This window comes from Perna viridis, chromosome 7 (genome assembly GCF_037379345.1).
Source record: "Perna viridis isolate PV_CMFRI_1.1 ecotype Kerala chromosome 7, ASM3737934v1, whole genome shotgun sequence".
NCBI lineage: Eukaryota > Metazoa > Mollusca > Bivalvia > Mytilida > Mytilidae > Perna > Perna viridis.
The window spans coordinates 8,661,801-8,793,786 of NC_142451.1; the positions used below are offsets into that span (position 1 = coordinate 8,661,801).

Consider the following 131,986-nt stretch of genomic DNA (forward strand, 5'->3'; position numbering starts at 1 on the left):
TATGACCGGGTTTTCTATTTACATCACAAAGAAACTATTTTACATGAAAAGACGGACAAACACAGTGTAAAGTCTGATAAGACAGGAATATGTGCAGAATGTAACATTGAACTCTGTCTTGTTTCAATAAGATTGTCATTAGGTGAGATGGTACATTTCTTATAAAAGGCAGTGAGTTTCTTTAGATTTTATCACGCATTGGTTGAGAAAGAAAAAAAAGTCGTTAGAGAGATAACGCAGTTAGAACAAGGCCTCATTGAAATATCCAATATTTCCTTGTTGAAAATAGCTACTAAAACATCCATGAGTTGTAAAATATAAATATTGTCCAATGCATCTATTGTGAATATACTTTTATAACTTCTTGTTTAAAAGATCGAATCCATAAGTTAAAACTTGAAGAATATTGAAACTGTCATATTCACATTTGGTGAAGCTGTGTAAGTTCCTTTTCCATCAAACACTCACATCCGCAAGTCTAGTTTGGGTTTGATGGTTTCTAATTTGGCTAATTTTTGTCGGGCGGTTTAATCTAGTGTTAAGTTCTTCGATATCTGTTGCCTCTCTCTTTAATCCCAAGAACTGTGGATTTGTTTTCTCCTTTTCGATCATCGTTTTATTATCACTTGTGTTTGTAATACCTTTACTAGCCACCGTTGGCTTTCTTACTCGGTTGACCATGTCATCAAATTCATATCTTGAGAGATTGCGGAAAGCAGGTGCCCGTGGAATCATACATCCGTAGTTTTCATCATATTCAGAATACTTCAATACTCCCAATTTCAAATCGTGACTATCTTCTTTCTGACGTAATTGTTCTAGAGAAGGATATATAGCAGAATGTCGCATCATCAACGTTTGTGGGAAACCGCTGTATATGTGTTTTATATCCCGAGATAGAATTTTATTGAAAGATGTCTGAAATTCACCCATTTTATCGTCTAGACTTCCTACACCACCAAAAATATCCAAGCAGTAAGTGTTTATGGCACTCCAACGAATTAAATATTTAAAATCACTACATTACAGTAATCGATTTAATTAATCTGCCAGTTTACAAAAGGTATTAAAATACTTCCTATGCTTCCTGACAATCATATAGGTTTAGTTTATATGTATTAGTACACTGTGATCAAGGCATTGCCACTACTGTTAAATAGTCTATTCTCTAAATCTCGGTTGAGAAACAAGATTAACGAATGAACTTTCAATCTACCAACGAATGCGAACAATAGATCAATTTATGGCGATACACATTTTGGTAAATTAATCCCTTTAAAGTAATTAGAGATCTGTAATTTGATTGTTAAATACGGTTCATGTAAATTGAAGTGGTTCTTTGGGACGGCATGCTTCTTTTTTGAAATGGAACGAATGTGTATTGTTCATTTCTTGACGGTTGTCCTCATTGTTGACACTTCGGATCAACAAGCAGAGTAATTTATTATATTGGTAAAATTGCTATTAAGGCCGTTTTTGTAACAGCTTATTTCATTAAAATGATTTTAATGATTTGATCTGCTGTAGTGTGTAAACATATTTAGATATAGAATTGTCGCTAGTAGCAAATACATATGACAAAAGGAAACAAATTATAAAAGAAATTCGTATAAAACTTTAATTTCTAATCTTTGTGTCCCAAAGGTTGCATTTCTACTGTTCATTTCTGTTATTTATTACTTTTGGGCAGGTGACACATTTCGAACAAACGAGTTTAAAACCTAGTATAATGAAGCCAAATTCTATAAAATATATTCTGCGGTGAGAATTTGTGGATTTTTAAAAAGTAATACTCATTTACATCTTCCTATACTTGGCGATATACAACAATGTACACCAATGACAGGATGACCTTTAGCATTTGATTCCAAAAGGTCTTAAACATTTTTGCATCCTAAATGGAAGATCCACACGAAGAAAGTGAAAGGTCCCCAATTAGAGTAAAAGTAAATTATGGTAGATAAATGAAACTTCAATAGTCCAGCATTCCAGACCTCGGACTACCACTAATTTGAACCTTTGAAAAAATACGTCGGCGTCAGTCCCGATAAAAATGTTTAGTTCATACTCTTACATCTCCATGACTCCATTTAATCAACTTAAATATGATTTTTCATATAACCTTATACTTCGATCTTATGTACAATTCACTTTGTCGCCAAATGATTAACCTAAGCATAATTATACTTTGATCATTTTCTACATTTATTCCTTTTTCAGAATTGACATCATTTTGATCTTTATTTGATGTGTCTTGTATCATTGATTTGATCATCTATCCTACATAATACCACAACCTAGATGAGCTGTTCTGTACAAGATCTGTTTTGTTCGGTAAGACCTGCAAACTTGTATCATCATATATATCGGTCAATCTAATTGTGATTTCTGTATTGATGATATCAATACACCCTTGACTTAAAAGCACTTTTGATAGTACGAGTATCCTTAATCTACAAGGAAAGTCCGTGTACAAATCGCAGACAGGACAGACACGGTCTCTTTAATTTCAAGTTCATTTTAGGTAGATCTAATGCTAGTAAACATTGAAATCAAATTAGGACTATTCAGAGATAATACATCATCAATATAACGAAACCGACAGTGAAAGACTGGCCTATATCTACCTACCTAGTCCTTGTTATGCCCGAGGACACATAGGGCAAGGACTAGTAGTCTCCATTCATCTCTGGTGTGTGCTTTTTTTCCAAATCTCCCCAGCTGTAACCATGCTCTTTCATCTCTGCTTCTATACCGTTCCTCTCCATGTTTGTTTTTGGACGTCCCTTTTTTCTTCCCTTCTGGTGTCCATTTAGTGCTACTCTGGCTAAGTCATCAGCAGGTTTTCTTAAAACGTGGTCAATCCACCCCTTTTCTTTTTAAAAGTACATGTCAGACCATGTTGGTTGGTGTAGCTCCGTGTTAATGATCTTACGGGATCAAAGTGTCTTAATTATCATTCTCAATCATCCGTTATGGAAAGTAGAGAACTTTCTGATGTCTCTCTCCAACATTCTGCTCCATATAGGAGAACAGAGAGGACACAGCTGTTGTATATCTTTATATTGCTTGTCCTACTGATAACAGGATTTCCAGATGTTCCGGAGTTTAACAAATACACCTCTTCCCTTTTCTATTCTTGATTGGATATCTTTGTTAGCACCACCGTCAGATGTTACAGTGCTTCCTAGGTATATGAATGCCAGAGAGCATTCTGGATGGTTTCCATTTACTTCAGTATCAGGAGGAACTCTTAGGGCCATATCACTTCGGGTTACTTGGTGTTGATGTTTAGACCTATTGAAGCTGCATTGTACAATTGTTGTTTTGTCTTTCATGTTTTTCTGTAGATGCAGTTAGGCAAGATCAACTGCTTAATCTAAATCTTCTAGATGTGTAAATAAGGTCCATCTAATATCGCGGTGTTTCCTTCACTTAGGCTTGATCTCATAACCCAGTCAATTGGTATTATGAAGAGGACAGAAAACATTACACAAGGAAACTGGTGTCAGTTGTGTTTCCAACGAAGAATCTAAATTCTGCGTAAAAAGTTGGATAAGTTGGACTATCTTCAATGGAATACCATAATCCCTTAATACTTACCATAAGCTGTTTCTGTTTATGAAATCGAAAGCTTTTTCAAAGTCAATGAAATTTATTATCAGTTGTCTATGCCATTCTGTTGATTGCTCGATAGTGTTTCTGAGTACAAATATTTGGGCACAGCAGCTCGTTCCTTTTCTAAATCCTGCTGGTTCTTTTCTCAGTTGATTGCCAACAGCAGTCTTTATTTTCAGTCTATCTGAACACTTAGTTCGGTATTGAGTGTAAGGTGATGCCTTTCCAGTTGTTACAGTTAGAGAGATCACTTTTTTTGGTAGCTTGATGATGTTACCTTATGTCTTCCAGGTTCTTGGTATGGTTATACTTTGTCAATTTTTTTTGGAATAGTGGAAGTAATATATCAGCAGTTAAGGATGGATCTGCTTTAAAAATTTCTGCTGATAGCTAGCTTATCTTTTCCAAGGGCCTTGTTGTTTTTCAAACTTATAATTGCTTTCAATAGTTCTTCCTTGGTTGGTGTTTCTAAATTGATATATAAGTCTGTCTTAGCCTCTGTAATATCAGGTGTTGCTTCAGGGTCAGGTCTTTTTAGAACTCTTTGAAATGCTCCATCCATCTTGTTTTCTTTTTTTTCTGATTTCAATAGTGTGCCTTGTTTGTTCCTTAATGACATATTGAAATTATTTCTCTTTCCACATAATTATTATTATTTGTTATTTGGATTACATCCCCCATTCTCTGGTCAGAAGCGGTCTTTTAAGCTTCTTTTGCCATGTCTTCCACAAAGTTTTGCCGATCTTTCCTGGTGGGTTTCTTTACTACCTTGTTGATATTGGAGTATTGTCCCTCCAATCTGTCTTAAATTGTTTTCTTTTGTCAATAGTCTTCCAAGTTGATCGTGTGATCCACACTTTTGAATCCCAAAGACCTTCTCACTAGCCTCGCTGTATATTTCTTCTACCTGATATCAGTGTTCCTCTACCAAGTCTGAGTCATCCCCATTTCTATTTTCTAACAGCTGATATCAGTTTCTAAGTTCTGTGTTGAACTCGTTCGAACTTATTCTATCTTTAACTTATCAGTGTCATACTTTTTCACTCTGTTTGGGATGTTGACTTTTGACGTTTCAGTTTGATATAAGCTGTGACAAGATGGTGACCACTTCCTACATCGGCTCCTTGCCTTATTCTCACATCTTGAAGGGACCTTCTCCATTTTCCATTTATCAATAGTGATCAATCTGAGTTGATGTTCTTCCTCATGGTGAAACTCATGTAAGTTTATATCTTTGTGTGAAAAAAAAATGTTCCTCCTACGACAAGATTGTTAATTCCACAGAACTCAAGCAGATGTTCTCCGTTCTCATTCATACTTCCACAACCATGTTTCCCAATTATTCTCTCAAATCCATTACCGTTGTCACTTAGATTAACGTTAAATTCTCCCATTACGATTGTGATGTCATATGTTGGAACGTTTTTTTTCTATTTCTGCTTGTAATGTTTCACAGAATTCCGTTTTGGCTTTAGCTTCGTTTGTTGGTGGGTATACTTGTATGATTGTTGTTTTGATTGGTTTGGTGTTATATCTCCGTTCGGTAGTAGGATAATATTCTATCAGTGATTTTGAAGCTTGTTTAATATGGAGTTTGATGGCCACTCCTCCTTGATGTTTGTTGTCCTGTCTTCCAGAGCTAAGTATTGTTTCTCCTGTATGGGTCGTGTTCTTACCAAACCCTGTCCATCTACATTCACTTACGCCTATTATGTGTAGCTTTTTTTTTTTTTTTTTTTTTAATTTCATTTCACGTAATACCTGAGCTTGTTTTCGTGTTTCATACATAATATGAACACTCAAATCCTAATCCGAGTTTTATTCTCGTATTCAGGATACTCTTTGTAAGATCAGCTTCCATTAGGCTTTCACAGATCCCAGTCATATGTGCAGAGTGTTGCTGGTATTCTGGTACATCCGAGAATATTCGAGTTTTTTTTCTAGTCCTTGTTTCAGTTTTTTCAGTTCTTAATCAGCTTTGTTTTACGGGAAGGGGAGATTGCTACCTTGCCCAACCTCCAACCTGGTGGACCAGGGTGATTTGTGTATGGTTTCCTTCCACTAGATAGTGACCTTACCAGGCTTACGAACGCTATCAGTCCGGTAATTTTATTTCGGAGTGTTCTTCTCTTTGACGAGTTGCCTGAACTAGGCTGTAACCCTCTTCTAGCCGCGTTTTCTGTCGGGTTTCTCTCATAGCCTTTAACAAAGTTTCCCACAAGGCAGTAGTACTATTTGTCCATAGCTGGGAACCAGGTTTGCAGACATCTTTATTGGCATATCAACACACCGGTGGGCCATGCGCATCATGCATTTAGGGGCCTATAGTTTCCTTCGAGACCTTGTGATTTAGCCTGGGACCGCAAGGTACCCAGTTACTATCTACCAACTCGAGGAGGATCCCATCTCTGGGTCACATGGGTCTTACTGCATGACGGTCTTTAATTGGTAGAGAAGAGTTACACACTCATCTTCCTTTCCGCAGAAGGCTGCTATGATGAGACTGAGAGTAACAAGCACAGACAAGCACACACACAGTCATTTGGTTTGACACTGGGCTATATATACGTAATTTTCCATTTTCTGAAATAGCCCATGTAAAAACAGTGCGCCTCTTTTTTTCTAAAGTGTCCTTGTAAAAGCCATGCTTCATACTAATATAGCAACAGATCGGCAAAGAGAAATGAACAATTTGTTCCCATAGACATTCCAATTGTCTACTGGAACATCTGTCCTGCCAAACACGTTGTTGACCAGGAATTCAAACATTTTAACAACATTAGACGTTTCACAAAATAAGCGTTAGTATTCTGTACATTATACTAGACAATCATATCTTCTACCTCCTGTCTTATAATGATAAAAGCATCGGTGAATAAGATCACGAAGAACCGACTTTAGCTTGTCATATGGAAGTGTGGTATACAAATAATTACATTTTAATTAGAAAAAAAGGACAAGTTTGTATATTTACTATTAAATGGTGAGGCTACTAGAGGATAGACACTCCTGTAGGTCTTAGCTATAGTAGCCTAAGTGTGCTTATTTGACCATATTTGAGAACTTGTTAGTTAATACCGTTTGGGCCGGGTCGATCAACGGTCAGTTTGATCAATTATTGCAGACAGAAGTTTTTTTCTGTAAAAGGGTTACATTGGTCTTACCCCCGGGACACTACACTGATACCCCATACTACATTAGTCTTACCCCCGGGACACTACACTGATACCCCGTACTACATTGGTCTTATCCTCGGGACACTACACTGATACCCCGTACATTCATTTCCTACTTAAATCGACTAAATCAAGAACAATGTAATTCTATGTCAGTGATATGATTTTCTCATCACAGAAGTGCAACAATTAACCGAATAAAAACTATACTAGGAAGAAGGAAGCAGTCAACCATTTAAATCTTAATGGGGGTCTAGGATTTAATTTGAATTAAAAAGGCGGGACACACCAAATACATACAGTGAAAAAGTAATCAGGACGGTGCAGGCTCTGAAAAAAAAATCGCAGGATGCAGATGCAGACTGTATAATTTATGGCTGTTTTTTTAAGGGCGTTCAAGCGCGAAAAAAATCCATGATCTTATTTTACTCGAAATAAAAGGACAGGATCGAAATTTTAATCTAGCCCTCCCATATAGATTTCAAAAAATGATCGCTCCCTAATGCGGTCAATAAATGTATCCGATGATAATATTTTTAAGCGAATTTTGTGGGGTTTGATAGGCGTGACTGATATTTTGAAGTGAAAATGATATATTATTGAGGATGGGGTCAGACACATAGTGGTGGGTGGTGGTCGCCGAGGAAGCAACAGAAAATGTGGCAAAAAATTAAATCAATTGTGGAACCGGGGAAGTCCCATCTCATAAAAACATATACATTGCAACTTGGTATTTTACCAGCCGAAATATGCTTTTGAAGCTCAAATTTTATATATCACTGGAAAAAAGACTCCCAAGGGGCCCCCATGAATTATTTCACGTGTCAGACAGCTCTCGCGAGATCAGATTGTGGGTTTGCCTGCAAACAGCAATGACAGCAGCTGAAGCAGTGTTAAATTATATTTACAGGTGATTTATCATATCGATAAGTGAAGTCATATAGAACGGAACTACCTGCATGAATTTCATCACAAAGCTCTAATGAGTAGAAATTTAACCATGATCGTATGGAATGAAGGTAAAATCGAATCTGCTTATTTCCCGCCAAATGTCATTTTCGCGGTCGTATACTAATATGGGACTACAAACATGTACGACATAATTTATTGATTAACACCAACATTATTGCAGTGAAACCTTTTGGTTAAGCACGTAGAGTTGTCTATGCTTTATATTAGAAACTCGTAATCAAATTATTTGAACTGTTTGCATCGAAACTCACGCTAAGGGAGATAATTCAATTCAATGTCAGTTTCCCCATCTAGTCGTTTTAAGCACAGTAAATTGTTGTCTCGCTACAGAAAAAAAAACAAGACCCTAGAAAATGACTTTCCATTATGTCTTAGGTAAGCTCACGTATAATCTCCAATCTTTAATTGCCTTTAACTTATTTATTTTTTCGATGCAGCATATTTTAACACTTAAAAGTCTTGACTTGAGATTTTTGCTTGCCGTTACTGGCATTTTGTAAAGTGACTACTTCTTGTAATTTATATCTTGTATGTACACAACACTGTAGGTTTTTTATAAACTGCTTAGTGATTACATTAAAACTGAAAGCCATTGAAGTTCAAATTTTCTCAGAGTTGTTTCACTGCAGGGGCAGATCAAGGATTTTATGATGGGGAGGTGTAACTACGAGAATCAGTTTAAAAGGAAATAAGGTAATGACATGTTTAATGAACGAATATGATAAATTGCCATAATTAATACAATATTTAGTAGATAAGTTTTTTGTTTTGTTTTTTTTTTTAAAGGGGGTGGGTGTGTACACCCATAGAACCCTTGCCTGGACCTGCCCCTGCACTGATAGAATTTTAACATGCCACTCCATAGTATTTGTAACTTACTGACAGTACTACATCACATTATGTCAGATTTCAAATTTTATGCCAGTGCTTACTTTAAGGTTCTTGATCAATCGTTGTAACATTCATTAGTAAAGGAGTTTCTCACTGGCAGTTTTTGTAACTATACTCAACGACTTGGAAGGAAATGAAGCAAGTCGAAAAAAGGTATTGGATCTTCAATCTCTTGAAATTGTGATAATGATTTAGACATATTAAATCAGTTCTAAAATTGGGTAAAATTTAATTTCTGGAGTTACTGAAAAGGACGTGACCAAAGTGAAGTACAGGGTGATTAAGGTTTGATGACTACATTTATTTCCACAGTAAGAATGGCAAAAAATGTGGGACACCACAGCGACATGCTGTAGGTTGAACACTGTACTCAGGTTTAGTTGTACTTGCATGTAGATAACAAGGAATGGTAATTATATAGCTTCATATCCTTTAGGAAGACATCAATTAAAAGATTCATTCTGTAGTAACAATTTCAAGAAAAAATATGCTTGTTTCTATTCTATTAATCAAATAGATATGTTAAAAAATTTTGTTCTTCCAGATGTTGCAGCACATTCACCACTGTGGCCAGTGTTGTTGATTTTGTCTAATTCCCAAAACTTACTGTATATTTGACAATGGTGCCATCTCTGTATGGGTTAGCTGTAAAGCAGGTTGGGAAAGTTGTTGGATGCTCTTCTATAGAGTCTTTGCATCTACCATTAGATGAGTCTACACTTAAGTTGGTGAGACACGAAATACAATATACATGTACATGAATGTTGTTGATTCAACATTTTTCAAGTCAGTGAAATGTTATTGACATCACCAAAAAGTACATTTGTATGTGTAGTAACTTAATATAGGAAGTATGAATTGATGTCAGTGAAGTTATTTAACATAATCATTTACTGCTAGTTACGCCAAATAAAAAATTTGTGTTGTTTTCAATCGTCCAACCAACTACAGTTTTTACTGTCGACCCTAACCTTTTTTTTTGCCAAAATGAAAAAAATAAACAACCTTACCCACTTAGGATATTCTGGATTATTTTCATAAATATTCCTCACCACACTCAGTACTTACAACAGTAAACTGCAATGGTTGCATACTTGCTGTTGTGGCCGTGAGACAACTGAAAGCCTGTCCGTGCTTGCTTTCTGTTTGTGATGATTGTCTAGTGATCATTTGTTATAATGCTTTCACTGAGAACTTTGATGTTTCATCTTGCAGGAGTCGGCAACATTTCAAGCTGACCATGTGAATTTTTTTTTTTATAAAAATGAACAATTTTCCTATCTACTGATCCTATTTTAATCAAAGTGGTGACTGGAACCACACATATTTTTTCATTTTGCATTAGATATATACTCAGTCAAGTGTATTTACCTTTTCTTCCTGATATTTTCTGTGTACACGTCTCCACATTTTCTGGTACTAGTTGTTGAAACAAACGTGAAACATGTATATGTATTGTAATATTCATCGCTTAAATGTATTTCCCAATTACAGATTGCATTGGAGGCCTTTCCTAAGGATGCATCACATATGGAGCTTATTAGCCAGCTTGCAATGCCTGTGGATGCACTTACCTATGAGTGGTCAGAAGGGGAAAGTCTCTTCCTGAAAGGATTTGTGTGTAAAATTAGACAAGTTGGTGTGTAAATTAAATGTTCAAATGAAAATGACTTCATTGAAGTTGTTGCTAGGCTTCTTACTACCAAGAAAGTAAGATTGTTTCTGAATAGTTTGGTAATTTTATGATAGATTCTTGATTTTGTTGTTCCATTCTGTCCATGAAAACCACATCAGTGGTTACAATTCCTGGTAGGCCATAAAGCAAGACTCGAGACATTGTTTTCGGGCTTAAAGAGTAAAATCTTTAAATGCTTAAGCAATTATATATCAGAGATGCCCAATTTTTTAAAAGTGCCATTCACTAGGACTCTGACATGATTTCATTCCTATTTAAATATGTATTCCTATAACCATGTCCGTCCTATGATTTGTTGTAAAATTGACTGTTCCTAACAGAAATACTCAAAGCCTTTACAACTTAATTTCAGGACCACTAAAAGCTGAGAGCTATTCCAGAAATTAATGTAGGGGGCACTTTTAATTCGTCCTCACCACATGTACAATTTTAATTATTTTCATTCAATATTATGGCTAACTATCTTGATTAACAAGGCAATGTTTTTCAATGTTTGCACATGCTCAAACACTACCTAGTTCTATAATTAACCCAAGAAAGATTATTCTGGTAGAAATAGAACATAGTAAGTTTGTGCATGTGTTAAAATCAGAAATTAGTCTGACATAATATTGTCCATTGATGTACTTCATTCAGATCAAAGGGGTGTTATTTATGCTTTTAAGCAGAATTCCACGATTTCAAATCCGGATTTTACTGTTACGATTCCTTTTTTTCTTTACTAACTTTCAATTTGCCAATTTCCGCTTTGTTGACCTTGTAAAAACATCCCTGTTAATAGGGGATTCATTCTTGTCGGTCAAAATAAGTAGTCTGATGGTCATTGGAACAAATACATGTATTAAAATCGGTCAGTAGGTCTGCTAAGATAAGCTGCTGGTCTAGTGGTATTTATGTCAGTGTGTTTGCCTAATTTTGGCAGCCCTGATATTCTTCCACATATTGAAAGTGTTTCTTTCTTTACTAAAGAATAAAATATTATTTCAGGTTTTATGGTTTGTGCATCAGTCAAGGGTGAAACTGAAAGAGCAGCTGCTGCTAAAGTAACTTTGACTTTTGAAAAACAACGTATAACATCGATTAAATGTTCCGTATGTATAAAGCGGAAGGTGGTGTGGTGCTGTCATGCAGTAGCTGTGATATTGAAGCGAATAAGAAATCCTGACAAGGTACCTTCAGGCCTAAAAAAAAAATATGTGTTTCTGGTAACACCCTTTTTAAAATTTGGGTAGGTAGGGGTTTTTTTTGGGGGGGGGGGGGGATGCAGATCGTCAATTTGGATAGTCCTAGTGGTCATAAGTGAATCGAGGTTAATCAAAGAATTATGACCAGTAGGTTTTTAGCCTCCAAGTGCTGACATTTTGCAATTCTAATTGCTAATACGGAACTCGCACTGGCGTTTGCCATATCATTCTAACTGTGATAATGGTTCGCCACACCAGAGAGCGATTTAATACATAAAAATGTAAATGAATACGCCATGAAAAAGTTAGGTCAGGGGCACAAACTGGGGTCGGTCAGGTTACCGGAAACACTTGTTTGTTTTTTGAGGCCTCATGTATAGCACTTTTCATATAATAAAAAATATACGTTTTTTTGTTTTTGTTTTCAGGATCTTGAAAGGTTTAGTCACTTTCACATTAGAAAATACAGATAATTTTAAGGGTATATTTATCAAAGCAGTATTTGCATTTGACATATATAACTTAAAAATAGCATACCAGAGATAATATTTGAACAGAATCTCCCCAGCCTTTAAGAATTGTCAGATATAGAAACCTGTTTACACTCTTATACTTAATCAGGGTCCATATAATCTAAACATCCCTGACATTATTTTAAATGTCTTAAAAACTGAAATAAATTCTGTTTTCTGCATGGCTACCTTTTGTAGAAATGCAAAAATACACCCAGCACAGTGTAGATATATATTCATTTATGAACTGCCTTAACATGCACCAGTACTACATGCATTGAACAGAAATAAATATTTTCAATTAAATATTTCCCCAGTGGTGCCGTATGAGATTCTATTTTTAGCACAATTTCAAGTGTGTTACTGGGGTCAAGTCCAAGTTAATGATAAATTGTTGTCATAATTTCATTATGTAGTATTGGTCTATAAGGAGTTCATTGATAGCATAAATGATATTTTCATGATTATAAATATCGCCAGCATGCAACTACAAAATGTAGTGACACCGGTAGTGACAAAGGTACTGTATTTTGGTGTGTATTATGCACTCATTTTTACATAGAAATTATTTCCAGAACATGGGGGTGCGTATTATACATCAATACATAAGAAGTGGCCACGAAATTAAAGATTTTGGTACTTGAAAAGACATTGCATAATGCAAACAAACCGGTAGTGAAATTTTACTGAAAGGAATTTTATCTAATCATCAAATACATCTTTAAGTATTTAATTTTTAGTGATATTTTCTTCAAATCATGTTCAGATGACTTAATGACATGTTTCAGACAAAGGTTGTACAATATTTCCTTCTTATAAAGCATGGTTAGAAATTAATATGAAACAACTAAAAACCAAAAAGTAACTAATTCCTTTTTTGTCAAACCCTCCTTATCAAATGCTTTTACAGCTGAAAATGATTATTCTGATACTTATTTTGATTGTTTCTCACAACTTTCTTAAAAGTATGTTTTTAAATGAAAAATTGTGAAATTTGAGTTACAACCAAAACCAGAAATGTCCGATTTTCCCAACTTTCAATTTTGTTTTATAAGCCATTTCATACATCCTGTGTCAATTTTATCATGCTTCAAAATTAAAATTATCCAACTTGTGTAGCTATTGATGTTAACATGATGTTTTAATCTGCATAGAAGTTTCTTTCCTTCACATTTTCATAGGAAATACCGCATCAAGGTAAATAAATTGACCAATCAAGTGCAAAATATCAATTTTTTGTCTTACAAAATTTTACTGCAACCAAAGTCTAAAAAACATTTTTTCACACATTTAGACCTTCAAAATTGCACTGTGCACAAGACATAAATGCGCACTATACACACCAAAATACGGTACCCACAAATAGTTTTTTTTTTTTTTTTTTTTTTTTTTTTCACAAATAGTTTTTTTTTGTTGTTTTTTTTTTTTTTGCCTAAATGGACACTGTACGTTAAATCGTCGTAGGTTAAAGCACTTCACTGATTAGATTCTGACGCAGACCTTGACGAGGACACCCATATAAGGCCAAAAAAAAAAATATGTCTGTTTCGGGTTTCCCGACCAACCCTAATTTTTTCTCCCGGCCCTAATACATTTTTTCTCCAAAATAGACAAAATCGGTAATTTCCAGTATAATACAGATCATTTCTGGTTAAACCGGAAGTATGTTAAAAACCAGGTCACAATAGCGTTTGAATAGGAGACTTATTTATATCATGTAAATCCAAGCGTTAATACAGTGTACTTATATTTTGTTCAAAATTCCTACAAAAAATAAGCCTATTGTAATAAAAGACATGATTAATAGGTGTGTATGTTAAAAATTAAACTTTCTACTTAAAACCAAACACTTTCATGACTTAAACATGATGCTATTTTACAAATATAGGCTCAACTTTAGTCGAGAAAAAATAAAATGAAAAAAAAAATGAAAATGCCGACCGACCTACCCTATTTCGGGAGGAATGTAACCCTAAACAGACATATAGAAAACAAGTGGCGACTTAACAATGTCAAAGCAATCACCAATTATTTTGTGCTGAACAAAAATCTAAACACAGGTGAAGATTCTATGAAAACTTGTCAAAAAATGTTGTTCGTATTAGGAATCCCCCATACACATCATTTTTCCCGATGTTTGTTGTTATTTGTAGGGAGGTCGGTAGTGCGTTTATCGATATTCTTGCGAGAGCAAAATTCTCAATTTTGAGTCAACTTTAACACGTTAGAAAATGGTTAAAAATCCATTGCATGACAATAAAAAATATATGTAATTGAAGATGAGACATTTCTCTTTCTAAATATACAACTTTAATTGTTATTGGAGTTGATGGTCATTTGGTACAAACGTTTGAAGTGACGATACTTTGAGAAAAATGGCCGCCTGAAAAACTATGTGTCAAAGATCATACCTATTTCAAAATTCATTCCGCAAGCTATTACTGGACCGATTTTCTTCATTTATGGCTTAAATTTTTGGAAATATCTTCAATTTTGATAATCCGGTTGTCAGGCTAATTTTTTGGTTACAAAACATATTTTTTACGTAATTTTAAGGAAAAACATGTTGAAAAAAAATAGTTTTTGCGTACCCGGAATGCACTGACAGTCGGATTTCGAAAATTTAATCCTTTCTGCGTCCATCCGTAACCCTGGTTTCAGAAGAAAAACAATAATAGCTTGCGGAATCGATTGGATATTAGGGTGGTCAGGGCGTGGTTTTCACAAAAATTAAAGCGGGACCAGTTATCGTTCTTGCTAACCGGATGTTACTGATCCGCCATAGCTTCTGTTAAGATTTTCGAACACTCGTGGATAAATGCCTTTTACCGACTGTTTTCTGGACGGATTTTTGACTGGTGGTGCAGACAACGATGGACCTAGGCCATGGAGGCCAATCACTTACGGTAAGTACCTAAATTATGTCTAATATAAGCCTAATCGCCCTGTTTCCGTAAGGTCAAATTCTAGAATGACCTTTTATCATCTGCAAGCTTAAATACTATATTCACCTTCTTGGAAGGTCTGATTTTCGTTTGATTCTGTATGAGCTGATTTAAAAAAGGTTACACTCATTTAGCATTAGTTGGAATATGTTTCCATAACTTTTTTATTAAACGATGAACATGTAATGAAGTAAATTCTCCCAACGTTTGATTGCAATCTATTCAAAATCTTTCGGACTTTATCGACTTTCCTATATTATCGGAAGTCTCTGTATTTTACCTTGCTTTTTTTCTATTGGTTGGGAGAATTTGCACATATTGCATTTAATTTTCTTGATAATTCAATTTTAATTTATATGTAGTGCCCAATTTATATGAAACTCACATGTTTAAGCATAAACCTTCTTTATATTTATTTTAACTGTATTATTTATCTAAAATTATCATATGTAGAAAAAAAATCAACCTTAAATTGCTTCTTCAAATGATACACAACTTTTTTTCTGGTTTTCATTTTATCAGTTAATATATATTATGACTTTTATTAGAACAATTATCATGTAGCCCTGCTTGTACTTTACTTGATAAATAGAACTTATTTGATGAGATTTATATATGTGGCAATTGCATATTTTACATATGACCTGCATCTTCTTAAGTTTACTTTATATATTCATATTGTACAATTTTTAACAGCTAACTTACATATTCATTTTTTAGAGGATTGTAGATGCTCTACTTATTTAATATTCATATACATGTACAATTGCTTGGAAAAGGTTTAAAATCCTAGTAATATACATTATTTATCATTAAATTTTAATTAATTATGGTTTAATTTTTTTTTGCCTTTTTAGGATCACATTGATTGACTCATAATACCAATCTTTTGTTGTATGTATATGAAACATACTTGTACTATGTTTTTTCTTCTAATTATTGATTTATTTCAGAAGAAAGTATTAGTAAACAGGCTGCCTAAATATTTATTTTATTTTGTCATATAAAAAGTAAACACTGATGTAAATTTTATTATGATTTAGTTTTATTTTCTGTTTGTTTTTCATCATTTTAGTTTCATTTTGTTGAGTTCTGGAGATGTTTCGAATTTATGGTAAGTTAGTTTTTATACTTTGATTTAGTTTAGTAGCTTTATTTATTTTAATAGTAAAACTTTTGAGTCTTTTAATTATGGTAACAAATAAGCATTTACATTTGAATCATATATTACTTACAAGAACTGTGGATTAGTTTTGTGTTTAGACTCTGCTTTAAAACTGCTTCACAGTACATATTCATTGAATTCCACTACTTGTTTATTTCAGATGGCCTGAGGAGCAAAGTGGGCTATGCTATGAGACGAATATGGGCTGTCTGAGGTAGGACCATATGGGGTACAGTAAGTAGGGTAGTTCCAGACACACTTGAACCTGATAACCTGATTGGTAAGAGAGTTCAACACTTGATAGAGGAACCAGACGGATCACGCAGCGAAATTATTCATATTAAGTTATTTAACATAACATTAATATAACCTTATAAAACAATCTTCTTGTTTTGAAATGAAGATAATTATTCTGGAAAAGGAAGTTTGGTGTTTTTAACTCCTCGCCACATCTTTTGTCAACCGCTTTGTGAGCAACCAACAGCAAATAAAGTTTTACATTTTTTCAGATTGTTAGCAAACCAGATTATGATTTAATAGAAAGTAAACTAACTGTAAGTAAATTGATAAGGTAAATGATGTTAATAGGTGTAATGTCCTTATGTACATAATCTCTTTTGTAGATTTGGCAGACATAGTAGATCCTGGTGAAGAAACCCTTCTGGCCTGAAATGGAAACTTCAAAAAGTTCATTAAACTTAATCAAATGATGATATTTTGTTTATTATCATTTAATGTACATAATAGTACACATGAGGAAACAGCTAGGGCTTCAAAGTTCCATAGTGAAAGGATGCGCATTGGTTCAAGTCAATGTATTCATAAAAATTTTCTCAATTTCTTGGGAAAACAGCATTTGTTTTTGAAATTTTATTCAATTTTAACATAATAATGAGATTATTATTATGTTTAAAGACCCTATTTAAACAAGAAAACATTACAAGACTACATTAGGAATCTTAGAATTGACCAGACCTTGATATAATATTATTTTGCCACTTTTTGCAGCAAAAATGTATGTTTATTTTGATTATCGTCTGGCTTCATTTAAGGTATAGGCCTAACAAATTTTCATCCACATTAAACATTTTATAGCAAAATAAGATGAAAGTATCTTCATGTGATAGCTTAGATTCTAAGCTTTAAAATGGTACCACATAAGTATATGGTAGGTTGATATTTTGATCAATATTAGCATAAATATGCGTTTTTTTTTTTAAATCTGAAATTTTCAAAAATGTTCGATTTACCCCCATTTTTCAACATTTGCTTGTTGATTTTTAAATATAATTCAATTATTTCTTGATAAAAATGTGTTTTTACATATTTAATCACAATAACAATAACTGTCATGTGCTAAAAACTGCTTTTAAATTCAAAATGTCTTTTTCTGTCTGACCTTTCGCCATTTTTTGCACTGAAAATAGCTCTAAAATTTTCCCTAAAATGTAAATTTTCTACCTCAAAAAATTTTTTTGAGCAGAAAAACATGATTTTTCAAGTCAAGCAACTTTATTGCCACACAAAACAAGTGACAGAAAAAATTAAATATTTTTTTTGAATTCTTAGTAAGCAAAAATGTATTTTTTTGTTGAAAAAACGCATATAAAAAAAAGGGGGTCTGCCGCAGCGTTTTTGATTCCAATGAAAAACAAATCAGAGGTTTTTACATAATATTTGTTTATTTATTTCTGTTTAATGGATTACTCTTGAAAGAACAGCAAAGTATCAGAATTCTACTACCTTCCAATTTCCAAATATGAATATCCAAAAATGGCACTTTAATTCATGATGCTGTTGACACATAGCAAAAAAAAACTAAGTCCAAAGTGTTTTTTTGCCGATTTTAAAAAAGTGTAATTTTCTTTGTATCTAAGATACAAGTTTCCTGAATGGCTTAAATCAAAGTATGAAATGGCTTTATTTAAATGATTAAGACACAATGTATGAATTTCTTTAACTGTTTGACTTATGTGGGCCACAGAAGTGCCCAAAATGTGACATTATTGCCTTCGCAAGAAAAATGACCAAAATTTTGAACTTTAAATTGTAATAACTTTTGAACCCCTTGACCGATTTTAAAAATTTTTGCACCAAAAAGTTACATTTGTTGGGCTCTTTCAAACTAATATAAACTTGTACATTTTCTACATACTTCATATTTTGACTGACCTCCCTATTATTTGTGTAGACGAGTGCAGGAAATTTTAGTGTTAAGAACTACTCAACATGTGAAACAGACTTTTACAGAATATGACTTAAGGGACAACCATTTGATTTAGCGGGGAGGGGGAGTTTTGGTAAAAATATTCTAGCAACCCTAAGTTTGAAAAGAACATGTCTGGCTTTTGCTCAGAAGAATATAAAAAATATTGGATCTGAGGTTCAACACTGCTATAGATAATAATAGAAAATAAATACATTGCAATGTTTAAAAAATTCTGTCTGTCTAAAAGTCAACCAAACTAAAACTGCCAGCCTTGTTCTTTTTCAGAAGCAAAGATTTTCTTATCAGACTATGATTTTCAGACCAACATTTCGAAATAAGACACATGTAATTGCACTACATGTCACAGTAATAATTAGGCATTAAACAACAAGGTTTTATTATGAAAATTATTTAATCAGCACTAGGAACTACTACATGTTATGGAATTTCATATAATAAATGTTCAGTTTTGTTCCTATGCCTTTATTTGCATGTGTTAGTGTTCAAATTTTATAACAAGTAAATAAACGCTGAAGAACAAAATATGACACTTATAAAAATTTCATATAAAATGGCATAGTAATAAACAGTCAACGAAGTTTATCAGGATTAATCTAGAAATGGATCTGATTGGAATCGTGGGGAGCTCCTGGATTTGAGACTAAATCAGTTATGATTCATCATATATCTTGATTTCAAATTTATATATTTTAAACAAAATTGAAGCAAATATTGCAGACTTAATCTCATGTTTTCAAGTTAAAATTTTAATATCAAAAAGGCTAACATCCAGGAGCTTCTGTTCGCCCCCTAGACCCTCCACCAAGGGGTGGACCCCTGGGGTCAGCCCCCAGACCCCTTGCCAAATTTATTTGGTACCTCCTACTTTCTGTAAAGTACCTCCTGCCCGAAAAATTAATGAAACTCCTGAGCTCCACTTACAATCTTTCTGTTTTTTTTTTTTCCTCACCTGGCGTTTGGTCATATTAAGAGTAATATTACATAGAATTTAATGAAATTTCATGAAAACCTTGTGTGATATCTGTTTAAGGTTCCAGTCCATGCACCATTAACAGACACCTTACTGACTTTAACCAGGGAACAGCTCCAGAAATTGCTACAGTATGCTATTAACCAAAGCCCAGGAGAGATAATGTGCCAAATATTTGAACACATTGGTAACTAATAGAAAAATATAAAGCAACTGTATCAAACAAATGAACAAGTTCGTAGAATTTTGTACCCCACACATAGTACCATTAGTTTTCTTTGAACTGATCTTTCATGATTGTGAAAGCATAATTTAGAGGAATAATCCTAGAATTCTGTAAAGGTCATCCAAGCAAAATGGTGTTGATGGACAGGGTTCGACACTTACGGTAGTCCAATTGTCCGGTGCCCACTTGATTTTAAAGAGGACCACCCAAGAATCTGTAATAAATAGTCCTTTGTGAAATTGTGTTAGTAATTACTGAACATGTTCGGGGAAAAAGTTTTAATTTCAGCGAAAAAATTATGTCTTTTTGAAAACATCAGCAAATGATTAGTTTCGTACTTTATTCTGGCAGTTCTATGCACTTTTCGCCACTCTGAACTCGTCCCTAATTGAGTTACATTCTGGACATTTTTTTTTTAGATCATCCTCAAGTTTTTAACTTCCATTTATCGTACTTTTAAGGTTGACACGTGTTTGTGGCAACTAAACGCCTCTTGCTTCTTAACATCATTCAAACGCTTTATTCAACAAAAATAATGATATCAAGTCACAATCTATTACCAACACTGATTGTAAACAAAGATGTACAAATTTTTGGGGTTAAACCCCCAACCAGCTAAAAAAACATTGCCATCACTTCGCGTCCGTCACTGTCACTCGTCGTCATCATTAACAATATTTCAAAACTCTTCTCGTCTGAAACTAATTGACCAATTGGAACCAAACTTGGGGTACCCTGCATAGGATTGAAATGGGGATTTTAGATCCGTTGAGAAACATAGCCGCCGTTACTAAAAATAGAACATAGATGTCAGACAGTAGTTTTTCGCATATATCTCCAAAATGGTTAGGTTTAGCCAAATTCTGTTCAGTAAAAGTGTTCAGCATGATGAGATCTATCTGCGGTCATATTTTCATTTTAATCTGTTCAGCCATGTTTGAATTATTGCCCTTTTTCGACGCCGTCACTCGTCGTCGTTAACAATATATTTTTTCGCATATATATCCAAAAGCGTTTGGTTTAGTCAAATTCTTTCAATACTAAAATGATCCTTATTAAGACTACAAAAGTCTTCAGGCATAAAATTTGTCAGACGCTTTCTTATCAGAGTTATTGCCCTTGACAGGGGGAAATGACAGGGTTTTTTTTACAGTTTTCAGCCAATGTCTTGAAAACTATGATAGAATTAGACTTTCATTTACTGAAATGATCCTTATGATAAGTCCTATCAAAGTTTTCTTGAGTCAAAGTTGTTGGACAACTTCTTTGAAAGGCAAAATTCAACCGGGTGAGCGATTCAGGCTCCTGGAATCCTCTTGTTTCATTATCCTGGGGAAAATATCCATTCCAAAAAGCTCATTGTATTATGTATAGCCTCCTAAAGTGCTCAAATGGCAGGATTTTTCATCTAATTTTTTTTTAAAATCTTGTGGGGGGATGCCCCCAACCCCCTCTAGTTAGTTTGGGCAGCATGGCTGCCCACAGGACTACAACATTTAAAACTAACTAGTACTGTGGACTACTAAGGTAAAATAGTATCAAACCCTGAGGATACTAGGCTACATTCAGTGATTGAATGGAACATTAGTAGGCATATTTTTAATTAAATTGTAACCTTGCTGTTTTTGATGCTAAACATGGAGTTAGTCATTTATCAACCAAGGAAGGGACCATATTCCTATATGCTACTCAAATGAAACAGCAGAATTTAATTCATTGAAACTTGCATGCATTCTTTATTAGGTGATGGCATAGTGCACCTCCTATTTTGCATTTCTATCTAATAACAGACCTTTGAGGTTCTATATGGGAGCATCTAGCTCGTAGTGTTTCTTGTTTCCTTTTATACATGATGTAACTTCTTTCTCTGGTACGATTTGTACAAAGATTGAGATTAAAATTAAATTGTGTATTTTATGTTACAGATAGAATAAAGAATCCTAGGTCAGTTATTAGCCGGGCTAAAGGTTACCCTGATCCTACTTTTGGGATTATAAAGGATGAAAAATCAGCAGATGAGCTTACACTAGAAACAATGAGAAAAAACTTTGACAATCAACTCCTGGAAGATATAGAGTATAAATAAAGTTTTTTACTATGTTAATTAAAACTATCAATAAGCGGGGTCTAAGAGTTAACAAAATACATGAAATTGTTTTAATCAACTGAAATTAAACCACTGCAAAGCTAAAAAGGTTTATGGCTTAAAATAGCAGATTGACTGTAGAACAATTCTCCATAGGGTTGTACAGATTTAAATCAAGATTTAGTAAATGGATCATTTATTAAATTTCACCACTACACATCAAAATTAAAATAAGGTTTAGATTGATTTAAGGATTCTGTTTCAAGGTGTTCATATCCATAACTGTATACTTGTACCTCCTATAACGGATGGCATTTTAAACATGGTAAACAGCCATTTTCAGCTCTATATGTTATAATTGGTACATCTCACTTGGTGAAATCTATTAACTAAAATATATTTAACCATCATTAATTAAGCTTTTGCATGGTGTTAACATAAAGTACAGATGTACATCTCCTGTTGTGGATGAATTTTGACTTGCTTGATTTACAAATTATTAACAATTAGAGTTCATTTTATTGCAGGCGAAGATACAATAATTCATTGACAGATCAGTCAAAGTTTTTATCAGCTACAAATTTGTCATACAAAGAAAAGCAGTTGAAGATTGCTATTTCTCTGATGCAAAAGAATGATATTGAAATGGCAGGGAAAGTGTTGATACAAATTTCACATTCCTTGTTTGAAAGTAAGTGTATGTATTTTCCCCTGGCTCTTTTATACTTCCGTGAATCTTAATTATATTAACAAGGTTCTTGCAGCTTTCAAGCTTGTTTTTTTATATTATTATATCCACCAGTGCATTTGTGAATCACAATCCAGAAATCGATACCAGAACCCTTTTTTTACATTTCCAATCAGATTCCTCATGTGACAATTCAAAAACAAGACTAGTAACAGCTAAAAATTTTCTTTCTCAATCACAAACTGATTTATCAGCTGTGGATAAGGCTAGTCATTACCGATGGATGTTCCAATGTATCATTTTTTTTTCGTTATTTGTTGAAATGCAAATGAAATAACACTAACAAGACATGTCTGTAAAAATCGGGATACGATCGTCACAGAGTAGTATCATAGCACCCCTTTCATTATATTCCCGCAAACAAAGATTGGGGGGTATATAGGAGTCGCTTTGTCCCTCTGTCCACTTATCTTGTAAGCACTACTCCTTATAAACAACTCGAGGGATTTTGATTAAATTTTATAGGAAGGTTGGATATCATATGTAGATGTGCATGAAGAAGTAAAATTACTATCTGAGGACTCCAAATGAAGGGTTTAACATGTTAAAATCTTGTAAGAGCAACTCCTCCTAAACCTCTCCAGGAATTTTGATGAAATTTTATAGGAGGGACTGTATCATACGTAGATGTCCATGCTACTGTTGGGAGATAATCCAAATTAAGGAAGTGCAATTCCTCCTATACTGCTCAAGGAATTTTGATGAAATTTAGATGATGGTTGGTATCATATGTAGATGGGCATGAAGGAATATAATTACTGTTGGATGACCCCAAAAGGAGATAATCCAACAAGCATTTATCAATTACCGTAGATGTGTATAATAAGCATATTTTTACATAGAAACCATTTCCAGAGGATGAGGATGCATGTTATGTGCCAATATATAAAATGTGGCTAAGAAATTTTTAAAAAATTACATGAAGAAAGAGGAAAGAGATTGCTTAATGTAAACAACCAAACTGGAAGTGAAATGATACTGAAGCAGTTTATCTAAATCATCAAATACATCTTTTAGTATTGAATTTTGAATGATTTTTTCTTCCAATCATGTAAGCATGTCTTTATAACATGTTTCAGACATAGGTTGTACAATATTTCTTTCTTACATAACACGGGTAGAGATTAAAATGAAACAATTCAAAACTGAAAAGTAACAAGGTATTTTTATGTCGCACCCTCCTTATTGAATGCTTTTGCAGCTGAAAATGATTATTTTGAAACTAGCATTGAGTGTTTCTAACCATTTTCTTCCTTAAAACTATGTTTTAAAACGAAAAATCACGAAATTTGAGTTTTTTTTTTTTTTTTTTTTTTTTTTTTTTTTTTTTTTTAATAAGCCTTTTCATACATCCTGTGTCAATTTTATCATGCTCTTAAATTAAAATTATCCAATTTATGTAGCTACTTAAATGATATTTTAGTGTGAATATAAGCATTTAACCTTCACCAGATCAAGGTAAATAAATTGACTGATCAGGTGCAAAATATCGAGCTTTTGTCTTACAAAGTTATACTGCAATTTTTCTAAAAAAAACTTTCTTCACATGTTATGACCTTCCAACATTGCACTGCACACAATACATGAATGCCTATTATATACACCTAAATATGGCAAGTCCATTTGAAGCCTGTGGTATTCTCTATGTAAGCTTGCTCATAGTATTCTAGTTACGGATGGTTTCCGAAATGCCCAAACTTCCCTAAAAGTCTACCGAGCTTGTCGTGCCTTGATATGACATGAAAAAGCAACTTCTCACTGCCTGCAAAGTAGAAGAAGTGAATTTTAACAAGCAAGAAATACAATGCACTGTTTCCAGAGTTGTGCGCTTCATATTTTCTAATACTATACCCCCCCACTAACAAATTTTGGGGGTGTATAGAAATCACCTTGTCCATCTGTCCGTGCAACTGTCCACATTTCTTCGGATTTTAATGAAATTTTACAGGAAGGTTGGGTTTCATATTTAGCTTGCTCACAGTATTTCCAGTTTTACAGTTGCTATAACAAAAAAAAAAAACTACTGTGGTTACGAAATACATGAAATATCTGTATTTAATGAGTAATATTATTCATCTTTAATTACCTAATTAAAGTTTCCCAGTTTGTTCAAAATGTGGGTAAAAACTTGTACTGACTACCAAATAAGATTAATTACTTCTTAATTGATAGCAAAGGTTCAGGATATAGTGTTTCTGTTTTCAATTACACTGATTGTTTCTGATGGTCTTTTTCTTGTTGTCTACAAAATTAATCATTTTAACTGCTATTTTAAGGTATTGTTAAAGCTTAAGAGCTAGCAAGTTATGTCATCTCTCCACTTCGTTTGTCCTGTCCATCTGTCTGTCCATTACAATTTCATATGCATATTTTTTAACTCACTATTGTACCAAATTTCATGTATCTTACTGGGTAGTTGCTATGGTACTGTAAACACATTTAATTTCACAGTTTCAACAAATGATTGGTGCTATATAGTGCTAAAAATCAGTTTTGTGTCTACTATTTTACTATTAAAACAAAATTTACAGTGTGTTGTGCATATTACCAGGGTTTTTTATATTGAATGTTGTGGGATTAATGCCCCTTATATACCACTGTAACAGACTAAGTGCAACTCCTGAAATTCGATGGATGTATGTAGGTTGTTACTAAGGTCATGGTATTTAGTTGTGCATATTACTTGGAAATTTATGTAGAAGAAATGCTCCTTTGATCAATGAAAGTTCATGAATTATACCACAGAAGCAGACTGCAAGGGCTACTCCTTGGAAACAACTGAATTTCATGCAACTTTAAAGGTATTGAGGATACAATATGAAGTTTTGCATAATTCCTCGAAATTAAGATCCTTTAAATTATTTGTGGGAGTTGTGTCCCTTTCAACTGAAATTTTTCTAAACATACAACTTAACAGCTTCTCTACTTCCTGTTAACTGACCAATTATTTTAGGAGATGCATATTGGAAAATTTCATAACCGTTTTCTCATTGGAGGAAAAGCTTGTATATAAATTTGGTATATTGCTTTTTAATCAAGTAACAATAAAATGTTAATTGATGACTGTTTATATTTTAACAATATTCTAAAGTTAGGGTTGATGAGTGTCATTAGTGGGCATTGTATCAGATTTCTTGTTTGTTTTGCAGCACCTAGGGTAAGTGATTCATGCTTGTCAATGAGGGACGATGTTGAGAGATGGTTCAGTTTGTTTATTTCATCTTTTAGAGGACAAGTTATAGATAAAATGTTGATGGTGGCTAAAGATTTGAACAAGTATGTGGAATATGCATTAAAATTCATAAAATATACTTCTGTATGTCATTTTACCACCTTGTGTAAAGCAAAATCATATAGCATGATTTTCATTATAGTTTATCCATCTACACTTTATATTATCTTCATTTTCAAACTAAAGCACTTTTTAGCTCACCTCGCCGTAGGCCAGGTTAGTTATTGCCATCATTTGGCTTACCTTGTTTCGTCATTAACAATTTTTAGCTCACCTGGACAAAGGCCATGTGAGCTATCAACATCAATTCACGTTCTTTGTTGAGGTCGTCATCGTCCGTTGTTAACAATTTTTCAAAACTCTTCTCCTCTGAAACTGCTTGACCAATTAGAACCAAACTTGGTAATTTATGCTAAGCTTCTTACAGAGAGCTTATCATTGGGTATTTTCTTGTGCTCGTATGGTATGACATCTTTCTCTTTTTTTTTTTCTTTTTTTTTTTTTTTTTAAACATGAATTTTCATTTATTGTTATAGAAAGTGGGGGGATCACAGACTTCTTGGGGTTTTTTTTCTGATTGTTTAAAATTAATTTTTTCAGAAAATCTTGTAGAAGCTTGCCCAATGGAGAAGTTGCTGCTAGACTTAATCATCTTCATCAAGAGCAGACAGCTATGAGAAATATCAAATTGAAGTCTGTAAATGTTCCTGTTGGTTATGGAGCAAGCAGTGAAGCTGCTTTTTATGAACCACTTTGTGCTGCTTTTATGAAAAATTCCTTGACATGGTCAGATCATGTGTGCAGCTACAACCCAACAGAAAGCAGGTATACATGAACTGCAGGACAGTTGGTCATAGTTGACTTGTGTTAAAAGGAAGAAAAAAAATGCATTAAGGTCTTCGAATGCTCTCATATATTAAGATTTCTTTTTACAATTTACCACAGGTAAGCTTTGAAAAATAAGATTGAATAGAAATAAGAAAATAGCATTTTCTATTGACTTTTTATTTAAAAAAATGTTATTACATTTTATTGTAAATGCTATATACATCAGAGTTCAGAAAAAAAACAGCTAATAGCAACTAAATAAGATCTGTGGTAATACTGGTTGAGTTCGCAATTTTTTTACAAGTTACAAAGTTTACAAGTTAATATGTAACATGGTTCAGAGGCATTCATTGTTGCCTATGAAAAGCAATATGGAGGTTATGACCTTGACATAATGTCAAAACTTACACAAGAAAATAGTTGTGACAATTGTACAGTGCTTTTATTGCTATTTATGATATTGTTGTTAGATATAACATGCATGTTACATTATAGACAAATTCAGGCAATAATATTCAACCAAAGTCTTTATGGTCATGTACCTTTAATATACGCTCATGTGATGCAGTTTTTAAGCTTTTGGTTTTGAATGTGTGACTTAGTAAAGAAGGGTAACTCTTTCAAGAATTTTGGCATGATCTTGGATGCTTAGGAAAAGGAGCGGTACAAAATTCAATCAGTTAAATTAATCATTTAAGTGTCAACTCACATCTTGTTTGCCCTAGTAACAAGTATATTATTGAATAAATATCAAGGACTTTATGAGACTTGCTATGTTCAACTTCTAAGAATTTTATTATTTGAATTTATCAATGCATTCCAGAAAAATCTCTGAATAAAACAGTGATGTAGAGAGCTATTAACTGTCATTTGTTTATTTGTTGCTGTATTGTTTTTTTTTACAGTTTAGATCATGCTGAACCTTTAGATGTAATGTTGTTTAGATTTGAGAAATTAATACAGATTACAAGGACCACAGACAATTCACCAGAAAAGAATAAATTAATAGCTAGATTAGGTGCTGTTTTACTAAGAAGATTGTTGAAGCACACTTCAAAGGTTTGTTATTTTAATTAGAGTTCATGAAGTATTGAGGTATAATTTGACACATATACTTTTCACTCACATTTATTTATATTTTTTGGCTGGATTACAAATTGGCTTATAGATCAGTGGAAGTCAGGTAATAAATTTTTGTTACAATTTTCACAGCATCTATTAATCACAGCCACTAGATATTTGTTACACAATTTAAGTAAGGGGTCCCATATTGTTTAATCCGATGTCAGGTCTGTTACTCTTCTACATCCTGTTTAGGACAAACCCGGCCATTCCTGTTTTTGATCCCCATGTGTTTTTTTGTTCTTTTTTTTGGGGGGGGTGGGGTAGAAATACTGAGGACTGTATAGGTCACACTTTGTGAATGCCACTCTTCAGAAACTGCTTAACAGATTTTGTTCAAATAATGTATCATTGTTGGTCACGAAATAAAGTTGGTCTTTTTATGGTGCCACCATTTCAATTCTACAAAATTTAGTGTAGTTATGTTACTATTGCCCTTCAATTATTTATTTTCCTTGTCATGATGGTATTTTTACTTGTCCTGGGCAATAGGACAACCTTGAACTTCATACCCTCGTTATTTTAGCAGAGTTAAAAAGGGGGATAGTAATGGTCTAATTTTTTTTTTAGAGAGATTAGATGCTTATGATATTGGCTTTTTCACTAACTGTTCGTTGCTTAAAATTAATGTTGGAAAATTGAAATTGTTTCATAATTATTGAAAAACATTTATTAGGGTCCCACCAGAAAAAGTGGTGGTCACCTTATAGTGATCAGTCTGTCTGTCTGTCCCTCCTTTACAACACTTGTTCGGGCTGTAACTTTTTTGTCTTTCGATTTGGGATTTTGATATTTCGCATGTGGGTAGATCACCTAAAGATGATGTGTTACGTTCCATGGTGACATTTGAACTTCGGCCTCAAGATCAAATTCCTGTTTTTCAGTGACAAATTGTGTTCTGGCTAAAACTTTCTTGTCTTTCGATGTAGGCTTTTGATATTTGGCATGTGGGTTGATCACCTAAATCCATTTTGTATATATGGCTTAAACAGCAGGGCATGCGGAGATGGATTCCATTTTAATTATTTTTAGTTATGATTTATAATTCTAGCTTCATATATTAGATGTTGCGTTACAATTAAATTTTTGTAAAAACTGTAGAAAAGAACTTTTTTGAAATACAGATGATGGAACTTGGAATGATGTAAAAAAAATGATGATACAAGGAACTGAAAGTCTTGACATAAATATTTGAAATTTAGGTATATTTTGTTGTAATTCCTATACATGTATGATCTCTTATAAACTAAACAATTTTATTTTATTTAGCTGTCAATCACTTATAACCCAAAAAGGGAAGAAGTGCGGAAGAAAGACTGCCTAGGTATATTTTTAATTGAAATTTCAATCTTTGAATATGAGTAAGCTTCAAAAGATCAGTTTTTAAAACATTACTAAGATACATGCATATGTAGTCTTCAAATTTTTTATGTTCCCAATTGTATTTAAGGAAAAAGGATATTTATACAGTAAGTTACCTAAATTTTTATTCAGGCAGACTTGAGTAATCCATCAGTCTAATATTTTTTTCCATGAAAACTTGCAACAAAAAATACTACTGAAATGTGTATTTTTCAGATGTTTGTTTCCACATCATTAAAGTGTCATGTTGTTAATTTGATATCACACTTAGACTTAAACCAAAGATAAAGTATGATCAGTTGTAGATATTTTCTGTCTGTATCTGTTGTATTTAAGTTCTCCACACTCCTGATGTATTGCCTGTAGACATAGATGGAATTCCTAGTGAATTACTGGAAGGCAGTCTTCAATCAGACAGGGAGGTAAGAAACTGCTGACAGCTATGTGAGTCAGGGTATAAATTAGTGGTGGTCTGATGTCCATGACCCTTAATTGCAGACAAAGGACCTTCAAAATTTCATTTTTACTTCCACTTGTGAAGTGGGAGTATATAGTGATAGAGGTGTCTGTCCTTCAGTTGGTTACATAGGGGGACTCATCTCTTATCCATTACTCCTCCTACACCATGAATGGAATTTGAAAGAAACTTTCACAGTATTTTTATTTCACATACCATTGTGCACCTCCTATTTCAGATTTGGATCCAGGTTGAAATGTGCATGTTATCAAAAGGGGGAGTGGGGGTATCGAGTAAGTGAGCATTGCTCACAGTTTTTCTAGTTAACTTAGATACTGGACCTTCAACCTTTTTCACTGAGACCTAATTTTCATCAAATGGAGCATTGGTTTCAAACTTGGAAATGTCTTTGACCTTTTACCCTTGAAGGTAAATTTGCTTGTTCATCAAATCAAAAAGGTAGCAACACTGTACTTGATAAATCACTAATTTGACTATCTGTAATTCTACCTGGATCAGTTGTATCTGTAAGTAGTTGTATCTATCATGTGGAACATGACATCTATCAGTACTTAAAACAAGCAAGTTTTAAAGATACATTATGTATTTCTATGTCTAAAAACTTGTTGTTTTTTTTGTACAATTATCACTCATTCACAACATATTTTTATTTTGTAATGTACTGCCTAACATTTTATTTTTATCCCCCCTTTATTATATCCAAGCCAACAAGTGGGTGACATTGGAATTACCGTGTCCATCCGTCTTAAATTAATTGTAATTATCTGGGCTGCAATTGGCTGAAATAAATCAATTTTTTTAATATTTGTAACCAGTGCATGCAAATATTTACAAGTAACAAAACAATACATGCAACTTAATGTTTTATACAAGTTCTATATTGGTTTCAGATGACAAGAAGTCCTAACAGCATTTCCCGACTGGTTCAGACAAATATAGTAGGCCATCTGATGAACCTACTTCATGCTTATAAGTGTCAACAATCAAAAAGTGCCTGTAAAAACCAAATATGTAAAAAGTACAAATTACTCCTTCAACATATGCAAACCTGTACAAGTGGTAGACTCTGTAAAAGTAGGTGTTGCTGTCTTTGTTCAAATGTCTTGTGAGAACTCTTAAAAAAATTATTGATGGACTTCAATATCAATTTTTTTATTATATAATTCTTTCTCCACAGTCTTCATTGTAGATTGACATTTACATTAAAGAGCCAAATATTATGAATATCTTGGTTCATGTCAGTTTTGTTTACTTTTTCGTTAAGTTTTGAATTGGTTGCAGCACCATGAATCTAATTGACATTTTGTGTTGCAGATGTAGACTGTTTTAAGAGCTGTCTATTACTCCATCACTGGAACAATTGTTCTAGTGAAGACTGCCTCTGTAAAACTCTGCTTAAACACCAATTCCATGGTCAGCCATTGGAGAAATGCCACCCAGAATGTAAAGACCAAGGCTGTCTAGTATGCTGCGTGAAAAGAACTGAGTCACTTGCAGAAACAGAAAAAGGCAGGATCTGTGAACATTGGATAAGAGACCTACTTGATGAAAGATGTTCTGAGCATTGTGATTACTGTGGGAGTTCTACAGACAATAAGGAGAACTCATTTAGTTTCTGTCGTTACCCTGACTCCTGTCGTCTATGTAGCCATGTTCTAAGGTTTTACATTTTAGGTAGGCTTCACTGTGTGTGTGTGTGTGTGTGTGTCTGTGTCTGTGTCTGTGTCTGTGTGTGTGTGTGTGTGTGTGTGTGTGTGTGTGTGTGTGTGTTATTTTGTAGGTTTTGTTGTGTGTTTGTAGCTATAACTTCTTATATGACCATCAGTAACTTTCATATTACTATATAGGTCTTTATGAAATTATACCCCTAGGTGTCATCCCACAAAAGGTAGCCTGGGATTGATTTTGGTGCTTTTGACTTGAATCATTGAGGAATTGTTGGGGGGGGGGTAAGTGGCCAGAAACAGATATTTTCATGATTTTTGTTCAATGATTTGAGTTTAAGTGTGTAGATCTGTATGAAATTATATCATAAGGTGCCATACTACAAAAGGAAGACTTGGATTGATTTTGGTGGTATTGACTTGAATTGCTTTGAAATTTGAAAGGGGGCCAAAAACAGGCATTCTCATGATACCAGGACAATAACTTGTGTAAAAGTGTATAGAACTTTTTGAAATTGTACTACAAGGTGTGAAACCGCAGAAGAGTAATGTTAAACCATAAGGGATTAGGAGCCAACAAAGGGACTTTCATGATATCAGGAGAGTAACTTTACCTAAGTGAATGGATCTATTTAATATTGTACCACAAGTTGCCATTCTACCAAAGGAAGGACAGGATTAATTTTGGGGAGTTGTTACTTGAACTTTTAAAATAAGGGGCCCAAAAAGGGGTCAGAAACAAGCATTTTCCTGAGCGATGTAGATACAGTAATTTGAGATCTCCTTGAAATTAATAAATGAAGTGTGTAACATCTTGTTATAGACTGTTAAAAAGTTTTTTCATCAAAGTTTCAAATGAACTTTTGTTCGGTTCCATAAACGAAGATATGAAAGTCGTAGCCAGACTGAATGATTGCAGAATTAACTTTGTTTCAGATGAAGACGATGTGGTAGATTTCATGATACACTATGACACTTTCTACCACTCAGCTTATATTGGTTTGGGGCTGAAAGACAACTACAAAGGCTTACAACCAGATCCCAAACACACAGGTATTTTGTTATCACTCAGTAAAATAAAAAAAGTTGTTTTTTTGTAACCCCATAGCAGTCATAGAACATAGATGTATGGGTTTTTAGCTCACCTGGCCAAAGGCCACATGAGGTATTGCCATCACTTGGCATCCGTTGTCTGTTAACAATTTTTCAAATTCTTCTCCTCTGAAACAACTGAGCGTAATTATATGAAACTTTGCACAGATGTTCCTTTGGGTATCTTGCACAAAAGTTGTGTTTAGATTTTTGATCCGTCAAAACATAAGGCCGCCATTACTGAAAATAGAACATATGGGTCAGTCTGTAGATTTCCTCGTACATCTTCAAAACTGTTAGGTTTAGCGAAATTCTGACACGGGGTAATAATGTCCAGCATGATGAGATTTATCCAAGGTCAAATTTTCATTTTAATCTGTCAAGCCATTTAGGAGTTGTTGCCCTTTTCCAACAGTTTTTTGCTATTTTTAATGTTATTTCATTCAAAAATCTTATCCTCTGACCCTACTTGACCAATTGGAACTAAACTTGATATGAATATTCCTCTGGGTATCTTGCATAAAAGTATTGTTAATATTGTTGATCAGTCAAAAGACATGGCTGCTGTTGCTAAAAATTGAAACATAGGGCTCGCAATGTAGTTCTTCGCATATATCTTCAAAACCGTTAGGTTTAGCAAAATTCTGACTCTGTTCAAGTGTCCAGCATGATGAGATTTATCTATGGTCAAATTTTCATTTTAATCAGTCAAGCCATTTAGGAGTTGTTGCCCTTTTCCAATGGTTTTTTGCTATTTTTAATGTTATTTCTTTCAAAAATCTTATCCTCTGACCCTACTTGACCAATTGGAACTAAACTTGATATGAATATTCCTTTGGGTATCTTGCATAAAATTTTTGTTAATATTGTTGATCAGTCAAAAAACGTGGCTGCTGTTGCTAAAAATTAAAACATAGGGCTCGGAATGTAGTTTTTTGCATATATCTTCAAAACCATTAGGTTTTGCAAAATTCTGACTATGTTAAGTGTTCAGCATGATGAGATCTATATGTGGTCAAATTTTCATTGTAATCTGTCAGGCCATTTAGAAGTTATTGTCATTGAAAAACAGAATTTACCCAGGTGAGCGATTAAGGCTCCTGGGAGCCTCTTGTTTCCTTTGTCATACCTCAGGTGGTGCTGTAGAATTCATCTTCCTGTTTATATTCTGTATTTCTCACCAAAACTAGTAAAGGTCTTGTTTACTAACTGGTTAAGTGGTCTATGACTATGTTTTATGAAAATGCACTATAGCTTTGGGGAACTTAAGTTAGTATTGCATGGGTGTGTTTACGTGGCAAAATATTAGTTTGCAGTTGTTGCATACATAGCATTCAAAGCAATGGGTATGCTTGTGAGCCTCGTTTTGCCATGTTGGGTATGCTAATGAGCCTGGATTTGGTTTGTTGATTGGGTATGCTTGTGAGCCTGGTTTTGGTATGTTGATTTGGTTATGCTAGTGAGCCTGGTTTTGGTATGCTGGGTATGCTAGTGAGCCTGGTTTTGGTATGTTGATTGGGTATGCCAGTGAGCCTGGTTTTGGTATGCTGGGTATGCTAGTGAGCCTGGTTTTGGTATGTTGATTTGGTTATGCTAGTGAGCCTGGTTTTGGTATGCTGGATATGCTAGTGAGCCTGGTTTTGGTATGTTGATTGGGTATGCTAGTGAGCCTGGTTTTGGTATGTTGATTTGGGTATGCTAGTGAGCCTGGTTTTGGTATGCTGGGTATGCTAGTGAGCCTGGTTTTGGTATGTTGATTGGGTATGCTAGTGAGTCTGGTTTTGGTATGCTGGGTATGCTAGTGAGCCATGTTTTGTTATGCCCTACACCTTAGCTTAACACTATTTATTTTGAATTTGAACTCACTGGAGGTGGATATTCAATTGTGTTTTGGAAGTTAATTAAGGACTGATTTCTTTAAGCTCACATAAATATTGTGCAAGTTTCAGAATCAACAGACTTTGGCTAGTTGGAAAAGAGAACTTATTTTAAAATTTGTTTATAACTTCAGCAAGTGAAATGCTTGAATCATGTTTACTAGCTGTCCATCAAGATTTAAATTAATTATAGTTCAGTTGAGTATTTGTTTTACTAACATGTCACACCATTATTATAGAAAAAAGCAAAAGCAGGTCTCCTAGAAGTAGTTCTGGAAAAAGTTTGAGCAAACCAAATTGGAAAAGCAGTATAGACCTGGCATTTAGGAATCAGCTAGTTACAAAATTGTGAGTAATGTTTTTCCCCCAGATTGTTATACCCCACATAAGTTATGGAGGGCATTCTATTTCAGAACATTTCATCCAATAGAGAAAATTTGAAGAACATTTGTATGTAGTGAATGACAATATGAAGTTGTGCATATTACAAGGAAATTTTATCACCTTATTTTGTTGGGAGTTTTGCCCCTGTGGACTTAGTTTACTGAAATGCACAACAAAAATATATCAAAGTGAAACTCATCATACAGTTAAAAGTTGCCTAATTTCCCTTGGGGGTATATAGGTTTCACCCTGTCTGTCCATCTGTCCAAATTAGTTAAAAGTATCTATGAAAAGTGTGTAGTCTATCCACCATAAAAATTGAGTCTAATGTGCATCATATATCCTTATCCATATTGCTTCCCAAATGAACTGGGTTCAACAAGCTATGGATTTATTAGTATATTAATAATCATGGCCACTGGTATTGTGCAAATTTTTATCTCAAGGAAGATTTTGATGCCAAGGAGTTTCATACACACAACCTGTCCTCCAAATGCATGTTTACTGAACTGAACTGTATAATAATATATATCAGATCGAGCAGTACATATCATGAAATATTTGACAGGAAAGTACTTTTATTTGCTTCTGACCAAAAAAAGCTGAGAACCTAGACATTTATTTTGTATGCTCTTAAGAATAGGTACATCAGTTGTAGTCAACTATGTTTACCCATGATTGTGTCTATAATAGTTTTTTATTTTGTTTGTTCGTTTTCAAAATCAGAAATAAGATTTCTGGTACCTCTTTTGCACATAAAAGTCGGAATTGGGAAAATTGAGTTACTGTGAGAAAAATTAAAAATTTTAAAATCTACTTTTGCAAATTTAATCCTAATGGATGTGGAACACAAATTACACTCCTATTATTTAATGGCTCTAGCAAAAAAAAAAAACATGTATCTAAGTTAGGCCCAAAGTATTGTTAAGATGATGAAATAGACTTCCTTTGCCCCACCTCCCCCCCAGAAAATTTAACTTAGCTTTGTACTATTTGTAATATTCATTGATATCTTTCAGTGTGCAAGCATTAGTTCCATCTTCATCCCCAATGGTTTTGATGAAGGTGACAACATACAGTACTCGCATAGAGCAGTTCACATTTGAGAAAGCAGTCTCAGGTATACAGTTTTTGGTAGTAGTGTTTTTGGATAAAAATGTTCAGATTTCAATTATAGGACATTAAGCATTCAATGATTATTTTATATGGTGCTAAAATTAATGGGTTCTACTGGATTTATAATCCCATTTAATAATATAATAATATTTTCTCAATATTTGGTAAGTGCTATTGATTTGCATATACAAGAAAAAAAAAGTTTTTATTGTAGATAATTTGTCTTTTTTCAGTCAATGAAAGTAAACTAATTTATTTATTTATTCAGTGAATATGTTATAACTGAGTTTTATTAGCTCACCCGGCCTGAAGAGTAATTCTGTAAATGTACTGGATGTTGAGAAGTAGAATAAAATCCTCCATGGTATTAAAACTTAACTGGAATATAAGATGTGGCAAGAAGTAAGAACCATATCTTTGCCACGAGACAAACTTTCATTTTTAATGATCAGTGTTAAATAACAGCCTCATTCTCATTGTATTTTTTACCTACTTTTCAAGCGTGAAGATGATACAGTTTAATATGTAAAAAGTTTATTCCAGACGGGATATGAAAATTTCCAGATTTTACTGTTATAAAAATCACAGATGTGGGTGGGTTTTTAGGGATGCAGTGGGGCCTGAGAACCTAGCATATTTCTTTTTTAGCCTGAACTACTTTTATTAAAAGATATGTCAACATGAATGTCAATCTATCTACTTTTTAAGTTGGTGAAAATTTAGTACTCTACTGTGAATTTTCTTGTTATTCTCTGTCACAAAGTAAAACTGTGTAAAAACTGTTTTAATAAAAAAAAAATTTTTTTCTTTCTATACACAATAGAAATAATGTGCAGTCAATAAAATAGTATTAAATAGATTTTGGCATGTTGTTGTTTTATTGTTTATCATGGTGTCCATTTAACAATCCCAGCACTCCTTAATTATCTTTTTCAACTGCAAATCAAATGTTTATAGTCCTTGTTTTGGGGCTACCAGAGTTACAATATATGTTATATTAGTGTCAACCTTAAATAGATCATAAATGTGACTAACAGTGTTCTCAAAATTTTAGCATCTTTCCACCATTCATAGTTACCATTAAATTGTCATTCACTACTCTAGTTACAACCACTGCCTTCTAAACTTACATATAGCAATAGCACCAAAATTTATGAGAGATTTGGCTTCAATATAATTGAAATTAGACCTATCAATTGTCGAATTTTGTCACTGCATGTAGGATCTAATAACCATCCATTCTACTTTCTGTTCTGATAACCTTTCTAATCTGCCATTCAGATTTCATTTTTCAAGATCTTCACAGAATTATTCAAAGGAAAAAAAACACAAAATTTCTTAACAGAAACTAAAATTACAGTGTTGTTAGATCCTACATTCAGTGACTGAATGGAATAATGGATAGATCTTGTTTTAACTAGATGGGTCTGAAATTGAATTGAATTGAGAAACAGTGCTTTTGTTGTAGTGTTACATTACATAATCATTAGTTACTAGTAGTTTATTGAGAAGATAATACCTGATTTTTCACTTTACTTAGGCTCAGTATCTTCACCTGATGTTAGATCAGCTATACTTAATAATGAGAAAACAAAAGAAACAAGGTATTGATAGTTTCCTTTGTACCTGATTACCTGCTAGTTGGTATTATTGCTTCTTGCTTGTTGTGTATGGGGGGTAAATTTTCATATAGTTTAAACTGTCAGTTTTTTAATCAATGCTTGGTCTGGGTTGACATGCAAGTACAAATATAATGCAAGAAGTGTGGGGAAACATCACTGCATACAATAAAATTATTTAAATTAAGAGGAAACAGAATGCATGAGTATATTGCACTTAACCAAAATATGTAAAGGGAATGATATTGAAGTTGGCTGGTTAAGTTCCATAACATTGATGTATGTGGGAATTTCTTGTTTGTATTTATCCTTAAAATATAATATAAATAGACTCCCCCTTCTTTTGTTTACATTGAATTGTTTTTTGCTTTTTTATATTATTACTGAAATACTAAACATATTAATTTATATCCACTGTTCCAGCTAAGAGAAAACTGCCTCCTGATTCAAGCAGTGCTGCAAAGTTTCCTAGAATGTCTTATGCTGGAGATTTCAAGAGAAATTACTCGCCAGATCAAAATCAATTGAGTTCCAGTAGCAAGTTTCAACTTGAACCCTACTTCGAAGGGCTTACACAGGTGTTTAATTTTTGTACAGTTTTTTATACCAGTCATTTGGTTACATCAGACATGCAACTATTCATCTAACAGGCAGAACTCGTGCAGGTCCAGCAAAAACAATTGTTTTGCAGGACCTAATGGCTGGCAAAATTTTGTCTGCATAAATCCTTCAAAACTTGAATATGTGTCAGTCTCCATTGTTCTTTATTAAGTAAAATTGTAATCCACTCTATTTAAGTAAACTGCTTCAAACAACATAACGTCAGAAACAAGTATTTTTATAATCTAGTCATTTCATACCATGTCCATTTCGATCCAAATAATTCTATATCCAGTATTGAGATAATCTTGCTCTTCATGAACGAGATATAATTTTTATATTTGAAGGTCAGGATATCTCATCATGCATTTCATTTTATTTTTGGTTTATTAGTCTGGCAGAACTTGCTAATCTGTCGGCTCCATTGTCTGACAAAAAAAAATGAAACTGTTTTCATTTCTGCTACATAAACGATTGGTAGATTGTCTATGGTATTCAGATGAAATGTTAACTTTTATTGACTAATTGAGTTGTGTCAGTGGTCTTGTTGTAGTTTTCTCTCCGCGAGACCGTGTGGCAGCTGGTCAAACCTTTATTGATTTTCAGCCAAGCAAGCTGCATATAGGAGATAAATGACAACTAGTTTGCTCAGTCAGAATAATATGTATGCCTACACATGGGACTTTGTTTCTGTGAGGTGGCGCTGTAAAACTTTGGCTCAACAGGTCAAGACTAGTGTAAAGAAGGGTCTTTTCTATTGATATATTGCTGTTGTCATGAAAGTGAAATGCATGAAATTTCTGTCTTAGATGTTCTGTTTGGTGTAAACTCCATTTCTATTTTTAAAAATTTCTGAACTTACCAGGGTTCGCAATAAGTGCTGGGACCAGCGATTTCGCTGTCTACTTTGACATTGGCACCAGCTATTTTGTTGCAAAAAAAAAAAAAAATGAAAAAAAAAATGTTTCATACATTCTTTTAATTACTGCTATAATCTTGGTTCCCTTGATTACTCTTTCATACATAAAAAATTGTGTCAGAAACCTTCGATCGTGGTGTTTATTGTAATGCAGATTAGTTTCTTTGATAACTTAATTTTTTTTTTTTTTTTTTTTTCTGTCGTGATCAGCAGTACGAATAAACAAACTTTAATTGTGGTTAATTTGGCACTTTTGTAATGGGTGTGATCGGTATCACAGATTCTGTATTTGGGAAGTTTTAGAATCAATTCAACATTTTCGGTCATCATTGACCAAAGCATGTCGCCCCGTGCAGGTCCGGGTGTTAAAAGAATAGGCCTGCAGCAGCGCTAAGCTTGTCGTAAAAGGCAACTAAATAGTGCTCAGAACCTTAGCCAGGGGCTAGGGTGCTCTGCCCACAGAGCAACTGGGATGTGTGCCCCGGGTGGTGGAATGGGGTACCCCTGGCGTGTTACATGCTGGGGTTGTCAGGCTATAATACTGAAAATCTGACCGCAAACCATAGTGGTGCACTATTTTGGGAAAGATGCCATGTTCCTCACACGTTAAAGAACCCTACTTTGGTATTCTCCTGGAGTAGGAACCATAGGGCTCCGCCACAGGAGGCTAAATTGCCCGACCCGACCCACCTCTCCCTATTTCCAGTGGCAGTCAAAATTTGTCGACCCCATTGTCCTTGTGTCCCATCCCTTTTTCATTTCATCATCATTTCATGTTCATTTTATCATCAATTTCATATTCATCGTCTGAATATAGCTGAAATATTGCTGCTCGGACATTAAACCCCAACAAACAAAACCAAAGCATGTCACAGTGCAAGTACAGAAAAATATCATCTTATTTTACTAAAAAAGCATAGATGGTGTGTATAAACAAATAACATCTTTCAATGACTTATGTTATCTTTTAGGTGTGATCAGGCCAAACTTTTTTGCTTCACTCGTATAGTTTTCAAAATCAATAAAAAGGTAGGGTCCAAATAAAAAATGTTTTTCCCACCCGCATACAGTCAAATCTGGAATAGCTTAGTGATATAAACAACATGCAAAGTAAGCCATATTGTGCAAAAAAAAAAAAATCTCATAAATTTTCAAATTTTAGCAAAATGAGCTCCAAAAAATGGGAATATTTGCATCAAGAATACATGATAAAAATCTGCTCAGAACAGCCCAGATGCCACCTCCTTCACTATAGATTTTCAAAATTTTCCGGAGAAGGACCTGCGGACCCTCCACCTACCAAGTAGGTGGGTACCCCTTCTCTGGCTCTCCCCTTAGCATCTTTGGCACTTGGTTCGGGCATAAGGGCCCTCAGTGGTGCCACCTACTTCTAATATTCTTCCACCTACTTTAAAACTTATTGAGAACCCTGTCGTACCTATTCATATAAGGTATATTGAAATGGGATGGGCACATCATGCATTGTCAAAGATCATAGTTGAAACACGTCGGTAACATTCCTTAGTTTCTTATTTTAATGTACCTGTATTGTTTACGTCAACTTTTGTAATGTCATATCAACAACTTGAATACAGTGAATGAACACGATTGCTTTTTCAGTATTTATTTATCAGCGAAGTACTAACCCTGAAACTTACCTTCACGTACTAATGGTGCAGCGAAGGGTTTGGAAACAGTAAAAAATGCCGGTCATTGACCACAAATTTTGCAAATGAACGACCATTTTCCAATATCGGACAAAAAAAAATTGTCAACCCTATAATTTACAGTCTGTGTGGTTTTATTAGTGAATAAACATCCTGTCTACCTGTCTCCTAATTGTTTATTGGAAATTAATTGACATGTTTATGTCAATTTTAGCCGATGTGCAGCTACCTGTGACTGTCATTTAGTTGTAACTGATTAGTTGTTAACACATGCAACCCTTTGCGTATATGAATTAAAGTGACTTGGAGAATTTTCATACATCTATTACTTTATTTATGAAGAAAAAGATTTACAAGATTGACATCATTTTCCTGCCACTCTTTCAGAGGTAACACAAGCACATGGTACTGGAACTACAAATCTGTCGCAGTTTGTAATTATTAATTGACCGATTGAATTTTTTTAACATAGAAGTCAACAAACCATTTAAATCAATATATGAAATGTATATTCACGATTTTCTTTCATAATTAATCAGGTGAGCTATTGTCATCACTTGGTGTCCGTTGTTGTAGTCATTAACAATTTTTCAAAACTCTTCTCCTCTATATATGTTGGGATTTTTGATCTGTCGAAAAGCATGGCCGCCATTACTAAAAATAGAATAAAGGTGGCAGATAGTAGTTTTTCCCATATATCTCCAAAACTGTTAGGTTTAATCCAATTCTGACTGGGGTAGAAGTATTTAGCATGATGAGATCTATCTGTGGTCAAATTTTCTTTTTAATCTGTTCTGCCATGTTCCTTGGGAAATTATGTATAGAACTGATGTGAATTTTGATCTGTTGAAAAACGTGGTCGCCATTACTAAAAACAGAACAAAGGGGTCAGACAGTAGTTTTTTGCATATATTTCAAAAAACCGTTATGTTTAGCCAAATACTTTCAATAGCTGAAATGATCCTTATTTTTGGGACTACAAAAGTTTTCAGGCATGAAAGTTGTCAGAGGTCTTCTTATAAGAGTTATTGCCTTTGACAGAGGAAAATGACAGGTTTTTTTTGGTTTTTTTTTATAGTTTTTAGCCAATGTCTTAAAAACTGTGATAGATTTAAACTTTCATTTACTGAAATGATCCTTATGACAAGTCTTATCAAAGTTTTCTTGAGTCAATATTGTTGGACAACTTCTTGTTTAATTAATTGCCCTTGAAAGGCAAAATTGAACAAGGTGAGCGTTACAGTCTCCTTGGAGCCTCTTGTTTCATCACTCAGAAGTTTTTGGCTGTTTGTGGATGTGATGTAAAAGTCTGAGAGATACGATGTTTTGTTTACATGTTAGAACACCCACATGTGATCGAAACCAAAATCATTCATTCATTCTGATATTTTGTAAAAGACAGAGTATGTTATGAAATAACACAAATTCCAATATTTATCATTAATAACTACATAAATTTTTTTTCTTAAAGTTTATTTTCTATCTGAGCATGTAAAAGACTGACACAAACGTCTGCTTAAGTTTGATAAAATGACCAGCATGGGCTGCCAAAATTTTCGGACCCTTGGGTGCAGCTCTTATCATTCCCCATACTAGCATTTTCTGGTTTTTTGACCCATCAGCCTGTCATTCTGTTCATGCTATTGACATAAATTGTTGTCCTCAGGATAGTGCTTCAATTTTTTTTCCCCGATTTCCTTTAAACTTTGGTAAATGGGTTAGCAGCTATTTATACCACCCACACACACATACAAAGTTGAGGGGTGGGCTATATAGGAATCACCCTGTCTGTTGGTCCACATTTCTTGTAAGTGCAACTCCTCCTAAACCACTCAGAGGAGTTTGATGAAATTCTATAGGAAGGCTGGGTATCATATGTGGATTTGCATGAAGGAATATAATTACTGTTGGATGGTGCCAGAATGAGATAATTCAAGATAAGGGTTTTACATCTGAAGCGGGAGGTATTCTGTAGGTGAGCTTGCTCATAGTATTTCTAATTTTATTAGACAAAATTAAAGCTAAAATCCCCCTTCACATGGAAGAATCTTTCTTAAGAATCCTTATGAATAACCAATTCTTAGTCATACACAAGCATTTGTATTTAACTTGTTGGCATCCAAAAATAATTCAGACATTCGCCACATTCATATTGATTTGCAAAAGGAGATAAAAAATAAATTTCCAAAAATATATACAGGAACTTCCACAAATTTTACTCGTGAAGAGTTTGCAAACCACTTTTAAACCATAAGTGAGGCATCATTAAACAATTGTAAGAACTCATAAGCATTTGCTAAACTGTAAAGTGTTTGGTTAGCTATTTTATGTGATTAATTTTTGAATGACTCTGAGTAGTTAACGATATTTTTTCGATGAATTAACAGATAAACACAAATTCAAGGGAACACTTTGCAAATATATACAAACATTTTGCTTAGGACAAAGAGGTTTAGTTGTCATGCCTGTGGGAAAAGAAGTAGGAAGAAATTATAGCTTACCTGGCCAAAAGGCAATGTGAGCTATTGCCATCACTATATGTCAGTCGTCATCCGCTAACTTTTTCAAACATCTCCTCAGAAACTGCTAAGTATAATGTAACAAAACTTTGCATGACTATTCCTTCAGGGATTTTTGTTCTGGCAAAAAACATGGCCACTGTTACTAAAAATAGACCATAGGGGGTCAGATTGTAGAATTTTGGAATTAACACCCAAAAAAAAGTTGAGTTTAGCCAAGGTGTGGCAGAGAGTAGAATTGTTCAGCATGATGTGATGGACCCATGCTGAAATTTTCAGAAAGTCTCAATGATGGGTGAATGAGTTAAGGTCCTGATATGGATTTTTACTGAACTTTACATTTTCAACTTAGAAAATCTTCTCTGAAATAACTGGATGGATTGAAACAAAACTTATCATAAATGTTATGTAGAACATTTTTAACAATCTGTGTGCCATGATTCTTTATTTTGCTAAAAACATGGCTACCGTTTTTAAAAACAGGCCCTAGGGGTCAAAATTCAGAATTTTGCACACAAACCATAAATAGATTGAACTAAAATCTGGAAGGGAGTAAAAAGTTGCTCATTTGCTTTTGTTACTTTGTATGTATGGTTTTAGTTACTTTATGTTCTTTGTTGTGTATGTCTGTTTTCCATGTCTGGTCTTTGTCCCTGGATTACATTCTTTTGATTACCACTGTAACCTTGGTTCCCTTGATTACTCTATCAGGGTGATGAGATAGACCTATGCCAAAATTTTCAGGAAGATCTGTTGACGAATGAGTTGTGGGCCTTGAAATGGATTTTTTTTAAAGAATTTTTGTATTTCCAACTTTGAAAATCTTCTCCTTCTAAATTACTAGATGGAATCTAACCAAACATGTTGAATGTACCTCACAATATCCTTAACATTCTGTGTGTGTGGATTTTTTATCTGGGAAAAATCATGGCCAATGTTACTAAAAATAGACCATAGGGGTCAAATTGAAGATTTTTGGAAATACTAGTAAAGAATGGGTTGAGCTAAATTCTGACATAATTAAATTCATCAGCATGGTGAAACAGACCTATGCCAATTTTTTTTAAAGATCTGTTGACCAATGTGTAGTAATTGGCCTTAAGAAGTCATAAAATGACTATGAGAGATTTATTTTATAACATGAAAATTGGGTATATAACTAAGATGCTCTCTATTGATTAAATGATTCTTGTGACAATAGTACAGTAGGGTCAAGAGTCCAATTTTAGAAAGCTAAAAAGACTTTTTTTTTTCAGGTGAGCAATTCAGGTTCTCTTAGAGTCTCTAGTTTGTATAATATTGACTAATTTCACTTGTTTAATATGTCAAATGTTCAGTTGAAGAATACATGAGCTATATGGCTTAAATTCTAAATGCAACTCATTTGAAAAATCATTACTGTTAGTAAAATACTTGGAACCAAACTGAAATAGTGGTAAAAACTCCTTAGGTTATTGTAAACCATTTGTGTGTTATCAGTAATCGCATTGCATTCACAATTATTTTTAACAATATCGTAAGCATTCGTAAATTGCTCGTATTGAATCGCAGTGAATCGTGAACTGGTATGGTAAATGCATGGCATTCATTCTTAGTAAATCCTGAAGTGATTGTTCTTACTCGTAACCAATCATAAACCACTTACAAATCATTCGTAAAAGTAGCTTAATTTGCAATTAATTGTGCCAGTTTTACAAATCCTGTGTATGTTTGAGATTCATAATGATTGGTAAGAAAGATTGGTGTTTTAGATTGGGTATAATACAAAATCAATTGATTTGCATGATATATACACTATTTTAATACCTTTGGGATAAAATCATATGTAGCAAATAAGTCATATTGAACAGCAAGATAAAATGATGGGGCCTATCAGGGTAGGCAGAATAAATGCATAATTCAACTTTTACAAGTCTGCGTTTTGTTGTTACATTTCTTTTTTTTTTCTGATATTTTCTTTTGATTTTGGTCAATATTTGTTTCCTCTTGATCCATGAACAACAGAAAATAACATTTTCAGAATTTTTTTTTTTTTTTTTCAGAGTGAGATAATATACTGCCTACTCTATGTATCTGTTAGAGTCCTGCAGGCCGGTAGTAAATTGTCAAATAGTTCCAATCAAGCAGTCATTCTTTGTGGTGGATTTCAAGCCCTAGAGCTTGCCATAAAATTTGATGAAAAGAACAGGCCAAAGGATAGTTTGGATAATTTGAAGACTCTACTAGCTACCTCAGTGCTTCCATTGTATCAGAATGTTCCATTGTTTAAAATCCTATCCTTGGTCTACTATCGTGCATTTAGAGTAAACTTCAACTTCCCATTAGCTTACGCTACATTCCTTACTAAATATGGTAGTCTAAGCATCAAAAGAGAGTGTATGATTGCTCATGGAGCACTGATGCAGAGTTCATGTCCAGATACCTCCACGATAGAGTTTGGTGGTATGTATTGTAAAGAAAGATAATGTTGGAAGACTGTAAAATTACCAGAGCTCAATCTGGCCACTGTGTTTCATTTATTATTGTGGATATCAATTTTAGAGGTTAGAGGAAAAAAGACATTTATTAGGTACTTGTATTTGTTGTTTGTGGGTCAAAATAACTAGAAAAAATATGAAAATCCCTCATTACGAATAAAAGTTCTGGGAAGTCAAAATCTTTTCAAATGAAAAAGCCAGGTCCCATTGCTGAGTCAAGAGCATCACAGTAGTTTTAATTTTTTTTTACATTTCAGTATCAAGATTGGAGAGTTATGACAAGCTGATGCAAATATTGTTAGTTGTCAATGTGTGTAATACTGAAATGGCAGACAAGGTAAATAATAAATGGATTTAATTTGAGTATGATATTTAAGGACAACCATAAACAAAGCCATCTTTCTATTACCGTATTTTTTGGACTGAAAGTCTATATTTTTTCAGCAAGTTGTCAGCCTCAACTTATCATTAAATTTGACCTATGTATTGGTATCTTTTTATAAAACTGCAAAACAAAATGCAGTTGTATATTGGTATGGGGCTGTGAAGTTAGTTTTCTGGGTTGTCATGGTCCATACACACTTTTTAGCTCTCCTGTCTTGAAGGCAGTGTGAGGTATTGTCATCACTTTGTGCCAGTTGTTGTCTGTCATTGTTATCTTTTTTCAAATGTCTTCTTTTCTGAAACTGTCTAACCGATTGGAATGAAACTTGGCATGGTTGTTCCTAATGGTATCCTGCACAAATTGATCATTTGAAATTTTTGAAATGTTAAAAAACTTGGCCACTGTTACTATAATTAGAACTTAGGGGTCAAAATACAGGTTTTTGGGCAAATAACTACAAAAAAAGATGAATTTTGCAAATTTTGATATGGGTTAAAGTGTTCACCATCAAAAGATGGACCTATGCCAAAATTTGCTAAATGATTTGTCACCTGAAGTAAGAGTTGTGGCCCCTGAAACAGATATTTTTGTTGTTTTTCACATGTACAATTTGGAAAATCTTGTCTGAATCCATGCTATAAAATTTAACTTGAGTTATAATTGCTCCTTAGGGTATCTTGCACAAACTGATCATTTAAAATTTTTGAAATGTTAAAAAAAATCATGGCTGCTTTTACTAGATATAGAACATACAAAATACAGTTATTTGCAAATAACTCAAAAACTATTGAATTTAAGCAAAATTCTGACATTGGGGTATATTGTTCAGCATCAAAAGATAAACCTATGCCATAAGTTTCAAACTGATTTATTACCCAATGTAGGAGTTATGGCCCATGAAACAGATTTTGTTGTTTTTGTTTTTTTCTTTTCTTAGAATATAGGGGTCGAACAGAAGTTTTTTGCATACATTTCAAAACCGTTAGGTTTATGGAAATTCTGACAGGGATTAAAAGTGTTCAGCATGATGAGATCTATCTGCAGGTCAAATTGTAGTTTTAATCTATGAAGCTATGTTGGAGTTACTACCCTTTTTAGTGCACCTGGTCGAAGGCCACTTGAGCTATTGCCATCATTTGGGGTCCGTCGTCGTTAACAATTATACAAATCTCTTCTTCTTTGAAACCACTTGACTAATTAAAACCAAAATTGGTATAAATGTTCCTTAGGGTATCCTGCATAGAACCGATGTGGGGATTTTTTATTCGTCAAAAAACATGGCCACCGTTAATAAAAATAGAACATAGGGGTCAGACAGTAGTTTTTCACATATATCTCCTAAACCGTTAGGTTTAGCTAAATTCTGATATGCATAAAAGTGTTCAGCATGGTGAGATCTATCTCTGGTGAAATTTTGGTTTTAAACTCTTGAGTCATGTTGGAGATATTGCCCTTTTTCAACGATTTTTGCTATTTTTAATGTTATTATTTTCAAAAATCTTCTCTGACATTATTTGATCAATTGAAACCAAACTTGGTACAAATGTTCCTTGGTATATCCTGCATAGAACTGATGTGGGGATTCTTGATCTGGTAAAAACATGGCAGATGTTACTAAAAATAGAACATAGCGTCAGACAATAGTTTTTCGCATATATCTCCAAAACTGTAAGGTTTAGCAAAAATCTTTCAATCGCTGAAATGATCCATATTATTAGGACTACAAAAGTCTTCGGGGATAAAAGGACTTTTTTTTTTACAGTTTTCTGGACAACTCCTTGTTAAATTTATTGCCTTTGAAAGCCAAAATTCAGACCATGTGAGCAATTCAGGCTCCTGGGAGCCTCTTGTTTGATGGTTTAAAAAGTCTGTATACTTTTTGGTGAAAATCAGTTTTAAACTTTTTGAGTTTTAAGACTTTGTCACTGAAATAGGGAGGGGGGTTTCACTTTTGTCAGACAACGCATTTTAGAGTTATTGACCTTGAAAGGCGAAAAATGATGTTTTTATCGGTTTTGAGCCCATATCTTGAAAATTATGATAGGTAGAAAGAAACTTTCAGTTGCTGCAATGATCCTTATGGTAAGGCTTACATAAGTCTGCAGGGATCCAGGTTGTGTATTGACTCCATGTTAGAGTAATTCCCCTTGAAAGGCGAAAAATGATGTTTTAGTAGATGCGAGCCAACATCACTGTGAAAGTACTGTTTGTGGGTATTAATTTTTGTAGTTAAGGGGAAAAGTTCAAGTTCGTGAATCCTTGAATTTGTGGTTTTGATGAACCTGTCATACAATCTAAAGTAAGTAATCCTCTTCGTTTGGAATCAAATTTTGTGGTTTACCTTACCCATGAAGTCCACGAAAATTAGTACTTTCACATTAGATAGAAAGAAACTTTCAATTGATGAAACGACCCTTTTGATAAGTCCTATTAAAGTCTTCTTAGCCTTGTTAGAATTATTGCCATTGAATGGCAAAACGTTATCTAGGTGAGCGGTTATGGCTCTTGGAAGCCTCTTGTTGCAGTGGCAGAGGACATATGGTTAAGAGTTGCTTGTAAAACAGAAGAACTTGTATATCTTGCATTCATCTTTTTTGTTTCTTTTTCTAGTTTCTGCATCACCTTGCCCATGTAAAGAATCCTGTCTTCACAATGAAAGCTGTAGAGTACTATATAGACTTCCTTGAAGAGTATCTTGCTGTAGAACAGAGAGCTATACTACTAGATCTGGTTGTGAAGTTCATTAAGGAAGGATCGGTTAAATCTTTCAGATACACAGTAAAGATTTTCAACTTCTTGAAAACCTACTTCGATCTGAATTGGAAACTGAAGTTATTAGTAAGTTATTGAAGATCTGGTCAAGTGTTTGTAAATTTTTCGATTCCCAGTCTCTGAAGGATATCTTGGATGACATGAAAATCTTTGTAGATAAAGAAGATGGTGGAATTCTTAATTCTGTTGAAAACTACCTAAAGGAAGATTGTAATCATAACATAGGATGTATGAAACTAGTCAAGATCTTTTACACTACCAAAGAATTGTTCTGTGTTAGAGCTTTACCCAAGATAGAAGCCAACAAGGAGAACTACACACAGGTCCTTCTTATGAAGCTCAGCACATACATATTACGTATATCTTCAGAATCATTGCTGAGTTGTGGGCCATGTCTGTCAATATTGTCAATGGCTTTGGAAGCTTGTAGGAAGAAATGTAAGTATGGAAAACAAGACCTGTGGAGCCATAAACATAAGGAGGGAAGCATTAAGCTTTACAGTCCAGACCAGAAGGAGACAAAGTACTTTGATTTGTTCTTCAGCCTGCTTTCCTCATCAGGAAATGAAGATAGCCTTAACAACCAGAAATTCATTGAACTTCTTAAGTCTCTGAAGCCTGTCCTTTTATGCTCATCTTCACTATTGGTACGATTTCTTGCTGCTCTAAAGAAGTCCAAAGTACCCGAAGAAGACATCAAAAGACTTCTTGGACAATGTGTTATTGATTGTTACTTCAATCATTTCAGAGGTGCAATGGACAACATACAGGCTAACAAGTATGACGTCTTGATTTCAGAAATGAGAGAAGCACGTCAGGTTGTTGAAACTTTTGTTGTCAATGGAAGGTCTCAGTTCCATGAACGTGTTGTTGAGTACCTGTGCAAGAACTTTTTTACGAAGCTAAAAATGTGTAGTATGATTCGGGAGGCCTTTCCAGAACAGATAGAATAGATAGATATCTGCTTGTATTATACTTTTTCATACAATGTTGTATGACATTCAAGGCATTTTTAGAACAAATGAAACAGATCGGATGTGTTTTTTTAACTATTGTGCTGAACTATTGCCAAAAGAATTGCCTGAGGTAATTCAAACAAATGTATGACAAAATGATGCATTTTAATTTTAGTGCTATATGATTCATGAGTCAATTTCTGATGATTTAACCTTAGTGCTTTCTAATAATTAGTTCAAGACTGTTAATGTGTCCAGTTGTGGCATGTACATGTAGATAACATACAAGACTGTAATTAAGTTCATGAATACCATATATGTTTGTGCTCTTAACTTCAAATGTGTTCATGTATAGTTTTTTTTTATATTTTTATACTTGTGTTGTGACAGTTTTTTTTTTTTTTTTTTTTTGGTTGTTGAGTCAAGAGTTTTATAGCAAAGTCATGCAAAGAAGTAGTCTACTAATCTTTTTATTCTTTTCCAAATGAAAATGAAAAGTAAAATTGGTCTTGTCAACTTAGTACCAAACATATTTCCTCACCATTATATTTATACCATCTGAAAACCATGTTTTATGATTTTTGTTTTACCATTAGGGAATGGAGGGACTGAAATGGGTAACAAATAAGTATTTTTTTTACATTTAGGAATTAAGGGAATTGAGGGTAATAAATAAGTATTTTTGTAAATGTAGTAGTCTTATCAGTTTTTAGTTGTCTTATTACCAAAGGATATGTTTCAGAAGAATCAGCCCTAAAAACTAATGTTTTAAATGATTTGATAAAAAGTACATTACCAACTGAATGTGTGCTTTCTTTGGTATAGATTTACACTGCTCAGTGCTGTTCATGATTGTGTTGCACTGAAGATCAAATATAAGCAAAATCAGTAATTTTAGCTGAGTTGTGAAAAATAGTTTATTTTAAAGACATTTAAGCAGAAAATTAACACTTGTCATAGAAATTTTTACATTTTCACTGTATTGAAAAAGTCATGCTATTATGTTGAGCATTTAATGACAGTCCAAATTTAAAGTTGAATGCGATGTTGTAATTTGCAAATTATTGTAATTGTGTATTTTATGATTACTTTTATGGTTTTTTTTTTATGATTTTTTTTTTCGTATTTTGGTCTGACAGTGAATTTGCCATTATTTTACTTTTTAACAGAGCTAAGAAAAAGTAAAATTTTATATATTTGATGTTTTCTCCTTACTGAGAACAATTGTCCTTACCATATTGATTTTTAATATTTTGAGTTTTTTATTTCATCATTTTAAACAGCACAGGTCCTAGTCATTTTCTTGTTCTATGATTTTATTGTCATTTTATTTTATCTTAATGTACTTAATCCAATATAAAGTATGAAGTAATAAACTAATGAAGGTATTTTTAAGGTTGACCGGACGTATTCTGGTCATTGTAGTTTACAAAAACAAATTTTATTTATCCCATAAACCAATGAAGTAGATTAAATCACAAAAATACTAAAGAAGATTGGTACTTGCACAATTATCAGTATGATATTTTTATTTATTTGTTACAATTATTTTTTAAATTGTTTTTATTATATTCATTTTTTTCCCTTTATTTACAGTGCATTCATGGCCTTAGAAATTGGCACACGATATTTTGTTCAGTTTGTTTTCACAAATACTTTTGTTATGCATTTTTAGAGTGAATTGCATGTATGTTAGTAGTTCAGAGTATAATCGATGTACTATAGATTCTGTATGATTTATGTTATTTTTCTCTCCTCTCAGAAGCTGACAGTGAGTTGGTTAACGATAGTTTCTGTACAGGTGATGATTTAAGTTCAACTCTTTTAAAATGAGATATTCAACATAAATAATAAAAACCTCCACAAAGGATAAACTTCTGATTCCCTGTGGTTTATAAATAAGATGGGTACCAGTGGCTTCCTTTGAAACTACAGGTGCTGATGTCTTGAACTTTATAGCATTGTTGACATCCAGGCTGTTACATACAACCCACCATTTGGAGAGTGTAACCTTTTAGGCTGTGTGGAAAGTGGCAAGAAAATTTTGGGGTAGAATTCGTGAAAAATCAAAAATAACATTACCTTTATTGTGATGAGGAGGGAGTGTACATTCAGTACACCTTTACTGGGATCCATTCATAATTATTCGTTGTAAATATGTTATAGTATTAGAAGTTAGTTGATAATTTTGGCATACGCCTGTACATTTACCTCATTAGCAAATCAGCTTTCAGTAGAATAGACTAACTGTTGTTAGATGAACTATAAGGTCAGTGATAGAGAGTTAAAGGATTATTCTTCCCGCTGCAGTCAAAAATGAGGAATAGTTTCCAAAAATATGTTCAAGAATTCATATTTGAATTCTGATGACATATGAATTTTGATGATGTTGAAAATATTAGAATTAAAATTGGTGCAAGGCAAGATATTATAGCTTTGATTATGATAGCTTGTTATACTGAGCTTTTTCTTCTGTCTTTATTGCTTTTTTTTTTTAGCTGACCTGGCTGAAGTCCATGCAAGGTGTTGCCATCACTTGGCATCCGTCGTCGTCGACAATTTTTAAGAACTCTTCTCCTCTGACACTACTTGACCAATTTGAACCAAACTTGGTATGAATGTTCCTTGGGGTATCCTGCATAGAACTGATATGGGGATTTTTTATCTGTTGAAAAACATGGTCGCCGTTACTAAAAATAGAGCATAGGGGTCAGACAGTAGTTTTCACATATATCTCCAAAGTCTAGCTAAATTCTGACATGGGTAGAAGTTTTCAGTTAAGCAAGATGAGATCTATCTGTGATCAAATTTTCATTTTAATCCTTTAAGCCATGATGGAGTTACTGCCCTTTTTCAACAATTTTTGCTTTTTTTTTTTAAATTTCTTTCAAAAATCTACTCCTTTGACACTACTTGACCTATTGGAACCAAACTTGGTATGAATGTTCCTTAGGGTACCCTGCATAGAACTGATGTGGAGATTTTTGTTCTGTCGAAAAAACATGGCTGTCGTTACTAAAAATAGAACGTAGGAGTCCGACAGTAGGTTTTCGGATGTATCCTTAAAACTGTTAAGTTTAGCTAAATTCTTTTAATAGCTGAAATGATCCATATTATTAGGACTACAAAAGTCTTCTGGGATAAAAGTTGTCAGATGATTTCTTGTAAGAGTTATTGTCCTTGAAAGGGGAAAAAGGACTTTTTTTTTAGTTTTCAGCTAATATCTTGGAAACTATGATAGAAATTCTTCTTGAATTTACTGCCCTTGAAAGACAAAATTCAACCAGGTGAGCATTTCAGGTTCCTGGGAGCCTCTTGTTTCATTAATCTTCAAGTTTCAATTTTAGTTTACAGTTGATTTAAGCTGAATCATAGATGGAAGTAAGGAAAAAAAATGAAATGCACAGAAGTGAAATCTAAATTATCACGATCTATAACTTTCACAGAATCGATATTCCATTGTGCAACTTACGATCTAAATCAGTCTGCAGATCTAAATACTTATATTTCTGATTTATGGAACTGGGGAATCAATTTAGTGGGCATTGTGGTAATGAGAGGTTTGCTTTTTATTAGATAGTCATAACAAGACTATTTTTAGTCTCACTGATATTGTTAAAGTAAATTTATGTTTAAGTTTGTTGCAAGGATTATTGATTTTCCTTCTCATTTTGACATCTGATGTACTGTTCTGAGGTCATCTGTATGTTCACTTGATGATATTGTAAATGTATTGTTTAAAGTAAGTGCTTACATTTTTTTTTCTTTGGTGTACAATGCATTTTTGATTGATTGGTGGTCTTGATCAATATATTTTAGTATATCCTTATAAGCTCACCCGGCCCTTTTGTGAGCGATTGCCATCACTTGGCGTCAACCGTCATCAACAATTCCAAAACAATTCTTTTCTGAAACAAGTGGGCCTATTTGAACCAAACTTGGTGTGAATATTCCTAAGATTATTCTGCATAGAACCCTTGTGGGGATTTTTTTTTATAATTCCAATAACATTGCCACTGTAACTATAAATAGAACATAGGGGTCAGCCCTATATTCCCAAAACCGTTAGGTTTAGCCAAATTTTGTCATTGGGTATAAGTGTTTAGCAGGATGGGATCTATCATCGGTCAAATTTGATTGTAAATCTGTAAATCTTATCGAGCCAGATGAGCTGTTCAGATCAAACTTCTTTAAAAAATCCATGGCCGAAATGAGAGAAATTTTTGTTTTTTCATAATTGATTTCTGATTTAAAGGACATATGGCTGCTGAGTTATTTTTTAAACAAAATTCAAATAAACAAAAACAAAAATTGCTCACTTTTTCTAGTTTTAATGATCAAGGAATAAGATGAAATATATAAACTGAGTCTTTCTTTTTTAGAAACTTAAATCTTACTGCGCTTGCCACATATATAGACAGAGTGAACATATTTAGTCGCAACTCGGCTTTTGGCATGCATGCTAATGCGTGTAAAGTTCTAGTCATCGTAAGAAAATAACCAGTATGTGACACGTGCTATGATAAACATCCAGGATTTATGAATTTGTAAAATCCAGCGCAAATGAGTTAGGTTGTGCTAGTTCATACAGTCATTTATATTCATGCTATCGTAGGTCAATAAATATTGCATTATACAGTTGTTTTCATCATTTTTTTTTCTGAATCCAGAAATATTTTACAACCCTATTGATACAGAAGACCAAGTGTAAGTTAAGTTGAAATATTGGTTCTGTCCGACTTGCCGTAACGCACTGTTCTCCAATTCGTCCTCGTTAGTGGATTTTCGTGTGAAAAATAGAATATTGAAGGGTTTGTATGAAACATGAACGTGAAATGAGTGTATGATTAATATTTGTTTGTGAACTCGAAATGCATAGTTGATTAACTATTTAGGAAACAAACTTAAATTCCACATAAAACTTGAGAAAAATGCTTGTTCAGTGAGTTTGTCGCATTAGTTTTGTTGACTCGAAATGAATTATCGTTTCAAATGTTTAGCGACCGCTACTTTGAAATTTGTCGACCATTTTGTATATTCACCAGAGGAATACATGTGTTCTAGAAAATCAGTTGACAGACGAGTGTCAATATTCCGTTCTCAAGATCAGTTTTGGAATGTTTTTGTTTATACGGTGTGTTTATTGTTTCTGTTTGCCTGTGCTCAGTTCTGTAGATGACGCACCCCGCCCCCTTGATTTTGCATAAGTAATTTGCTGCAGACTGGGAACTTGGGCCAGTAATATTATCACTGTCTCATTTCAGTTACAGTCGGCAGTTGCTCAGTTTTACATATAGCAGATGGAGTTGGTTGGCTGTTCTCATTTCCTCCATTTGTTGAGATATTTAACAAGAACACAGCGAAAAGTTTTTTTAAAAATATTTCCTCCCTTTTTAGCTCACCTGGCCCAAAAGGCTATGTGAGCTCTTCTCATTATTTGGCGGCGTCGTCGTCGTCTGTCGTTAACTTTTCTTAAAAATCTCTGAAACCACTGAACAGAATTTGACAATACTTGGTGACAATCATCCTTGGAGATGTCACAAACATTACAAATCGCAACTCACAAAATTGTATCTTATGGTCCCTTGTCACAAAGAATAAACACGGCCGCTGTTACAAAAAAAAAAGAACATAGGGTTATCCCCATTTAGTTTTGTTAATATCTCGTGAACCATTGCAGATAGAAGAAATGAAACTTCTTTGCTCTTTGACACGAAGAGATTTATCTTCTCAGAAAATTTTAAGATAATCGATTTACTAATTTTGGAGTTGTTGCCCTTTTTGTTTTGCTAATTTTACTCTTAATGTATATTGAGAAAATGTTCAGTATTTCATTATCTGTTTTTGGTGCAAATTAAAAAAAAATCCGTTGTCCCTACTTGGAATTCTTTCCCTAGAAAGTTTCATTTTTGACATTTTATCCATTATTGCCTATTATTTAGGAAACGAGAGCAGACTGATGATTAATCCAAATTAATAAAATGTTAGTATTTCAATATCAATTTTTGGTGCAAAGGTCGGAAAAATATGTTGACACGACTTGGATTTGTGGCTCTTGAAAGTCATTTTTGACGTTTTCATCAGTTTTTGCTTATTATTTTAAAAAAGAAAGCAGACAGATGGTGCATGTAAACTGATAAAATGTTCAGTATTTCAATATGTTTTTGGTGCAGATTTCAGAAAAAAAAATGTGTTGACCCTTCTTGGAGTTGTGGTTCTTGAAATTGTTATTTTTGACGTTTTAATCAGTTTTTGTCTATTATTTAGAAAATTGATTATAGATGTAAATTTAAAAAATACATATGAAAAGTATAAGTAGATCTATGATGGGTGCAAATTTTGAAGGAAAAAAAAATGCAATTTCGAAGATTTTTTTTTGGCACTTTTATCATGTTATTCTGTTAATTTGTTTTTGTTTGTTTGTTGGGGTTTAACGTCCGAGCATGTTATTCTGTTAACATAAATAGAATGATGATTAATATTTGAATGTTCAGTATCATGAAAAATATCTGTGCCAATTTGGTTAAAGGTGTTCGACCACTTTTAGGTTTTGCATGTATTCAACTTTTTTTTTACCGCTATAACCTTGGTTCTCTTGATTACTCTTTAAGCTATTAAACCAAGTTTGAAGACAGAAACAAGAGTCGTGTACTGACAGAAGGTCAGTAAATGCATCGAAGAATTATTTCTTATTTCGAATAGCCGTACTTATGTAGAATGGTTTTATCCAACAATTAGTAGCTGCTGTATATCGACTTAATAGCGGACACTGGCCATCTACCGAGAAAGGTTAAAAAAAATCGGTTTCGTAATTTCGGTATTGTTCCATATAACAAGATATAACAAGAGTGGATGTTACGATATTGGTTGAATTGAGAGCGACATTGGACAGATAATTTCCAATTAATCTCATCGAGTATAGTCAATGACAGACACGCCACCTTTTATTTGTTATGGTTTCTTCAGTACAAATTGCAAGAAAAGAGAGCATGTCAAATTTTACCAGAAATTGAAAATCTGTTTTGCTGTTATTGGACTTGATGCATAACTTTATAAAAGTTAAGCACAGATAAACCTGAGTCCAAAGTTATTGATGCATGAGACTTGTGGAGGTCGATCTTCAAAGTGGAGGACAAATCGAGCGAAGAAGCTGTTGAGGATTATAGACTTTCTTAATACCACTGGAACTGTGTGATTTATGTGAAGCGTTGTAGCACTTTTTTGTTTTTTGTTCTTTGTTCTTTGTTTTTTTTTGTTTTTTTTTTTGCGGAAATTGAAAGTTGTTACTGATCATTAACACATAATGTAAGTAAGAAAATGTTCCGTATCAAAAGAAAATGAAACTTCATAATTACTTTATACACTTTGCAAAATTTAAAGTTCATGTAATAAAATAGAAATATTTGTAGTCCATTTGAAATCACTTTTTGGTAACCATTTTCTCGATCAATTGTCGGTTCCTCCTGGGCACACTACAATCATCTGATGTTCGGGCATTTATTTCCAACGGACAAAGTTTCACTATGGGTCTGTTGGTCACTCCACATTTAGTACGAACTATTGCAGATCTCGCCATATCATCTCAACCGCGCATAAGGTACTGTACAACACCAATGTTTCATTGAATTTTTGTCGATTATCACCATCAGCTTTGTGAAATTCAAGAAAGGAGGTTAAGTATTCTCTTTCCCATCTAGTTTGAAGATACGCCAGTGATTTCTCTCTGGCGTAATGTTCGTTTCACAGCACTAGAAACAGTTAACGATTTTGGTGAGAACTCGCATAGGTCCTTTGACGGATACGGCTGTGCCCTTAATCTACGTCCATACAGAAGAAGAGACGGGGTGAGGGGTTCTGGATCTTTGTCATCTGTTGAGATGTACGTCAATGGTCTGTCATTTAAGGTGCATTTGATTTCTGTCACGATAGTATGTTACATATTAGTCTATAAGTGCCCTTCCTATTTTTTTCTAAAGTGAGTTCTTAGTCTGATAAGACGCTCCCACCACCCTCCATACCATGGAGCTCTGTTAGTAATAAATTTCCAGACAGTTCCGTGCTCTCTAAGTTTCCCATGCACGGTTTTAGAATTAAACAAAAGTGTAATTTCAGTAGCTGCACTTTTGTAAGTAGTCGCATTATCAGAAAACATTGTGTGTGTTACAGATATACGGCTAATGAATCTACGGAATGTTTTGACAACAGTAAGAACGGATACTTCACGGTGTCACTAACAGCAGCATTGTCGATTCTGCCTCCAGAACGTAGTAAATCTCTGTCGTCTATGTAAAGTCGCAACTGACGCACTATCGATAGGCGAATTGAATCTTTGAAGTAATGTTCACATATTCATTCTTGAAAACATTTTGTTGTACGTTTCGAAGTAATGTAATGGATGCATTTTGAACTTATTGCGCTTCCAATTGACCAATTTTCCTGTCGGACATGTCTTATCGGCAGTTATCAATAAAGCGTAAAACGTATGCCATAATATGTATGTCATCAGAACGAAGTTTCGGTCCCATGTCGGCCATTTGTCACTGTACGAAAGCCATGTTGTCCATTAAACCACTTTGAGTTATTTTTCAGCTTCGTGGTTGACATGCCTCGCGTAAAGAAATCAGCGGGATTTTCATCCGTGGGACAGTATCTCCAAGCTTTACTTCCGACTAGTTCGCATATTTCTGATTCTTCTCGGAACAAACGGCAAGAAAATTTACGTCGATTGTAACCAAATCAGAACAATTTGACTATTGCACCGAAAAGTCATTACTCATTCCTAGGATAGTCGATATGTATTTCGCTAGTTTTGCTCCAAGTAATGCACCCATTAATTCTAACTTTGGTATGGTAAACGACTTTAGTGATGCCACTCTATTTTTGGCCATTACAAGCTGCGATTGTCACACTAGCTCCATAAGCTTGCTAGGACGAGTCGGTGAAGATGTGCAAGCTACAGTCGTCTGATTCTAATGATACTCTTTCATAGTGTTAAAGTCTTGATACTGATATCTCTGAAGCTTCTGACAGTTCAACCGCTAAATTTGACCATTGATCTGCTAATGCTAATTCTATTGGTATGCATTCGTCCCAACCTAAATTTCTTTTCCATAGTATAATTATCTCAAATGCCTTCACGGTTACCGGACCGAGTGTTGCAAGAGGATCGAAAATCTTCGATGACTGACTCAAGATTTCTCGCTTTGTGCCCTTTTCCATATTTGTATCTATGTTGACTTTCACACATGATAATAGATTGTCTCGCACACCCCATCTCATTCCTAGAATTTTCATTTCGATTCCTGAATCGAGTACATTATCATTGGCAGCTAAATCTCGTTATGTCTCAGAGTTTGAGTTCCATGATCTCAAATTGAAATCCCCGTTCTTCAGTAAAGTTCTAGAGTTTAAGTAAAAGTTCATCAGATCGTCTTCATCGTTGAAACTAGCGAGTACACTATCTGCATTCAAGTCCTGTGCTCCTGTACAAGTCTTGAGGCTGTTTCACTTGGATTTTCCTCGATGTGATTTAAGATTGTGGCTTTCAGAAGAAATGGGGTGCATGTTGCCCCAAAGAGGACGGACTTAAAGCGGTAAGTTATCCAAGGACTGTTAGGATCGACTGGGTTGCTTAGCCAAAAGAATCGTGTCACGTCACGGTCTGATTTGTGGAGTCCAACCTGCAGAACGCTGTTCCGATGTCTGTCGTTGCTGCATATTTCTGTGCACGAAATCTGGTAAGTATTTCCGTTATGTCAGTCAGTATTGGCGGGGATACGAGTGCAGATAATCATTTAGACTAGGACTAGAAGCTTTTTCTTTGCAGCTACAATCGTACACAATTCGAATCGGGGTAGTCGAAGAATCTTTTTTGACTGGATGGTGTGGAATGTAGTGAATGCGCTGTGACTGGTGTTCGGTCTCAGTATCATGTACATGCTCGATAAAATCTCGCTTTTCTTGTTCATTAATGATATCAACAATTTTGGTTCTTTGCTTAACCGTGAAATCACTCTCTCTGCACGTTTTCTGGTGATCATATCGTTTGTTGGCAATTCTGGTTTGTCATCAATCCAAGGTAGGCTTGCTACATATTTCCCATCTTCATACAAAATCGACTTCGAAGCGTACAGTTTGATGTTATTCATTTCTGTGTCGAGTTTCTCGTTCTTTTGAATACCAATGACTCTTAACTTCCAGAATTTTGCTATGTCATGTTTCTTCACGCGGTTTGCCATTATGTGCATTAAATGAGAGTTGCGCTGTCGTGTTTTTATGTTCATGGGTCCATATAATGGGTATTCTATTCTCGAGTTCACCGCTGTTGGTCCGTTCCCCTTATAATTTCACTCTTGACGATGTCGCAGTAGTGATAGGCTCCTATGAGTAGCGATATATCAAAATTGTCATCTAGTGAAAGAGGATGGGCAAGTTTGAGTCCTCTCAAATACGACATTTTCTGTGACAAGTGACGGCGGTTGTTCTGTATAGGAGCAGCAATTGTAGGAACAATCAATACTGATAGCGGTATTTTTTCTCGAGTCAGCTTCTACGTATACTGCTTTCTTGTTCAAGTGGCGAACGTTCTTGTCTGAGTCTCCAAAAGTGGCTATGTTCAACGTTTCTTTGCCTGTGGGTTTAGAGTTTAATTTTCAGTAATTCTTGCGTAATAAAAGATCGTTGTGCTCCTTCATCAAAACGTATGTTAGGTGTCGTCGCGCACTGGGTAAGGACCGAATCGGAACTACGGCGGTAGTCTTCAGGAAAACAGTTAAATTCTGTTGAATTGCACAGGTGTGCAAAATTGGCGTGTCATTTTCTATATTGCTAAGTTGAGTCTACGATGCCACAATATCATTGCACAAGCTTGTGTGGTATCTACGTTTATATTTAAGACAACTGTGTTTAGAACTACAATCAGAAGCCTTGTGCTTACCAAAGCAATTAAAACATAAATTCTGCTTTTTGACTATGTTCCATCTAGCTTAACAGTCTACAACTTTCTTACAGACTGTTGCTAAATGTTCTTTGCAGAAAATGCAGGTTTTAGTTTAAATGTGGTTTTCTGTGTTCCTTCTTTCATTCAAAATTGAAATGGCGTTTTTTCTCACCTATTCCAGTCTGAAAACCTGCGGTCGAGTTGATACTGTGTAGGGTATCGTCAGGATTTGCCTCTTGGATGGATAGTTCCTGCTGAATAGCGTCTCTTGAGTTTGTAGAGAGTCCAGTCGACATTTCTGTTTTCTCTTGTTTTAGTTCTCTTAACGGCTGTCAGGAGTTTGCCCAGCATAACAGAACCGTACATTTTTTTGGTTTTGTTCTAGCGATTCTAAACTGCGTATATAGGCTTCAGATTTGTCAGAGAAGTTGAGTAAACTTGATAGTATCCACTGGTGCAGGTAATTCGAGTAGCTCTTTCATATAAGCATTTACCATTTTGTGCTTTTGTCCATAACAACGTGTGAGTAATTCGATTGTGGTAGTTAGCGCTAGAGAGAGTTAACCCATTGATGACGTTCATATCATCTGCTTTAAGGAGTGATTGGAGATAGCTAAATTTCTGAACATCCGTTAATGTGTGGTTTGTAACGTCATTCACTATGTTTCTATGTGTAAATGTTGTATCTATTTTAGAAACGTCAGTTAGCGGTCCTCCATTAAATGTTATTTTTTGTAGTCTGTTGTATGACCGAGGTGGTTGTATTGGCCATTGGTGACGTGACATTTGTATTTTGTATTCGTTTTGAGAACAATATTGGTTTTTGTTGGTTTATGGCATTTATTTGTCCCTTTTGCACCTGGTCCACGCTCCCACGTTTTAGTGGAGTCCTGGCTGCTCATTTACTTTTAATTTTTTTGTATGTGTTATTTTGGTTATTTCGTATTCTTGTGCGTGTCTATTATCCCTGTCTAATCTTTTGATTATCAGTCGAATCTTAGTTCCCTTGATTATTCTTTCATGTAAGCCAATATAAAATATAACATCCCTTGAAATTGAAAATAGTTAAAACTGAATGATTTTGCCTAAATGTCAAAAAAGTTTGACACGTATCCTGGAAGTGCCTTAATGTTCATATATTATTACCGGATTATACCCATTTACGATATGACGGAGCAGAACATTCTTACTCTTCCGGAGCACCTAGTGTTACTCCCGTTTTATTCATTCACTTTGTGGAAGTTCATATTGCTAGTAATTTAATTGAGGCCTTGTTTTCCCTTATCTGCATTTTTTATAGGTTATCTTTTTTATTCGGTTCGCTACTATCGTCTCTGTTTCATGCGTTCACTTTTACGGAATTTTTACGGATTTGAATCACCCCTCCGCTGACACTTCGATATTTTGTTAATGATCTTTGATATCTTAATGATATAACTTACATGACCTTTTGCATGCGTATCCTTTCCATTTTTTGGTGTGTGTCAATAAAACAAGGAACTGGTCACCGGTTCTTAAAAAATATTTCACAAAAGCAGTTATTATTCTGTGTTATTATAACAAATAAAAAGCATGCCAAAATAAATCAATTTGTCATAAATGTCGAATTGGTATAATAGACAATTTGTATCATCTGTTGTTGTGAAGTTCCTTTTTTTGATAAACGATTTGTCCTATTATTTGCCAAAAGATATTGGACTTAATATTACGTTTTCAAAGTGCAAAATACCAACCATATTAATATTTAAAATTTCGATATTGTGTACACGTGTTTCATGGATGTTTTATCATAAATGGTAGAACATTAATTTTCAATTCGTACCAACCACGTTTATAGCAAATTAACAGACGTAAGTTTTCAACTTATGAGTTAATACATCCGCGTAAAACACTATGACAAAAACATCCGATCAGTTAATTTACTATATTTATATGTCTATAAAACTAGCATAACGAACTTGTATACAGATGTTTAAAACACAAACGAGTATCCATGTACTTTAATTTGACTCGTATTACTCGACCAAACAAACGCTTGAATTGATGTCGTCAGTAGTAGTTGTAATATTGGTACAGGTTGGCTTCTCTCTACCTAATGTAAAGTTATTCAAATTGTTCGGTTTCCAATTTGGTTTCAAATATTATCGGATTTTTGGGTGTAAACATGGCAGGCATTAAGCGAATAGACTGGTATAAAATTCGACATCATTCTTATCCACGCTATTGCAATGTTTTCCGAAGTTTGGAAGTTTACTTATCTCCGTCTGATACGTCTTAAGCTCAAATTGGTCTGCATTCGACCATTTAAACAGAATTCTATTGTTTCGATGCTTATTGCTTGATAATGTAGAGAGGTCAATGGTCAAATATACAGGTCACTTGATACCTAAAGTAGACATCATGAGTATGATTTGTGGATTGTAGTAATACACATGAATTTTGATACCCATTTGTTAATGTTTATCAAATCTGCACAATTAGAACCGATTTATTCATGTGTCATAGGTCATTTCCTCTTTCGTCTACGCCGGAGTTGGCATTTTGTGAGCAATTCGGCCGGTGTTTCTAGAAAAGCGGAGGGCGCTTATCCTACCATTGCACTTGTTTATCCCCCAGTTATTTTGATGTTCATGTATTTTGGAGTTTCTTAAATGAACCCATTAAATACCTACCTAGCAAGTAAGTTGTGTGTTTTTGGGTTATCAACGAGGCAGGTTTGTTCATCTAGTGTGGTTACTTATCAGTCATCGCTCGCTAGCTTGCGTATGTGAGTTACTAAGAGTGTGTTATTTTTCCTAATGTACATATTTAGTACTCTGAAATGACTTCATGCAATGTCTCCTCGCGATTGCATATGAGCTAAGAATCACTTTAGGCAGTATCTGCATGGGAATCTCGTAGCAGCAATAGCTCTAGAGATGGGTGTGTAGGTCAACTGGTGTGTGGACACGCCTTAGTACTAACCATTTTTACTCTCAGTTAATGTTAAAATAGATTTCTGCTATAAGTCAAACTACTGCTATAATGAAACGGTACACGCTCGATTCATTAGACGGTAATGAGAACAAATAGACTGGATATCTGAGAGATTGGTAACAACTTCAGGAGAAATGCTACCGTATTCTGGTGAAAACCGCCAACTCAAAATGAGTTGCTCTTAATCGTCAAGATGGGCTTGGAAAAGATACAAATTAAATGGAAACCAATGAATAACAGACTTATTAGTGCAAGATTTAGGAGAAAGCAAATCACTAGCATTTTACACTTAAATGTCCCAAATCGAATAATGCCCTATGGTGGAAAAAGACGCTTTCTACGATCAACTGCAAATTGAGCTGAAAATACACCTAACCATGATATCAAAATCATGACAGGGGATTTAAATGCTTAAGTTAGCTCTGATAACAATGGGTATGAAAGAACAACGAGAAAGCAAGAATTTGTAATAGCGAATGACTTGAGGAATTATGCTTTATAAACGACTTAGTTATAGGTGGCACAATATTCCCCCAACGTGAGGTTCATGAACTTGTTATTATCTAAATTTCAAAGTCAAGTAATTCCAATTGACCACTTCTTTATAAATAACACATAGATAAAGTCCCTACTAGATGTCAGATTGAAGAGAGTCGATATTGGATGTAATCACTAACTGATTAAAACGATGAACAAACTTCTACTTATATCACGTGGTAAAACCAACCCCAACGAAGCGTTTAGAATTAGAAGAAATGACACCATGATTTAGGATGAATTTACAATCAAGCTCCCAAGCTCCGAAACAGGTTCCAACTGCTACAGAATAAGAAGACACAATATATGAGAAGTGAAAAAATACATCAAAGATCACAACATCATGTAATGAGGAATCATTTGGTTACAAACAGAATACAAAAAGAAAAAAAAAGATAGATTGGATAACACCCGAGACCATCACTAAGAGGGAAAAGGAATAAAGATTCAAGAGATATTAAAAAATAACATTATGCAAGATAACGACTAAACAAGGAAAATATATATACACACAAAAATATGAAGTAACCAAAATAATACCTATACAGTAAGACAGAAAAGAGAGGGAAATCCAAAAAGAAAAGATACTCATTTACAGTATTAAAGGAACAAATTCAAAAAGACTATAGTGACATACAGAAAGAGGTTAAAATACTCATGAAATGATAAAAGTAGCTATACTTACAGCTTGTGAAAAAGAAGTAATGCTGGTAATATAATTGAACAAAGCACACTATTCAAAAATAACATTTGCAGAAAAAGCAAAACATCATGCAACATTCCTATGAAGGAAAACGTCTTAGTGTAATCAGGAAAGGAGCTGGATGGACCATTCAGTAAAGTTTTGAGCCGACCACGACCTTTTGAAGCATTAATAACACCACAAGAAATTCCGGAATTCAACAAAATAATATCTGCTATGAAAATGTTAAATAAATTGTAAAGCACCAAACATACATTGCCAAGATAAACTTATATTGTGATCAAAATAGTAAATGTTGCAAAATCCATCGTCTGCAATTGTTTTAAATTGAACAGTCAACAGTGGGAATGAACTTGACACACATCTCTTCGGGGGTTATAAAATGAGGCATGAATATGTGTATGCAAATTATTTTTACAAGGAGTGAAATTTTAAATTCATTTCGAACAGAATCGTTTGCTGAAAAGATTACGAAACAGGTTTAAGTAAATGTCCGTGAGAAAAGAATAGCCTATATACTTTGGACCAACGTAACGACGATCATGGTGCATTCTAATGAAAAGGATAAAATGTTTGTGGCGAAACATACACAAATACCTGTATTTTGTGAAACCCGTAAGCAGTTAAGGGATATATAATATTGGAAACACCCCGTCTGTCTGTTCATTTATCAACATATCTTGTTTTTAAGAGCAACACTCCCTAAACCAATAAAGGGATTTTGATGAAATTTTAAATCGGGTATATGTGCATGGAGGAATATATTTATTGTTGGGGAATTCGAACGAAGATGGTCAAACCAAAATATTTTAATTTCAACTCTGATGGTTTCCTCTTCATGTGCTTTCTCACGATACCTTTAATAAATGATTGTCTAAGGATAAAATTCACCTGGAACTTTAAAAAAAAAAAAAAAGAGATGTGGTATGATTGGCAATGAGATAGGCAACCACCAAATGCCGAGCAACGAACAGTCAAACTTCAACAGGTCACCGCATGACCATCAGTGATGGGCTAAACCAATACTATAGTGCAGGCTATAATATGCCGCAAATTAAATTATGTGAAACAAAAGACGAAAATCGACCTAATCTATAGATAAAACGTAGAACGAATAACAATGAACATAAAAAACAACGGCAACAACTGGAATACAGTTTCCTGGCTTGGGACAGGCACTTTAAGTATATGGCGGGGTAAAACCCGTTTGTGAGCGCTCAACGCTCCAAAAACCTGGGGCAGTGGTGGGAAAATACAACAATAAATTGCACTTAAAAAATCTATCGAATTCGGATTTAAATCTTGAGATCGATATAGAATACCTTAACAAATAACAACAAGATGTACCTACATCGAAAGAGTATTCGCTGTTTCCGTAAGCCAGTTTAAAATCCAAAAGCAACTGATAAGTACACGTAGTTTTCACGGACAAAAGTTTCAATAAAAAATACGTTCCACAGGATTTAGTGAATACATATCATAAAATGTCTAAGAAACACAAGGTCTTCGTGCAAATGCCAAAATATAAAGTATTGGCAGGAACTAGGACGTAAAGTAAGAACGTTAATATTTAATTTATTAACAAGAGAGTCAATATTACAACTGATAAATACATAATTCAACAATGATTCGGTGAAGATATCCCTTACAGATAAGTTTATTCAAATATTTTTTTCCAGAATAAAAGGATTCTGTTTAAAATTGCGTTCAATTTTCCTCAATTTTAAACTCATCTTTACCGAAGGTCCATATACTCTCAATAGCTATCATTAAATGACGTCGTCGGTCGTAAACATTTCGAAAGAATCTTCTGAAACCTCACACCAGTCTAACTTCAAATTTAAACAACATCAGTCTTTAACTTTGTGTTATTTAACTATCGAACATCTTAAATTGTTGTCATGTCTGTTTATTTAAGTATATAGACAATGATATATATAATTGATTAGAATAACAATATCGACTTCCGATATACTACATGTAGTTATCGCACTATACTAGAAATACTTGCAATATGGTGCTCGATTATTTTATTTGCCTTTCCATTTTGACATAAAATGAAATGTTTCAAATATTTGTTTGATTCTTGCTTAGATTTTGTTTTATCAGAACAAATTGTAAATGAACTAGAACTGTTTTGTGACCTATCAAAAATTTAAATGAAATTTTGTTACTTTTTAATGAAGTTTGCTGGGTTGTAGATAAATATACAACATGCATCGTAAAGAAGGCGGTTGTTTTAGTCAGACTAAGTCCGTAGAGCTGAATCTCTCTAATGTTTTAACAAATGATTTTGAATTTCGGTTCCTTTTTATGAAAGAAAAAGAAAAATGCGCCTAGTACCAATCGCGACAATTTTTAAATCGAAAGTGAATTAAAAATTCATTCCAGGTTTTTACTCATACAGAAAAAAGGAACAGATATGAACGATGACAGTGGCAAAAAAAACCTAAAATGTCAAATAACGACACGAAGACACATTAATGAACAACAAAAGAAAGAAATGCAGAAAAAAGTCATTTTATTGGAATAACCATTCCTGTAAATGACACTTCACTTTTAAAGTTTATTGTGTTAGTGCTTTGTTGAACTGTATTATCCTTAAACCGACAGACCCAATTCTCCACAAAGGTCTGAAATAGTTTAATTGTCATGTGTTTAAACAATGAAAGAAAAACATATATAAAATAACCCAATCGAACGAATTAACCTCTATCATCTGCAAAATGGATAAGATTGATATATCTTAATAGACATAAAAATATAAACAATAATGTCAAATATTATAATTTACTTATGTACACTTAAAAACGTTTGAATTCTGCAATATGTCGTTTTATGAATCTTTTATTAGATATTTACTGCTACAGTTGTAGTTATTGTTATAGATATAAAAAAATCTTTTAACGGATTATTTTATAAACCATTCTTAAGGGCAGTTAACCCATATACGTAGTTATGCCGCATGAATGCATATCAAGTAAGTTTAAATTTGTTTAGGAAATAATAATGTTTGAAAATATGTAGTAATTTGTGACTATGTATACTGCATATTTCAATTAAGTAAGTGCGAAGGAAAATTTTATCGAAGTCGCAAAGAATTAATCAATTTCGACAAATTTTTAAGCCGAAAAAAGGATGAATATTTTAATATTTCGTCTTTTTTTTTAAATTTAAAATAATAAATTTTTGATTGTTTCTTTGAAACGTCGCACGTTTCATGAACATTTTTTATGCGGTTCGTTTACGCTCGCTTACTTAAAAGGGAAAAAACACGGATATTGAAGAAAAAACTGGGGACTTACCCTTTCGATATTTTGGGTATAAAAAAAATTATATTGCTAACAGTTTTTTTTCGAAATATTTACTTTTTGAATTGCTAAAACTTATGCCGAATTTGCTAAAGCATACACGTATGACGTGTGTGATGTGTTAAGTCCGCCTGACGAGAAATCAATTAATCTAATTCTAAAAATGGTAAGAACAATATTGTTTTATATAGCCGTGTGCTAATGATTTAATACTTAAATTTCAGAAATTTTATCTTTTAATTTTTAGTAAGGCAATAAATTACTACCTATTTTGAATTATATCTATTGGTATTGTTCATACCTTCATATCAAAATATTGTTAAGTGAAATGATATAAGTAATAAAATTGAAGCAGAATTAGACGAAAAGTGTTTTATATTGTGGTAGAATCGGAGAAATATTTACTCAGTCATTATCATACTATTTCTATGAATACTATACGATCGGAGATGGTATATACTATCAATAATAATCATGTCTCAGAAGCCTAATTGTTAGAAGGCTAGCGCGGCACAAACAGTCAGCATAGTTACGACAAGCTCTATTTTGTATATACTATATATTGTGAATGTCACAAAAGTGTTTGTACCATGCACCCCAAATCAACTTCATGTTATTTGATCCGTTAAAGTAGAAGTATAAAGAATAAATAAAAAATCAAATTTTGAAATATTGCTTAAACAAGTAGAAAAAAAGAGGCAAATATACAAAAATGCTTCAGACTGACAACTTTATATCTGATGGGAACCACTAAATTTAGTTTCTCTAATTTATGACAATGTCAAATAAAACACAAAGACGCATCTTGTATCATTAGGTCCGCCACACCACTAACCGATCAAAGAAACAAGCACAACTACACTAGTAGGTGTAAGTGTGGTATATTTACATAAAATTCTAGGTCTATATGACTATAGCCAGAGGGAAACTTTTTTCGGTTTTTGGAGTAGTTATAAAGATGTTACCACGAAATCTTACGCACCCTTAGGTCTACACGACTCCATCCGATACACCATTATGTCTTCTTAGATTTAATGCATATCTGTGAGTTTTATTACAACAGACTGCCAAATGAAATGAAAGGAATTAAAGTTTTTCTAAAAGTTTCCAGGTCAGTAAACATAAATAACCTTCAGTGATTGACTTACAAAACCTATGACCACCGATCAATTTTGAAACGACACACAATTTTCCAAAATATTTTACAATGATTCATATAAATATATATAAATAAGACATTTGTCTAGTGTTAAAGACTGTATTCTCTCCTATATGATAATGTCATATGTTTCTGGGTCGTCGTCTTTTTCTCCATCCCATGACGTTGATTTGTTGAGGTCAGTTAGTAAATGTACAGAAAAATTGTTCATACGACATGAACAAAGTTGAACGTAGTACTTATAGAATCGTCATGGAAAATTTTTGAATTCATTATTCAACTGATGTTATCTGGGTTTTACTGGTTAAGATGAAACAGAAGCAAACACAACATACTCGAGCTTCAACAGAATGTGTCTATGAATGAATTAAGAAGATTTAATCGATTAACTTACCATAACTAGCTAATGTGTTAACTCCGGGCACATGTTTAATTTGTGCAAAATGAAAAATAGAAATTTTCCCGACGATGCCCATAATCAAAATAAAACATGGATGAATGTAAATAATAATGAGCTGCTATCTTAAAAAAAATATATATTTTCATATGTCACCCCAATTGTCTCCACTTTGACTGAAATGCGAATTGAAAATACTTGAAGAAACGAATATTGATAATTTCATGAACTACTTAAAAAGTGTTGTCCAACACATGCGTTTTGACGTCAATTAAATTTCTATGAAGTTTCATCGATTATGAAAATCGTCATTTGTTTCAAAGTAAGCTCTTCGATAAAATGTTCAATTATATTTCTAAACGAAGTTTTATCTTCAGAAATGTTTCAAACGGTCGCTACTTGCGTTTATTGTCTGACCATTTTGCAAAGTGCACAGTATGTGTCAATGAATGAAGTACACAAAATGGTGACGTATAACGCAGGTTTAGTCAACTTCATCCCCAAGCTCGATGAAAGAGCTGCAGCGCTTCCCAATGTTTTAGCTCGAAGTGAGGCTGACGTGATATGTCTCCAAGAGGTAGGTGTAAATTATTTAAGCCCAGTAAAACAAGGTGTTTTCTTTTTCTTATTCAATTTCTTATTTGTTCCGTTAAAACATGATATTTCAATGAGAAAGAGTAATCAAGGGAATCAAGATTTCAGCGGAAATCAAAAGAATGCAATCCAGAGACAAAGACTAGATATGGAAAATAAACACATACAAAAAAAGAACATAGAATAACCAAAATAATACGTACAAGCAACAAAAGTTAATGAGCAACTCAAGTTTTAAATAGAAAATATCATTAATAGAAAGGTTAGATATAGAAACTAAAAAATAAATAAACAACCTATACTCCACTTGAACTAAATCTAAACGCCCAACGAGTTGCACATTTAACGTTCCAGTTTTTGTTATTCTATTTTCAGTATGAATTTAAAGGTGAACCTTATGATTTGACTTTTTTTTTCGCGTCAGGTATTTTCAGGCGAGCATATTCAGAGCATAACGGAAAAAGTAAAATCGGAATATCCATACTCTTACAGCTACCTACATGGTGACAGAATTCAGTTTCACCGTAATATAAACAGATATGCCAAATCGCCATGTACAGGAGTTTTGACGTATATCAGCGGTCTGTGCATTATTCTTCGTTGTGGGCTACAGGGATCGAAGGAGAATTTTTTGGAGTGTGCCCACTTTAAATGCAATGCACTGCTCCTAAACAGTATCGAATGTACCACATGTGTAGGAGTTTTTGCTCCATCTATCAAAAAAGTGCTGAGGAACTGTATTGTTTTTACACCTGCCTTCAATTTACCAGGACTTTTAGTATTAAGCAAGGTCCCACTGAGAAACAACATGTACACACAATTCAATTCAGAGTTTAAAGTGCTTCCAAGGTTTTACCTGACGTCAAATGTAAATAACTTCATTAAAGCAAATTATTTTTTGTTGCTTCACCTTAAACCAATGGACCAAATTATATATCATGGCAGATACAGAACGAATAATATAATAAATCATTACTGCAATAAAATGTTTATGGATTATAAGTGTGACAATTGATAGAAACAGGCAAATAGATGAAACAATAAAAACAAAACATAAAACAAAGAGAGAATAAATAGTTACAAAGTGAACAAACTTTGATAGAGCAATGTAAAAAATGTAGTTTTCAAATGGTAAATTGTAAGATTTAGTACATTTTTGAAATTGATCTGAACCAAATTTATGTTTCAGGTGGAAAACATAGGAAATGTTTTATGTACTCATATGACAACAGACACAGATGCTAAATATTTGGAAAGTAAGAAAAGATTAAGTCTTTAAGTTAATTCTTGACAGGATGTCATTTTTTACCTGCGTCTCCAGAGGCGGAAGCAGGTCTTGGAGTTGGGTCACGTCGTCTGTCTCCAATACTCCAGCTTCTCATAACAACTCCTCTGAAACTTCTCATTAGAAATTTCTCACACTTCGTATGTAGCAAGAACACTATATGCTGTTATACATATTATCAGAACATTTTGATCTTTACTTTTGTTTGGAAGAGTAATCAAGGGAACCTAGGTTCTAGCGGTAATCAAACGAATGTAATCCAGGGACAAAGACCAGACATGGAAAACAGACATACACACCAAAGAACATTAAGTAACTAAAATCATACATACAAAGTAACAAAAGTAAATGAGCAACTCGGACTCCACTAAAAACTGGGAGCATGGACTAGGTGCACCGGTAGGGTAAGCGTCCTCTGCTTTTCTAGAAACACCCTCCAAGTTGTTCATTAAGTAAAGTTTGGGGTAGACGAAAGAGGAAAGGAAACTATGACACGTTGAGCAAATCAGTTTTCATGGTGCAGATGGATACACCGTAACGATCCATGAGTTCATGATGACGACCATAAAACTTCAATCTCGTAGCAACATGACCCTGTTCTGGATGCCTACTTGTTAGAAGTCTAGCGCGGTACAAAAAGTCTGCGTAGTTTCGACAAGCTCTGGTATAATGTATGAGTTGTGATATGAACACTTCATACGCAGGTGTTGAAGGGATGTTGCCACAGATGAAAGGAGAATTGACAATTCTGAATGAAAGTTTGGACAATAGTTTTCCCTTACCATCGATTTCTAAGTGTAGGTCAAGATATGTGTTTGTAGTATCCTTTATCTCAAGGTTGGTGGTACATTTTGCAGATCCAGATATGTAACGTTGTTTGTATGGATTCTTATGGAGTTTAGGAATCCAGTACATAGACGGTAAATCACAATCTTCGTCTTTGGTAGAGAAACCAAAAGAGGATAGCATAGATTTATGGATTTCCACAATCTCTTCTTTTTATAGTGTTGTGGCAGTATTGGTCTTATCACTGTTATTATTTTCTACGTCTACCTCTGATAATAAACATTGGATATAAAACGTTTTGCGGACAAAAACAATGTTGTTTTGGGCTTTGTTTGCTGGTACGACAACATATTTCTCATGTATAGTAGATATTTTTTTTGCTACATCGGGGGTCTTCGAAAACTGATGTAGCATTGGCACTCATTAATCTACTTTGCTTGTCATCGCAACATCTCGTAAACTAATAAACTGAATTTCATGAAACTTGGTATGTAGCAAAAATACCATATGCCGTTGTGCATATTATCAGGAAGTCTTGATTTTTAATTTTGTTTTGAGTAGAGCACCTTTGAAATTTACCAAAAACATCATGTATCAGCTTGACATCGCTGCTTCTCGTAAATTACTAAACTGAATTTCATGAAACTTAGTGTTTTGCAAGAACACTAAATGTTGTTGTGAACAGGAAATTTCGATTATGTAATTTTTACGGGAGTTATGCCGCTTGAACTTAAAATTAACCGAAAATAATCGTGTATCAACTTTTCATCATCGCTTCTCGTAAACTACTTAACTGAAATTCATGAAACTTGTTAAAAGTGGCAATGGATAGCAGGAAAAGGTAATTAATTGTGTAATATTTTTCCACAGCGGCCAAATTTTAAAGGAGAGTGTTAAAATCACGTCAAAGTACTTTAACACCGCCGCAATTTTTGCGCCTGTTCAAAGTCAGGAATTTCTGGCATATGTATGTCTTGTATCGTTTTCACCTTTAGTTTATGTTCATGTTACTTGAGTATATAGGGGCAACTCTTTCGCTGTACCTACGTATTATGATGTTTTAGGGTCAGTTGCAGCCTGCTCTGTGGTGTGAGGGTTTTCTCATCCTTCATTGAAGACCAATGTGTAGTTTTGGGCAGCCATTTTCAATGATTGTTGTCCCTTTGATATATTAACTATACCTATTATCGTTATATTTGATTACTGAACTTATAAATGATAAGAGTAAAGGTGGAAAATTACAACAAACTTCGAGAATACAATAAAAATACAGGATTAAAATGCTCTAACACAATTGCATTTTTAGCTTAGTTTTAGGATGTATTATTTGAGTTTGTTGGAGTCTCGACTTTACTCAACTTTAGTACAGAATAACTAGCGAAAACTATAGAATTTGTGAAAATAAAAATAGAGGAATGAAGTATATTCCTGATTTTTATTGCGTACAAGTTCACAAATTTTTCCATAAGTTTTAATCGCCTATCAATTTTTAGAATACATTTTTGCAATTAAACGTAAAAGTTCTTGATAAAGAATAGAATTTATGGTTGTGTAATATTTGATTGCTGTATGTTTTGAAAAACTATTCGGAAAAAAGGATCAGTACTAGCAGTGTTCATAAAATATCGTTTTTAGATTAAATGCATCCTCAGGCACAAATCAAACACTAGAATAACTGATTTGTTAAGATTAGTTCATGATTAAGACATTTTGTGTTATAAAAATGTAAAAAGAAATTCTGATAAGTTATTTAATGATACAATGTTTATGTTTAAGGCGATTCCTAATATCGTCTCTAAAATTTAACTGGCTCCTTTAAATTTCTTGAAATTTTATCCAGTGCCTTACTTTGATAAACGAAGCAAATTAAATAAATTTCAAGACATTTCAAATGGAATAATTTCAATGAACATATATTAGCTTCATCAACAAACCTTTTGATCACTAAGATGCATTGAGTTTGATATCAGAATGTCAAAACACAAAACATTTTGCTGATTTTTATAGAGTTATGTCCCTTAGGTGTTGTGTTCTCCATATAGTGGATCAAAAATACGTTTTACTGTTTTCAGCAAAAAGTCAATATATGTTTAAAAGTTGGGCAGAAAGAAACAAAATGGAAGCACAATCAATAGGCAGAATTGTAACAGACAAACAGAGAATAATTTTGCTTGGTGACTTAAACACTGGCCCGTCCGTACCATCATCAGACATCAAATCAGTGTTTCCAGGTATAGTTACAATTATATTTGTAATTGAACATTTTAGTAGGTAAGTTCGGGGTTTAAAATTCATGAAGTGAGGAATTGTTGAGTTTTAAAAATTATAAATCGACCAATCAGTATGAACATTCAAAATTAATTAAGTAGATAAATCTTTTACACACAATATTTTTACACAGAATCTTACAAACATTTGCAAGAAAGTGGCCTGGAGTCCCCTTACGTGTCAACTATAGGCAAACGAACATTTCGGAATGAACCCGTCATCATTGACCACGTGATGCATAAAGGATTTACTGCAGTTGCAGCAAGAGTATGTACTGAAAATTAAACAATGTTTGTTATCCATTTATATCAAACTAATTGTCTCAATATCTTTGAAACAAAATAAAAATATAGTTGATTTAGGACAAGTGTTAACAGGATCAACATTTCGCAAGTTGTCAACAGACCTAAGTGGGACAAAAATAATTTGACCTCTGAAACCAGATCTAATTTTACACTATCATAATTCAGCTTATTTAAAACATGGTCTTCAATGTAAAGGTGTCGTGGAAATCCCATAAAAATTTAACAATGATCGGTAAGCCCTAATTGAAATAAGACACATTTTATTAAGATTATAATAAAACATTTGACCATTTGTTTTTATTATAGAGACTATTTGATAATGATGTTGATAATACAAGCCTCTCAGATCACTATGGAGTTGAAGTCTGGTTTTCGTCTGACTAAAAATATACGTGATAAAATATAATAATAATGATTTTTTTTTATTTTGTTATTTTAAGACATAGAAATATCTGATACTACATGTTCATGAAAGAGTAATCAAAGTTATAGCGGTAATCAAAAGAATATATTCCAGGGACAAAGACTAGACATGGAAAACAGACAAACACAACAAAGAACATAAAGTAACTAAAATAATACATACAAAGTAACAAAAGCAAATAATCAACTCGGACTCCACTAACAACTGGGAGCATGGACCAGGTGCACTGGTGGGGTAAGCGTCCTCTGTTTTTTCTAGAAACACCCGTCGAGTTACTCATAAAAAGTAAAGTCCGGGGTAGACGAAAGAGGCACGTTGAACAATCAGTTTTCATGGCGCAGATAAAGTAAAGAATTTTAGCAGATTGAAATTTATACCAATATACAGAAGGAAATAAAATGGAGACAGAATAAAATACTATACTCACATGTTTGAAAATAATTATTTTGGACACCATAAAGACAACAAGGAAAAATGCGTTTATAAAAAAGAAGACAAGATAACGATTTACCAGTTTAAGTTTTATCCAAAAAAATGATAGAGTAATACATATGTCCTTCTACGATAATGGGAAACAATAATGTGACGTCATAAATATTATTTTGAATAAATAATGTTATTGAGAATGGTTGTTCCTGGTATGAAATCCCTGTCAGCTATACAATACTAGTATGCATTTGTATAGTTCAGTATTTGAGTTTTTCCAAGTCAAATGCTGAGAATCTTATCAGCTTCCTTTAATAACTTAAGTTTTTCATTTATGTTTTTTACTTGCTGAATTTTCTTGCAAAGCGGTCTTCCATGTCAAAACGACTGTCATGACTTAAGATTCTGTGACCCTTTTTAAATGATCGTAACGGTTCATTCATAAACGTTTCAACATAGTCCTTATCAGCGATTTGAATGTCTTGTAATCGGTTTTCAACAAGTCCTTGGCGACAGTGCTAATCTCTAGAATCAATCCATCATTATTCAATGAATTTTTCTTGAGGGTGTCATAGCAGTGGTTAAACGCTTTTGTATGATAATACTGCCAAATGATGTCGTCGCTAGATTCAGAGCTTAAATGAAAAGCAATTTCAAAGTTGTTCAGGATTGAGCATTTTTGGAAAAGCCGTCTATCCTGGTGTCCTTCTTTCGCTTCGAAGAACCTTGGTTTGATATTGGAGGCTAATATTACTTGTGTTCGATTCTTTTTAGATGATAAAATCTTTGTTTAACTAATAATACGATTCTCCAGATACAAAACATCAAAACAAACCTCTGTTCAATCAAGCATGTCTGAATATGTTTTACATTGAAAGTTGAATTGGTATTCATGACCTTTTTTATATTGGTTTGCATTTATCGGGGTCTTGTTACGATTAAGACCTCTATACAAAGATTCTAAATCGGCAAGTGCATTCAAGTTTCCAGGTGAATCACGGACAAAGCTTTCAACTTCTGTCCGAGTATTGGGACGTTCCCGTGGAAGCTTCATATTCAGTATAGCAATGAGATTTGTCTGAACATCGTGTACAATTACATACTCCTCGGCAAATCGTTTCATGATTTTAAGATATCAAACTCGGTGTTAGGTCGATATTACAAACTCCATGTTTTATTGCCTACATTACATATTAGTCACTTAAAATTACATTCCTTTCAAACAATCAAAAGAAAGAATAATCGGAAAAAAACTACAATCACCCAGTATTTAAGACTAACACATTAAACAGTATCAGCATAATAACGACGTAAATTGCCATCAGTCACATTTCAGAGGATTATATAATCATACACTATCCCTACCGGTGCAACTGGTCCATGCTTCAACATTTTTAGTGGACCCCAGGTTGCTCATTTAATTTTTTTTTTACATCACAAATATAAACTCTGTTATGATGGGGGTACCTTGTGATGAGGCAAAATATTCCGATCAGTTAAAGTTAAAAAATTATAATCTTGAGCAGGCAGGCATGTCAGTGACTCCTTGTTGTCCTGTTATTATTTGTAATTGTTTAATGCCTGGTTTGTTATGTTCCAGAAACTGGCTTCAAACTTCAACTCTCCTTCTGATGCAACGTTGAAAAAAATTATGACGTTTACTACATTTTTTTAGCTTAATCAAATCAGGATAATCCCTATGAAATTGGGCCATTTTTAATCACAAAATGGGAATATTAGAAATGGTGTTAATTTCGGCATTTTACATTCTCGTGTTAAAACATACCTATATCAAGAAAATTAAACCAAAGAAATTATGAGAAGTTCAAATGTCTATTTAAAATTAATCAATCTTTTTTAAAACACTCAATTAATATTGAAAATTCGAAATTTAAATAATTTTAAAAATAACTTTATCAAGCACAAAACTACAATCAGGAGAACCAAATCGTTGATATTATCAATTGAAAAAGATTCAAGCCCTGGTAAAGAAAAAGACCTTCTGTAGCAGCCTTCTTCATTTAAAACAAGTTTTGAGAAACGTATTGCATGTTGACAGGCAAGGAAAACATAACAGTTTTAGCAGAGATACGACATTAATCATACATGAGCTCTTAAAAAATCGTGGACATTGATGCAATTTGTACTTGTTGAATATGATGACATAAAGATATATGTGATTTAAAAATAGATACCTACCTTTACAAAACAAATAATAAGTTCAATATTCTTTGTGCTACGAAGACGATCTTTTACTGATGCACCTACTTTGCCTCAGTGAAGTAACCTTGTTCAGATAAATAGTATTCTCCAAAACCGGTCTACTTGCTTTCTTTGTCTTTATTTTGCAGATCGTGCGTTGATATAGTGAAGAATCACGAGATTGTGTTTTGTTAACTTTTACTTTAGACATAAAACTTAAATGTAACTCTAATTTCGATAACCTATACCAAATACTTGATCGGTTAAAACAACAACAAAACAAAAAAGTATTACAATATACTGTATTAATGTTGTATTAAATCAAAAATTGATATTAAGAATACCACAATATATATCAGTTACCCAGGTTTATGGAAATTGTATCACATGAAAGTAGTTTTGTTCAGCCTGCGGCGAAGTCGGAGACTGTCCAAAGCTACTTTCAGGTGGTAATAACGTAGGTAACGGATTTATACCCGGTGTCATACGATATTTTGGCCCCCTCGAAATATTGGCCCCGGTGTTAAAATATAGCGAAACTTTGACCCCCCTTATAATAATTTGACCCTTCCTGTATGTTATTTGAACCCCACGATATTTTGACCCCCCCACCCCCATTGCAAGTTGAATAAAACAAAGGGGTAAAAATATCGCAGCAGGGGGTTAATATATAACAGGGGAGTTAATTTATCGCAGCAGGGGATTAAAATATCATGCAAATGGGGTTACTTTATCGCAGGATGGGGTTAAAATATCATAACGGGTTTAATGTATCGCAGGGGGGGGTTAAAATATCACAGCAGGAGGTTATAATATCATAACAGGGGGGTTAATTTATCGCAGCAGGGGGTTACCATATCATTACAGGGGGATTAATTAATCGCAGCAGGGGGTTAAAATATCATAACAGGGGTTTAATTCATAACAGCAGGGGGTTAAAATTTCATAAAATGGGTTAATTTATCGCAGTAGCGAGGTTAAAATATCATAACGGGGATTAATTTATCGCAGCAGGGGGTGTTACAATATCACAGCAGGGGGTAAAATATCATAATGGGGGGTTAATTTATCGCAGCAGGGGGGATAGAATATCATCACAGGAGGGTCAATTAATCCCACTTGGGGGTTAAAATATCTAAGTATTGATATCTCCATTGATCAACTTCCATTTGCGTTTTTTTTAATACAGTTTCTATGAGGCTTACTAAAGGATTTCCATTATAAAATACTTGGGATCTGCTATATATCTTGAAATATTTTTAACTGTTTATTGTGTACAAATTCTGGCGGGAAATTTTTTACTATGTTTTCTGCGGTAGAGCATTACCAAATCTTAAAAGTTTTTATATCTCTAGAGAACTACCTTTATTTGCATTTACATTTCCTAAAAGAGTTTCTATGGGGCTAAAGGATTTCCAATAAAAGATATACCCAAGAAAGGCATGAATCACTAATTATAAGTCTTTAAGCCTGGTTTTTAGGCAGACCTGTACTTAAAAAAATCGCTATCTTTATGGTTTTAAGTAGCACTCCAGCTAAAGATCATGCAAAATGTGATTTATGGGTAAAAAGCCTACATATTTTTATTTTTGATATTTTGTTTGAAATGTCATAGTAAACAGAAATTAACATGTGATTTTTCATATAACCCGTGCTCTTAGGAGATAAAAATTGTATAGAATGCACTGTAGATTTCAAAATTAGGGGAGATAACTCGGTAAATGGCACTCAAATACAATAGAATCTATTGGATTTTCAATGTGGATTATCTCCTAAGAGCAGGCAGATTTGAATGAATAATTACACATTTCATAGTATAGACCCATAAAACAACTTAATTACAAAAATAAAAATATGTAGCCTTTTTTGGGGTGTATCACATTTCTCAGATTTTGCATGATTCTTACAAAGACAGCTACTTAACTACTTTTAGCCCTTTGGAACCTTATTGGCAAGGATAAGAGAAATAACCCTACAAAATTAATATTAAGGTAGTTATTTGGAAACTTGTATTTAAATATCATAGAAATTTTTATGCGAGACAAAATATCGTCTAAATCTTTTTCAAATAAGTTCCAATGTTACAGATTGTCAAAAAAAAAAATTTGTGCACACACTTGTTCAAAGTTCAACATGTTGCAGTTCTATTATGCTGCACTTAGCAAAGCTAAGTATTTGCATTTGAGATAATCTGCATCAACACCATGAAAACTGATTTATTCAACGGGTCATAGTTTTCCTTTCCTCGTTTGTCTACACCGGACTTGACTTTTTATGAGCAAATCGGCGGGTGTTTCTAGAAAAGCCGAGGACGCTTTACCCTACCGGTGCACCTGGTCCATGCTCCCAGTTTTTAGTGGAGTCCGAGTTGCTCATTTACTTTTATTACTTTGTATATATGATTTTAGTTACTTTATGTTCTTTGTTGTGTATGTCTGTTTTCCATGTCTGGTCTTTGTCCCTGGATTACATTCTTTTGATTACCGCTATAACCTTGGTTCCCTTGATTACTCTCTTCTGCAACATGTAAAAAAACAAAAAAGCATAGAATACATTGTAATATTGGTGTATCATAATACCACTGTTAGTTCAGTTAAATCAACAGAAAATACAGGTCTTTTTAAAAAAAATAGTCATACATTTTAACCTCTTGCTGCAATAAATCAACCCCCAGCTACGATTTTTCAACATCCTACTGCAATAAATAATCCCCCTTGTAATGATATTCTAATTCCCTTGTTATGACATTTTAACCCCTACTGTGATATTTTAATCTCCTGCTGCGATAAATTAAACCCCGTTATGATATTCCAACCCCTTGATATGATTTTCAACCCCCTACTGCGATAAATTAACCCCCGTTATGATATTTTAATCCCCTCCTGCGATAAATTAACCCCCCTGTTATGATATATAGTCCCATACCGCAATATTGTAACCCACCTGCTGCGATAAATTAACTCCTACTGGTATAATATTTTAACCCCCTGCTGCAATAAATTAACCCCCTTTTATGATATTTTACCCCCTGCCGCAATTTTGTAACATATTATCTTTAAACAATCCTAATTGTTGGGATTTGATACATCACATCTACCCTAAAGAACGTGAGATAAAGGATACTACAGACACTGTGAAGTCAGTATCATATCTTTACCTTCACTTAGAAATCGATGGTTAAGGAAAACTATTGACCAAATTTTACGACAAACGTGATGAATTTTCATTCAGAATTGTCAACTTTCCTTTCATCTGTGGCAACATCCCATCGGCACCTGCGTATGGAGTGTCCATATCACAGCTCATACGTTAACCCAGAGCTTGCGGAAACTACGCAGACTTTTTAATATCGCGCTAGAATTCTAACGAATAGGCTTCCGGAACAAGGTTATGTTTCTACAAGTTTGAAGTCATCACTACAGAAGTTAAATGGTTGTCAACATGAACTCGTGGATCGTTACGGTGTATCCATCTGCACCATGAAAACTGATTTATTCAACCTGTCATAGTTTTCCTTTCCTCGTTTGTCTACCCCGGGCTTGACTTTTTATGAACAACTCGGCGGGTGATTCTAGAAAAGCAGGGGACGCTTACCCTACCGGTTAACTTGGTTCATGCTCCCAGATTTTAGTGGAGTCAGAGTTGCTCATTTGCTTTTATTGTGTGGTTTTGGTTACTTTATGTTCTTTGTTGTATGTGTCTGTTTTGTCTTTGTCCCTGGATTGCATTCTTTTGATTACCGCTATAATCTTGGCTCCCTTAATTACTCTTAGCAAACAGCCGGGACATGGAATTTGTACCGACGGGTAACCAACCAATCTAAAGTCCGCAATTACTACAAGCCGGTGATAAGAGCTTAGGTTCCACTCCATAGATATGCCACTGCAGATAATTTTATGACACTTTGTGGGGGAATAAAAACTTGATCGAGACATATAAACAAGCAAATACAACAAATTTTTCCCGTAAAAAGTATATATATATTTTTAAAATCCTTACATTTTGGAGATCCATGAAAAAAAATTGATACTGTAGCTATGGTAACATCATAAAAAATATCAGTTTTAATGACACATTTTTTTAGCTATCTCAAAATTAATTGTCAAAAGATATATTTTCTCAAATATCAGGCACTTTAAAAGTAAGCAGGCAAGGTAGAAAAAACAAAAAAAAATGTGTGTACCCTTTTCTGCTCATTTGTTCATGATTGTAGTTTTAAAGTTCGTAACAAATTTTGCATTTTTTGTAAGACAGCCAAATGGTACAGAGGAGAAAACCCATTGTGGCAAGGACCTGAATATTTCCCGAAAGCATGAAACATGCATTTTATTTCATTCAGATTTGTCAACTTTCCTTTCATCTGTGGCAACATCCCTTCAGCACCTGCGTATGGAGTGTTCATATCACAACTCATACGTTATGCCAGGGCTTGCCGAAACTACGCAGACTTTTTTTTATATCGCGCTAGAATTCTAACGAATAGGCTTCCGGAGCAGGGTTGTGTTGATACAAGATTGAAGTCATCACTACAAAAGTTTTATGGTCGACTTGAACTCGTGGATCGATACGGTGTATCCATCTGCGCCATGAAAACTGATTTATTCAACGTGTCATAGTTTTCCTATCCTATTTTGTCTACCCCGGACTTTTTATGAAGTCAGCGTGTGTTTTTAGAAAAGCAGAGGGCGCTTACCCTACCGGTGCCCCTGGTCCATGCTCCCAATATTTAGTAGAGTCCGAGTTGCTCATTCGCTTTTGTTAATTTGTTGTTATGATTTTAGTTACTTTATGGACTTTGTTGTATATGTCTGTTTTCCATGTCTGGTCTTTGTCCATGGATTGCATTCTTTTGATTACCGCCATAACTTTGATTCCCTTGATTACTCTTTAACCCTCTTTATCTTCATAAATATTGCATCTATTAATGTATGAATCTTGTACTACCCACAATCAATATTTCCACCAAGTTTTACCTTTTATTTTCAAGTTTTAATAAAAAAGACCGGGTCAACTTTGTGTACGAAACAGTACAACTTAATTGCATCTGTATAGTGCAACCTTATTTTAGCAAACTGATTCAATAGTACCAATGCTTTTACAAAATGCATTTATCAAAGTGCATGGAAGTTCTCATAAATAGTTTCATGTACCATTTATCGTAGCAGATGCAACATACAATCGGTAATTTTATTACATGCATTTTCTAACATTTGGAGAATACAATATTTTAATTGAAAAAGGAATAGCAAAACAAAAAGAACGACCAATTTAAATCATTACCCCATGGTTGTGGCAGTGAACAAACTAGCAGCCAAATATTCTGTAACGGATTTCTTAATAAGCTTTAAATTTAGACGACGGCAAGGATGCATGCAATACAACAGTTATTGGCTTTAAATACCAGATCAATTATAAATCAAAATATACATAACCATAGTGCTCTGTTGAAAGTTTCTTAATTGTTATCGATTTCTCATTCAAGACATATTACAACAGGACCAGTAAAAGAGTAGCGCATTTTATCAGGAAACTTTGTCCTTGGTATTTCAAAATAGATTAAAAAGCGATATTTGTAAAAAAAAAAAAAAAAAAAAAAATTTGCAATTTTAGAAAGATTATATCAAGAAATGGCTATAATTAAACTGAATCTTGTTGGAACCATTACAAAGATGTATAGATTTTTATTTGAATTGGCAGGACTATTTAAAAAATTGGTAATTCAAAGGAATGACTGATGATTCCAAAAGAGCTTTGTTGCCTCTTGATACGGTTTCTAAAATACACGAAGGCATGGTTGTCTTATATTGTTTTTGTTTTAATTATTTTTATTAAATAAAACTTAAGAGAAATATCATTAGTATTGAAGAAACAAAGTAGATCCAAAAAGAGCTGTATATACCTAAACTGAAAGAAAATACTTATATACTCAACAATAATAAGTAAATTCTGTTGTGGCATGCTTTGTGCATTTTTGTGGAAAACTAATTGCATGTTGATATGCTGTTAATGGGCGTTTCATTTGCATACGAAATATTCACTTTTAAGGGGTATGAATATTACTTTTTTGTTTTGTTTTGTGTAGAAAATAAAATTATAAATTGAATATAATATTAAGACGTTATCGGCGTTTACTTACAATTAAAGTCGAAAAAATAATCTTTCAATGGAAAATTCAAAAATTCAATTTTAGTGTTATTACAATGCAATCGCAACAGGTCACCTAAAAGAACCCCAGTAATATCAATTTCTATAATTAAAAAAATACTTGATAAATCAATTTTATATAGATGCATAAACATTCTAAATATTTTAATCTTGAAAAATTCAAACTAATTCGACTTTCCTTGGGTATAGGTACATATTTAACATTAAACTATAAACCCGTATATATGATCGGTGTATCCTTGATAGTAAATTGGACCACATAGCAATACCAATGTTTGATGATTTACGTAATATTGTAGAAAGTAAGAGGCAAGAATCGACACAAACATATGATAAACAGATTGGGGGATGTTTTATTATTTTTTCTCGGCAAAGTGATTCTCTGAATAAAAGGTCGATCTGAAAATCATACTGAGTTGATGAGGAGGGAACAGTCTGGTTATCCCTATTACTAAAACACCTAATATCATGATGCAAAATACAAATGTACATACATATCTGTAACCAATAGCAGTAAGAGATCACAAAGAGAATATCCTCCCCTTACAAATGCAGCAGAATGTTGTATGTTACTTTTTTAGTTTGATTATCTTCTTTTCTCTAGTGAACCAAAATTTATGATATTCATTATATATTGAAGTGTTAAAATTTTCTATGAGTCAAATCAAAGTATACTTAGTTATCTATATCAAAATCTGCAAGTTTAAGTGTTGATTTCAAACTCAAGTGCTAAATGATCATTTTTGTAACTAGGCATTTCTATTATTTGAGTTTTCTGAAATGCAGTATTAATTAATTGAAGCGAAAATAAAACTGGAATGGAACTAAAGAAATTGTGTTTTTTATGAACTGGGGATAGTAAAAGTATTCCTATATGATAAGGGAAGGGGACCTTTCATGTGTAAAAGGGAGTATTATTAATACAGGTTTTCTGAGAAAAAAAATCAAGCCCATCTAGTTTAGAGAAAAAAAATGATGTTTAGTAGAGCATTTTTCAAATCTGATGTTCTAAGATGCAATCCAGAAAACTAAAAATATACCTCCCGAAATGTAATAAGAATTTTAAGTAGTGCCACTGAAATAACAATGACTGTTCCGTAATTGTTATGATACTTCGACTAGTCAGAATCTTTCGACCATTGAAATTGAGAATACAAAATTTAAGTCGAAGAATCATCCAGCTTCTAAGTTGTAAGGTTGGCATATTATACAATCTTTACTTCTTAATTCGTTTCATTTGTTTTCAAAGTATCATGCATAGACATTCAAAAACGAAACAGAAAGTAAATGTATTGTCCAGAAACAAACTTGTTGTGACAACAACTGTTGTCTTGGTAAATTTCTATAGTGGAACTTCTTGTTGTTAGAAAAAAGTACCACCAAATAAGTTTTTTGTAAAGCAAATTAAATTTGTTTTTTCTTTCATATCGAAGTCGTTTTCTATATAATTTTTTGTGACTGCACTATATCTTAATCTTTCTGTGCTTTGGTTAAAATGGTGAATGCAGTAGTATGATTTTCACTAAAAAACATGAGCTGTTAAAGGCGTAGCTTCATTTACAATATAATATGCAACAGAAAATAGCATTACCATTTTTGATATGTATTACAAACATTCGAAAAACAGTGTGTAGTTTTATAGTATCGATAGTTTTAATTCTAATATGAAAAATGTCAATGTTTACGAGTCTCACAAATGTCAATGTTCACGGGACTCACAAAAGTCAATGTTCACGTGACTCACACACAAATGATTAACTGTTACTCGCTTAACCATTGTTTTTAAATGCCTTGAAAAAGTTACAGATTTGTTAAAAGATTTAACTGCGTTTTGTTTTGTTTTGATTTTTTTGTTTAAATTCTGAATACACCAGTTTTCAACAGGTACTTTCCAATAGCGCTGATTTGTAAGGGCCTTTATAGTCGGATTTTTTTCATGAATACGAATGAGAGCTTAAATTTCTTCTTTTAATGTTGAAATGTTGTAAAACTTGTACATGTCAGTTCGTGTAAAGAAAAATCTGATGGTATGCATTTGTATCTTTTTACTGCACATCCCCCTCAAAAAAGTCTAATTGAAAATTTCGAAAGAGATAAGCCGTGTTGAATTGATTGAATGTGAAGACAGACAACGTTTATATTATTATTTTGTATGTTTCCATCATCTAGTGCAAATATAGATTGATAAGTGCTTGTTTAATGTCATTTCAAAATAAGATTAATTTTAACTATAACAATTTCATAGTCTCCTCGTTGTAAGAAAAATAGCATGGAGTCTGCCATCGAATTGGTAATGATGACCTTAAATCGGGTTTGATTGATCTAGACCTGCTGCATGCACTAGATTTGCATGTAATACAGGAAGCCATATTCACTATAAATAAACTATTTGAAAAGGAACATCCAATCGTTCTCAATGCTCTAAAAAATCTGTGTTGAAAATGAAGATTCTAAAAGAACTATGCTGTGCTCGACAAGAATTAGAAACAATGGTGAAATATACACCAGTCAACAGCAGCTGATTTAGAAATTTTATACAGGGAGCTCCACCGGAACAAAGTTGCAGATAAATGCAAAGACAAATTACAAGAAATAATGACCAGCAATACAACTACCAATGCAAAATGCAAGCAAACATGCTGGCTTGAACAAGGTTATGTAATACTCATGGAAAGGACGCTCATATACCAAAAAGCTGTTGAGAAGAGGATCGCTGACTTAACAAAAATATTAACAACTGAAAAGGAACGGAGCATTGGAAAAAAAGACATTCGAGCGAGGCATTTATCATTAAATGCAAGTGTTAAAAAACGTCGCTGATGCAAATGAGGATGGAGTTACAAATGGTCATTTGTTAAGGAAAAGTTCAAGTCTTAAAAAATTCGAAAAAACTAGAAATATTTGGACAGAATCACGCCTTAATGTAACATGGCGATACTGTTACGCAAAGGTATTAAATAAATATTACGACACAGTTAAGAACATTGATTATGATAATGATGATGATGATGATCATCATCATCATCATCATCAAATCAATAAAATGGCCGAAGTAACAGAGGCAGCCGTTTTTGGACATTTCTCGAACAGATTTTCAGTCTACTTCCCTTTTGAAACAAATAGTTGCAAGATCGTATGCTTATTTAGGCTATATCTTAATCAGGCGTCGAAAACTTGTTGAAAGTCGTGTTGAAAATTTACCAATTGTTCAAAAAGATATTTTTAAGTTATATTTGAATGGTCCCTCAGAAGCAGCAAGGAAGGCGTACAGTATGTGTAGCAACGATACTGTAGTTTTAACAAGATACGGAAGGGCACTTTGGAATAAAGCGTTCGAAACAAAACAGAAGAAGAAAAACGAAAAATTTGGAAGAAGCTAATGAAATTCTCAGTCTTTCTCTTAAAATTGATGAATCTGATTGGTTCGCAAGTTCTAGCAGAATGGTTGTCAAATTTAACAAATATAAGTTAGCAATGTCAGAGAAAAAACAACAGGAAGCCCATAAGACTTTAAAAGATACATATAAAGATGGGAAAGAAATTTTCAAACGTCATAGCACACCAAAAGATATGGTAATGCTTGCGGGGATTTGTCAGGAACTTGCAAAATTCCCATTAACTAAACAACACGGTCGTAATATTGTACATAGTGGACAGTTTCTTTATGAGGCATTGGATTACCTTTATTACGGGTTGAGCTCAGGTGATAGGCCAGATTTTTATTGGTTATACAGAAAGGCATCTTGCTTGTACGACTTAGGTGAACTTAACGAAGCAGTAGAATGGCAGAAAAAAGCTTGGCTTTGTTCCCACCCGACTCAAACAAATGCATTCTCAACTCTATGTATTTTTTGTAACATTGATATCTAGTGAATGTTATAGTAAAATACTAAGGGAATTCTTATATGTTCTTTCGCATGGTAAATATAAATACGGTCAGAAATTTGATGCCGTCATAATCGAGTTAATGCAAAAAAAGGAATTAACTGATAAGGGTTTTGGGTTTGGTAAAAAATTAAAAAAATATTCTCTTACGAAGACAAGAGGAAGAAATTTTACAAGAATGTACAGTCGAACTTCACTCGCTCGAACTCGAATGGCTCGAACTCCCGGGATTTCTCGTACACAATTCAAAGTACCAAAATTTTCTTCTATATAATCAATATAAATAACTTTGGATTACTCGAACTTCGATTTCTCGAACACTCGAACTGACTAGTTGGTCCGTTCGGTAATAAATCTTAGGAATAAACCCTCACTAACTCGAACTCGTCAGCAATTTTGTCAGCTTGGGTGATAAAAGGTGTGAAAAACTGAAACCCTATCATTAATCAGTGTCATTTTAGTCAATTACACGTAAAATTTAAGTCATCACTAATTAGGTAGTTTTGATCTTTAACATAACACTAATAGAAGTGCGAGAATGTTCCGAAGTCGGTATGATAAAAGCATGAAAGAAAATCGGATGAAAACAAACTACTGACCAAGGAACTCGAACTCTGAACGTTTTTAAAAGCGAACATATCATTTTTAATGTCCACAAATCAACATAATCTTCCGAAAGCGAAGGAAAAAGATCCACGAACTAACACAACTTCGTAGAAAGCAGGCAATTTCTAAGATATAGATGAACTCGGACCCGGGCACCCAAAAAAATCCAGAAATACACTAACTTCAATTTCTCGAACTCCCGATAGCTCGAACACATTTCAATGGTCCCTTGCAGTTCGAGCTACCGAGGTTTGACTGTATATTCGTTTGGAAGAAAATGTTGCGTTCACGAAAGAGAAAAAACGAATTGAAAGATATTTTAAAAAAAAAAAAAAAAAAAAAGCTTCGCAGAAAAAAATCATTGGAGACACAAAGTATAAATTCGAAGATAAGTTCGTAAAACCATCATTTATACCGACGATTTAATAACTCGACCAACTTCACTAGACCATGAGTACGATTTCTTTATATCACACAGTCACAAAGACGTTGATTGGGTGAATAATATCCTTCTCTAAAGCTTAGAAAGCACGTTTGATGATAATGATATGACGTTTAAAGGTAAACCAGTAAATGTGGTAAAAATCGAGATTTTTATTTAGTTCTGTCTTTAAATTAAACGTTTTAAAATAAGACAAATCAATTTCATATCAACCTGATAAACATGAATAAACGATAATAAATATGGTGACAAAAGTGTATTTAAAAGAGTAATCAAGGGAACCAAGGTTATAGCGGTAATCAAAAGAATGTAATCCGGGGACAACGACCAGACATGGAAAACAGACATACACAAAGAACATAAAGTAACTAAAATCATACATACAAAGTAACAAAAGCAAATGAGAAACTCGGACTCCACTAAAATCACTAATTGTGATATGAACACTCCATACGCAGGTGCCGAAAGGATGTTGCCACAGATGAAAGGAAAGTTGACAATTCTGAAAGAAAAGTCATCACATTTGTCGTAAAGTTTGGTCAATAGTTTTCCTTTACCATCAATGTCTAAGTGTAGGTCAAAATATGAGGCTCATGAGATCGATGTTAAACTTTCCTTTCATCTGTGGCAACATCCCTTCGACACCTGCGTATGGAGTGTTCATATCACAATTCAAACTTTATGTCAGAGCATGCCGCAACTACGCAGACGTTTTGTATCGTGCTAGACTTCTTACAATTGGGCGCCTGGAACAGGGTTATGTTGCTATAAGATTGAAGTAATCACTACAGAAGTTTTATGGTCGTCATCTTGAACTCGTGGATCGTTACGGTGTTTCCACCTGCACCATGAAAACTGATTTGTTCAACGTGTCATAGTTTTTCCTTTCTCTTTAGCCTACCCCGGTCTTCACTTTTTATGAGCAACTCGGCGGGTGTTTCTAGAAATGCAGACGACGCTTACCCTACCGGTGCACCTGATTCATGCTCACAGTTTTTAGTGGAGTCTGAGTTGCTTATTTACTTTTGTTTCTTTCTATGAATTATTTTAGTTACTTTATGTTTTTTGTTGTTTGTCTGCTTTCCATGTCTGGTCTTTGTCCATGAATTATATTCTTTTGATTTCCACTAGAATCTTGAATACTCCTGATATTAATGTTACCATTTATAAAGCTCTTGGTTCAACCGTATAAGCTTTTTTTATCTTTATGCTGTTGATTTTTTAAACTGGCAATCAATTTTTAGTCATAACAATATTTCACCTATCCGAATCAGAAGAGGACATTTTTGGGATATTTCGAGTTACCTTTCTTGTTGCATATTTAACTACAAATTGAAGATGTTATTTCAAAATGATAACTACACTCAGTTTTGTTTTATTCATTTTCAGATTGATCATCATAGAAAAATAGAAATCGAAATAACAAAACCTTCTATTAAAGATTCTTTTTGGTTAAAGGTCAGTAGTTTGTACAATAAAACCCATACGATTCTTACGTATGAATGAAAATTGACATGAAGGTTAATAAAAAAATACCGAAGTGATCAAATCTGAGCAATAGTCAAAAGGGAAGTCCATATATAACAAATTACAATACCACGGTAGAAGGCGGGAAGTTGATACCATCGTTATCATCCAGACTTGGTACAGGTGGGGTTAAACCAGGTTTTATACCGCGCTAAACCTCCCTTAACGATTCATCATTTCCGATATATTTCATACAAAATGACAGCATAAAATTGCCACCGGTCAAAAATGGAAAAATCAAAATATTCTCATTTGTCATATATGTATATGTATGTACTGAGGTGACTATTGTCAAATTCGGGTTGAAGGTCTAAAAATGACATGGAAGAAGCTGAGCCAGTAGTCTTTTTGATTTCTAGTTCTGGTGGATAAATAATCGGAAGCCATTCACCAAGTTTAGGATTATTAATAGAGAGAACATCGTCAATATATCGATATGTGAAGTTAATGGTGCTTTAAACTTTTTGTCTTTCTCAGATTTTGAAGGGACTCCAATTCATTAAAACCAAAAAAAAAAATTAAAAAAACCACATCGCCTAGGAGACGGAAACGCTCTAGTGTAGAGGTTGTAGCTTCCTAAAACCGAATGTTTATGCGAATAAGATACAACGACAACACAATTAAAGCTCAATCAGAAATTGAAAAATCAAGGAACACACACACACACACACACACACACACACACACACACACACACACAAACAAACAAAAACAAATTAAAATCAAAACTGGTCAGAAAAAAACAGTTATAGGTCAGAATACATTGAAATGAAAAAAACGATCACCACACAGGGCACAGACTATTAGGTTATTTAATACATCATAGACCTTTATTCACATATATGTTATAAATCCTAGGGAAACGTGTTGTAATCGAAAGTATTTTATTTCGAATTGTCTAATTATTTATTAGCTGAATAAATACAGTACAAAGGCACTAATTGAAGTTCAGTTTTAATTGATTTTATTCCTTATGACTGAGGCTTTTTTACATTAAAAAAAACTCTTATGGCGTGCGATAAAATCTTAAATGACCCTACTCCACAAGCTTATCCGTTAGAAATTTCGTCCGATACAGAGTCCTTGTATCCTCGGGAAGTTCAAACTGTTGAGTCTGCTGTCGTAAGTTAACGTTATACGAAAACCAGCTCTGATATAATCAATTATGCGTAATAAAACTTCATAGAAGAATTTGTTAAATACAAAAGAAACAGATGATTTGTAAGGCGCAGCTTCATATTACATTACAGGTCGTCGAGCCATGAACAGGTAGGGTAAGTATTGACACATCATTTAAACTTGATACAGCTATGAAATTTGATTGCGATTAAATGTTTGACAAAGGATAAGAATTTGACTGGAATGCAAGTGGTCACTTTTTGACCCCTTGTTCCTTGATAGTTCCAGTCAAAACCTCAAAAATGAATCACAAGCTAGTTTTTGGGATATGGCATCTTGTGGTACAACTTTAAAGCAATCTATTTCCTTTTACCCAAGTCATCATCAATAAATCAGACACAATACTTGTTTCTGGTTTTTGGTTTGTCATAACAAAAAACAAACAAACAAACAATCCTTGTCTTCCTTTTGCGGTGTTGCATCTTGCAGTAAAAGTTATATGAGAACCATTCATTAATAATACATTCACTAAAAGTCAAGTCATTGTCTAGACAGAAAAAATGCAAGTCTCTGGTCCCATTATTGGCCCCTCATTTCTAAATTGGTCAGTACAAAAACCCCGAAAACCAAGTATCAACAGGTATGCTAGTTTTTGGCCCCTAATTCTAAAACAGTTGGGGCCATAACCCCCATAACCAATACCAAGATTCCTTTTGTAGTTTGGAACCTTGTCATAAAACTTTACAACAATAAACTAAATAATATTCAAGATTAGTATGAAAACCCAAGAGTTCATGAACGACGACCACACAGACGACGATGACGACAGCGCAAATCAATATACGACCGCAATTATTTTGTTATCGTATAAAAGTAAATTGAAGTATATTCCACAATCATATCAAGCGTTAAAGCCTTATGAAGGTTGTTACTTTGCACCGTTTATTTTTGCATGATAAGATGTATGGAATTATTGTTGTACCTTTAAAGTGTATTGATAACTCACATAGTCTTTATTTTTATCTTTCATTTCTATTTATAGTTATTGATTATCATATCGTGTATTTTATGAATTTGTTATTGATGTATTAGGGAAGTAGTAAGGTAACAGAATTCGCAAATCATTGTTTGACCTAGTGTGCCATAGTCCTATCCCATTTTCGTTATCCGGGATCTTAACATATTTTACCATTTTATCGACATACCGTGTTAGAAGTGGATTGGTTTATTATGTCAGTGCCATTCTTATGTGAAAACTGTATTAAATTCGGTTCCCGTAGCCACAAATTTACCGCAATGCATCTTTGTATTTTTCCCTCCGTGCCCGTTGTTTACATTTAATGTGCATATATCGCAGGAAATATATAATTGACCCTTGAACCGAAGGGCGTGGCTAATAACCATATCCCCATAGTTACCGTGGGCTGAGGGACTAGGAGAGAAATACTAATATGCTCAAAAAGGGGATAGATACATAGAGGCCTTATCAACCGGCTGAAACAAGGCCCAGCAGAATATGTAAACCTATTTATAGACCTGACCTTAATATTTTAATCTATTTGCTACGACTACGACCGTTTTCCTCGGTTGGGCCCAGCACTATTTTAGTAGATTTTAAGGGGAATTAATATATTTATATCTTATAGAATTATTGATCTCTATACTTAGTCTTGACTCTGATTTGGTACTTATAATATTTTTTTCACAAAACCAGTGCCCAGAGCTCAGTTTACAACCCACTTAATATACGGAGGTGTGACAATACTATTCCTTCTACCTTCAAAACTACTAAATTTGTCTATATACCGAAATCAAATATGCCTTGTAGACTCCATTAGTTTTAAATCGTTAAAAATGGATACTTTAAACTATCCGGAAATGTTCAGGTCCTCGCCATATTGGGTTCTCTTCCCTGCACCAACTGCCTGTTTTTCAAAAATGCAAAATTTTGCACGATCTTTAGGAATTAAAATCATAAACAAATGAGCAGAAACAATAATACCATGCCTGCTTACTTTTTCTAGCAGTCTTAAGGTGCCCGGTATTTTAGAAAACCTGCTTTTTGACAATTAATTTTGGGAAAATTGATATATTTTCATTATGTTACCATGGCTGCAGATTTTTCATGACAAAATAGAAAAGTTTTTTTTTTCATGGGCCATGAAACAAGATCATGGTTGTTGCCTAAATATTTGTTTTTCTTTAATTAGTGTAGCAATTAATTTCTATCAAAAATATGACGATAACGTTTTGTGTTGTATTTGTAAAGATAAGTTGGTTACATACCTTTCTTGAGAGAATTTGTATTATACTATCAAAGCATGTTCAAATTTTACATCTTATGTTTGATTAAAGGATACTGATATGGATTCATCGTTTGGAATTCTTGTATTGATACAAATCCAGGACTGATTGTACTTATACAATACAACTGATACAACAAATAACATTAAGTAACTAAAATCATACATACAAAGTAACAAAAGTAACTCGGACTCCACTAAAACTGGGAGCATGGACCAGGTGCACCGGTAGGGTAAGCGTCCTCTGCTTTTCTAGAAACACCCGCCGTGTTGCTCATAAAAAGCCAACTCTGGGGGAGGAAAGGAAAAATATGACACGTTGAATAAATCTGTTTTCGTGGCGCAGATGGATACACCATAACGATCCACGAGTTCATGATGACGACCATAAAACTTCTGTAGTGATGACTTCAATCTTGTAGCAACATAACCCTTTTCCAGAAGCCTATTCGTTAGAATTCTAGTGCGATACAAAAAGTCTGCGTAGTTTCGGCAAGCTCTGGCATAACGTATGTGTTGTGATATGAACACTCCATACGCAGGTGATGAAGGAATGTTGTCACAGATGAAGGGAAAGTTGACAATTCTGAATAAAAAGTCATCACGTTTGTCATAAAGTTTGATCAATAATTTTCCTTTACCATGATTATAATCATCCCCTATTACGATTTAAGTAGGGGCAATTGAAATAAAAATCAATACGCCAACTGTATTATCACTTTTAATGACATTGCGATGAGTGTTATTTATTTACTTTGTATCATAGGAGACAGTGCACTGGAATAGATAATATGACATAAGTCTTGGACCATAAAACAGTGTCCAGTGAGTAAAACGAAAATAGAATTTGGTCTGTTGTATTATTTTTTGAATAGAAACCCGGGAATTCGAGGTTTGATGTGTTGTTTACATAATGAGCATATTCTTTTTAGAATTCCATTCATATATAATCTTATAAACATAGAATCACAGTTAACTGTTTTAAGTGTCCATCCGGGATGTTCACATTCTCTGTTGATATAAGTATTGATTTAAATCGAAAGTGAAACTAACGTCATGAGCGAGCACCGGAAACAGTAGTGTTTTCTGAAAACTGAATTCTACCTATAGAATAGTGAGATCCATGACTTTTGAGAAAATGATATAAAACATTTCATCAACTTACTGAAGATTATAATCGGAAGCTAGGTAAGATTTTATTTTTTTCTTTGTCTAACACGTTTATCACTTAGAGTATAGATTCATAAGGGGGAGGATTCTCTCCACTGAAGTGGGTCTTCAATTTATAATGGGGTAAACCCATCCGTTGGTCGAAATGATATTCTTACGATCGAGTTACCTATTTGACCAGACGACGCTAATGTTATTCATAAAAATAAAATTTGGGCATTCTACTTTCCACTTCTGCAAATTATGTCATGTGCATTCTTTATTTAATTATTACACCAATGAATGAAAATCAAATGTCAACTATCCGCCATTATTATTGTCCTACCCTAAGTCCATGCATTTCCGGTGCTGATATTAAACAAGTATGGGGAGCCATATGGGATATAATACAATTCCACAATAGAAATATGCCAGTATTTGATTTATTGAAAAAAATATAGTACTGGACAAAAATAACTATATTTTTTAGTCTAAAAGAGAAGTATTTATATGTGGAAAATTATTTCAAAATGATGTTTATCTTATTTCAATTCTTATTCAAATAATTATTTAATTGAAATTGATTAAGAAATGAAATCATTTAGAATTTTTTAGATCACTTGAAATTGATATGCTGTAGGGTGATCTCAGTCATTAGATTATTGAAACTTGCTAATTTTCAATTGATAAATATTCAAATATTCTTATATAGGTATTTTATATACCATTTTTCGTGCAACTTACTTTTCATTTGAATCAATTCTAACTTAGAAAATTAAATCATTTATACATTTGAACAACTTTAGTCAAATCAACAACAACAACGAAAAAAAAAAAAAAAAAAAATACATTCTGTACTGCATTAAAGGCTGATTTCAAACCATCAGGGTGATATTGTTTTTCTTCATTTTTCTTTAGATATCTGTAAATAAAAAATATCCCAAATTAGCTTAAATTTGTTCATTGTGAACTTTTCTATTGTTAAATACTGCATATCTATTAATTTCCAATGAATTTTTAAATGGTTTTAAGATGAGGGGAAAATATGTTATTTTAAAATATGATATTTTAATTTGTCAAATCCGCGGAAAATGTTCATTTTTATTTTATTCTTAATCTGGCTAACCATAGTTTTTTAGTATGACACATGACGTATTTGGTCACGTGGTTGTTGTTTGGGAAGCTTTGCAAATGGCAGACGATAAATCAATGTCGATTGATTGGTTTTGTGTGTATTTTCTACATTTAAAAAAATGTTCTATGTTGAGCTTTAAACTTGAAAATTACCTGGAATACGGCAATCTGATCTTTGTTGTTGTTTTCATGAAACAGGCTAGGTTCAGTGTCGACAACCTCTAACCTCTGACCCAAGCATGTGCAATCAGTTCCGTAGAAAAAGGGATATTAATAATACATCGGAACTAGTTATACATCGGAAAGAGGGTACAACAGTATATAAATGGAAAAGCCACCCTATTGAAAATTCATGACCGATCGTTAATTCATTCATTAATTATCCGAAAAACATGAATCGTAACAATTTGCATTGTACACGCAATTATATTCCTAACAATATATTATATGTACCTTTGTAAAGTGGTCGTAATTACCCGTAATGAATCATGAATTGTCATCGCAAATGCACTGCATTCCACTCTTTCGAGGCAGGTTTGTCCTGTTTGTATCAGTCTCGAGAGTTAAATCCGAATTCGGCAGATTTCTACAGTTTATTTCTACAGTTTATTTTCACACCACTGCCCCAGGTAAGAGGGAGGGTTGAGCGCTCACAAACATGTTCAACCCCGCAACATATACTTGTCCCAAAGCAGGAACCTGTAGTCCAGTGGTTGTCGTTGTTTTTCATGTTCATTATTATTTGTTTTACGTTTATGCTCACCTGGTCGAAGGTCGAAGTTTTTTCTTCAAAACTCTTCTCTTCAGACACTACTTGACCAGTTGAAACCAAACTAGGTATGAATGTTGGGGTCTCCTAGCTGCAAGACCATTTTTTGTGATTTTTTAGATCGAAAAAATCAGAAGAAAGAAAAGATCAAGAGCTACGAATTCACAGATAGTGGTAACCTGCGTAGAATTGATAAGAGGAATTTGATTTGATCTGTCAAAAAACATGGCCGCCGTTACTAAAAATAGAACATAAAGGTTCAAACAGTAGTTCTTCGCATATATCTTCAAAATTGCTGGTTAGCCAAATTCTGCCAAAAGTTTTCAGCATGATGAGATCTATTTGTGGTTAAATTTTCGTTTTAACCTGTTAAGCCATGTTGAAGATATTGTCCTTTTTCGATGTTTTTCTTTTTTTCTTTTTTTCATTTTTTTTTTGTTGCTATATCTAATGTTATTTCTTTTAAAAATCTTCTCCTCTGACATTACTTGACCAATTGGAACCAAACTTGGTACGAGTGTTCCTTGGGGTATCCTACAAAGAATTGGCGTGGGGATTTTAATCCGTAAAAAGACATGGCTGCTGTAACTAAAAATATAGGGGTCGGACAATAGTTTTTCTTTCATATATCTATCAAACCGTTAGGTTCAGCCATATTCTGATACGGTATTAATGTGTTAAGCATAATGAGATCATCTTTCTGAATAAAAATTTCGTTTTAAACTGTAAGGCCAAGTTGGATTATTATCCCTTTTCAACGTTTTTTTTTTATTGCCCTTGAAAGGCAAAACATTATGTCTTTTGAAGTTTTCAAGTAATATCTTGATGATTACGCATAATAGATCGAATGAAACTTTCAATTGATGAAATGATCCTTATGATAAGTCCTTCCAAAGTCTTCTTTGAGTCAAAATTGTCAGACAACTTCTTGTTAGAATTGAAAAGCCAAAGAATTAACCAAGTGAGCGATTCAGGCTCCTGGGAGACTCTTGTTTTCTTTAGATAAGGTCGATGTTCGTCATTTGTGAATAAATTGACATCATTTATTTTGGGGCCTTTTACAGCTTGATTTATGGTATCAGTTTAGCCCATCATTCACATTGAAGACCATGTCGTGACCTGTAGAAGTTTAAATTGTTCGTTGCTTGGCATTTGGTGGATGGCTGTCTCATTGGCAATCATACCAAATCTCCCACAATATTCATTTTAAGTTACTCGTAAAGTAATTGTTCATGCTTGTAACCAATCGCAAGTCACCCGCAAATCACTCATTCATGCTTCTTCTTCGCAATAATTCGTTATAATTTTAAAAATATTGTACATTTTTCAGATTCGTATGAAGAAAATTTCGTGTATATGTAGGGAATAGTACAAGTATTGGTTTACAATGCCCTTCGAATTATTAAAAGTGGCAATCGAACTCTTCTTGCTGACCTATTCCTTCACTCTTATGAGACTGACTTTATAGCTGATCTGATCAGATAGAAAGAATATCGTTTGGCTAGATCCTCCAATCTCAGTTTCCGCTATATAGATGACGTATTATCTTTAAACAAACATAATTTTGGGGATTTGATACATCGCATCTACTCAAAAGAATTTCAGATAAAGGATACTACAGACACTGTGAAGTCAGCCTCATATCTAGACCTACACCTAGGAAAACTATTGACCAAACTTTACGACAAACGTGATGACTTTTCATTCAGAATTGTCAACTTTCCTTTCATCTGTGGCAACATCCCTTCGGCACCTGCGTATAAAGTGTTCATATCATAACTCATACGTTATGCCAGAGCTTGCCGAAACTACGCAGACTTTTTATATCGCGCTAGAACTCTAACAAATAGGCTTCTGGAACAGGATTATGTTGCTACAAGATTGAAGTCATCACTACAGAAGTTGTATGGTCGTCATCATGAACTCGTGGATCGTTATGGTGTATCCATCTGCACCATGAAAACTGATTTATTCAACGGGTCATAGTTTTCCTTTCCTCGTTTGTCTCCCCCGGACTTGACTTTTTATGAACGACTCGGCGGGTGCACCTGGTCCATGCTCCCAGTTTTTAGTGGAATCCGAGTTGCTCATTTGCTTTTGTTATGTATGATTTTAGTTACTTAATGTTCTTTGGTGTGTATGTCTGTTTTCCATGTCTGGTCTTTGTCCCTGGATTACATTCTTTTGATTACCGCTATAACCTTGGTTCCCTGAATTACTCCGTCACGAATTTATAGAATAATCGTCGTGTTCTTTTGCTCTGTTTTACACGTTCATTGCGTTACAAATTGTCTTCAATGACCCCTTGTAAACTAGTTAATGAAGGCTTTATTGTCTTACACGAAAGTAAAATTCTGAAAGCTGATTTTTCAATACCGTTCTTTGAAAAAAAGTTTTTAGATGACAAAACAAGATTGTACTAAGGACAAGTTCCTTTAATATTGACGATAGACAACTTTGTTCCTTTTTTAACAGTAATTATTCAAATTTCATTATACAATATATAAATTTGTTGGACAAACCATAACCATTTTTTGAATATTTATTTTTGTTTAACTTTCAATAAATTTGATTATAAGATAAATACCATGGATTCAGATCAGCCACCTGACTTTAAAGCAGGCTTGATTGGATTAAATCTTGATGTCATGCATGCACTAGATCTACAGGTTATTCAAGAAGCTATATTAACTGTTCAAAAATTACTTGACAAGGAACATCCTATTGTGTACGATGTTCAGAGAAATCTCATAGCAATATTGAAACTGAAGATTCCAAAAGAGCGCTTCTTGGCTAGAAAAGATCTTGAGATGTTAGCAAGCAGTCCAAATACAAATTTAAATGCAATGGCTGATTTAGAACATGTATACAGAGAACTTGATCGAACAAAGGATGCTGATAAATGGAGGAAAAAGATTGATGCAATAATGACAAGTAAATTAATATCTGATATCAAAAATAAACAAGCTTGCTTGCTCGAACAGGGGTATATTATACTCGTAGAAAGAACACTTATAAATCAGAAAGCTCTGGAAAATAGAATAACTGATTTAACGAAGATTTTAACAACTGAAAGGGAACGGAGCGCGGGTACCAGAAAAAAGACGTTAGAGCGCGGAATTCATCATCAAATGCAGGTTCTTAGAAGTGTTAGAAATGCAAATGACGAAGGAAAACATGACAGGCATCTATCAAGAAAAGGTTCAAGTCTTCAAAAGTTTGAAATTGCTCTCAGTATATACTCTAAATCTCAATTAGATATCATATGGCATTACTATCATGCAAAAGCATTAAATCAATACTATGATACGCTTGAGAACATTTCATCAAGTGATGACGAGTTGGTTGGTGAGATGGAAATTGTTACCAAGACGGCTGTGGAAAAATTTTGGAGTATATCACAGTACAATTTTTATCATGATATTGAATTGAAACGAATAGTTGCTAGGTCGTATGCATATCTAGGGCATATCTTTACAAAGCGCCAACGACTTGTCGAAAGACGAATTAGTGATTATCAAGTATCCAAAAAGAGTTATTTCAAGAAATTATTGAGTGAACCATTATTGTCGTTGGAGAAGGCATACAAACTTTGTAGTCGGGATACAGTAGTTTTAACGCGATATGGAAGATCACTTTGGAATAAAACATACCATTTACAGAATATTGAAGAAAAACGAATACTCTTAGAAGATGCTAATAAGTTTCTAAGTTTTTGTCTTGATATTGACCAGACTCGAAATTGGTTCGCACGTTCAAGCAGAATGGTGGTAAAAATAGAGCTGTCTACAATAGCAATGAAAAGCAATAAACAATTGGCCTTAAAACTGTTAAAGGAAGCACGTCTAGACGGAATTGAATGCTTCAAAAGTCAGTGCACACAAAAAGATATGGTTAAACTTGCTGAAGTTTGTCAGAAACTTGCAAAATTCCCGATGATTTCTAAATACGGCCCAGATTTCGTTCGTTACGATTCTCACCTTCATGAAGCATTGGATTATCTTTTCTACGGAATGAGCCTAGGCGATGGACCAGATTTCCATTGGATGTACAGAAAAGCATCCTGCTTGTATGATCTTGGTGAATTCCGAGAAGCAATAGAGTGGCAAAAGAAATCTTGGCTTTTGTCCAACCAGTCTCATACTATGGCATTCTATGTGCTTTGCATGTTCACAATTACATTGATCTCTCATGAATATGATTTTAAAGTTATTAAGGAATTCTTATATGTTCTCTCGTACGGGAAAAATAAATATAGTGAAAAATTTGATGGCCTTATGATAAAGTTCATGCAAGTGAAACAGAATGAAGTACTGAACGGGTTGCTACAAAAGGTTGTTAATGAAGAAGTTCAGTTGAGAAAACAAGAAAAAGAAATTTTGCAAGTCTGTATATGTATTTGGAAAGGAATGTCGCTTTCACAAGAATGTACTAATCAATTGAGCATTGCTGAAACAAAACTTAACAAAAAAGAAGAAATCAAGGATACAAAATATGAACTGTTGGAAATATTTCACACACCGTCTTTGAGACTGTCATTTGAACAACTACAACCATGTTCACCAGACCATGAGTACGATTTCTTTATATCACACAGCCACAAAGACGTTGATTGGGTTACAAACATCCTGCTACCAAACTTAGAAAGCAAGTTTGATGACAACGATGTGGCTTTTAAAGGTATTGTAATATTACAAACTTATATCTTCCTTTACAAACACAATTAGTACTTTATTTCTTTATATATCTCATAACGTCCTTTAACATAAGTTTTTGTCAAAATGCTCAGATGATTTATATAATTCTATTTTTGGAGTAGGAACTTATTTACACAATATTCTTTTCCGATTAATATTTCCTATAAATGTACATACTTTCAGCAATTCTACATCGGCATTTGATAAAATTTTCAGTACAAACAGAAAAGTTACGTCTTTTTGAAAATGTCTAGCGAAATGTCAGAAGTCAATATTTTCCGGGTTCGTTGAGAAAATTTCATGCTCCAATGCAATTCTACAATCAATTGGCAATTTCTTCCATGAAATAATACTACTTTGTAATTGTACATACACTTAGGAATACGCGTATTGTATTTTTTATGATTTAAACTGTTTAAAACGGATAAAATTCGAACAAATAAATGTTCAAATTTCACTTTTTGAACGTTTGGAGCGTTTTCCGACGAACCGGCAATGGAGAAATAAAACGGAAATAATTTCCTTTTAAGATAACAAGAACCAGTCACTTAAACTCTTCTCTGCAATTACAAGTATAGAACATGCAACTGAAACAAATAAAAAAAATCGAAATCGATGGGATAAAAAAAGACTAAAAGTATCTTTATTTTGTGTTATTAACAAACGAAAGAATATTAATAAACCAAAAATAATTGAATAAATTCTTAGTTAAGAGGAATTCGATCGGAGTGGAATGACTGAAGCGCAACACAGAGTTGAGAAAACTTAAAAAGGTATAGAGTAATCAAGGGAACCAAGGTTATAGTGGTAATCAAAAGAATGTAATCCAGGGACAAAGACCAGACATGAAAAACAGACATACACAACAAAGCACATAGAGTAAATAAAATCATACATACAAAGTAAGAAAAGCAAATGAGCAACTCGGACTCCACTAAAAACTGGGAGCATGGACCAGGTGCACCGGTAGGGTAAGCGTCCTCTGCTTTTCTAGAAACACCCGCCGAGTTGTTCATAAAAAGTCAAGTCCGGGGTAGACGAAAAAGGAAAGGAAAACTATGACACTTTGAACAAATCAGTTTTCATGGCGCAGATGGATACACCATAACGATCCACGAGTTCATAATCACAGCCATAAAACTAATGTAGTGATGACTTCAATCTTGTAGCAGCATAAGTCTGCTACAGAAGTCTATTTGTTAGAATTTTAGCGCGATACAAAAAGTCTGCGTAGTCTCTGCAAGCTCTGGCATAACGTATGAGTTGTGATATGAACACTCCATACGCAGGTGCCGAAGGGATGTTGCCACAGATGAAAGGAAAGTTGACAATTTTGAATGAAAAGTCATCATGTTTGTCGTAAAGTTTGGTCAAAAGTTTTCCTTTACCATCGATTTCGAAGTGTAGGTCAAGATATGAGGCTGACTTCACAGAGTCTATAGTATCCTTTATCTCAAGTTCTTTAGGGTAGATGCGATGTATCACATCCCCAAAATTAGGATTGTTTAAAGATTACACGTCATTTATATAGAGGAAACGGAGATCAAAAGATCTAGCTAAACGATATTCTTTCTTTCGGATCAGTTCAGCTATAAAATCAGCCTCATAAGAGTGAAGGAATAGGTCAGCAAGTAAAGGAGCACACGTTGTTCCCATTGGAATGCCGACCGTTTGTTGAAAAACGCGTCCACCACACTGGACAAATATGTTGTCGATTAAAATTTCCAGCATTTTGTAAACATCTTCTGTATATTTCGAAGATGATTTGGAATTATTTCTTACAAAGTATGAGGAATCTCTACCAAACACTATGTATTTGTATCAAGGTGTACCATCTTTTTTTGAAAGCAGAATGCTAATAGATAGAATGAAATAATAAAAGGGAGTCATAAATATTTTTTTTTTATTTCGGAAAGCTCGAATGAGCAAAGAAATGAAAATCTTCATCAGTGAGCGGCTTTCTAATGGGTGTTCATGAAAGCTCGATTTTCTGATGGATAGAAAGCTCCTTCAATCGAAATACTAAGTTGTGAAAGGTCCAAATTCTGCTATTGGTACATGTAACATCATACGTGTATATCACAATGTACGTTTTAACTTATCGTAGGAGAAAGTTGCAATGTTTCCTCTCTAGACAGACTGTGTGTGCATATATGTTGCGGTTGCATTCCACGCTGCGATAGTACTGATAATTAATTTAATTACTATTTTTGATGAAATGTTCAAGATGTTTCAAAAACATATTGTATATTTCGCTATACTGTACACGTGTTTCAATAAGCAAGCAAGCAAGAAACGAAGAGTGTAGACAAACGTCGAATTCCGACGTTACCTCATGTGCCGCGATTGCGTTGCATAACGTCAATGTACACTAAAGATTCTTCATCAGTAACTATCTGTACATACGTACTAACAAATATATTTCTATGTAGGCTGTATAGCGGACCGGGACTTCATACCAGGAAAATCTATTCTCAGTAATATTGTGGACTTCATTGGCAGAAGTTACAAGGTAATTCTTGTCCTAACCGAACATTTTGTATCCAGTAATTGGTGCGACTATGAGGCAGACCAAGCCATTATGAAGGAACTTAATTTGAAATCCAATGGTGAAGATGACGCAAATGCATCCGACTATAACTGTGTTATCCCAATAATGCTGGAGCCTTGTAAAGTTCCACTGAAAATTTGTAACTTAAATTATATTGACATGAATATCGAAAGTGACTTTGTAAAGGAAATAATGAGACTCAAAAAGGCATTGTTGCCACAAGATACTTAATGAGGCAAAACACAAAATCTTACATTCGATATTATGTTATTTTCTTCTGAATAAGGTAGAAAGGAATTAATGTTGATCATAACCCTCATTCATGTCGATTTTGTTTAATGGCTAAATGAGATAATACAAAGTAAGGCACCATACTTAGCATCGATTGTTTACAAACAAATAAGTTGATAATCCCAATCCATGGGCACCTAACTTCTATTTCCGTACATTAAAATCAAACAATTCATTCTGTAATTTATTATTTTATTTGCACAATTTGCATTATCAATGATTAGTGTATTGCATAGCATTATCAGTGAAATGATAATATAGATCGCCGCATTTGAAAGATATTGAAAAGTTTAAATTTGAATACATGAGTAATAAAATTTTTTTAAAAAAAACTTTTTTATAAAAGATTTAAAAATTCAAAGTTATCTTATTTATTCTAGGGTTATCTTTCGTGGTCCACATTGACTGCAGACATAGGTTTGCAAATTTCCTTCAACTGATAATATGGTTAAATCTCGACTCATCTGCTGTTATGGAAATCGTATCATACATTGTATGTATGGCTCTGTGGCCTTCACAAAGGCTACTTTGACATGAACATATCGCTAATAAAATGAGGTCTTCATCCAAAAACTATACGGTATTGTTTATAACCTGATTGTCCGAAACGGAATATCGGTTTCCAATTAAGATAAATAATATTCTTCTTCTTTCACCGGATTTGACCTTCAACGAACAGGACGGTGATTGTCATACAAACAGCTAGGAGGGTTAACCCTTTCAGAACACCTTTGTTCACCTCTGGGTTTTTTGTGGATTGATTTCGCATTGCTCGTTCTGTCTATGTGTTTGTTCTATGTGATTCATTTGAGTTATACGATTTGTTCATTGTCTATCGTCTTTATTGTTTTCCCATTTCCCATTTCCACAGTTTCCCCTCATCTCCCATTTCCTACTTCCACAGATTTCCCATCGTCTGTACGTTTATGTTTCTGTATTGTTTCCCTGAACATGACTGGCATCGACAAACGATAAGCGGTCTACCAGGTAATAATGTTCCGTTTTTTTTCTTTGGGGGGGGGGGGCTTAATTTTCATTCTGTTTCGACAGCGTATCCGATAGCTAGACTCTAGCTTGATTATACTTGAAGTGTGACAGGTGCCAGTGGCGGACCATGGCATGCTTACCATTCCGGAGCACCTAATGTCACTTATGAATTTTTGTGGGAGTTCCTGTTGTTAACCCTTTATTAGTTTTTTGCTGATATTCAGTATTTTTACCCAAAAATTGAAAATTTCTCTTTTTTATTCAATTAGACCATGGAAGGATATGATACATAAACCTTGCATCAATAGACGTAATTGTATATTTGGGATAGCTCCAATCATACAGAAAGAGAAAGAAAAAAAACAGCAATGAGTGATTCCTTAGTTATTCTACTTTACAAAAAGTACATCGTACAGATGAAATCATTATAGCCTTCTGCTGTGTTGCCATCACCAAATTTTAATTTAAATTTAATAGAATATCATAAATACTTTTCTATGCAAATAGATCACGCTTATTTAAATAACGTACCACAAAACAAGATAAAACCTTTCTTCGTATCTGTTATAGTTTTTCAACAATGTATTATATTAAGGAAACTACCTCTTAAAAATATCATAATAAAACTACATATTCAAGACTTTTGCAGTGCTCTTTAGGCTAAAGACGGAAATCACATTTTTCATTTATCTTCCATGATGTTAAAACTGGGAATCATCCCCCGATGAAGTAACACTGTTATTGTCGTGGATTGAAGGCTCTGCTCATTGTACTCACGTCATGTCCTTGTGACGTTCATAACGTTTTCAGAATCAATATAAGTATGAAAGCAGCCTGACGTTCATTTATATGCAAGTTTATAGTGTCCGATTCAAACCATTCTACGATATTGGTGCCGTGACCTGGATGACATCCAAGCTACGTTTAACACGCGCATGCCAAAGAAGTGTCGTTTCAAGACTTTTGAACAGATTCCAGGAAATCCGTGATGACGAAAATGTATCAGTGAACACCCAGGAGCTAACAAGAATCATTAATAATCTAGTGAAGAAGCAGGAGACTGTACAAACATTAGATCAAGAAATTATACAGAATTCAGAAGAAGCGGACGAGAAATCGTTGATTCAGATATGCATGCTAATATGTTAGATGATAAAATAAGCAAAATTCAGAATCTCATTATTCTCAATACTTCCTCGCTAAACACAAAAGCAGTAGAGTTAGTTCAATAGTCTACTTCAGAACAATCCCAGCAGCCCATCTAAAATCAGACTATATTAACTCAATCAACAAATGCTCCATCCGCACTTGTTCAACCGTAAATGCCCCACAGCACGCACAGGTTCGACCCCACAAGTTCAACCCGCAAGTACGTTCGTGATGCCTATATTAACATACCTATATTCAGCCTGAGACAGAAACGCACTACAATACATGTAATTCCCACTTCCGTGATCGAGCCAGAGTATCCACAAACACGAAGTTTTACCAGAGTTCATGAATACAAGAAGTTGCCCAAATTGAATCTTCCGACGTTTGACGGAAATATTATGCAATATCAGTCATTTTGTTATTCCTATGCATCATCGTTTCACGATAATTCAAGCCTTAGCAATGTTCAGAAGTTCAATTGTTTGAAATCACTTCTTCATGACGATACTTTGAAAACGTCACACACGCTAACTATGCTAACTAAGCTACCTCATTGCTCCGAGAAAGATACGGACAATCACATGTAATCAAACAAAAGTACATGCAAGCCCTGGTCGATATTCCAACACCAAAGTATACGATATCAATGAAAAACCTACTATGATGAAATTGAAATACTCATTCGAGTTTTAGAATCATAGGACAAAGAGAGGAGACATACGGAGCGTTTCTTGTACCTATCATTCTCAACAAACTACCGGGTGAAATCCGTAGAAATATTGCTAGACAGTATAGATTGACAGATTTAGATTTGAATGAGTTACGTCGTGCAATTTTTGACGAACTGCACATCAAAGATGAAGGAAAGACTTTCAAACAAAGTGAGCCGCCTACAGCAACAGCTGCCTTCCTGACTAATGCTAAATCGAGATACCGCACCGACAATAAGCACATAGAAAGAAATAACAACAGCTGCAGCTCAAATTTTAATGATTTTAAATATAAACTTAGTTGTGCATATTGTAAAGAACCAGAATCGTCTAAAAATTGTACGAAATTTACAGATTATGATGCCCGAATGTCAATCGTGAAAAAATATCACCTTTGCTTTATTGCTTTAACTGCTTAGGAAGCCATAGTTTAGTTGAATGCCAATCCTTTAAAACATGTAATAAGTGCAAGAAGCGTCATCACACTAGTATTTTCAAAGAAAATTTCAAAACATAGGAGCCGTCTGAGATAACAGTAGAAGTGAACGTAGGCAAAATACAACACAACACGAAGGAATCGGACAGTAGCCTACACTCACAATCTTCAAGACGTGTTATGTTGAAGACAGCCGTAAACCCAGTAAGTGCAGGACATGGCATTATTGAAGCAAATTTATTATTTGATGAAGGCACATAGCGATCATTTGTCACCCAAGATAGCAAATAAATTGAAACTCAGTGGAATTGATAGAATCGACTTATCAGGATTCGGAGATAGCACGAAATTTCGACATTTGAAAACCGGTCTGCTATACCTTATGACAAGAGGAAAACTACCTGTCATAGTCTTGATCGTACCGAAAATTGCTGTACCGATGGAAACGTTCGTCCGACAATTGTAATTTGCTTCACTTGCGCACCCCCAGTATGTCTGGAATTGTAGGCTCCGCTCATTGTACATACGTCAGGTCCTTGTGACGTTCATAACGTTTTCATTATCAATACAAGCATGAAAGCAGTCTAACGTTCTTTTTTTTCCATTTATACTAAAATTTATAGTGTCCGATTTCAACCATTTTATGATGGTTGTATTCTTTCAGGTATATTCGGCACAATTTTTGAATGGCATTATGAATAAAAATTATGACAATAGGTAAATGCTATATAAGGAATAAATTTTTTTTTTGAAATGTATGTTGCACACGTCTTGAAATGCATTTATTGTGTTAATTATAATGACAATTTACAAAAAGGAATAATGAATCAATTAAAGGTAACTAACCACTAGCCTCCTAACGAGCGCCACACTTTCACCACTTATTTACATTCACAATTTGTTTTAAGATTCGACGACTGTAAAAAAGAGTAAACGGCAAATAAAAGATGCTTACTCTGTGTTTTTCATTTCACGTTAGGATTAGTAGATGTCTATGTTAAAACGCTTAATAAATAATTGAGTTTTATCCTTTTTGTAACAATTTGCTATTCTTAACGATAATTTATTTTTTTCCCGATGCATATTTAGTTTTAGGTGGGAAGATCATGGGTTTCATTTAAAATGCTGTCCATGTTCAAACCATGCAGATCATATGACACGGGCGGCACAGGGTAATTTTTGTCACACCAATGTTTCTCTTCAAATGAATTATTAGAATCATTATGAAGTCAGAAAGAACAGGGATTTGTCTGTATCAAAAGTAGAAAATTCAGCATACAAGACCACAACAAATCAACTTATTTATGTACAGATCAAAGATTTATTTCCCCTTTTTTAACTTTTGAATTGCTTCATATGGTATTGAATTCATTCATTTTTGAGAAAACATGAGTTTGTATCTCACATAGTAGGTATACATTTATACAAATTAGAAAAAAAAATGTTTTGTAATAATCACTGCCTGAGTCGTCCATGGACGGGAGGATTTTGAAAGTGACAATGCCATTTTATTGAAAAAGAGACATTTTGTATATATTTGAGCTGAAACTACAATCTGTTTGGACAGTAACAGCGATTGACTGTTACCAAAAACGAACTCAATCGTTTAACGTCAGTGCACTCTTTATAGTCAGTTTGCTTTTAAATGTATTTTGCAATTACACTCGTTCAACATAAGCAGTTCAACTAACTAAAACGTTTGTATAAATGTTTTTTTTTTATTTTAACAAACAATGTGTACTAACAACATATTTTGATTATTTAACAAGGCAATATATGTACAAAGTCTTTGAACACTTTACATCAGTTGTCTTCGTTCCCTGGTCTGACCTCTCCTTGTGTGTCAAAATGTCCGTTGCTTTCCGGTTCCATGAACGTCATATTTTCCTTACATTTGATGCATTACACCATTAAATCTCATAATGAAGAGTGATTTGAACAATATTACGTATCAAAATTATATTTTTAAAAAATGCATAAGCGACAAAATAAACAATTTTTTTTTAAATACTATACTAAAAAACATATTTATTATTTTAAGAAAAAGACCTGAATTAATTCAGAGAATTAAACGTAAATATTTGCGGAAACAATAAATTGGAACGAAACTCTAGAGAAGAAAGGAGACCATATAAGCTAGTGTAGATTTAATTCAATTCATTTTAGAGTCCATAAAAATTAAAAATCATACAAGTTTTAAAATTTGTTTCTGTTATTTCAGTATCACGCAACTGGAAGTTAGTAAGACAACAAAAATTAAAACGAAAATACTGTTTTATATATCCAATAATAACATTCAAGTAAGTGCTTAAAATTGAAATTTCACATACATATAAAGAGCCTGTAATATCCTACACCAATATTACCTACGCCGTCATCAATGGGGTAGAATAAGTAATTTGGTACATGTATAATAACCAATTTACATAGACAAAGAAAAGGAAACATGAAGTTAACACATGGCACGAATATATAATATGGAAAACATACCTTCCTAAACGTGACTTTTATTAATTCGAACATTTGATAGAGATCACAGCTTTTTTTCAATGGATAACTCACTTCCATATGTTTTATTTGTCTTTTTTTACATTACCATTACATTGAAGTAGCAAAACAAAATGATTTAAACATTTTGTACATTAATTATATTTCAATACAAGTTATTTTATTTTAATGCAAACAGCACTCTAAACAACAATATTAAACAACACAACTTTTAGCACCACTTTATAAATCATACTCTAAAATCAAGTAGAAAGCCCATTATAACATATACTCTGAAGCCTTTTCCCCAAACCCTCATAGATTTAGGCTCGATTAATAAAAATCCTGATCGTGAATATTCTATGAATCTTTTTTTTACTCATAACAGCTATAGTTAAACATTTAAAACAACACACACAACGTGAATAATCTTTATTTAAAGGAAATTAATATAACTTTAATTAGACATGTCACTAGTTTCTTGGTTTAATTATCTCCACAATATATTGCAAATTTCTTATGAATTCACGTTTGTAGTTTTTGTTCAATTAACCAATTTTTTTGAGTTTCCTAAGGAGTACTTAGGTAATTAAAATTTTGGCAACGCATGAAAACAAAACAATTTGGCAAGTAATATTGAAGTTTGATTATAGAAATTAGCTCAAGCAATGCTACAGTTGATTTTTATTACTCTGCGTTTTAGTATGCAAGAAACTTCAGAATTGTTTTCTGTATTGATGCTTTTTATCTAAGATAATTTATAAAACGCTCTTGGATATATGATTTATATATATCACAAGATCTATATCAGTTATGTTTCGCTTACGGTTTTTCAGATACTATGGGACAGTTTGCCCTTCCAATTTAAATAAAAATGGAATGAAACTTGTAACCGACGTCTATTCAAGTTAAATGTTTTATTCTCCAGGCAGAGTTACCGTTCTTTTCATTTGTACGTGTACATCTTTAAAAGTGAACGTCAATACTTATGGTTCATATGCGTAATTTAAGACATTCATAACTCCTTACGAATAATCCCATTGTAATTCTGCCATCTTTGTTTCAAAGTGACGATTTTTTACTAATACCAATCATTGAAGTTTTAAAATTTAATGTTAATAAGTATTCTTTCTTTTTATGAATTTTAAATTTGAATTTCACAGCGAGTGTAAATTAAACGTTATTAACGCCCATGGTGTTCACGCAAGAAAAAAAAACTAGCACGAAGTAAACCAACCAATCAATCAGATGACTGACTTGCAATTATTTAATCATTTTTTTTTAAATATTTGCCGGTGTTTTGGCCAAAGTTAAATACGACATCTTCCGGACCAAACAACAACTATCATTATATATACACCTGACAACATAAAACATTTAGATACAACAGAAATGTTTCGTACAGATGTCTGCCATTCTGTCGCTTAACTGATTGTTTCCTATTTCCATTTATCCAACGTACCCCGGAAAGAAATTCGAGTGTACTGCAGGATAATGATATTGCATCGTGTCACTTATCGAGTGCTTTTACCAAAGTGGCTGGTAATCGTTCAGGTCTTGGTAGAGGCAGTGATGAGATTCATGCTTCTTGTCTGTGGTAAAGTGCAATGACTCCCGGTACACTCTCTTTGACAACAAAGCTGACGTAATCCGCGTCTAAAGTCAAAACTAAAGACAAGATATATGATGAACTTGTAAAATGAATTACCAATTGCAATCCATAAGAAATAAAAATGGACTTTGTGAGGATATTCGGAATGCGAAGAGAGGAATGTTCCGGCTATCTGTAACAAAAACCAAGGCATCCATGCCATGAAGAATACAACAGAAACGATAACATTCATAAAATAGTTTTTTGGTCTCGTGGCAGTGTCTATTAGAATATTCTCAAACATTAATTTCTTTGATCTAAAACGTTCTGTGAAAATATACGAATTGGTAAAGACAAGGGCAAGTATTGCAGGGCACAAGACTATTATACCAGCAGTAACGAAGTATGGCTTCTGATAACCAGGATCAATAGCACACATAAATATTTCCTCGTAGTACGTCTCGTTAGAAATCTTGGAAAACAGTGGTGGACTACAGAAACTAAAAGCAGCAACCCACGTGAAAACGACCCAGCACAGTGAACGTGTAGAGGTCATAGCCGCCTTATGTCGAGCTGGTTTCCGAATGGCAAGATAATGGTCGACACTTATCCATGACAAAGAGTACACACCCACAATAAAAAATATTGCCATAAGATAAGCTTCAATGTGACAGAAGATGTGATCATTGTAGATCCAAGAATTACTAAATGTGCTATAAACAGCAAATGGAGTGATGAACAGTCCAACACACAGGTCAGCAAGCGTCAACGATCCAAAATAGACTTTGTTAATGTTTCGTAGGCATTCAGTTCCCGCCAAAACGAAAAGAATAATACTATTACTTCCAACAATGGCGATTGTGAATAAAATTGTTATTATACTTTCAATGTTAAACGACATTTCACTCACTTTTCATAATTTGTACTGTTAATGATGTTTGAATATTATTTACCATAGGCGTCTGTCAATTCCCAATCCAATTACAAACGTTGAATATTTCCATCAATATTGGATGTTTGTATAAACATTATGACTTACTCGTTGTGTGCTTTTAGATCTAGCGACTTTGAAAATCGATTGATACGACTTAATTTTCATTGTTATAACTAAATGTTCATTCAACGAGAATACAAGACATATCTTTTCTTCTTCTATGGTTTTCCGTTTCTAGTAACAAATAAGATTCTCACACTTTTAGTCTATACCAAATTTGTTCCTGGAGGCATGCTTCTAGAAGAAAGTAAAACATAATAGTTATTTAAGATGAAATTGATGAAGCTTTGGGAAACTTAAATGAAAATAATTTTTTTTATTTCTTGTGATCTACTTTGTAACATCAGCATATTTCATGATGTGGTTTACAAGATTAACAAGAAACTATTTACAGGATATTGTAAAGGATAAATGGCCCTCATTTGTGTATTATCATATACTAGTGCTTTATTCACCGCTGATAAATTTGAGTGACAATAATTTTTAATAGTATTTATTACTCTAGTTAATTGACTTCATTACTGCCAGTTTCTGATTGGGATATTTCTTCGACTTTATCTACATGTAACCAGTAAAGTTGATATCGCAATAAGATAGATAGATAGAGAGTTCGTGTGTAAATTAAATGCTTAAGCCGTCAAGTCTTAAGAAATATCATGTGACCAAAATTGAAACCATTACTTAAGAAAAACAAGGAGTATTATTTTTTGTCTTAACTACCACATACGAATTATCAAACTTGTATACGATTTCTAGCTTGCCAGAGTTCACGATGAACAAAGCAACAAATTGGAATAGTCTTTAAGTTCATCTTGCCCAAAAGGCCAGGTGAACTATCCCTTCAGCACCTGCGTATGGAGTGTTCATATCACAACTCATACGTTATGCCAGAGCTTGCCAAGGCTACGCAGACGTTTTGTAACGCGCTAGATTTCTAACAAATAGGCTTCGGTGACAGGGTTATGTTGCTACAAGATTGAAGTCATCACTACAAAAGTTTTATGGTCGTCATCATGAACTCGTGGATCGTAACGGTGTATCCATCTTCGCCATGAAAACTGATTTGTTCAAAGTGTAATAGCTTTCCTTTTCTCTTTCGTCTACCCCGGACTTGACTTTTTATGTTTTCTAGGAGCTAACCCTACCGGTGCACTGGGTCCATCCTCCCAGTATTTAATGGAGTCCGAGTTGCTCATTCGCTTTTGTTACTTTGTATGTATGATTTTAGTTACTCTATGTTTTTTGTTGTGTATGTCTGGTCTTGGTCCCTGGATTACATTCTTTTGATTACCACTATAACCTTGGTTCCCTTGATTACTCTTGGTATCTCATGACACCCGTCGTTGTCATTGGCAATTTTTCAAAACTCTTCTTCTTTAATACTGCTAGACCAATTCAATTGGTATGTTCCTTAGTGTATTTTGTATAGAACAGGTGTGGGGATCTCTGATCCGTCGAAAACATGGCCGCCGTTACTAAAAATAGAACATAGAGGTCAGTCAAAAATGGTTTTTTTTTTTTTTTTTTTTTTTTTTTTTTTTGCATACATCTCCGTCAAGTTTAGCCAAATTCTGACAGGGAAAATTCTGACAGAGAAAAAGTGTTCAGCAGGATGAGGTCTCTTTGCGGTCAAATTTTCGTTTTAATCTGTTAAATCCGTGTTGGAGTTATTGTCCTTCTTTGACATTTTTTTACCATTTTTAATGTTATGGCTTTAAAAACATTCTCCTCAGAATCTACTGGACATAATTCAATGGAAACTGATATAAATGTTCTCTAGTTATTTTTTGTCTAAGAAAAGAAAACATAGCCACTTTTACAAAAATAGAATGTTGCTTATCAAGTCAGGTGAGCAAATCAGACACTCTAGTTGTCCGAAATTAAAGTATCTAAACTTTATAAGTATAAAATAAGATTCTTAGACCCGACTTTAGGACAATCGTGGCAAAAGAAATAACATATAAATTATAGCATAGAGGATTTCTAGCACAATAAATATGTGGGTTAATTTGAGTAAATGTAAACTGTTTTAGTACAACACACTAAAATGAAGCTGTGAAAGAGTAATCAAGGAAACCAAGATTCTAGAGGAAATCAAAAGAATAAGAATATAATCCAAGGGCAAAGACCAGATATGGAAAACAAGCCAAAACAACAAAGAACATAAAATAACCAAGATAATACATACAAAGTTAAATGAGCTACTTGGACTCCACTAAAAACGGGAAGCATGGACCAGGTGCATCGGGAGGGAAAGCGTCCTCTGTTTTTCAAGACACAGCCACCGAGTTGCTCATAAAAAGTCAAGTCCAGGGTAGACGAAAGAGGAAAGGAAAACTACGAGACGTTGACCAAATCAGTTTTCATGGTGCAGATGGATACACCTTAATGAATCACGAATTTAAGGCTTGAATGAAAAGACATTTCGTCCAATTTAACCTTGACCTTGACTGAACAATGTAGCTATGGTAAATTATCTGCCACTATAATATGTAAGTAATTATGGACAGAAATTACAACATCAAGAAAATAGATTATTCTTTTTTTAGAAAAAACATGAATTACTAAATTACGGCTATTACGTTGATTGTTTATAAAGCTGTTTAAAATTGTCGACTGGTCACCTAGTTAAAGAAATTAAAAAAAAAAAAGCCTTAAATTTCCTTGAAAAGATATTTTAAAAGATATTATGGTCGTAATTATTTTCCAATTTTAAAAATTTAACAAAGTGAATTTACCCAAAACAAATCGATTATTGTTTATTTTTTAAAAATGACATTGCCATGTTTATATATTGCTAATGCAAACTGTCTTATTACATAAATGAAAAAAAACACATATTAAGAAGAGGAATGCAACCAGAGAAGAAATCATTGTTGATAGTGAATGATTTACTATACGTGAGATCCAATATAACTTGTCTGTAAAGCGTGCCACTAGAGTATTTTATTGTAGATTACATAATAAATAACTAGAGTAATTGAGTTTTACTTGTACAAAAGAGGATGTGCTGTAAGACAGGAATCAGTTTACTGGAGTTATATAATATCGTAATATAAAATTGCAATAAACGCCATCTTATTATTCAAATAATAAGCAGAAATATTAAGGAAATCTGGCTGATTTGCCGTAGTGCTTGATTGTATTTATAGTATTATTCCATAAGCATTGTAATAAATGTCATGTATTAAGGAAGTTTATTTGTTAAGCTGTAACCAAGGTGCTTATTATCTTAGGTATTAATTTCGTACTTTGTTAATTGTTTATCAATTCGTGGTTTTCTTAGGGCGTCTTATTTTTCAAAAAGACGATTTTATCATAGATATTATCAGGTGAAGCTTATATAAGCATGCATCAGAGAACGGATTAGCCATAAAATTATTTTCACTTACGTATGAGTTTTATCATTCGACAGAAATGTTACAGTTTTAACATAGAGTCAAAAAATAAAAATATCTAAACAAAATTGTATTCACATACTTTCAAACATGTATTATATAATACTAATTATATCACCAATCGCATAACTTTCAATTATGAACGTTACAAACAATCATCTTTTTTATCTATTCTTATTTCTGAATACTACATTTTTATTTTTGAATTTGTCATTATCGTTTCTGATTGAATGTATATTTGAGGAGATACGACAAACTGTGGCAATACCCCTTCAGCACCTGCGTATGGAGTGTCCATATCACAACTCATACGTTATGCCAGAGCTTGCCGAAACTACGCAGACTTTTTGTATCGCGCTAGAACTCTAACAAATAGGCGTCTGGAACAGGGTTATGTTGCTACAAGATTGAAGTCTTCGCTACAAAAGTTGTATTGCCGTCATCATGAACTCATGGATCGATATGGTGTATCCATCTGTGCCATGAAAACTGATTTGTTCAACGTGTCATAGTTTTCCTTTGCCATTTCGTCTACCCCGGACTTGACTTTTTATGAGCAACTCGGCGGGTGTTTCTAGAAAAGCAGAGGACGCTAACCCTACCGGTGCACCGGGTCCATGCTCCCAGTTTTTAGTGGAGTCCGAGTTGCTCATTTGCTTTCGTTGCTTTGTATATATGATTTTAGTTACTTTATGTTCTTTGTTGTGTATGTCTGCTTTCCGTTTCTGGTCTTTGTCCCTGGATTACATTCTTTTGATTACCGCTGTAACCTTGAAATCGAACAATAATCATAGATAAACATCATTGAAAAAAAAATACTCATGAACTTTGTCATCGGTAATGAATTTGTCTATGAGTCTTCAAGTAGATAGATCAAACGTGTCATTTTCTGCTTTACATTTGACGTCATATATTACTACAATAAGATGCTTAATAACGTATCATTTGACTGACCATGTCAAAATATGAAAGAACTTTCAGATCACATATCAGTTGAGAATCAGCGTCATTGTGAAGTAATGTTTTTTTTTAGAAAGTAACTGTAGAAATATGTATGAAGATATGTTCTTTCTCATCTCATTATTTTGTAAAGCACCATGCATGAATTAAAAAACACCAGTCACATGCAGTATTTAAAAGGTAATATAAAATCATTCTGAAATAACATAAAATATAAAAAGCAAGACGCTTTCTTAGGTTTTCCTCAACACAAATATTTGTAAAGCTTTGACATTAATACCAGGTATGGTTTGGAGTTCATCGTACTAATGTTACATTTATATTGTTGAGCCATTAATTGATATTCGTTTTATATCGATCGGTCAATTCATAATTCTTAGAAATGCAACATATTTTTTCTTGGAACTTCAATAAACAGGGTCATGATATGCCTATCTGATAAAACCAGACATTTCCATTAATATGACAGCAATTTGTTCTGACTACATACATCTTAAGAATGATTTCCCTTGAGGAATATCGAGGAAAGTAGTACCAATCGATCATAGAGAATTTGTCCACACTAATTTATGGATGAATTGGCCATGTCTTGTATCAGTCTGCATAGTAATGTGTCGTTTAAGTGTCTTTATCAGACAGGAGAACTAGTTACAATATAGATAAAGAACTAGTTACAATATAGATAATTTTGTTAACGCACGTCGTAGATCACTTTAATATTACCATAATGAATGTTGTTATTAATATGTTATATTATTGTCTGTTGAAACATTGAAAATGCCCAGAATGCAATGGTGTTCCCTAAATAGCAAATGTTACGTGTTTATTATGAACACAAATGAATATCGTATCAATGTTACCAGTAACAGTATTTTTGCATTTTATCATACATTTTTCTTTTTAAAAAAACTTTCAGGACCGGGTTAATCTCCCCACTTTTGAAATCTCTTGATCCACCACTACATTTTACATCCCGATAAGTATGAATGTAGTAATTACACTTTTTGCGTCCATATACCGTGTAAAGATATACATGTGATAAAATTATACTTAGTATTTCATTGTTTGCGATGCTGGATAAATAGTTAAAACCAGGATTCGTTCAAACATACAGAATTTGTAAACCACAGCCTGTTTTATACACTTCAATAAAATTTGGTATGTTGTAATAGTGTATAAATAGATAATGTTTTAGGCTTTTTGCATGAATACTGGGGAATATCATATCCCGATTAGAATTTCATACTGAACTCGGGTGCAATATACATTCAACGAGGGATAATATAATATGGTAATATTATTTAGACTTTTGCCATGGATAGGTCGTCACAAATTTTAGTTATTGTAAAAGTGTAATATGGAAATTTACTGCACGCTGAAGTTGCGTTGTTTTCTATGGGAAATTACATTGCTATACAATGAATTCAATTAATTCTTTCTATAACCTTGGTTCCCTTGATTACTCTTTCATTATGAAGCGAAACAATATAAGTCTATTTTACTGGATACATTTAAATTTCCAATTTTTTAAGTACATATGAAAATCTCAAAAGGTCTTACCATCAAATGCGAGGAGACGATTTATAATACATTCCACAAAAGAAACTGAAACGAGAACAAATGTTAGCATAACTCACAAGAGGATACCCTATGACATACAGGTGTACAGGCATTTTCTATTTATTCATTGAAAATACGCAAAGGGTTAACCAAAAAAATATCTTTGGCACTTTTCATAATAAAAGCTGTTTGGTGTATAGGTACACAATGGGAATACCCAACATTTCATCTGCATTAATGAAATAGTATAGTTTACATTTTTGTGATTTCCGCTAGAATCTTGGTTCCCTTGATTACTCTTAAATTCATAGAAACCTCAAACTCATTTAAAGCAAAAGCTAAAATAGGTGGACAAGTGCATTACCTCAAAATCGTTCCAAGACGTGCGTTATGAAATTAATAACACAATAACACATGATATGGTAAAGAGTACTCGAGTACTTTAGAATACAAGAGAATGACAAAAATTTTTTGGACCAACTACCGAAAGATCATCCAGAGTAGTATATACCCCGCATTCAGTGGGAAAATCCCAGTTTTTTTAAATGCTGATTTTTTTATCGACTTTGTCCAGTGTGGTGGACCCGTTTTTCAACAAACGGTCGGCATTCCAATGGGAACAAATTGTGCTCCTTTACTAGCTGACCTATTCCTTCACTCTTATGAGGCTGACTTTATAGCTGATCTGATCAGAAAGAAAGAATATCGTTTAGCTAGATCCTTTAATATCAGTTTCCGCTATATATATATATGACGTATTATCTTTAAACAGTCCTAATTTCGGGGATTTGATACATCGCATCTACCCTAAAGAACTTGAGATAAAGGATACTACTGACGCTGTGAAGTCAGCCTCATATCTTGACTTACACTTAGAAATCGATGGTAAAGGAAAACACGACAAACGTGATGACTTTTCATTCAGATTTGTCAACTTTCCTTTCATCTGTGGCAACATCCCTTCAGCACCTGCGTGTGGAGTGTTTATATCACATCTCATACGTTATGCCAGAGTTTGCTGTAACTACGTATCGCACTAGACTTCTTACAATTAGACTTCTGGAACAGGGTTATGTTGCTACAAGATTAAAGTCATCGCTACAGAAGTTTTATGGTCGTCATCATGAACTCGTGTTTCGTTATGGTGTATCCATTTGCACCATGAAAACTGATATGTTCAATGTGTAACTGTTTCCCTTTCCTTTTCCGTCTGCTCCGGACTTGCATTTTTATGAGCAACTCGGCGGGTGTTTCTAGAAAAGCAGAGGACGCTTTCCCTACCGGTACACCTGGTCCATGCTCCCAGTGCTTAGTGGGGTCCGAGTTGCTCATTTTCTTTTGCTACTTTGTATGTATTATTTTGGTTATTTTATGTTCTTTGTTATGTTTGTCTGTTTTCCATATGTAGTCCCAGCATAACATTTTTTTTATTTCCGCAAGAAGCAAAGAAAAACACTTTAACAACAAGCAACACACTGAAACCAAATAAAAAATATTAAACCCGGAGCTTCAACTTATAAATATATGACATGAGAGTACCAAATAGTTCTTTTCATTTCGATATGTGTTAAACGTTAAATGTTGAAATATAAAAATGACATTTGAATATAGAATTCGAACAAATATCAACCTACCATAACAAATACATGGCCTTCATAATGCGATGTAACATACGAGGAGATTTATACAGACCTCTGTGTTAGTAAATCAATATGTTGTAGATGTGACAATGTTATAAAATGTGTTTTTGATCAGATTGTATGAATACAATTAGGATTTCCGCGGTTAATGGTGATAGAATTCCCCCTGATCTCTAGCAATAACAATATATAATCAGATCGATGTTGACGTTGTTAATCATGACATAGGTCCAACAATCCTGAACTGATGCAACACGATCAACTAAATAAGGTTGAATTATCATGAGCAATCAAAAGAGATATTACAAATCAAAAAATGGATTGGATGTTGATTACTCCACAATACTGTTACTGGTTACATCGAAAATATCATTATCCTGTTATCGAGTACTCGATAAAAATGTCCTGAATAATTACATAATAGCAATGTTCTAGGCTTAATGGGTACTTTTTGGTTGTACTGCAGCAGCTATTGAATCAAATCCTTCACGGAAGGAACAAATGAAATCTTGCATGTTACATATCGGACGAACCATGTAATGAGATTATTACGCATTTGGGAGTTGTACAATCTGCTGCACTATGCTGATTCATCATTTTATTCAACCTTTGATCCTAATAACACCATAAAATTGTAAGGAAAACTAAGCTATGTAAGGAAACGTTTTACTTAAACTTGTTAAAAATACACAGTAGAAGACTAGTATAACAAGAATTTTATCACGACTTTTTCAATGCAGCGTCAGTTTACATGTCGGACTAAGGAAACAGATGTCAAAGCAAGTATGAAAGATAGATACTAGTATTAAAACAAATTACAACCACTGCATTATTATTTAGATTAACAGTGTGCACATAATGTAGGACAACATATAGAAGACTTGATAATTATAGTTGTCGCCTGGATATTTTCTTATAATATCTAATATCAATTGTTAATGTAGACACTATAAAAAGTATAACTAAAGAGTTGGGATGACATAATGTGAAGCATTGGTGAAGAATACAACAGAATAAATTTTCTAACTCTAACGCTAAATATGAAGCTTTTACACACAGAAACCTACAACTGTAGATTCGTCAAATACAACAATGCATGAATGGGTAAAGTCAAGAATAATACAGAAAAATGAAATTTCTGACTAGGTAACGCAGAAAATGTTTCGTAGATTAAACAATACCACCCCTCGAACTATTTATTCTACACAACACAACAGAAAGTACAAGAAAGTTTACAACAGCACAGCCAACAACAATATGAATCACTAATTAACCATGACGACAACAACAAAACGAAAAATAAAAATAATACAAATGACCAAATTTGGTTTGATACCACTGTTAAATTCGACCGAGTGCAAGCAAATCCAGGATTTCAGGTAAGGTGATAATAAATCGGATTTAAGGCAGGACGAAGCGAGGTACGAACATTTTGAGAGGTAGAATTTGTGAAACCCTACATTGGGAGGTCTGCCCTTATGAAGCTGCGTCTATGTATGAGACAACGATCAAAGCTGAAGAAAGGAAGCATATCATTCGGTGGGTATAGAACAAATCAATTTGAAGAATTAAAACCGCAGAAAAGAAAAATAAGACTTTCATCGGCGATTTACTTAACTGTAACAGTCAAAATGGAGAAGAATTTGTATTGCACATGGTATAATATGGTAATGTATTTCCGTAGTGTTCTGGTCTTGAGTTCTTATATACAAGTCCTTTGGGGTCTAGATCTTCCTATGTCATTGGTTCTAATTCTGCTGATTAGAGCACGTATATATCGAAATTTGCAGTATGTTGTAATAGGTATTTTTGTATTCAATTCATTGTTCCGACTAAGCAGTTTCTGAACTTCAACCCTAAACGATTCGTTATCAATATTTTAGTTATAAATGTTTCGTCAATCTTTATTTCTGGAATTCAATCGTCAGCAACTTACAAATTCAAGGCCGATGCTGTTCATTAGATGATGGAATTGATAAATGACTTACACTACCGATCGGTGTTGATTTAAATGTTTGTGTTGTTTGCATTGGCTGCTTTTTAAAACAAATATTGTAAGATTAACACTGCAAAGCTATCAGTTTTGAATATAATTTTTGGACAGCTTTTAATGGCAATGAAAAACATCCTATTATGGTTTTATCTTGTCGGGGAGAACTGAATTGAAATGTTATTGTCAATGGTGGTATTGAATGGTGGTATTGAACCAAACACCACAGACAGAAACCAATTAACAGAATTGACATGTTTGTGTTTCTCGAGACATTTCGTGACATTTTCATCAATTTGGGAACCAATTAAAATGGAGTGACAATTAATGCACTTGTCAGAAAAGGTAATAGATGCAGCATATGTTCAAGAAGCAATTTACCAGATGAAAGGAAATAATTTTAAATAACTAATGGAAACGTTCAAAAAAGTCCTTTGTGGTGAAAATGTAAATTATCAAAGTCACTTGTTGGGAACAGATGAGATGAAAGGGAAGAACAACTGTTTTCTTTAAATGTTCCAATTATGACGCATTAAATCTATTACAGCTCTATGATATAAATAAAAGACGTAGTTCTGTAGATAATATAAAGATTCTTTGAAAATTTACCTTTTATGTTAAAAATTTTAATCATTCATGAAGCAATTTTCTACAAAAGCAGTACAATTACAATTTAATGCTTATATAATTCAAATGTAGTATTTCCTTAACTATATTGTTCGTGTATATCTGAAAACTAAATGAAGTTAGCGTCTATTTCAAATCCGCTTGAGTCGTAGTCTGTTATTCATCTCTTACAATTATATTTGATATCTGTGTTTATATATCTTCATACCAGAAATTTTAACCAATAATGTATATAAATACGCAGATGTATACAGCATAGGTATACAGCAAGTACTTCGCATGATAAGAACAGATACTATAATAAACAAAGACATTCCTACACTTCTGTTGAAAGCAATTACCATTATAGATTTACAGAAGTAATTAACAAAAGTATTTACCTTCCATCTTGCATTTACAGACATGATTCCCCTATCCGTCCATAGAAAATCTGGCATGAAAACATTTCACTTCGGATATATTTCCTGTTCATCCTAGAAACGTGGGTGTTGTTTGATCCCTCTGTAATAACATTGATCGCTTCTATACAAAATCATAGAAATACATTCTAATTACACTAGAACGATAATCAGACGGCTTTTTAGTAGAAACTGATTAGCAGATGGCTTGTGTTCAATATCTTCTGTGTAGTATCATATCTGTCTACAGCCCAATACACATCGCTGCAGGAACATCGGCAGCAGTAATTGTCCATATAATTACTTATGACAAACTGCAAATCGTTGGTTCAATTAGTTATTATTTTTGTTTTACGTAACATAACGATGTGGTCTTAGACAATATTTACTGAAGGCAACAATGTTATAATTAATCTAGCTGTTCCTACTTTACAGTTCTGAAATAATGGGAGAGACTTGTATACCGAAGACTTGAAAGTGTGCACTCTACTGGTGCACTTTTTGAATTATTCATAAACAAGAATGTTTTTATTTGTCTTTTTTATTCTTTCTTTTTTTGTTTTTTGGTCGTGTAATCTGATGAATGACTCTTCTAATACAGTGAGTAATGGGTTGTTTTATCTTCTGTGGTCAACAAGAATGAAGTGATTACGATTTAATTGCTTTGTTCCAACTGAAGCTGTTTTTCTTTTTCTTTTTTGTGTTTGTAGTTTCGTATTATACTCATAGGGTGAAACATTTCGGGTAAAGAGTTCATAGATGTAATAAATAAGGAAACTTGAATTAATTTGATAAAAGGTTATGTTAGTTTTATTTTATGGTGTTTAAACTAATTGTTCGCAAGGGTTTGCCAGCTATCTACATATTTCCGCAGAGAAAGTCTATGGTATATAAGAATCATTTTGTTCGTTTGTCTACACAACTTGTAAACGCACATCATCCTATAAGTATGCCGTTCCATGGGAATGGTAAAACTTTAAGGCCGAATGTCATATGTAAACGTACATGAAGCAAAACATAAAAAAGGGGGTGTGGTGAAACGCAACAAATGCACCAGCGTATAGCCTAAATCCAAAATAGTAAATATCATCATTATCGTATGGAGTGTTCGTATCACAACTTATACGGTATGCCAGAACTTGCCGAAACTATGCAGACTTTTTGTATCGCGCTAGAACTCTAACAAATAGGCTTTTGAAACAGGGTTATGTTGCTACAAGAGTGAAGTCATCACTACAGAAGTTTGATGGTCGTCATCATGAACTCGTGGATCGTTATGGTGTATCCATCTGCACCATGAAAACTGATTTATTCAATGGGTCATAGCTTTCCTTCCTCGTTTGTCTACCCCGGACTTGACTTTTTATGAGCAACTCGGCGGGTGTTTCTAGAAAAACAGAGGACGCTTACCCTACCGGTGCACCTGGACCATGCCCTCAGTTTTTAGTGGCTCATTTACTTTTGTTATTTTGTATGTATCATTTGAGTTACTTTATGTTCTTTGTTGTGTATGTTTGTTTTCCATGTCTGGTCTTTGTCCCTGGATTACATTCTTTTGATTACCGCTATAACCTTGGTTCCCTTGATTACTATGTTCCTTGTTATATTCTGCTTGAGAGGATCTCGAAAGTTGTAAATTTCAGAGTCTTTTTTTTTTTGTAGGAGCTCGATTTTTTGTTTGTTATATGCATAGCAATTCTATCAGAGAGACGTTTAATACGGTAATCTCGATAAAAAAATAAATCCTGTCATGAAATGAAAATGTAACACCTACAAAAAACTGCTAGCCAAATAATTTCGCATGTCATAAATATTTTCTATATGAATACAGGTTGTTACAATACAAAAATGACATGTATATCTATGGGATGTGCAACAGCTGTCAGAATTGATTGTCTGCCTTCATATCTAACCTGACGACCACTTCCTGATTTATGCTGCATGCACATGATACATTAGATATATAGTATTAAGCATGATAATAAAGTTTTTTTTCGGTGTATTATACTAATTTACATAATGTGTTGGGTTTAACGTAAAGAAAAGTCACAGTTGCCCATGAAAGCATAATAATTGCGAAGAATATACATTTGACAAAAAGATTCCATCGTGTATCCGATTTTTCAGGAATTATGTTTTTAAGCATACATGCATGAAAAAGATAGAATGTGATGGAACAATATAGTTGCACGCAATGAAACAAAAACAAATGCTTTCTCAATTTAAATGAGTAATTAGACCAAATTACATATAAATTATTAACATGTACAGCTAAATAGCTTAGAATTAACATGAACAAAGTAGCAATAATAAGAACGAATTTACAATATGCCTTAAACGTTACTTTGTTAATAATGTCACCTTTCATGTGCCTCCATTAATTCCTCAGAACCGGGATGCGTCTGTCAATCTTAGTTTTGTGTGAAGTGTTAAATATAGGAGCTTCTATGGATAGGCGACCGGTTCTGTTTAACTTGGCTGAAATCAGATCTGGGTTTACATCTTGAGGAATACTGATTTCTCTAGAATATTCCCTTTTCATCGATCCGCTATCAGAATTTTTTGCGTGAATTTTTAGTGTGTTCCCAATAGTCTTGATTTCGACTTCTTCCGGTCTAAAGTCTCCGATCTGATATTCTACCAAAAATGTCTTTCTTCCGGAGACATCGGACGTAATAGGAGACGGTTTTCCAAATCTTTTTCGTTCTTCCGGAAAGCTTGTTTCGTACGGATCCCACTCGTCGTCTTTCACCAAAACCATTCGTTTCGAGATAACATCTGACAGAGACCAATCGTCAGCCCTTGGGGCGACCCTTTTGAACGTTTCATCCCATTCCTTTCTAACACGAGTATCTTCTACACTTGGCTCGGTGTATGTAGTATATTCAGTTGCAGGTCTGCTCGAATAACTGGAATAAACAATAGGACCAGTTGTCTTGTAAGTTGTGGTGGTATATCTGTTTGGTACCGTAATGTCGGTTCCATATCTTGGTCTATCTGTGCCAATTCTATATTCAGTGGTGTATGAAGGAATTCCACCCTCCCTTGTGGTTTCCTTTCTGTAAACTTTCCTCTCGTATTCCATTGTGACAATCGAAAGTTAAAATCTCAACGAAAATCCCTACCAGCTAATGTTCTGCTTACTGTAAAGTGCCAGAGAAAGAGTCTTAATTTTGCAGAATTAGCGTGTAGCGAGGCGACACGTATTCTGTGCCTACGAATCAGATATAACTAGCATACCAGTGGTATATTTTTGTTGTTTGTGTATTTGCCAAGCTTGTCCAGGACAATTTATACTTCAGATGAAAAATGTTCTGGAAAGGCTATTATGCTACACTTTTAATCTGTTAAACGACTGATGACCAGAGGAAACTATGTAACGTCTCAGTGAAAGGGATATATTTCAACCTTTGTACAGATTACATCATCAAGGTGAGAGATCACCCACCTGACACATTACAATAAAATACAACTATAGGTTAAACTTAGCTTTTAAAGACTATACTAACTACCAATAAAGCGATACAGGTTAACCTCGTCATAGCCCTCAGTAAATATACAAAAGAGAATATGCTACATGTTCACTTCTATGTGCTAACATTTAATGTTCAAATTGTTGTGCTTCGGGTGTTTAATGACTGATAAAGTGACTGGGTGCAGCAAATAAAAGTTTAATCACTATGTTGAATCCATCCTTTTGTTGTCTGATTGATCACTTTTTATACCACTTACTTATATGTAATCAGGAAATCGTGTAATCAAATTGTTATTCCTACCAGGGCTTAAGACATAAATGGGCAGCATTGTGGTATAATTGTAGTGACATTCAGAAAAACGGACTGGCAGAACTTACTCAAATAGAATGAAACAGCAACTAAGTGATCTTGCTGATAAGTTTCTGTGATGTCAGGCGAACTACTAAGATACAACCTTATGTATAATACTGATATCCACCACACAAAATGCGGTAGCTGGCAAGGTTGAAGTAGGGTAAATGAGTGTAAAGAAAGTGAACAAAAGTAAACAAGCAGCTAGCATATTAGCCTTGTGTAAGATTGTCACATATACTAGTCTATACCACGACAGGCACTTGAAATATTAATTGTAGCATGCACTTGTGCTGTATACAAGGGCAAATCTGATAATATACATACGGAATTCATACAAATAGTTTTTGTTGCAACCAATTATTGCTATCATTATCTGTACTCTTATCGTAGTTAGTATTGCATGTACATGGCTTGGTTACTGTTACATGTACATCATGGTTTGATTACATGTACATGTATATGGCTGACCATTTTTGTTCGGTTTAATGTCGCTTCAGGTTAGAGTGTAATAAAACATCGTGACCATTGATCCTTTAGTTTAACCAACAGGCATTGGCGTGAACTTTCTGGTTTGACAGACAGTCCCTTCTGGGTGATTTATAGTCATAGACATGTATAAAACAAAAATTGTATATTTACATCTCGATCGATTCTGGGTCAGATGCTCTTAAATTTACATGTATCGGTTTTTGTTATCCATCTAGTTTTATCTATCTAGTTTTGTCTGTTTTGTGGTAGTCTCCTATAATGAAGTGTGAATACTGCAAAAACAGTATATGAGTTACGACGAGAACTTAATGGTAACCATTCGCCTGTTGTCAGATTTGGTAATATATCCAGAAAACCGGTTCCGAGGATTGGAACCCTCTCCCATATTCTAGAAAATTTGTTAATTTTATGCAAAATTTGATCAAAATGAACAAAATGATGACCTGGAACTCCTTTTCAATTAGGGGATCCGCAACTGAATTTTGAAGTTGAAATGTATTAGCAACAACCAAATATAGCGGAAATACATTATCACTTAATTGTTTTAACCTGTCATAACTTAATGTATTTACTTTTTCAGTACTGTATACCTATACATGTATAATGTAAAAAAGGGAAACTTGTGAAATAATATAGAACCATCTAGCTTACTATAAATTGTACTTAGTACCCCAGAGCAACATTTGGACGTTATACATGATTTACATCGGTAATCTTATAATTCCCACGCTGGTAATAAAGTCCATACACAGCATATATGTAGGTTGTTGAAAATTAGTAGTTTGTTGAAGTAAAACTTTAAAACAAAACATGCATGTACCAGGTGCTTCGATAGGGTCTTAAGATATTGTTATGTTGTTGTTTTTCTTTTTTTTTTTTTTTTTACAGAAGTCCAGTTTCATCATTTTTTCTGGTGTTGTTGACTGAAAAACGTTCAAAATTGAATTTACATTTTCATAGTTTTTTTTTTCCTCCGAGAGAGACATATTTGGCTTGTGCATGTGTACGATATGTCGTTAATGATATAAACTGTTTACAATGCCAATCTACTACATAGTTTTCCTTCAGGCTATAACTGCATTTTTCCTTATTTACTTCAAGGGACAAAACAGAGAAAAATAGTTCACTGCAAATTGTCTGTATTACAAATCTAAACAATAGCATGTAACAGAAACGAGATTACAAGTATTCATACTTAAAGCACTGAAAAATTCACCTCATTACAATTTCAGAATTTATGTATATTCAGTCATTATTGAAAGTATTTCCATAAAAGTCGGAATAAAGTATCCATTCACATGTATTCTGGGTTTTTCTCCGACTTGTTTACTTCCTGTGTTCAATTGGAATCAATTTATCTCTGCCCCCGGTTAAGGCTGGCAGTGGTGCCTCAATTGTAAGTTTTCCTCTGTCGCTTAACTTCGATGTCAAGAAATCTGGTTTTACTTCTTTTGGCAGAACATATTGGCGAGAAAACTCGCGATATGATTGTCTGTTGGGATCTTTGTCGTCGTGCCTAGCATGAATAGATAGTTGATTTCCAGAAGTTTTCACAGCGATTTCCTCTGGTTTAAAATGTGAAACGTCAAATTCCAGGTAAAATTTCCTTGCACCATCTCTTTCTTGCACGATTGGATTGTCCATTCGGAAGTTCTCCGATAAGCGCCAATCCTCAACGGACGGCACTACCGGTGTTGATGCCTGAAGTGGAAATAACGGGGCTATCGAAGAAGTAGGAATTGATGCTGGCACAATATTCCTTGACATGCCTTCACACATTCTCCTCATTTCTTCACCCATTCTTCGCATTTCGTTGTCCATTGCGTTCGAGGAATAGTTTTCCTGAACTCGCATTGGTCGCTCGATAATCTCATACGGAGCTAAATCTCGACTGTAGCTGCTACGATGGTAATCAAAGGCTGGGTACGGGTCATGGTATATTGGCAAACGACGTTCAAAAGAATAAGGCCAAAAGTCCCTTTCGTATCGGATGGGTACATGTCGTGACATAGTCCAATCTCAGGTATAATAATGTGAAAATAGAGAGTCAAAAGCTTAATCCGTCAAATAAGTTAGTTAAAAAGCAATCTCCTAATTAGAACTTTTCTGATAAGAACAGGGACACACGAGCATTTCTTATATACCTAAGAAAAAAATTCTGGAAGTATCTTAGCGTGATGTTTAAATGATGACTTTATGCTTTGATAACATTTTTGCCTATAGCTGGTCATTAATATCATAAAAAGAAAGAGACAGGTAAATAAATATCTAACATCCAGATATTTCTTCGGGGGAAATGATGCGCCTCATCAACCACTGAATCATTCGGCATTATCTACCTTTTACGATTCTCTCTCGAACTTTTCAGTCCCGTAATGGATGTTTTATCTATTTTTAATTGAATCGCATGCAGTGTTAATAGTTTACTAATGATGTCATGGCGCAGTATTATTTATCACCATTCATTTTTTCACCTTGTTAGATGTATAACAAATGTTTAAATGTTAATGAGAACCTTATAAAGAATTTAACTTCATTTATATAGAGAAATATGCAAAGTAAATGTGTCCGAGGTGGATCCAGAGATTTCAAAAGGGGATGGGTGTTCCGATTCAGAAATTCAATAAAGGGGGCGTTTCAGGTTATCGTTTGCTCATTTTTGCCCAAATTAACAAATTCAAAAAAGGGGTCTGACAGTATCTGCCCTTGCTATTCATTGGAGTACAAGAAGGACTGCACGACGTCAAATTAGTTTGATGTACCCAACTAAACAAACCGATTTCCTGGTTAAATAACTGGCTCAGAAAAAAACTCTCAACTTTTGATGAGCGTTAATTATTTCTGTAATGTGTAACGTCTATTTTATTCTCTTACGTGAACTAATACATTTGAATGACATTTTTTGAAGTTGTCATTGAATAAATATCGTTACAACTCGATTTTTTAACAAAAGTAGCAATACCGAAGGTGCCAACCAGAGAAAAAACAACACTGAAAACCCAAAACAACATCGTGAACCCACAATAATATCGGGAACCCAATATAATCGCTGTAACCCAAAACAACACTAGAAACATAAAATAATACCGAGACTACATGACAATACCGGTAACCCAAAACAACACCAGAATTCCGAAACAATACTTGGAACCCAAAATATTACCGAGAGGCCAAAACAACATCGTTAACTCAAAACAATACCGGAAACCCAAAACAACATCATGAATCCAAAACAATACTGGAAATCCAAAACATTTCGAATCCAAAATTTCACAGAGAGCCCATAACAACACCAGTAACCCAAAAAAAATACTTGGAACCCAAAACATCACCAGGAACCAAAATATTCCCGGAGAGCCCAATACAACACCTGGAACCCAAAACAACACAGGGAACCCAAAATATCGCCAAGAATTAATCCAAAACAACACCAGGAAACAAAATATTCCCGAGAGCCCAATACAACACCTGGAACCCAAAACAACACTGGGAACCCAAAACATCACTGGGAACCCAAAAACAACACCAAGAACCGAAATATTCCCGAAAGCCCAATACAACACCTGGAACCCCAAAACAACACTGGGAACCCAAAACAACACCAGGAACCAAAATATTCCCGAGAGCCCAATACAACACCTGGAACCCAAAACAACACTGGGAATCCAAAACATCACTGGGAACCAAAAACAACACAAGGAACCAAAATATTCCCGAGAGCTCAATACAACACCTGGAATACAAAAACAACACTGAGAACCCAAAACGTCACTGGGAACCCAAAACAACACCAGGAACCAAAATATTCCCGAGAGCCCAATACAACACCTGGAACCCAAAAACAACACTGGGAATCCAAAACATCACTGGGAACCCAAAACAACACCAGGAACCAAAATATTCCCGAGAGCCCATTACAACACCTGGAATCCAAAACAACACTGGGAACCCAAAACATCACCAGGAATCCAAAACAATACCAGGAACCAAAATATTCCCGAGAGCCCAAAACAAAACCTGGAACCCAAAACAACACTTGGAATCCAAAACAACACTCTGAACCAAATATAATACCAAGAATCCAAAAAACAAAACCTGGAACTTAAAACAACAACGGGAACTGGCAAATCAATTCATAGTTCTTGTTTAAGTCGCTGAGCCGTAACTAGAAAATCAGTGATATCTTTTACAATGCTAGAAAGGCGTATGAGTTAAAACAAAAGCTCTATATTACTCCGGAGCAGTCGGAATTTTACTACAAACAAAAAGGATAGTTGACAAAGGGGAAGTCAAATTCGT

At 33.9% G+C, this 131,986-nt stretch overlaps 5 protein-coding genes and 1 long non-coding RNA gene across 16 annotated transcripts; 4 read left to right on the top strand and 2 right to left on the bottom strand.

Moving 5' to 3' along the window:
• The first annotated feature begins 6,880 nt into the window (after nucleotides 1–6,880).
• Nucleotides 6,881–54,124, top strand: LOC148611199 (uncharacterized). The gene is given in 25 exon segments (XM_088595229.1): nucleotides 6,881–7,704; nucleotides 8,396–8,459; nucleotides 9,202–9,385; nucleotides 10,152–10,296; nucleotides 11,341–11,522; nucleotides 19,420–19,546; nucleotides 21,511–21,661; nucleotides 22,199–22,362; nucleotides 25,569–25,695; nucleotides 26,252–26,476; nucleotides 27,385–27,538; nucleotides 28,871–28,925; nucleotides 29,300–29,385; nucleotides 30,332–30,515; nucleotides 30,756–31,115; nucleotides 32,042–32,158; nucleotides 34,314–34,422; nucleotides 35,478–35,578; nucleotides 37,115–37,178; nucleotides 37,445–37,476; nucleotides 37,617–37,771; nucleotides 44,941–45,340; nucleotides 45,633–45,712; nucleotides 48,371–48,533; nucleotides 48,536–54,124. Coding segments are annotated over 23 exon segments (4,239 nt in total). The 5' UTR covers nucleotides 6,881–7,704; nucleotides 8,396–8,459; nucleotides 9,202–9,277; the 3' UTR covers nucleotides 49,486–54,124.
• Nucleotides 13,788–18,353, top strand: LOC148611200 (uncharacterized). Its single transcript, XR_015924083.1, has 4 exons — nucleotides 13,788–14,955; nucleotides 16,070–16,108; nucleotides 16,320–16,373; nucleotides 16,783–18,353. It is a non-coding gene; the product is annotated as an uncharacterized LOC148611200 (long non-coding RNA).
• Nucleotides 54,125–67,559: 13,435 nt separating the features above from the next.
• LOC148611201 (uncharacterized) lies at nucleotides 67,560–75,155 on the top strand. 2 transcript variants are annotated; one of them, XM_088595280.1, is made up of 7 exons: nucleotides 67,560–67,623; nucleotides 69,888–70,087; nucleotides 70,529–70,972; nucleotides 71,294–71,360; nucleotides 74,248–74,406; nucleotides 74,577–74,710; nucleotides 75,055–75,155. In XM_088595280.1, exons 1-7 carry the CDS (start codon nucleotides 67,602–67,604, stop codon nucleotides 75,130–75,132), a joined length of 1,104 nt encoding a protein of 367 aa, XP_088451406.1. In that variant the 5' UTR covers nucleotides 67,560–67,601; the 3' UTR covers nucleotides 75,133–75,155. The 2 variants fall into 2 exon arrangements, with proteins under 2 accessions (XP_088451406.1, XP_088451407.1); XM_088595281.1 differs by lacking the exon at nucleotides 67,560–67,623 and adding an exon at nucleotides 67,644–67,706.
• A 19,505-nt stretch (nucleotides 75,156–94,660) lies between these two features.
• Nucleotides 94,661–104,799, top strand: LOC148611202 (uncharacterized). 3 transcript variants are annotated; one of them, XM_088591473.1, is made up of 4 exons: nucleotides 94,661–95,035; nucleotides 97,020–97,156; nucleotides 99,479–101,579; nucleotides 104,029–104,799. In XM_088591473.1, exons 3-4 carry the CDS (start codon nucleotides 99,488–99,490, stop codon nucleotides 104,376–104,378), a joined length of 2,442 nt encoding a protein of 813 aa, XP_088447599.1. In that variant the 5' UTR covers nucleotides 94,661–95,035; nucleotides 97,020–97,156; nucleotides 99,479–99,487; the 3' UTR covers nucleotides 104,379–104,799. The 3 variants fall into 3 exon arrangements, with proteins under 3 accessions (XP_088447599.1, XP_088447600.1, XP_088447598.1); XM_088591474.1 differs by having other exon boundaries at nucleotides 97,020–97,073; XM_088591472.1 differs by lacking the exon at nucleotides 97,020–97,156 and having other exon boundaries at nucleotides 94,662–95,035.
• Nucleotides 104,800–109,421: 4,622 nt separating this feature from the next.
• On the bottom strand, nucleotides 109,422–124,154 carry LOC148611203 (melatonin receptor pdcr-1-like). Of its 8 annotated transcripts, none has more exons than XM_088591480.1 (4): nucleotides 123,351–124,154; nucleotides 118,714–118,758; nucleotides 114,096–114,270; nucleotides 109,422–113,032 (listed from the first exon to the last, which is right to left on the bottom strand). In XM_088591480.1, the coding sequence occupies exon 4, from the start codon at nucleotides 112,700–112,702 to the stop codon at nucleotides 111,761–111,763; it is 942 nt and encodes a 313-aa protein (XP_088447606.1). In that variant the 5' UTR covers nucleotides 112,703–113,032; nucleotides 114,096–114,270; nucleotides 118,714–118,758; nucleotides 123,351–124,154; the 3' UTR covers nucleotides 109,422–111,760. The 8 variants fall into 8 exon arrangements, with proteins under 8 accessions (XP_088447606.1, XP_088447605.1, XP_088447607.1 ...); XM_088591479.1 differs by lacking the exon at nucleotides 123,351–124,154 and adding an exon at nucleotides 120,348–120,443; XM_088591481.1 differs by lacking the exon at nucleotides 118,714–118,758.
• Nucleotides 124,155–128,624: 4,470 nt separating this feature from the next.
• On the bottom strand, nucleotides 128,625–129,866 carry LOC148611204 (small heat shock protein OV25-2-like). Its single transcript, XM_088595282.1, has one exon. The coding sequence runs from the start codon at nucleotides 129,695–129,697 to the stop codon at nucleotides 129,014–129,016; it is 684 nt and encodes a 227-aa protein (XP_088451408.1). The 5' UTR covers nucleotides 129,698–129,866; the 3' UTR covers nucleotides 128,625–129,013.
• Between the last annotated feature and the right edge of the window lie 2,120 nt (nucleotides 129,867–131,986).

Excerpts from the sequence above, each read along its gene's own strand:
- LOC148611202 (XM_088591473.1), top strand. The coding sequence starts at position 99,488 with ATGGATTCAGATCAGCCACCTGACTTTAAAGCAGGCTTGATTGGATTA. Across the intron at positions 101,580-104,028 it reads CAACGATGTGGCTTTTAAAG|GCTGTATAGCGGACCGGGAC; the intron begins GTATTGTAATAT and ends ATTTCTATGTAG.
- LOC148611204 (XM_088595282.1), bottom strand. The coding sequence starts at position 129,697 with ATGTCACGACATGTACCCATCCGATACGAAAGGGACTTTTGGCCTTAT.
- LOC148611201 (XM_088595280.1), top strand. The coding sequence starts at position 67,602 with ATGCCGCATGAATGCATATCAA. Across the intron at positions 67,624-69,887 it reads GCCGCATGAATGCATATCAA|AAATGTTTCAAACGGTCGCT; the intron begins GTAAGTTTAAAT and ends TTTTATCTTCAG. Across the intron at positions 74,407-74,576 it reads CATCAAATCAGTGTTTCCAG|AATCTTACAAACATTTGCAA; the intron begins GTATAGTTACAA and ends ATTTTTACACAG.
- LOC148611203 (XM_088591476.1), bottom strand. The coding sequence starts at position 112,702 with ATGTCGTTTAACATTGAAAGTATAATAACAATTTTATTCACAATCGCC.